This window comes from Tamandua tetradactyla, chromosome 17, assembly GCF_023851605.1.
Source record: "Tamandua tetradactyla isolate mTamTet1 chromosome 17, mTamTet1.pri, whole genome shotgun sequence".
NCBI classification, from domain to species: domain Eukaryota; kingdom Metazoa; phylum Chordata; class Mammalia; order Pilosa; family Myrmecophagidae; genus Tamandua; species Tamandua tetradactyla.
The window spans coordinates 38,880,045-39,024,223 of record NC_135343.1 but is presented as its reverse complement, the minus strand read 5'-3'; the positions used below and the strand labels follow the sequence as shown (position 1 = coordinate 39,024,223).

Sequence of the window (144,179 nt, the reverse complement as noted above, 5' to 3'; positions counted from 1 at the left end):
AACCAATAATGTCTGGAATTTCTAAATTCATTTTATGAGAATAGAAAAGCAAAGAGTTGGAGTGGAAAATATCTGAACACCAGTAAGAAAACAGAAAATGAACTTCCCCTGCTTATACCTATAATGAATGATTCCCACACTGTCTGCTGGTTATTTCTTAATACTAAGCCCATTCAAAATGATCTGAGCTTCCAAATTCAGTGATGGCCTGAGTTTTGTACCATGGGTATCTGCTCCTTAATAGTAAACCAGGTCATTGTGGTGCCATAAAGTATCCCTTGAATACCTGGTACAGTTAAAGAGTTCTGTGAGAGTTCAAATAAGCCAGCCTCCCTTTCAAAGGCAGAAAAAAGAGGAGATCAAAGTAAAGAAGCAAAAAAAAGTAAGAAAAGAGAGTAAGGCTTTGGACTTTTATCTCTCTTTCCTCCCATAATTCTTGCATATCTCCTTGCTTCTCACCACCAAATATAACTTCCCGGGAAAAACAATAGATTGAGTTTTCTTTAAAAAGAGAAAAAAAAAAAGGAGAGAAGAGGGAGTATTCTTTGGAAAATTAATTAATTCACAAATTAATTAATTATTTTTTTAAAAAAGAAGACTAGAAATAAATATGCCATCTGTTTACCATGGCTATTGAAATATGGATAGATTTTTAATTTTCTTCTTTTTATTTTTCTGTATTTTTAAAGTTGTTCAAAAAAGATTTTTTTTTAGATAAGTAAAATTTTAAAATATGTCCCATGCTCTTTCACAGCTCTTTCCCCACAAAGCTAATCCAGACTATTTCAACATGATGTTCTGGTAGGCTCTCACACCAAAAAGAAACGTGAAATGTCTTGAGTTTCCTTTGGAAGCATTTTTTCTGTCCCAATTCTCCCATTTCAAGATTCTATCCCCCATCTACTCTCATAGTCCTACCCTTTACCCACAGATCAATACTTTCTCATCTGGGACTTGGAAGTCACCCTTTCAAGAATGATTGGCATTTTTTTCACTTTTTATTTTAAAATAATAATAGATTGACAGGAAGTTGCGGAGAAATGTACAAGCAGGACCTGCACACCCTTTGCCCAGCCTCCCCCCAAGTTAACATCTTGCATTGTCACCATACTATAGAACAATAACAACCAGGAAATTGGCATGCTACAAACATAGAGCAGTTTTACAGATTTCACATGTGCTTGTGTGTGTGTGTTGCTCCATGCAATTTTATCACACGTGTAGCTTCATGTGACCATCACCACAGAACTGTCCTGTCATCACAAGACTCCCTCATGCTACCTCTTTACAGCCATATCCCCCCCCTCCACATCGCTAATCCCAGCAACCACTCATCTCCATATTTGTTATTCAAAGCATGTTGTGTAAATGGAATCATGCCATAAATATCCTTTGAGGATTGGCTTTTTTTTTTTAGCTCAGCACAATTTTCTTGAGGCTCATCCAAGTTGCTGCATGTATCAATAGCTTGTTCCTTTTTATTACTGAGTAGTATTCCATGGTATGGCTGAACCATACTTTGTTTAACCATCCACCTACTGAACCATTTCTTCAATGGGTGAATGGTTAAACTGGAAACTACCCAAAACTACTAAAATGGTAGTTCTAGGTTTGAGGATATTCGTAAAGCTGCTGTGAACATTCCTTTGGAGGTTTTTGGATGAACATAAGTCTTCCTTTCTCTGGAATAAAGACCCAAGAGTGCAATTGCTGGGTTATATGGTAGTGCATGCTTATTTTTTTTTTTTTAAGAAACTGCCAAACTACTTTCCAGAGTGAGTGTATCAGCTTACATTCCCACCAACAATATATGAGTGATCCAGTTTCTTCATATTCTTGTCAGCATTTGGTGTTATCACTATTTTTATTTTATCCATTCTGGTAAGTGTATAGTGATATCTCACTGTGGTTTTAATTTGCAATTCTCTAATGGCTAATGATATTGAACATATTTTCATGTGCTTATTTGTCATTTTATATCCTCTTCAGTGAAATGTCTTTCACATCTTTTGCCCATTCTCTAATTGGATTCTTTGTTTTCTTAATATTGAGTTTTGAGAGTCTTTTTTATGTATTCTAACCAGAAGTCCTCTGACAGATATGTTATTTACATATACTTTCTCCAAGTCCGTAATTTGTCTTTTCATCCTCTTAACAAGGTCTTTTTGCTTTAAAGCAAAAGTTTTTAATTTTGATGAGGTCCAATTTATGAACTTTCCCTTTTATGGTTGGTGTTTTTGGGTGTCAAGTCTAAGAATTCTTTGCCTAGCTAGTCCAAGGCCCCAGAGATTTCCTCCTATGACTTTTTTCTAGTGAGATTTTATACTAGAATATTTTTACATTTGTATTTTATATTTTACATTTAACTCCATGATCTACTTTGAGTTAATTTTTGTTTAAGACGTGAGATTTAGGTTAATGCTCAGTTTTTTGCCTATGAATGTCCAATTGCTCCAGCACCACCGATTGCAAAGGCTATCCCTTCTCCATTGAATTGCTTTTGCTCCTTTGTCAAAAATTAATTGGGCACATTTATGTAGATTTATTTCTGGGTTCTCTATTTTGTTCCATTCATCTACATGTCTCTCCCTCTGCAAGTATCACACTGTCTTAATTCCTGTGGTTAGATAATAAACTTTAACATCAGGAAGAGTTATTTCTTCCACTTAATTCTTCTTGTTCAGATTTCTTTTGGCTATTCTCAGACCTAACCCTTCCCATACAAACTTTAGAATATACTTATATGTGTCTATTAAACACCCTGCTGAGATTTTGATAGGAATTGCATTACACCTATCCAACAATTTAGGGAGAACTGACATCTTCACAATGTTGAATTTTCTAATCCACAGTATGTCTCTCCAAATATTTCTCTTCTTTGACTTCTTTCATCAGTATTTTGTAACTTTTAGCATAAAGATACTGTATATGTCTTGTTAAATTTATACCTAAGTATTTCATTTTATTTGGAACAATGGTAAATGGTACTGTGTTTTTTACTTTGGTTTATTGTCAGTAAAAAGAATTGCTACTTATTTTTCAGTGTTAATCTTGTATCCTGCCGCCTCATTGAATTCACTTAGTTCTAGAAGTTTTTTTGTGTGTGTGTATTCCTTGGGGTTTTTTACATAGGTAATAACGTCATCTGCAAAAAGAGTCCATTTTATCTCACCTTTTCCAAGCTATATGTCTTTTATCCCTTTTTCTTGGCTGATTGCAGTTGGCTAGAACTCTCAGCAGTATGTTGAATAAGATTCATGAAAGCAAACATCCTTGCCTTGTTCCCAGATTTAATGTCTAGTAGTTCTATCAATTGCTGAAAGTGGAGTGAAAAAGTCCCGAACCATTCATATTCTCTTCCCACCTGCCAAATCAGACCCATCCTTCATGCAAGGATCTAGTACCTTCCCATGTGGAACTTAATCCTTCAAAACTTTCAAGATAGAAGAGCCACTCTTTTGAGGATTACTGGTATTTAAACCAAGACCCTGAACATTGATGAAATGTCGCAAAACCCAAGCCTGTGACTGGCTGAAGGGAGGTGTCAGAGGAGATAGAACCACAAGTCAAAGTCATTCCAGGAAGCCCCAGATGAGCCATTCCAACAAAGCCAGATTTAGTTCTAACCAGTAGATTGGGAGAGGTCGGGACCCAAATGTAGTGGCCATCAGGCAGGGTCTTCTCCAACAACCAGTGTGACTGGTTCCAGGGCCAAAGGAGGAACCATTTAATTTCATTTGAGCCTTGATGGCTGGCATTTCTATGACAGAGTCAAGGAGCACTTTCCTGGCCAAACTGTTTTTCATCTTAAAGGTATCCATAGCTTCTAAAATAACCCAAGGGAATGAATTGCTCCTGGGACTGTAAAATCATATTCTATGATTCTCACCTTGATCCAAACATCTCATTAGTCCTGGTCAGGGACAGAAAAAAATAAATAAATAAAGTGACTTTAGGAGAAAGGATAAAAACTTCTACAACTTCAACTAATGAATAGAAAGCCAAATCATCCACAAACTACTTATCCCAATAGACAAAAAACTGCCATTTTGATGCACCTTCATGCTTACCCTCCCCCTCCCTCACCCCTGCATTATGTTATTCATTTGGTGATAACTTCGAAAAGATGCTGACAATATTCTTAACCCCTTTAGCGTCTCTTGTCCTTCAATACCATCACGCCTGTAAGACAAGAACCCAGTTCAAGGCTCTGCCCCTATCCTCTAAGCCAGGACACGAGCTTGTCCTTAAATGCAAAAGGTATCTGCCTACGATCTAACCTGGAAGCAGAGGCATGTGGAGGTGCTGAAATCTCCACTTCCTTGCATGGAAATGGGAGATAGCTTTATGCATTTCAAAACCACCCTAAAGTCAAACTATTCCAGGCCTTTACACTGTACCACCCACTGCTGCCACCCAGGCAAATAGAAAGTTGCTGGCCCCACACATTGATACTCTGTAAGGTCTCAGATAATGCTCATGGACACGTGCCCATGAAAGTTCCAAGGCACCTTCATCATCCCTCACGTGCCACCGGTGCCAGTCTAATATTTGTCCAGGAAGAGATGAGAAAGAATGCCCCCATATGAAGGTGCTGATTTATTTCATCAGGTATTTTAAATGAGGCATAAAGTCGACACTAAAATAAAGTGGAACCAGGGCATTCAATAAAACACCAATCCTGCGGTAAATGAAAGTATAAGTACACTGAATTGGATCACTGCCTCATCAAACCAAGGCACTATGTAATGGTAACGTGCTGCTACAATTCAGTCCTGGGCTCCAACAATAAAGCGGGGACTGTAATTACTGTAATGACCTCCCACTGCTATTGTGTCTTTAATTAAGTCTTTATCAGTAGGCATTTGCCACTTAAGCCTCACTCACTGTAACTACGGCAGCGTATCATCTACATTTTCACAAAGAATTACTGAATCATATTTCTGTCACAAAGATGAAAGGGAATATTTTCGTTCAAGTGCCAATTCCAGACAAGCTGCACAAAGGAAAATCAAGCTGTCCTTTAGCAGCACTTTCTGACAAGTGAAACTCAACTGAGAGATGCCGAGGGGTTTTGTGTATGCGTGTTTGGGCTTCGCTGGGTTTCTTTTTACCACAACTGCACTTCCTTTCTACATAAACTACAGGGAAGGAATGACACCGAATGAATAACACACTTGACTACACAACATTTATTGAGGTGGGAAGGAGCTGATACTCTCGTGTGCAGCCCAAAGAGACCGAGTGACGGTCCACAGTCACACCACGGGTTGCCGTCCAAGCCGGGTCTGCAACTCTCGCCTCATAGCTCCCCACCTGTCCAGCTCCATCGTGAGCTGGGGAAGCCCACTTCACCAGCGAGGCAGCCCAGAGGTATCCCGGAGCTGGAGGGACCATACTCCAAGTTCAAGTTTCCAGTCACAATCACTTCCTGACATCAGCATTAAAGTCAGTGCTCAGATGGATTTTTGGCAGAACCAAACTGAGGCCGACAGCCCTCTGCTAGATGGAAAGCCCCCTCAGCCTCTGGGCCTGGAGCCTCTCCCTGCAGGCCTGCCAGCATGGTGAGGAGATGGGGCGTGCAGTCTGGGCCTCACCCATCTGAGGCTACTCGCTCACTTAGGATCCGGGGCAAGGCGCTTCCTGCTGGCCAGCAAGTCTACGCTGCATTGGCCTCTTACCACTAACCATTTGGGTTTAAAACCTGCTCCTCCAGAGGTCATCAATTCTTCCCCAGTGGAGAAGGGTCTGCACATTTTGAGGTGCTGAGGGGTCAGCGGGGCCCATGAACAAGAAAGGGAGGAGGAGCTCAAGGGGCGGCTGGGATGTCTCTGGGGTCTGCACAGCCCCCGGTTGGTAGGAACGCAGATTTCCAGCAGCCCTGCTTCATGCTGACAGACGCGAAGGCACCAGAGGTGTGAGCGAATCTGACCCCCGGCTAGAGAAACCGGGTACAGCCACCAATTGCCACCTTTTCTCGGTATCATCTTTGGTCATAACTGCTCCCCCTTTTTCTTTCACTGCTAATTTCATTTTTAACAACATAAGGGACACAGATGAACTGAAAATGAGAAAAGAAGGAAAGTGAAGGGGGGAGGGAGCATGCTTTCTTAGGAGACAGAGTGGGGGAGGGAGAGGAATTCTCTTCAATTTTCTTCCACATATTTGCACCCACGGAGGAGCCGCTCAGGTTTTCCCACCTTGGCTGGGTGCCTGCTGCGAAGGTGCAACCCCATGTAGGTGTGGCCGCTGCTTTCTCCTGACCCGCAGCCCTCGAGGCAGCCAAGCCTGCAAAATCAACAAAGGCTGGCACCTTCTGATAAGAAACCAAATCGTCCACAGCCCTGAATTGAGCAACAGTTTCAAGACACTTAACGAATTCTCATTTCCACCTGGTGGAAGTCTCACCTACTGTGAGTCTACACGTTTCTGATGACAGAAGTGATGCCAGGAAGCTGGACTCCTTACCTGACAAAAATCTTTGAATACTTTTAGGTATCACATTGTCCACCTTGGTTGTCTTTGTTCTGTCCAGGGCTCTTCTCCACCTGGAAATTTGAACCCACGAATGTCCAGATAACTCTGTCACCAGCTGCCTGAGGACACCTCTTCACTTTGCTCGCTGCTGAGCCAGTATTGCCACCACTGGAAGGTCCTTCCTCGGATCTGCACACCAGGATGCATCTCACAGCTGGTCCACGTTTTCAAGGATGGCCACTGCGGTCAGTGACGTCTTCCAGCAGTCCCAAACTTAAGCTCCCCACCCTCCTCCACTAAGTCTGCTGCTCTCACAGGGAGCTTAGGCTGATGACTGTTTCTGCTAATGCTCTCAGCTGCTTCCTTTTCATCTGACAAAGGAGTCAGCCAAGTGATGAAAGATAAAAGTCAAAATCCACTCCATACCTCATCATACAAATACTAGCCTTTGCTGGAGCCAAGACGCCTTCTAGTGACTGGCACGTTTCTAGGTTCTTTGCCACGCCCTGCTGTGGTACATGTTACAGTGTTTCTCTGGGTAAATGCCAAGATCCTCTCTGGAAGGTAAAAGAAATGGCAGAATCACAACTCTTATTTAATAACCCCAAATTATCATATACCTAAATAACATGGTCAATTAGACAAAAAAAAATCTCTTAGCATTTTTGCCAAGCACAGGAATAATTCCCATCACCAAAATATGGAGCTGAGCCCAATGCACTACATAAATACTTGTTGAGTATAAATGAATGATGTACACATAAATAAATGCATGAATCTTTTTCTAGAGAGAGGTCTGACCTCCTTCTCTGCTCCCTCATTCTCCTTATTCTCAAGCATCCTGTTGTTGATGACCTAAGAAGCTATGTTTTATTTTCCACATAGAGGTGAAAGAAGAGGTGATGGGGATGAGAGAATGAATATTCATTGCCTTGAAAGAAAAATAAGGATAGAAAAAAATGAGATAAAACTAAGGGTAACGCTAGTTTAGAATGCCTGTTCTCTTCTTTGTCTGCCAATCAGAATCTCCCGAGGAACTTTAAAAGGTATTAATGCCTGAGTCCCAGCCCCAGAGTTCCTGATTTAATTGTTATAAGGCATGACTTGGGTATCACGATTTTTTTTAACGTGTCCAAGGTGATTCTAACGTGCAGCCAAGTTCGAGAAACACTGGTTTACAAGCAGCTGCCCTAAAGGTTCGGGATACTGGCTAGAGGGGAATAACAAATTTGGCCTTGAGCCTCCGAACAGCCAAGGTGAAAAAGAAGGGAAACAATCTATTGCAGAATCCACAGTATCCATAAGGAAAAAATTGAACTGTTTGCTTAAAAGTATAGTTAATCCTGAGACAGACCAGAAAGGAGTTTGTCCAGAGGGCCTCACACAGAGAGCAGGGAGTGAAACAAGCACTAACATCCTCAATGTCCCTACAGGCATCAATTTAGAAATACTTACTAAGCACCTACTCTAAGACTGGCTTTGTTCTAGGCCCTGGGAACACAAAGCTTAACAGGTCAACTGGAAATTTCCTGTCTGATGGGGATCAACAGCCACTATTACTGAGTAACTCTTCTGTACTAAGTACCTAGACTCTACTACCTCATTCAATCCTCTCAATCACCTACCAAGGTGGATATTCCACACTTTAGGGGACTGAGGCTCAAAGAGGAAAACTCAGAGACCCTAACAAGATGTCTAATAAGTAGTAGAGCTGATTCAAATACAAGAGTGATTGACTCCATAGCCCATGCTGTTGGCCACTGTTTATATGGCCTACAAGTAAGTATGATAAATTCCAGAGGACTCTTCCTTAAAATATTCTTTGCTATGAATTGCAACCACAATTCAATTAAAGCAAATTCTTTAAGTCAGAACCATGTGGCTCAAGCATGCAGTTCTCAGATAGTCTGGTTTAAGCCAAAGTGAAAAGTTGGACTCTTACTCTCAACTAGAGGGTTGGAAAGACAGCAGGTCATTCAGTACATCTCCATGCATATTGCTTCTCACAGAGTTTTATTTTGCTTTTGTTTTGCGCATGTGTGTGTGGGAATAAGTCAGTCTTTTATTTTTCATAAGTGAAATAAGTGAAAATGACAAGTGGCAACTTGCCTTTGGAAAAGACATTAAAGAATACCAGGGTAATATCTATCACATAGCGAAGTGGCTTCAGAAAGACCCTCTTATCATACAACTCTCAAAGAAAGTTCTATTGAATAAATCTCAGAACAATATACTTTTTACAGAAACAACAAAACAAAAATATCAACAACAACAGCGAAATCATGTCAAACCTATACATAAAGTAGTATGTGAAGAAGGAAAAAGGAAAATCTGGAAATTCATGCACCGGGAGTTCTTTATCAAAATCAAGGAGGCTCAAATCTGTTTATTTTTTCTAATATTTATGGGGTATAGTTGAGTTTTTCTAAATGTTTCAATTAGTAATACTCAGTCTTGCGAGTCTGATTCCATAATAAACTGCAATATAACTACTCCCATCTGAAGGTCCAACAATCTACACTGAAATAAGAATGAAATCTATTAGGCTCCCAATTCCACATGACCCTACAGTGCAATTTAACAAACCCAACGTAGGGTACCTGAGATAAAATCAATCTGTTCCCAATCATCCAAGAAAAAGAGACAGTGCCACTACCACTTTGTATGCACAGCCATCGACATTTTGGCAAGATACAGGTTGGAGAAAACAAACTCCAGTTCCAGGAAAATGTGTTTCATTGCCACTGAAATTCTCACAAGTTAGGTTGGGTGTTGGAAAACATGGAGCAGGAACTGCATAACTTGTACAATGAACTGATTCTCGCATAGAGAATCACTTATTGTTGGATCTTTACAGATATATTGTCCCACTTTGAGGTCCTCACACTTAAGTGGCTCCTCACCCCCAAAGATGTCGCAGCTCCCCAAGGTCCAGTGGTGACTGAGGCTAGAGTCACAGGACACCCAAGAGCTGAGCGGCCACAGGCTTTGGAGCCACTGGCCCAGAGGGCCCGTCAGCCAGGCTGTTGAAAATTGTTGCAGCTACCGCTAAGTTTTTTCTGAGAATTTGAGTTTAGCTATACTTAGAAACTATAATCCCTGCTAAGAAGCCATTGAGAAAATAGCTCAAATGGCTAAGGAAAGTGATGTATTCTTTATTAGTCAGCCAACCTGGAGTAAGCTCAGCACTTTTCAATGTCAAGGTACCCAGCACAGGCACAAAGTGGGCTGGAAGGCCCTCTGGCTCCCCGCAGAGGTGGGCAAAGGCAAGACCTTTATTGGGAAATAATGTGGAGAAAAGTGGGCAAAATACATGAATGAAGCATTCAAAGTAAAGAAATCCAATGGCTCTTAAACATGTAAGCAATGTTCAAGCTCATTCATGGTCCGATAAAAGTAAATGTGAACCATACTGAGGCCCCCTTTCTCACCAATTAGATTTCCAAACATCCAGAAATTTGACAATGCGCCATTGGTGAAACTGTAGGGAAATATGCACTTTGCTGATGGACATGCAAAATGGCACAGCCATTCTGCTAAATATCTACTAAAACTACAGATGCATTTATCCTTTGCCCCAGCAAAGTCGTACCTACAGACATTCCAGCAAACATAAGACATAAGTGCCAAGTTGTTCATTGTGGAATTATTTCTAAGAACTAAATGTAGAAATAATGCAATAGGGTACTGATTTAATAAACCAAAATTAATATAATGCAGCTGTAAAAAATGAGGCTGATCTCTATGTTCTGATTTATGATGAAAAAAACAAGTTTCAGGACAATACATGATATCTTTTGGGCAAGGAAGGACAAAACCAATATATATATTCACACTCGCTTATATTTCCTTTTTTAAAAAGTCACAGAAAGAATAATAAGAATCTAATAAAGTTGGTTCCTATAGACATCACGGAGGAGGCGTGTAAGTCGGATAGGGGCAGAGAGGTGAACAAGATTCCTAAGCACATACATTTCTGAAATTTTCAACCATGTTAAAGTATTACCCATTCAAGAAGATAAATTAAACAATGAAAAAGAGAACTGTATGAGGTCTGAAGTCCCTTAACTAGAAATGGGAGAGATAAAATTTGAAAAGTTCATCTGCTCCCAAGTTCATATTCTTGAAACCACAGAGCCCCACTGTCTCGGTTTGAAAGGATTGTGGACCCTTCATCCTAGAAAAGCCATGTTTTAATCTGGATCCATCTTGTAGAAGCAGCCATTTATTTTTAATCCCTATTCAGGACTTTAAACTGGGAATTTGATTAGGTTATCGCCACAGAGATGAGGCTCACCCAATTGTGGGTATTAACCTTTGATTACAGGGAGATGTGACTCCACCTATTCCAGGTGGGTCTTGATTAGTTTTCTGGAACCTTTTAAAAGAGGAAACATTTTGGAGAGAGCAGCAGAGCCATGAGAGAGCCATGGGAGAGCCACGAGAGCCATGAGAGTCCACACTGTCTGAGATCTTTGGAGAGGAAGAAAGAAAACGGCCCTAGGGGAGCTTCATGAAACAAGAAACCTGGAGGGAAAGCTAACAGATGTCGCCATGTTCACCATGTACATTTCCAGTTGAAAGACTAACCCTGAACTTCAGCAGCCTTTCTTGAGTGAAGGTAACCTCTTCTTGGTGCTTTAATTTGGACATCTTTATAGACTTGCTTTAATTTTCTTGGCCTTAGAATTGTAAACTTGCCACTTAAATAAATTCCGCTTTTAAAAGCTGTTCTGTTTCCAGTATATTGCATTCCAGCAGCTAGCAAACTAGAACATCCACCTTCCCCAAGACTCAGGGAAGCAACACTCCTGCAGTTAGCCTACCAGTGGGACAGATTTGGATGTGTAGAGCCCATACCAGCTCTCTCATCTCCCCTCTGATGGTCCCAGATTGGGGGGTGGGGAGTATCTCAGGCATCAATTCATTCAGGGTTTTTTTTTTTTTTTGTATTGTTATTGTTGTTTTAATCTCCATCAAAGAATTGGGCAGTAATAACCAGCCAGAGGGGGAGGCCATTGGCAAGGAGAGGTACCTCTCTAACAAAGACAAATTGGGTAAGTTTAAATTTATAGCCCTTTGTAATCCAAGCATTTAGCACTCATCTGTTTATGATGAGTTGTGAGCTAGAAGCCCTCCAGGTAACAAATACTCCATCTTAAGCACGTTACACCTGTCCGCCTGCTTTATGGCCTTGTCTGTGCTTATATTAGGAGAAAGGCTGCTTCTGCCAGCACAAAGCAAGGATGCTGGTCTACATGGAAGAGAAATTTCAAACAAAATCTTGAACTTTACAGCCTGTCTACTCTGATTTGGAATGGTATGTCTTAAAAGAGCTTTAAGGAAAGAAGAAGAAAGTAATTTCCTACCCTCAACTTTTTCCCTCAAAACCATCCCAAAACTGCCTGAGAAGATATATAGGAGCCTTGTTTTCAGCATCTTAGGCACAGATGTTAGAGCTACCCCCAGACGATACAGCTGATCTAAAAGTGTTTGTGCAAAATTCCCCCAACTACCCCACCATGTTGGAGAAGCATGTTAAGGGTTTAATGGGTGGTCCTGTTGACAGTGAAGAACTGCTTCCCAAGTTACTGCCCACTGCCTGTGATTAACTGATCTTACTCACCTTCGCTTTGAGGCTACGAACAATGAACCAATTTCCCTTCTGCATTCTGAACATAGGCCAGCAATGTTTGCTTTTCTTCCAAGAAAGTGAAGGTATGAACTTTTTCCAAGTCTGGATGGGGGGAAAATAAGTATCTAGGTAGAATTAAAATTATAAAGGTGGGTCAGATTGAGAATATGTCAGATTTTAAATTCAAATACCTATATAGGCAGGGTCTATTTGATTCAAGTTTATGAAATGAGAGGCTACTATCATGAACGGTCTTTGAGGTTTCCCTTTCTTTCCTTTTTTTTTTGCATGGGCAGACACCAGGAATCGAACCCAGGTCTCCGGCATGGCAGGCGAGAACTCTGCCTGCTGAGCCACCGTGCCCCCCCCCCGACCCTTTTCTTTTTGTTAACTTAATAATACCTACTTTGGTTCACCTCCAACTTGAGTACCTACTGTGTTTTTGTGTCAACGTGCAAGAAATATGACAGAGACAAGAAACATGGAGAGAGATCACTCCAACAAAGTATGGTAAATACTGCAATAGAGTTCTTCAGAAGGCGCAAGTAAGCACAGGTGAGGGGCTCTGAGGCAATCAGGGGACACTTCCTAGAGGAGATGATATTTGAACCTAAATTTGAAGGCTACATCAGAGTTAGCTAAGCACTGGCTTCAAGTCTCTGCACCAAAATGCCACCAGTTCCAGGAAACTTCATTATCAGTCCCGTCAAAATGTAACTACCCTGTAAATTCACCTGCCATTTTCTCATAGCCCAGCTTTATACTGTGTTCAAATTAGTTAAGGTAAAGTGTTCCTGACTGTTGGAAGCTACTGGTTTCTCATTCCCAGCGAACACATATATCTTTTTAAAATCCTTAATTCCTTAACCCAATTGGACTGGAGATACTTTTGCCTAGGGGAAATTTTCTAGCACCCCACCATTCCCACCTCCCAGACTGTAGCCTGATTATCAAATACTATGGTAGAATATATTTTAAAAGGCTCATTGAAACCACAAATACCACTTTTAAAATGGGGCTCTGTAAGGGTCAATCCACTGATACTTGTTCCTCAGTTTCACCCTCCACCCACACTTACAAAGCTTCCTGGCTCACGAGTCTACCTTTTGACCTCAAAAGACATCTGTGCAGAGACCAGGACCAAGGCACCATGTAGGAATGGGCAGAGCCTAATCTGCAAGCTGTGTTGTACTGTCCCAACCAAGAGCTTCTGGGAAACCCTCTGTGTTCCAACAACAGCCCTAACCAGCATGTACTAACTAAAGCTGGCATATGGTTACTGCCCCCTCATGTCAGGTGCTGACTAAATATCATGCCTGTATCAGACCATTTCATTCTCGCAACAAACCAAGAGGCAGGTACTGTCCTTATCCACATCTGAGACTTGGAGCAGTAACGTAGCTTATTCAGGGGCACCATTTGCAGTGTGTAGGTATGAGATTCAAATGCAGCAAGCCTGGCTCTTTAACTGTGGAGCAACAGCTGCATCCTAAACCCCTGTAGTGATGAAGAGTGGAGTCTTCAGAGCCTCACACTGGAGTTTGAATCTCAGCTTCACCACTTACTTGGTTGAGCAACTCTAGGCAAGTACTTAGCCTCTCCAAGCTGCAGTTTCCTCATCTGCAAAATGGGACCAGTAACAGTACCTACCCCATAGGGCTTGAGAGAATAGATGATGCCGTCCTGTATATCAAGCATGGGACATTGGTGGGTGTTCAAAAATGTTAGCTATTGCTGTTATTACATTTACAAGTCTGTCTATTCCCTGTCCCAATGTCATCAAAGGCAAATACTAGACTCATTGGTGTCTTTCTCCCCAGATGCCAGCAGAACCTACCACGTAGCAGGCAAGTGAAAAATGTTTGATGAATGGATGGTTCAACGACACTATTTTTCCCTGCTACTTCAAATGATCCTCTATTTTGACACACAATAACTTCTTTTTGCTAATTCTATCCCTTAACATTCAAAAATAAATTATCAAGCATCTAAAGAGATCATTCTCAAATTCTTCAATTAGCAGAGTGATACAATTTTTTCTTCCCTCTAGAAAATGAGTAAAACAACCTCCCTTTCCCCTCCCAAACCCAGTGGGCTCTCACTTGCATTCACAAGTCTGGTGTATGGGGGAGAAGCTTACAAAATTAAAAAACCCAGGTTGGGAGGACGGCGGACTTTTCACTTTGCAAAAAGATTTGCAATTTCTTGAAATGGTAATCTTGTCTTCCAATGCTGAGTTTTCCCAGAGACATTCAAGGTGATTTGTTTAAGATAAAACAGCTCACAGAAAAGATTTTAGGAGTACATTCCTTTGGTAAAGTGAGGCATACTCTCATTGAACCTAAGTAGGTACTTACTTGCACTGTTCATGTGCTCTCAGAAACACCTGTAATACTGTCCTGTACAGCCTCCACATGCCCTTCCCACAGCTGAAGAACACTGTTCCAGGCAGCATCACTTGCTGCCATCGAAATCCCGCAATGCATTGGAAACCACTTCCTATTACTAGGTGCACCAGACTAATACTGAACTTCCTGAGGGTCAGGCTTAAGAAGAGATCAGGATTAGTACAAAGAGTCAGCAGCCACCTGTGGGATGAGACTTGCAGGATTTCAGGAAGTCCAGCCCCTTCCCCTCATCATAAGAAATGCACTACAGTGCCTGAATCCCACTGTTAGAAAGAATTTTCTTTGGCACTCAGTGCCTTTTAATTGCTAAATAAAATAAAACTAAAACCTGTAATATTCCAAGTGCTGTCTGGAAGGATGACGTAGATTACTATTATCTCATGCATGAGTGGTCATTAGTTTTTAAACATGACAGCTAGCAGAAGCAAGTTTCTATAAGAGTGAAGTCTGTAATCTGTGACTGGAAAGGAACAGGTGGCCCAGGAAATGTAGCAAAGTCCCCAAAAATAGACATTATTTGGTGCCTTCTTTGGGAAGCCTTTCATTTCTCAGGAAACGTGGAGCACCAGAAACCATGTCCTGTGAAGGGACGGGGAATGGAATTCAAATTCACGCCAGCCCACTTTTATTGAGCACCTACTTTATGCCAGAGATACATGATCTCATTCAGGCTCACCTCAGGAAGTAGAACTCATTCCTTCTCAACTCACAGATGAGAAAACTCAGTGTCCAGGGGGTTAGGTGGCTTGGGAAGGGATGGGCAATCAGCAGTCATGACAAGGTTCAAGCCCAGGTGCTGACATCTCCTGCCACATCACAGAAGAAAGAAGAGGCAGCAGAGTTGGAAATTACCAGACCCGGTTCTGCTGAGAGCCCATCCAGCTGAAGTCCTCTGGGCTGCTCTTCTCAACTTATGCTTTTAAATTGGCAACCGTTTTCTATTGCATTTTCAATGTGCCTCTGTGTGTATATCATGGAGAGAGGGAGAAAGAGAATATATGGGTCAATATAAGCAGACTCTTAAAAGCTTATACTTTATCATTGTAATAATCATAATATATTTTACTTTACAGCCACTCATAACTGAAGCCTCTGGGCACCCTAACAAAAATAGCTAAAGGAAATTATATTAAACAAAGGAAATATGACTATAAAACCCCAATAGCCAAGGAACTAAATGAACAACATAAAACCTCCAAACAACAAAACTACAATGAATCCAAGGAAGGAAGAAACCTTTTCACAAGCTTTCCCCTGAAGGATTCCACACTGTGAGATCACATCTGTTTAAAGCACCATAATTTATCGATATGACATCAAACCAGGAACCAGCTATTGTAAACCTTTCCCGCAGAAACTCTCAGAAAGCTAACCAGGTGGTAGTGGGGGGGTCTGCAGCACGTAGCCGGGGCAACAGTGGCTTTAAAATTTTATGTTCAAATACATTTATGCAAAATTCCAATTCTTGGTACCGAGATGCAAAAATCAGTTCATCCCACACATAAGTAGAATTTACAAACAGGACTCTTTTCTATCCACACATTTTTTCTGGAATAGTACATCAATTATTACACGGATGGCTCCTCAAGCTGCTGAATTAAATGGATTATTTTCAAGAATGGCTCCTCTTTAGAAGCATAGCTACTGAGTTCCAAATACCATGAAAGACAAGATAAAGACCCTTTGACTTATAAAGTCACAGAGTTACTGAGCCTTTTTTCCCATTGTGATATTGCCGACATTTCCAAAATAGGAACTCCTGTTGAACCGGGACACAACCTAAAGCATCTGTTTAGGAACCACAGCAATAACCATATTTGTGTTTGTGAGGACAATATTTCCTCCTAGTAATTGTTTCCCACATCCCTCCTGCTCTCTTTTCTATCGAGTGGGGGAAGCAGAACCTGCTGAGTTCTTTAAAAGATTTGTGGGGTTAGGACAGCCCAAGTATTTACCAAACTTGGCAGAATAAAATATTAAAATGCTGGAAGTCACTCACTGCCTGTGTTTTTCAAAACATTTATTTATCCTGAAGAACTTTCTAGGTCAATGGAGAGGTGGCCCCTGGAATCTGGGCACTTGTGTCAAAAAACTGAACTTAGAGCCCACTGTAGCTTTGAGTGAAGCAGGAGAGGGGGTAGTGCAGAGGGGGACAAAGGAGGCACCAACGCGAGTGGAAACTGATGCCGCAGAAGGATCTGCTTCTGTTGGAGGATGAGCCCAGCCTGGCTCGGGTAACCTCAGATGAGTCACTTAACCTTTCTCTATTTCCCCATCTATAAACTGCTAAACAAAGTGTGCCCCTTTTGTTTTATGGAAGCCCATGCAGCTCTTCAGAGGAATGACCCAGTTCTACAAAGAACAACAGGGCTAGCTCTCAGGCATATTGTTCAGTCAAAACAGCAAGCTGTGGAAGGACACCCAGTGTGTTATTACTCAGATTTGGAAGAAGGAACTCACCCACACAACCCTGGATGATTTCTATGGACACACAGACACATATATGATGAGAGTACAGAAAAGCACAGCTGGATGTGCGCTTGCCAAGGCAGGAGGGTGGTCTTCTCTGGAAGGAAGCATGGATTGCGGGCAGGGTGAGCAAATGGGGACTTCATTATTTTGATATTTCAGAAGGAGAATGTACTCATATATCACTTATGCATGAAAAAAGAAAACTTTTATTTTACATGACGATAAATGTGAACTTTTAGCATGTTTCATGGAATAAATACAACCAATCCAGAATAATGATTCTTCCAGTCAAGAACTGGGAGATGGTGCTATGAAAAGGCTAAAACTTACAGAATCCAGCATTCTCACTTGGGAGGATTTAAATAGGATTTTCCCTACTGAGCTGGAAATTCTGAAACTTGACTCAAAACCCATTTGGAAATGGACACTGTTAAGCATCGATATGCAAAGTGAACTTGCAGCTAGGATTGAGGAAGCTTTCTGTGGTGAGCTGAAAACCTGGATGGATGGCCACAAGGATTTACTTCTCTCTGCCCAAGCATGTTGACCAGAGGGTACCTGGCCTTGCTGTCCCCATGCACTCGCCAGGTGTGGGACATGCACCAACATCAGCATCCAAAATTAGTTGCCTGAGACACTGATACAGTGGATGATGTCCTCCACCATCCCATATCGGTCAGGACAAGAGCATCTATCCTTCTCACTTAGCACTACCTACATGAACGCATGTAGACCTGGACGAGTTCAGAGTAATGACACAACGACCCACTGTCCTCATTTATTTTGGTTGTTCTTCCACATGGCTCAATTTAAGCAGACAGAACCTCCACTGGCCTTCCTGGAAATACCCCCAAGATACTTTCTTCTACACAGTATCGGTAAAGGTATCACCAGCACTCACCAGAAAAAGAAGAGAAAATGAAATGAGCTTTCACTGTCTGGTGACTTCTTAACTTTAGATGTAAAGGAGGAGTCAAAGTAAAATTTTATTTAAACGTAGGTGACCCATGTCATCAACTGACCTTCTAATTTAGTTTGGCCAATTCATTATCTGAGCAGGTAGACTGATAGGTAGATGACGAAGCAGATCACTTGGAATTTTCACCAAAATCATTGTGATGTTTTCTGCCATGAACAACTTTACAAATATACATTCAGTATATTTGTAAATATACATTCACAAAAATAAAATAGAAAACCATCCAGGATCAATGCCCCATGTTTAACAAAGGAATGGAGAAAGGCTACAACTTTGTAAAATTGAAGAATATCAGGAGTAGAGCAAGTGTCCGTCCTTTGTTCATCCCATTTCACACCACACAAATCCCAGATGAAGCCTCCTGCTGGGGGAGGTGCCAACGGGAGGGATGGGGCAAGGGACTGTGGGGGGGAGGTCTGTGTGGCTGTGAGCTCACTTGCTATAAGAGTTGAGCTCCATGCACAGGGCTCATATTGAAAGAAAAAAAGAAAAGCAGGAATTTGAATTAAATTATATTTATGTTGCAATTACTTTTTCCCGTTTTTACCTATATAAGCAAATAGGTAGAGTCAGTTCCTATTCAGCTTGGTAGGCATCCCTCAGAAAAAAAGCCGAAATTCAATTTACAGGCGTGTGTGTGTGCTTGTGTGTACGTGTTTTAAATCAACACTTAGGTTTAGCAAATTAATACAGTTTTGCCTATTTATGGCATATGAATCAGTTCAGGATCTGTTTTAAGCACCAAGTTACTGAAGGATTATTATTTTTATAATTCATACCCATCTCTAATCTCCTAATCTGTTCAGGTCAAATGTCCAGATTGTCAGTCAAACATACGAGAAAAACCTCAATGTAACAGCAAGAAAAAATATAAAACAATAGACAAATAACCATGGGGATATATTGTTGAGCTTTTGTTAAGCTTGAAATGTGCCAAGCTGGAAATAGGGGAGAGAGGTTTGTGATATTCCACTAGAACATATTGCCACTGCTATAAGCAGCCCACGTTCACCGGAGCTGCCAATTATTCCCTAGTCACCATTTTTTTCCTTTAGATTGATCTCCTGCTCGAGGCTGTTTCACACCCATGACTCTGAAGTTTCCCTAGTGGCATGTTGGCTAATTAAGAGCAAAATCCATCTCTTGATGAAATAATGCTGCCACTGAAAAGGAATTCTACATTTTTTTAAATTCTTAATCAGGCTGGAAGGAGCAGTATTCTAACACTTGTATTAAGCATAGGAAAAAGGTCTATAGCTAGCAATTAGCAATGATGAAAAGGACAGCGATTTAAAGCATGTTGCAGTGACATTTTTATCAAACTAAATGAGTTTGCTAGGCCCACCAGCTGCATATGCTTATTGTCATTTACTGTTTGGACAGCAACACATCAGCCACTGAGTATCAGGAGGTGCCGAATTTAATAAGTCATTTTGACACTGGTGTGAAACGAGCAGATCAGCATTCTGAGGAATGTGTTCACACTCTGAACAGACAGGCAGACATTCTAAGCATGCAAGGTGACACCAATCAACAGGAAGAAATGATGAAAGCCAGGCTAGGAAGCAGGCAGTGGCGGCGGCAGGCGCAGAGATACACCACTGTGAAAAAAGAAAAGGCACACACATGCACACAGAACCTACTATTAAGGTGGTTTAGCTAGACAGAACATCTAAAGAAGCAAAGACTTTTCAAAAATGCCGGGACGTGGATCCATTCCAGACACTATAAATTTTCATTTATAATTTTAAAATGGCACAGTTTCCCTACAACAACACCTAGAAGAAGCTGATAGATTTCATATTTTTTCTTTGCCTCCTCGTGTTTGAAACAAAACATCCCATTCAAAAGAAACAACAAAAAGTCCTCCACCTTCTGGGAAAACAAAAGTTTTAGTTTACCCTTTCCACCTAGCATGTTTCTTCTATATCAATTGCCTAGCGAGGATGAGAGAATTTAGTATCACTTGGTTTGGATTTATGGGGGGGTGAGGATATATGTTGCTCTCAAAACTCTTGCTTGGAATATAAGATGAGGAATGACATTCTGATAATCTCAGGAGCTATTTATGTCAAGGAAAAGATCTGAAACCAGTGTTTTAACCATGTACCTGGCATCAAGCTAAAATGCACCAGATAGTCGATTGCCAATTACCTCTTAAAGCATGCAGGTGTAATTTACAACCCAGCAAAGGTGACTAGTAATTAGTTCATGACTTCAGAAGTTTCTAATGCCATCTAGTGGATATGGCAAATTTGATCACTTGCACATCAAAGGAAAGCCTCAAATCCCAGATAATATGTCATTATGCTGCCGCAAATTCAGAAAAACTTAACGCCAGAGTCCAATCTCAAGTATATCTTGAAAAAATTTGCTACGGTGCTCTCACAAGATTAGAATGTGTCTTGGAAAATAAGACTTTCCCAGAATATTCTTGGATGCCTGCCCGTGGCAAATGAAATAATTATTAGCACCCACACCCACACACACACACACACACACACTACTGCCATGCTTATTAAGATCATTTTCCTCATCTTTGTTCTCTTCCTTATCTTCCAGACTCTAAGAATCTAGAGTTAGACTATTTGGTAGGAGTTTTGCATTATTTTGTAAGGCTAGTGGGTCCTATAAAACCTCAAATACCTTTTGAAGTAAATTTTCCATGAATTTTAATCTTTAAAGCATTTAAAGAGAAACTAAGAGCTTTTGCTAGTTTATTCCTAAAAGTTGCTCAATTTTCAGTGAAAGATTTCCCTCCAAAGCACTTCTGTAGCTGAGCAGGAAGGAGAGCATGTGGATTTTGGGCTTCCTTTAAAATGGTCACCAAACAGCTTTAGTCATGAGCTATGAAGCAAGAATTCAAAAGGTACGTTGCATAATTGTAAAAAAAAAAAAAAAAAAAAAAGAACAAGACATGTTCTTATTTTGTCTAAGAAGACAATATTGTTCATACATCCCTTTCTTCTGTATCACTTCACAAGGACAGGCACAGTCAGGAGCTTGATTATAAGAGAACTCACTGTGCAGTGAATCAGGGGCCCTGAGTTCTAGTGCAAATCGATGTGAAACTCAGAGCTACTTAGTTCACATCTCTGAACCTCAGCTTCCTCATCCATCAAACAAGGAAGTTGGACTTGAGGTCAATTTAAAAGCCCTTTCTTCTCCAGAAATCTGTGGTTTAGAACTTCCAGTCCAAAATTCAGGTCTTCTGTCTCATTGTACTGGTTTTATTTAAAAGTATTCATTTAACCATACATATTTTATTTAAATTTTATTTTATTAAATTATTTTTAATTTTATTTAAAATAATTATTTCTATTTAAACTGTTTTGTTGGTATGGGTCTTGTAACGAACTTCAGTTTCGGGCAAGCACTGATTTTTTTTTTTTTTTTTTTTTTTTTTTTAAAGAGAGGGAGGAAGGGAAGGAAAGACAGAGAAGGAAGGAAGGATAGAAGGAAGGAAGGGAGGAAGAAAGGGAAACATCTTTAAACATTTTCTTGTTTTTATTATATTTTGTTTGTTTGTTTGTTTGTTACATGGGCTGGGGCCGGGAATCGAACCGAGGTCCTCCGGCATAGCAGGCAAGCACTCTTGCCCGCTGAGCCACCGCGGCCCGCCAAGCACTGATTTTAAAAGCAACTTAGATGTAAAAGGAAAGGACTACACTTTAAATAAACTTTACTTTTAAAGACTAAAAATAGAAAGTTTATCTTTCCTATATATACGGATAGATAGATACAGATGTTCATTTTAGAGTTATTATATTTTAAAACAAAGTGTATTTTCCAATTCCACATTTTTAAAAAAAAGGAAGGAAAAGAAAAGCAGAAGAAAGAAAAGAAATCTTTTGTAGATATAACATCCAAAAATAACAGACTGTTAATTTAATACTCTGATATCTTCCTTTAAATCTTTTCCTTATGTATAGCATTAACATATTCTTTATCATGGGGTATATGCAAAATTGTACATATTGATTTTCATCATAGCACCTATTTTTCTGACACTAAAAAGAATTGCTCATTGTAAGAAATTGTTTAACTATACAAATATGTAGAGAAAATCAAAATCACCCAGAATCTCACCACCCAGAAATATCACATTTACTATTTTATTTCCTTAAAGTTCTTTGTTCCATGCATAACTTAACACAGTTAAGATTATATTACATATTTCTATTTTAAGTACAATTAGCTCAAGAAGAGTCATTCACAAGTCCTAGTTGGAAGATGTTACAAAAAGGATCTTAAATCTTAATCACAGATTATATCTGTCACTGGTAGATTTTTTCATTTTTCATAATTTAAAAAAAACCCTATACACTCAGTTCATTCAAAATGAGTTCTAAGAAATGAAAAATTGTTATTTAAGTTCTTTGTCAATGCAATGCTCTTTCATTGCTGAATTAAGATAAGTTTTAGTGGAGGGAGGAAAAAATAGTTTCTAGGTTTAATAATTCTGCAAACACAATATCCCTATAATTTAAATGCTGCAGCCTTTGTTTTGCACTAGAAAATAATGGCTTTTGTTGTGTTAAGAGATTCCATTTGAAACATGAAATAAAGAATCTGACCAAAAAAACACATTTCCTGATACTGGAAAAATAGCAAAACCCAACAGTAACCAATGGAAATATTACAGACCCTAGCTTTACCCCTGGGTTATAAATCTAATCTGAAAGAATTATATTCCTCACTGAGACATCTAAACAAGATAAGAAGATATTTGTAAATCCTTTCATATCATGACTTCCTCATTCCAAGTCCTTTATTCCTCAATTGGCTGAAGCAAAACTTTAAGAAATTTTTTCAGTTGTGTACATTTTGGCATGTTGCAGAATTTTTATTATTGTCTTCCCAAATTAAGACAATTCTTGAGTTTATACTATTCCCCCCTCTTAAATTCAAGGCACTGTAGACCACCATCATCTCCTGCCATTTCATCTATAAAGAGAACTCTGGGATCAGTCTGATTTTTCTTCCTTGTAGACTGTTTTGAACTTGGGTGCTTAAGGATCTTTTCTTTAACCTTATAATTCAAAAAGAGTCTAGGTATAGGCCTCTTATCACGGAGCTTACCCAGACTGCTGTGAGCCCTATCAATCTTCCTTTAAGTCTTCCTTTATCTCAAGAAACTTTTCTTCCTACTGTATCTTTCATTACCATTTGCGTACAATTTGGAAGGTGGTCCTTTCCGCAAGCCCTGCCCTTTACCATTTTGCTGGTCTCTTTTCTTCAGCCTCGATGTATATCCTTTCCCTCGCCATTTTCGTCTTTGTCTTTTTCCTCCATATTCTGAGAAAAGTATTCTTTTTCATAATATCTGTCCTACACTATACAACTCCATTATGGATTCTAACCACTAACTTATTCCTAAATTCCTTGTAATTCTTCATTATTTTATCCATCTTCTTTTTTCATTCTGCATGGCCGTGCATTCACCTCAACCCTACTGCCTTTTTAAAGTAGTGTAAATGTTAACATCTTTAGTTTAATAGATGTTCTTATGTTCCAAAATTTTTCCTTTTTTAAAAAAAGTTTGATCATAGAAAGATACAAACAAGAGTAGCAAATTCCCATGTTCCATTATCCACATATAACAAATGTTAATTTTTTCACATTTGTTTCAGATCTTTTTTATAAAAATAAAATATCACAAATTAAGTTCACACCTTAACAATGCCCCAGATGTAACCACTACTTTGAGCCAAACATATTTACTATCTGGCCCCTTACAGAAAAAAGTTTGCAGGTTCCTCTTCTATAGAATGACATATACTAATCAAGTTCATGCATCTTAACAGCTATATTTTGGGTTTCATTGTGTGAAGATACCACCTCATATCCATCTCTTACTGATAGATAATGGGGTTGTCTCCTAATTTATGCTGTAACACACAGCACTGCTGTGAGCATCCTTGCACATGTCTCCTTGAGTACATGTAAGAATGCTTCTCTGGGTATAAATCTAAAAGCAGAATTACTTATTCAGACTACATTTACCTGTACCAGTTGGTACTGAATTGTTCTCCTATAAGGTTTGGCCAATTCATACTCACACAAATAGTATAGACATAGTTGTGAAAAGATGGGAATTCTAAGTCTTTTTCCTTTAGTCCCTAATACAATTTCCATACAATGGCTTCATTTCATGGAGGGCATGCTCTTTTGCATTCCACTGAGCCATACAGTATGGCTTCTCCTCCCTTGAACCTGGACAGAGCTATGTGATTGCCTCAACACATAGAATGTGGTAGAAGCGGTGCTTCATGACTTCCAAAGCAAGGTAATATCAGGGTATAATACGGCTTCCACCTGAGTTTCTCTCTCCCTCTCGATGGTCACCTTTGGAATGCAACTGTCCTGCTGTGAGGAAGCCTAGGCCACATAAGGAGGCCATGTTTAGGTATGTAGGTGTTGCAGCTGGCAGCCCCAGTTGAAGCATAACCTATAGCCCCATTAATGAGTGAATCTTCACATGATTTCAATCTTAGTCTTTGAGCCACTCCAGCTAACGCCAGGTAGACCTGAGATGAGCTATGCATACTGAACCCCATCCAAATTGCAGATTTGTGAACAAAATAAATGGTGCCGTAGTTTAAAGTTACTAAATTTTGTGGCAATTTGTTATGAAACCACGGTAACTTGAATAGCTTCTTACCCCTCCCTGTCCTGTTTCCCCCTCATCCCACATTCCTTAATTGTTCTCCTGGGAGCACTACCTTAATAAATCATTTGAATATGAATTCTGATCCCAGGATTTTCTTCTGGAGAACCTAAATCAAGATATTATTTTACTGTGTAATGCCTAGTCTCATATCATCAGAGTGTTCAGAGAAGAAACTCTGGGAAATGAAGGTACCAAAGACCCTGAAGAAGTAGCAGGCAAAGGATAAAGAGGAGGAAAAGAAAAAGGAAGAGGAGGAGGAGGAGAGGGAGGAGAAGGAAGGAAGGAAGGGAGGGAGGGAGGGAGGAAGGGAGGAAGGAAAAAATAAAAAGAGAAAAGAACTCATGCAATCATTGCTCAGATCTCTGATTTCCAAAAACTCTTATCTTTCAGTCAAAACACAGTCAGTGGAGGAAAGATGAAGAGGCTTTCTCCCTCTCTTTAGGTGGTCTTCATTTCAGAAGGTGAAGTATTTGCATACCAAGAAGTAAAGCCTGGGTATGTATTTCTCAATCCAGTTTCATTTGCCTTTTTCTTTGGGGAATTACTTCCAAATTCTGACATTTCATTTATGTCCTGGTTTCTAATATTCTGACTTCTTGTCTTTTACTCTGACTTCATAAAGCAGTACTTTAGTGATGAGATTGGGAGATGCAGACCAGAGACTATGAGCCAGATACATTTTTAATTCCAATCTCAATAGTACTACTTCATTGAAACTAATGGGCACCTTTTTCACAGATTCCTCGGAAAAACATCTCTGATAACTAATCTATGCACTATTTCTGAGGTGGAAGATCGAGGGACATAGTTATTATTTATTCTTTTACGAAGAGGAAAACTGAGGCACAGAACATTGGAATGAGCGACCAGAATCACAAAGAAAGTCAACAGTGAAACTAAAATTGAAACCCAAGCCACGGATTTCCCACCCCAACAATCTAAACATGACCACTCTCAGAGAAGTGGCAGCCTTAGATCTATGAAGAAGGCAAGCAGGAGGAAGACAACATATTACTGTGCATGGAAAGATAGTATTTTTAAATAGTTAATATCTTAATTTCTTGGTCCTGGTAAATAAGCATCTAGATCTGTTCTCTGGCTAATTTCATTTTAAGATCAGCCTTCCTGGTAGTTATAGAGAATGAAAATCTCCCATAAATACAAAGAGACAAAGCATAGTTTTAGGGTAATTCACACCAAAAGAGAAATGTACAACTTCCCTTAAAAGCTTTGCTGTGCTTAAAACTCATTGAGACATGATTTTCTGTGGACCGATCATTAGGTAAAAGAAGCAACTGAACTACTTGGAGAGAAGGAGAAATTCTCTGAATCTGTGAAACCACATTAATGGTTCAAGAACCATTGAGATTCAATGCTGTTGCAAAGAGAAGTATTTTATAGAGTCCTTGTAAAGGCAGCACTTAAAACTTTCACTTTAGTGCTCCTGAAAGAATCCCCAGGGGATGGTCTCCCTTTCAGGTGGAAAAAGAAGAGGCTTTTTTTCCCATCATACTCCTAATCTTGGCCCTCTGGGGAGATTTTCAGGGTTCCTGCGAACCGGTCTCTGCCAAACAACTAGATGGCAAGAGGAGGGAAGAGAATGAGCAAGAGTCTGTGTCTCTAGTCCCACACATTGGAGGAAAAGCCTCTGCAAAAAATTACTTGTAAATCTGAAAATGTAGGACTTTCTGTGGGTAGTTGATAGGGCAATAGAATTCCATCAGCTGATGTGAGTGCCACTCCTCATATGCAACCATCATGTTTCAGAAGCAAACACACAAGTTTTGGTCTGATAGACACACTACCTGCTGCTCCCAGCAAACCTAAGAGCAATTCTTCTTTACTCCAGGTGCTTGACTCCAGCCAGGTAATCTCAAGGCAGCCATTAAAAAAAAAGGGTTGGGGTGGGGGGTATGCTTTGCACAGGGATTTCACATACTAGTCCTTTTGAATGGTTGCTTCTTTTTTTTAAGTCTTTTCTACAGCCCTTCTAGCTTAGTGTATCTTTCCAAACATGACTAGTCCCATTTTCAAAGTTCCATTGTTATCACTGTCAAAGACACGTTCATAGACTGAATGCCATATCCCAGAGCAATTGTCACATAGTCACAGGCTCTCACGGCTACCAGGTTCCTCAGGGATAGCTCAAAATAATAAGTATACTTTGGAGCCCATAAGAATGCTCTAGAATGTGATAGATTTAAATTATTTTCCATTTTGGGTCTTTATTCTCCTTACAGCCCCCTTCCCATGGTAGATATTCTACTTTTTCCTGGGCCTTCTGTTAGACAAACCAGCAAGAAAATGAAGGTAACTTAGTAGACATCAGAGGCCTTCATGGAGAAATGATCTATTTTCTTCCTGAAGTCAATCTGGCCATCGTCTCATGCTCAGGGAGACAGGTTTGCTCTGACTGGTTGTCAAGAGACTGAGCAACTCAGATGTGGCCTCTCTCTCCAGCCAACACGACGAGCAGTCTCACCACCCTCCCCCTCTCTGCGTGGGACATGACTCCCAGGGGTGTGGACCTTCCTGGCAACGTGGGACAGAGATCCTGGAAGGAGCTGAGACTCAGCATCAAGGGACTGAGAAAAACCCTAGAATGAGCTGAGAATTAACATCAAGGGATTGAGAGAACCTTCTCGACCAAAGGGGGAAGAGTGAAATGAGACTAAGTGTCAATGGCTGAGAGATTCCGAACAGAGTTGAGAGGTTATCCTGGAGGTTATTCTTACGCATTAAGTAGATATCACCTTGTTGTTCAAGATGTAGCGGAGAGGCTGGAGGGAATTGCCTGAAAATGTAGAGCTGTGTTCCAGTAGCCATGTTTCTTGATGATGATTGAACAATGATATAGCTTTCACAATGAGACTCTGTGAATGTGAAAACCTTGTGTCTGATGCTCCTTTTAGCTACTATATCAACAGAAGAGTAGAACATATGGAATAAAAATAAATAATAGGGGGAACAAATGTTAAAATAAATTCAGTTTGAAATGCTAGTGGTAAATGAAAGCGAGGGGTAAGGGGTATGGTATATATAATCTTTTTTTTTTCTCTGTTATCATTTTATTTCTTTTTCTGTTGTCCTTTTATTTCTTTTTCTAAATTGATGCAAATGTACTAAGAAATGATGAATATGCAACTATGTGATGATATTAAGAATTACTGATTATATATGTAGAATGGAATGATATCTAAATGTTTTGTTTGTTAAATTTTTTTAATTGTTAAAAAAAAAAGAGACCGAGCAGCTCATGGTGTTCTGCCACTGACCATGTCACATGACCCATGGAGAACAAGGTCTCAGGTCATGGCCAGGGTTGCCAAATCCCATCGATCCATCTCCTCACTGCCGCCAGGGGCTAAGAAGGAAAAGAAAATGTGCTGCATGCACTTGTGAGGCTGTCTGTGGCAGACTCCAGAAGGCCCCGGGAAGGTCACTCCCAGAATGGCGACCACCTCAGCTGGCCCAGACCCAAAAGCCTTCAAGTTTCCACACACGACTAGCAAACATAAAGATGTCTTTGGAGTTTTGATATTTAGATTTTCTTTTTGCTTCATTTTGTCTTAGCTTTTTATTATATGCCTTTGCCCAAAGATCCATACTTCAAAGCAACCACATTTAATTTAATCTGCAATAAACTGAAGTACCATAGAACATGATTGAGTTCAGACTTTGGGGCAAGCAGCCGATGTTTGAAACCCCACCTGTTTCTGTATATAGTTTTGTAACTTTGGAAAAATTACATAAATTCTCAAAGCTTCCATTTTCTCATTTCAAAAAAAAAAAAAAAAATAGGATCATCATTATACATTCCCATGATGGGAATCTCATGAAATGTAGCATGTAAAATATTCCACATAGCATCTGACAGCCAGTATGGATTCAGCTAACATTAGCTATGTGGAAAGAAATCCTGCCTTATTCCATTTTATACATCTCTCTTTGTCTGGAACATTCAGGACCAAGAGAGGTCTGCAAAACATGGGATAATCTTGGGGCATGTGGTGGGAGCCCGTTTCAAAGGCACTGAAATGAGTAGTAGTCACACACAAAAAATAGAATTACCTGGATAATCCGTTACACCATAAAGCCTGAAAGAGAGCAGGCTTCAGGACAACACGAATTTATATGAAATAAAAAATTGACCCCAAAATATGTGCTTTGTTCTTCAGACCTGAAAGCTAGAGGATCTCATTTGGGGGATATTATGCAAGGTGGAATGGACAAGATGAATTGCATTAATTGTAAGCTATTTGGGACTCTTCCTACAAAGTTGCCCTTTTTATGTTTTTATTGTGGAAAATTTCAAACATGCGATGATATACAAAATGGTATAATAAACCCGACATTCTCTTCACTCAGCTTATACAGCTACCAATTCATGGACAATCTCTAGGTCCAGACCCACTTCCACCCACAATCTTCTTTCAAAGCCCATCCCAAACATTATTTCCTTTCATCTATAAATATTCTACTATGTGTCTCTAAAAGGACTCCTTTTTTAAAACATAGCCAGCCATCAAACCACTGTCAATACAAAAAGCTTAATAATTCTTTAATATCAACTATCTAGTCAATGTTCAAATTTCTAATTGTCCCATATATGTCATACTTCTTTTATAGCATATTTGTTTTAATAGAGATCCAAATAATTTTCATGGATTTCAATTGAATGATTTGTCTCATGTCTTTTTTTTTTCCAATCTATAGATTCACTCTCAACCAATTTATTCTGTTGCAATGTATTTGTTAAATAAACTGAATTGTTCTATAAGTTTTGCTAAGTCTGGATTTTGACAAAAAGCAAAAGATACTTAACTCCTCAAAACACATACTCTAAGTAAGAGGAGAAGCAGAGGTGAAAGAAGGTATTGATCGGCTAGTGAGAACATTTTAATTTTTTCATGAAGATTGCTAATGCAGTCCACACAATTGTTGACTGTAGACTAGAGAGAGGTTGGCCAAAACTTATTATACTCCCAGGTCCCCCCTATGGGTCTGCCAATCAAAATACTCCAGGCATATCACCCTGTGGACCTCATTATCTCTCACAAAGTTATTACTGAGAATGAACCTGCTCTCTTCTCACTACATTGACAAAACCTACACATGGACATGTGTCTGTACAAGAGGAACTAAGGGGATGAGAATGTGGTCATAGAAGAAAAGAAAAGCAAAGGGTGAGAAATAGTAGGTAGATGCCGCCATCACAGAAGAATTGGGGGTTATGGGTAAATAGGATGAGAGACAACAGATGAGACGGTGTCACAGTGAAGATGGAGAGAAAAAGTCATGGCCTCTGCCATGATCACTGGGTCGGTCTCAAGCCCTCTATTTGGGTTGAGATCACTTGAGCTTAGAAACTATGTTCACTACCTTGACCTCTGCCATGAATACAACCTCCTCTCATCCAAACGAACAACCTTCTAAACAACTGTAGGATATTCATTCTTTTTTTTTTATTAATTAACGGGAAAAAAAGAAATTAACCCAACATTTAGAAATCATACCATTCTACATATGCAATCAGTAATTCTTAACATCATCACATAGATGCATGATCATCATTTCTTAGTACATTTGCATCGGTTTAGAGGAACTAGCAACACAACAGAAAAAGATATAGAATGTTAATATAGAGAAAAGAAATAAAAGTAATAATAATAGTAAAAAAAAATCTATAGCTCAGATGCAGCTTCATTCAGTGTTTTAACATGATTACTTTACACTTAGGTATTATTGTGCTGTCCATTTTTGAGTTTTTGTATCTAGTCCTGTTGCACAGTCTGTATCCCTTCAGCTCCAATTACCCATTATCTTGCCCTATTTCTAGCTCCTGCTGGACTCTGTTACCAATGACATATTCCAAGTTTATTCTCGAATGTCCGTTCACATCAGTGGGACCATACAGTATTTGTCCTTTAGTTTTTGGCTAGACTCACTCAGCATAATGTTCTCTAGGTCCATCCATGTTATTACATGCTTCATAAGTTTATCTTGTCTTAAAGCTGCATAATATCCCATCGTATGTATATTACACAGTTTGTTTAGCCATTCTTCTGTTGATGGACATTTTGGCTGTTTCCATCTCTTTGCAATTGTAAATAACGCTGCTATAAACATTGGTGTGCAAATGTCCGTTTGTGTCTTTGCCCTCAAGTCCTTTGAGTAGATACCTAGCAATGGTATTGCTGGGTCGTATGGCAATTCTATATTCAGCTTTTTGAGGAACCGCCAAACTGCCTTCCAGAGTGGTTGCACCATTTGACATTCCCACCAACAGTGGATAAGTGTGCCTCTTTCTCCGCATCCTCTCCAGCACTTGTCATTTTCTGTTTTGTTGATAATGGCCATTCTGGTGGGTGTGAGATGATATCTCATTGTGGTTTTGATTTGCATTTCTCTAATGGCCAGGGACATTGAGCATCTCTTCATGTGCCTCTTGGCCATCCGTATTTCCTCTTCTGGTAGGTGTCTGTTCAAGTCATTTTCCCATTTTGTAATTGGGTTGGCTGTCTTTTTGTTGTTGAGTTCAACAATCTCTTTATAAATTCTGGATACTAGACCTTTATCTGATATGTCATTTCCAAATATTATCTCCCATTGTGTAGGCTGTCTTTCTACTTTCTTGATGAAGTTCTTTGATGCACAAAAGTGTTTAATTTTGAGGAGTTCCCATTTATTTATTTCCTTCTTCAGTGCTCTTGCTTTAGGTTTAAGGTCCATAAAGCCACCTCCAATTGTAAGTTTCATAAGATATCTCCCTACATTTTCCTCTAACTGTTTTATGGTCTTAGACATAATGTTTAGATCTTTGATCCATTTTGAGTTAACTTTTGTATAAGGTGTGAGATATGGGTCTTCTTTCATTCTTTTGCATATGGATATCCAGTTCTCTAGGCACCATTTATTGAAGAGACTGCTCTGTCCCAGGTGAGTTGGCTTGACTGCCTTATCAAAGATCAAATGTCCATAGATGAGAGGGTCTATATCTGAGCACTCTATTCGATTCCATTGGTCGATATATTTATCTTTATGCCAATACCATGCTGTTTTGAACACTGTGGCTTCATAATATGCCTTAAAGTCCGGCAGCGTGAGACCTCCAGCTTCGTTTTTTTTCCTCAAGATGTTTTTAGCAATTCGGGGCACCCTGCCCTTCCAGATAAATTTGCTTATTGGTTTTTCTATTTCTGAAAAATAAGTTGTTGGGATTTTGATTGGTATTGCATTGAATCTGTAGATCAATTTAGGTAGGATTGACATCTTAATTATATTTAGTCTTCCAATCCATGAACACGGTATTCCCTTCCATCTATTTAGGTCTTCTGTGATTTCTTTTAGCAGTTTTTTGTAGTTTTCTTTATATAGGTTTTTTGTCTCTTTGGTTAAATTTATTCCTAGGTATTTTATTCTTTTAGTTGTGAAATGGGATTCGTTTCTTGATTTCCCCCTCAGCTTGTTCATTACTAGTGTATAGAAATGCTACAGATTTTTGAATGTTGATCTTGTAACCTGCTACTTTGCTGTACTCATTTATTAGCTCTAGTAGTTTTGTTGTGGATTTTTCCGGGTTTTTCGACGTATAGTATCATATTGTCTGCAAACAGTGATAGTTTTACTTCTTCCTTTCCAATTTTGATGCCTTGTATTTCTTTTTCTTGTCTAATTGCTTTGGTTAGAACCTCCAACACAATGTTGAATAATAGTGGTGATAGTGGACATCCTTGTCTTGTTCCTGATCTTAGGGGGAAAGTTTCCAATTTTTCCCCATTGAAGATGATATTAGCTGTGGGTTTTTCATATATTCCCTCTATCATTTTAAGGAAGTTCCCTTGTATTCCTATCTTTTGAAGTGTTTTCAACAGGAAAGGATGTTGAATCTTGTCGAATGCCTTCTCTGCATCAATTGAGATGATCATGTGATTTTTCTGCTTTGATTTGTTGATACGGTGTATTACATTAATTGATTTTCTTATGTTGAACCATCCTTGCATACCTGGGATGAATCCTACTTGGTCATGATGTATAATTCTTTTAATGTGTTGTTGGATACGATTTGCTAGAATTTTATTGAGGATTTTTGCATCTATATTCATTAGAGAGATTGGTCTGTAGTTTTCTTTTTTTGTAATATCTTTGCCTGGTTTTGGTATGAGGGTGATGTTGGCTTCATAGAATGAATTAGGTAGTTTTCCCTCCGCTTCGATTATTTTGAAGAGTTTGAGGAGAGTTGGTACTAATTCTTTCTGGAATGTTTGATAGAATTCACATGTGAAGCCGTCTGGTCCTGGACTTTTCTTTTTAGGGAGCTTTTGAATGACTGATTCAATCTCTTTACTTGTGATTGCTTTGTTGAGGTCATCTATTTCTTCTTGAGTCAAAGTTGGTTGTTCATGTCTTTCCAGGAACCCGTCCATTTCATCTAAATTGTTGTATTTATTAGCGTAAAGTTGTTCATAGTATCCTGTTATTACCTCCTTTATTTCTGTGAGGTCAGTAGTTATGTCTCCTCTTCCGTTTCTGATCTTATTTATTTGCATCCTCTCTCTTCTTCTTTTTGTCAATCTTGCTAAGGGCCCATCAATCTTATTGATTTTCTCATAGAACCAACTTCTGGTCTTATTGATTTTCTCTATTGTTTTCATGTTATCAATTTCATTTATTTCTGCTCTAATCTTTGTTATTTCTTTCCTTTTGCTTGCTTTGGGATTAGTTTGCTGTTCTTTCTCCAGTTCTTCCAAGTGGACAGTTAATTCCTGCATTTTTGCCTTTTCTTCTTTTCTGATAAAGGCATTTAGGGCAATAAATTTCCCTCTTAGCACTGCCTTTGCTGCATCCCATAAGTTTTAATATGTTGTGTTTTCATTTTCATTTGCCTCTAGGTATTTACTAATTTCTCTTGCAATTTCTTCTTTGACCCACTTGTTGTTTAAGAGTGTGTTGTTGAGCCTCCATGTATTTGTGAATTTTCTGGTACTCCGCCTATTATTGATTTCCAACTTCATTCCTTTATGGTCCGAGAAAGTGTTGTGTATGATTTCAATCTTTTTAAATTTGTTAAGACTTGCTTTGTGACCCAGCATATGGTCTGTCTTTGAGAATGATCCATGAGCACTTGAGAAAAAGGTGTATCCTGCTGTTGTGGGATGTAATGTCCTATAAATGTCTGTTAAGTCTAGCTCATTTATAGCAATATTCAGATTCTCTATTTCTTTATTGATCCTCTGTCTAGATGTTCTGTCCATTGATGAGAGTGGTGAATTGAAATCTCCAACTATTATGGTATATGTGTCTATTTCCCTTTTCAGTGTTTGCAGTGTATTCCTCACATATTTTGGGGCATTCTGGTTCGGTGCGTAAATATTTATGATTGTTATGTCTTCTTGTTTAATTGTTCCTTTTATTAGTATATAGTGTCCTTCTTTGTCTCTTTTAACTGTTTTACATTTGAAGTCTAATTTGTTGGATATTAGTATAGCCACTCCTGCTCTTTTCTGGTTGTTATTTGCATGAATTATCTTTTCCCAACCTTTCACTTTCAACCTATGTTTATCTTTGGGTCTAAGATGTGTTTCCTGTAGACAGCATATAGAAGGATCCTGTTTTTTAATCCATTCTGCCAGTCTATGTCTTTTGATTGGGGAATTCAGTCCATTAACATTTTGTGTTATTACTCTTTGGATAATATTTTCCTCTACCATTTTGCCTTTTGTATTATATATATCATATCTGACTTTCCTTCTTTCTACACTCTTCTCCATACCTCTCTCTTCTGTCTTTTCGTATCTGACTCTCGTGCTCCCTTTAGTATTTCTTGCAGAGCTGGTCTCTTGGTCACAAATTCTCTCAGTGACTTTTTGTCTGAGAATGTTTTAATTTCTCCCTCATTTTTGAAGGACAATTTTGCTGGATAGAGGAGTCTTGGTTGGCAGTTTTTCTCTTTTAGTATTTTAAATATATCATCCCACTGTCTTCTAGCTTCCATGGTTTCTGCTGAGAAATCTACACATAGTCTTATTGGGTTTCCCTTGTATGTGATGGATTGTTTTTCTCTTGCTGCTTTCAAGATCCTCTCTTTCTCTTTGACCTCTGACATTCTAACTTGGAGTGTTTTGGAGAACGCCTATTTGGGTCTAATCTCTTTGGGATGCGCTGCACTTCTTGGATCTGTAATTTTAGGTCTTTCATAAGAGTTGGGAAATTTTCAGTGATAATTTCTTCCATTAGTTTTTCTCCTCCTTTTCCTTTCTCTTCTCCTTCTGGGACACCCACAACACGTATATTTGTGCGGTTCATATTGTCCTTGAGTTCCCTGATACCCTGTTCAATTTTTCCATTCTTTTCCCGATAGTTTCTGTTTCTTTTTGGAATTCAGATGTTCCATCCTCCAAATCACTAATTCTATCTTCTGTCTCTTTAAATCTATCATTATAGGTATCCATTGTTTTTTCCATCTTTTCTACTTTATCCTTCACTTCCATAAGCTCTGTGATTTGTTTTTTCAGTTTTTCTATTTCTTCTTTTTGTTCAGCCCATGTCTTCTTCATGTCCTCCCTCAATTTATCGATTTCGTTTTTGAAGAGGTTTTCCATTTCTGTTCGTATATTCAGCATTAGTTGTTTCAGCTCCTGTATCTCATTTGAACTATTGGTTTGTTCCTTTGACTGGGCCATATTTTCAATTTTCTGAGCGTGATCCGTTATCTTCTGCTGGCGTCTGGGCATTTAGTCAGATTTCCCTGGGTGTTGGACCCAACAGGTTGAAAGATTTTTCTGTGAAATCTCTGGGTTCTATTTTTCTTATCCTGCCCAGTAGGTGGCGCTCATGGCACACGTTTTTCTGCGAGTCCCACCAGTAAAAGGTGCTGTGGGTCCTTTAACTTTGGAAAACTCTCGCTGTGGGGGAGGCTCGCCAGCCGAAGCGTCTTAGAAGAGTGCCAGCCGGCCCGAGGGTCCGAACGCAGGGAGGGTCGCCGGCCGCCGCAGCCCGGGAGAGCGCCCGACCGAATTTCCTAGTCTACCCAGCGCACCAAGCGTGGTGGGAGGGCGCCAGCCACCACAGCCCGGAAGAGTGCACCATTCCCAGCCAGACCGGGGAGTCACGTGTTTGGAAGGGACCTCCCCGGTCACTGTTCTCCGCGGTCTGGAGATTACCGACCCAACTCTCTCAGTTGGTCCAGGGGGCCTCGCGTGGTGGGGGCGCCAGCCGCCGTGGCCCAAGAGGACCACCTGTCCAATTCTGCCAGCTGGCCTGGGAAGGAGGAAGGGAGGGACTCCGACCACTTGCCGTCCCGCCCGGGAAAGCCTGCACCCCTCGGCAATCTCACCGGAGTTGGTTCTCCCAGACAGTCAGCCGTTCCAGGATGGGGTACGCCATCCCTTTGATCTCCGTCGTGGCTCCGGGAGCTGCTCTGTATCATCTCCACTCCCCCAGTAGCTGTTCTGGAGGAGGAAAGGTGAGGGTGGCAAGGCTGTTGAGGACGGTAGCGGAGGAGCTGGTGAAGGCGGAAGAGGGCACGGTGGTGGTTGGAGAGCCGCCGGAGCAGGAGGAGAAAGGGAAGGATAAGATGGCGGATCGGATATTCATTCTTAACGGACTCATCGTCACAGCTAGGATGCCGCTACATCAGCACTGGGCAAACTATTAGCCTGATAGCTACTTTGTTCCTCCCACACAACAATCCTTCAGTGCAGGTCAGTGTGCTTTTAAATACAAAAGGAAGATTCTGGAGCACTTGCCCATACTAAAAAGAATCACATCAAAACAATAATAGATTGCTGAGACAGGAGCTGTATATCCTTATAAAATGAAATTTTTACATTTGTGGGCATTTATGATATATTGTGTCTTCTCCTTTTGACTATCTTTTTCTCTCACAATCAGATTTGAAATTCAATAGATTATTTTTTCTCATATAACAAGATGTTCCAGATTGGCACAGACTCCAAGATATTCTGAGCTCCAACATAAGAAAATGGGGGTTTCCTCTTCTGGTAATGGTAGCGATAGTTGTTGAAGACTCATCTTTCCACTGAGAATATTAGAACACTTGGAAAAATATATTTTTATATCTATTGGAAGGTTCAAGAGTGCTACCAAGCTATGGAGGACTCGAAGGGCCAAGTTTTGAAGAGAAGGGCAAAGTTTTACAGAGAGGCGAATACAATGTTCAACACTGCTTTTGCCTTCTCAACATTTGCAGGTTTCAAAGGAACAGCTGAAAGAGAGAACGCCTGAGCAGAAAGTGGCAGCTGAAAAATCAAGGAGAGTATCTGACAATCTTTGAGGGGGTTGGGGACATAATTGATGAACCAAAATAGATCAGCCATCCCAAAGACTTCAAATCAACTCAATTCCTGCTTGGATCAAAGTGATCTGCCTTTCCTGCCACACACAAAAGAGATCTTCTCTGTAAAAATATAAGATCATACAGAACCTTACTTTATCTCTATTATTTTTGTATACATGCCCAGGCAAGCTAGGAGATGAGAACAAACGACCAAAAACCTAGAGGAAAAATATATAATAGAAACAAATTCACCAGTGATCCAAAAATATGAGTCTCAAACATAGATTGTAAAATAATTGAGATTAATTTGTTGAGGACATCAATTGTCCTCAACATAGATTGTAAAATAATTGAGATTTGTTGTGGCCAGATGGAGGATTTTCAACAAAAAAGCTTTAAATTTCAAACAAAATATCTAAGATAAATTCTAGAACTAAAAAATATAGTTGGACTCAAGACTTCAAGTGGGACTTAAAGGCATCTGAAAAGATAATTTGTTAATTGAAAGATAAATCAGGAAAAAAATATCCAGACTGAAGAAAAAGGAGGAAAAAAATGATGGAAAGTAAAAAAAAGGAAGAAGAAGAAAGGCATATGAACACGGTAAAAAAATTTAACATACACATAATTGGAGTCCTGAAAGTAGAGGAGGTAGAGAACAAATCAGAAATAATATTGGAAGAGCTAATGGCTAGGATCATTTCCCAAAACTTTCTAAAGTAAGCAGACCACAGAAGTGCTACAAATTCCAATAGGATTACTATCAAAAACAAAACATAAAAGGGGAGAAAATAGAATCTCATACCTTAGCAAACATAAGAAAAAACTTTTGAAAATCAAAGCTAAAGAGAAAAATCATAGAAGCAGACAGAGAAAAAAAAAAGACCTATTACCTTCAGTAGAACGATTATAAGACTGACAGCTGGATTCTCAAGAGAAATAATAGAAGCCAGAAGACAATGGAATGATACTTTCAACGTGTTGAGAAAAAACAACCAGGTTTCCACTTCCAGTATGGTGAAATCACTCCTACCAGACCCAAGTATCCCACAGATTACAACTACAAACTCTGGAAAAGCAGTCTAAAAAAGCCAAGCAACAATATGAAGGCACTGAAGAATGAACAAAATCTGGTAGATTGTGGAGAGTAGAAACGTAGGGAGAAAAAACAGCACAGGGCAAAACACAGCCACAAAAAAATTGATAGTGAGGTCCCAAAAAGGAGAGAGCCAGAAAGGATAACTGTAATTGCTGTGTTTTAATCCTTCCCAAATCTTTAACACTTGAAACAGACATGTACAGAGCAGACTTCAGCTAAGGATATGAGCCTCAAGTTCCTGTGGGACAATATCAGAAGTTCTAACATACATGCAATTGGAATTAGAGAAAGACAAGAGATGACAATGGGCATAAATAATATTTATGGAAATAACTGCTGAAATTTTCAGTGAAACACATATATTTACAGACTCAAGAAACTCAGGAATCACAAGCAGGAAAATATAAAGAAAACCATACCAACTACCTCAAAAACTCTGAACACCAAAGATAAGAAGAAAATTTTGAATCAGCTTGAGAAAATCAGGTATTATATACTGCAGAAGATTGATTAGAAGACTACTAACTTCCCACCAGAAACTATCAAGGTAAGAGTCAGCAGTAAAACATTTTACGTGTTGAAACAAAAAGCTGTCAACCAATAATTCTATATCCAGTGAAAATATACTTGAAAAATGAAGGCAAAATAACTTTTTATGATGAAAGGAAACAATTGTAAGCCTAGAAATCAGCACAAAGGAAAATATTCCTTAAGAATGGGAAATAAAAATGCTTTAAAACAAAGAAAAATTCAAATTATTTATTGTCAGCAAATTTGTACTAGAAGAAATAGTAAAGAGTCATTAAAAACATGAAAAGGATCCCAAATGGAAGCTAAGAGATGCAGAAAAAAATGAAGAGTGTAAAAAGCACTACATGTAGGTAAATACACATGAATATATAATGTAAACACATAAAAATAATGTTTTATAGGATTTTAAATATATATATAGAATAAACATAAATAGCAATAATTACACAAATGTAGGTGAGGTCAAGTATAGTTCAAGTGTTCTAAGGTCCTTGAATTATCTGCAAAGCAGTAAAAGTACTCATTTATCTGTAGTAGAATCTAGTCTACACCACCCAGGTCCCCTTCTTCAAGACTTAAAGACCTGTTCCCCCAGATGACACCTCCTCTTGGAAACTGCTATCGACTGAAGAGGGTAATTTTGCCCACGGACATGGCCTCCTTCCAAGAGCATCCCTGGAATACTGACTGGTAGATGTGCAGACATAAAGGCCAGGACCCTTCACCCATACCCAGAACAACTCTGATAGACCATCCCACTTCAGAGATCATTCCATTGTCTGATGGCTTCTATTATTTCTACTGAGAATCCAGCTGTCAGTCTTATAGTTGCCTATTAAAAGTAAGAGGTCTTTTTTCTCTGTCTGCTTTCATAAGTTTTCTCTTTATCTTTGATTTTCAAAAGCTTTTTAGGCTTTCGTTGAAATTGCTCTGCAGCCCAACTTTTCCCTCCACCAAACCTACTTTCTTCCCTTCCCTTCTACCAGTGTTAAACTCAAGAGCACTGTATTAGTTAGGGTTCTCTAGAGAAACAGAATCAACAGGGAACACTTGCAAATATAAAATTTATGAAAGTGTCTCACGTGACCGTAGGAACGCAGAGTCCAAAATCCACAGGGCAGGCTGCGAAGCCGATGACTCCAATGGATGGCCTGGATGAACTCCACAGGAGAGGCTCACCAGCCAAAGCAGGAATGCAACCTGTCTCCTCTGAGTCCTCCTTAAAAGGCTTCCCATGATTGGATTTAGCATCATTAATTGCAGAAGACACTCCCCTTTGGCTGATTACAAATGGAATCAGCTGTGGATGTAGCTGACGTGATCATGACCTAATCCTATGAAATGTCCTCATTGCAACAGACAGGCCAGCACTTGCCCAATCAGATGAACAGGTACCACAACTTGGCCAAGTTGACACCTGTCCCTAACCATGACAAGCACTCTCTGATAAACTTCTCCATCTCAGTGCCTGTCTTCTGGGGAACCCAACCTACAACATTCTATTAGGTTTTCATAAGTCAAGGACGTAGGTGAAACTACAGAGTAACCACTGAAAAGAGTAGTAAAGCAAAATGTAAAGCTAATGCAACTAATAGAGGGGAGAAATGGAATAATGAAAAATAATTTATCTAATGGAAGTCAAGAAAGCAGACAAAAAGGAATGGAATGTAGAACAGGTAGGACAAATTGAAAGCAAATAGTAAAATGTCAAAAAAAAGGCTGGAAGACAAAGGATAGGTCAAGCCTACTTAAAATTAGGCCTAAGAGTCACCCCCAAGAGAACCTCTTTTGTTGCTCAGATGTGGCCTCTCTCTCCAGCCAACACAACAAGAAAACTCACCACCCTCTCCCTGTCTACATGGGACATGACTCCCAGGGATGTGAACCTTCCTGACAAGATGGGACAGAAATCCTAGAATGAGCTGAGACTCAGCATCAAGGGATTGAGAAAACCTTCTCAACCAAAAGGGGGAAGAGCAAAATGAGACAAAATAAAATGTCAATGGCTGAGAGATTCCAAACAGAGTCCAGAGGTTATCCTGGAGGTTACTCTTACACATTAAACAGATATCATCTTGTTAGTCAGGATGTAATGGAGAGGCTGGAGGGAACTGCCTGAAAATGTGGAGCTGTGTTCCAGTAGCCATGTTTCTTGAAGATGATTGTATAATGATATAGCTTTCACAATGTGACTGTATGGTTGTGAAAGCCTTGTGTGTGATGCTCCTTTTATCTACCTTATCAACAGATGAGTAAAACATATGGAAGAAAAATAAATAATAGAGGGAACAAATGTTAAAACAAATTTAGATTGAACTGCTAGTGATCAATGGAAGGGAGGGGTAAGGGGTATGATATGTATGAATTTTTTTCTGTTTTATTTTTATTTCTTTTTCTGAATTGATGCAAATGTTCTAAGAAATGATCATGATGATGAATATGCAACTATGTGATGTTATTGTGAATTATTGATTATATATGTAGAATGGAATGATTGAAAGTTAAGAATGTTTGCGTTTGTTTGTTATATATTTTTTTAATTTAAAAATTAATAATAAAAAAAAGGCTGGAAGAGAATTGGCCAGATGGCTATACAGTTTCTGAGCTGAGATTCAACATTAATATTCTGGGAAAAGCAAATTAAAATAATACTTGGATACTACTATTCATCCATCAGATTTGGAAAAATTTTTAAAAATCGATACCATATAGTACAGGTAAGAATTCAGGGCTATGAGTGTTCTCACATATTTCTGGTTGGAATGAATTGTTATAGACATTTGCAAAAGTGACTTGATAATATGCATTTAATGTTTTATTTTTTGTTTATTTGTTTACATGGGCAGGCACTGGGAAATGAACCCAGGTCCTCCGGCATGGCAGGTGAGCACTCTTGCCTTCTGAGCCACCGTGGCCCACCCGATAATATACATTTAAATTAAAAGTACATTTACCTTTTGTGGCAGAAACTGGCTAGCTGTTAAAAAACAAACAAACAAAAACCTGTTTCCTCTTCTTCCTAAACTATATTTTCTAGACTCCTTTGCAGCTAGTGACTAAGTCCTAGCTCAGGGATAACAGTGGAATCACTTGTCGAAGCTAACTTTGATCAACCAATCTCACTTCTAGAAATCTGTCTTTAGAAATAAAAGTACCAGTTCATAAGACTACATGTATAAGGAAACATATACCTTGAAAAACTGGGAACAACCTAAATGTCCATTGTTCTAGTTTGCTGGCTGCCAGAATGCAACACACCAGAGTCGGATTGGCTTTTAATAAAAGGGGATTTATTTTGTTGGTTCTTCAGAGGAAAGGCAGCTAACTTTCCACTGAGGTTCTTTCTTATGTGGAATGCACAGGATGGTCTCTGCTGGTCTTCTCTCCAGGCCGCTGGGTTCCAACAACTTTCACCGGGGTGACTTCTTTCTGCATCTCCAAAGGCCTGGGCTGAGCTGCTAGCGCTGAGATGAGGAATGCCGAGCTGCTTGGCAGTGCTACGTTGCAATCTCTCATTTAAGCACCAGCCAATTAAGTCAAACGTCACTCATTGCAGCAGACACGCCTCCTAGCTGACTGCAGATGTAATTGGCAACAGATGAGGTTCACGTACCATTGGCTTATGTCCACAGCAACAGGACTAGGTATGCTCACCTGGCCATGATGACAACTGAATCTAACTAACACATCCATCAATAAGGGAATAGTTGAATAAATTATAATAATAAGGAATATTATGCAGCTATTTTTTAAAATGAGTTATTTCTATGTCCACTGCCCTGGAGAGACATCCACAATGTATAGATAAGAAAAGAAATCAAGCTGTTATAAATGCTTAAAACAGTGCTGGTTCTGGAATAAAAAAAAGACCCCCAAACTGACATATGATTGTATATATTTGTATGAAGATGGAGAAAAGGGTGCAAAGATACAGATCAGGTTTTTAACAATAATTATCTCAGGGGCATAAGGATGAGAAGATACAGTTTATGGGGTGATAAAAAAGACTGTCACAGATTAGAAGCTTACCTGGATATAATATTGAATGAAAATCTAGACTATAGAATTGTATCATAAAATATGGAACCAAGTAGGTTGAAATTGAGTATGTACATAGACAAGGAAAAGAATGAAAAGTTGACTTATATAAAATCCACCTTTTGCTTCAAATGTCAATATTTTAATATTACCTTTATCATAAAAGACTATGGACATGTAAAGGACATCCCACCTGGATTAGGCTGTTGATGCTCTGTAGTGACATTTTTAAAAACTTTACAACCTAGATTTGGGGATATGTATTGGTGTCGGGGTTGTGTGATTGCACTGTTGAGTTGAAGGGCTACTCTACATTATTGTGTGGGTGGAGTCTTACCTGAAAAATAAAGGTGTTCCCACTGTCACCATCTTGTGTAGAGCTCAGATCTGGAATAGGAAAGGAGTACTCAAGAGGCAAGCTATAGACTAATTTCTTAAAATTTGATGTACATACAAATCATCTAGAAATCTCATTAAAATACAGGAATAATTCCATATGTCTTGGACAGGGACCAAAATTCTGCATTTCTCCAATATCCCAAGTGAAGGTGATAACACTGGCCCTTTTGGACCGTACGTTGAATGGCAAAAGCCTTAACATGAGGGAAATCCTTCAACTCTCTCTGGGTCCAGCTGTGTGGTAGTTAAGCTGCTCCAGGCAAGACAGGACCTGTTTGGGTCTGAACCAGTGCTATAATTGTAAACTGTTGTCTACACACACCTCCCCTTCATGACCATGAACCTTCGGAGAGATCTTGTCCTAACTTACATCCCGGTTTCTGCTGTACTGTCAGGAACTACAAGGGAGGACCAGTCTTATAATTGAGATGATGTAGTCAATAGTAAAAGCAGAATCCATTTCCCCTGAGGTAAACATGGTGGCAGCACAGGGGACACCAGTAGAAGGCAGCTCTGTCCAGATGGTCTCCTGAAAAGCAGAAGCACTGTCGCAGCACTATTGAGGGGCAGAAGAATTGAGGCCCTGTTTCTGAACAGGGAGCAGTAACCTGGTACATATGTCAAGTGACAAAAGAACAAATTGAAGTGACCAAAACAATGCAGGAGTTTATTTTCTCGATATTAAGAAGTCTGGAGGTCAAACTGTTTCAGAGTTGGTTAATTTCCAACATAATAACACCATCAAGGACTCAGTTCTTTCCATCCTTCTGCTCTGCTCTCCCAGGCAGGTTGGCTAGTTCCCTGCTAAAAGATCACAATTTTGTTTGGGTATCAGGCAGCTTTGTACTTAAGGAGAGGCCAGTACCCATCATAAACCAGAGTGGTGTTGATGACTCTACCAAACAAGGGACTCTCCTTTCAATGGTGGCAGGATGATTATGGATGTTTTAAGCATAGCAAATGCACAAAACATGTCAGAACATCTCTTTTCTATGTCCCTTTTAAATAGTAAAGGAAACTTTCCCAGAAGTACTCTTACCCCCCAGAAGATTTTTCTGTTTGGCCAGAAGTGCACTGTATGCAAGTTCCTATACCAACCACAAGCATGGTGTGCTGGTTTGAAACTATCGTGTACCTCAGAAAAGCCATATTCTTTAACTCTGATTCAGTATTGTTGGATGGGATCTGTTTGATTAAGTTGTTTCAATGGAGATGTGACCCACTAAATTGTGGGTGGGACCTTTTGATTAGGTGGTTTCCATAGAGATGTGTCTCTACCCATTCAAGGTAGGGTTGCTTACTGGAGTCCTTTAAGAAGGAAAAACTTTGGAAAAAGCTTCAGAGTCTACACAGCCAGAGACCTTCAGAGATGCAGAAGGAAAACATCCCTGGGGAATCCTTCTAAAATGGGAAGCCAGGAGAGAAAGCCCGCAGTTGTTGTCATGTGCCTTCCCAGCTGACAGAGGTGTTTCAAATGGCATCAGCCTTTCCTGAGTGAAGGTAATCTCTTGTTGGTGCCTTAATTTGGGCATTTTCACAGCCTTAGAACTTTAAACTTGCAACTTAATAAATTCCCTTTTAAAAGATGTTCCATACTTAGGGCAATATATAAGATTCCACAAGGATTCCATGCACTAGAGCAACTTTCCAGAAACCTACCTCCAGATAGATCCCTGGACCAGATAAATCCTGAAACCTCAAAGGCCCAGTCTCTCCAGAATATCAGATAGTTCCATCTCCGTACCCCATATTAGTGACAGACCTTTCTAATGTGAAAAATTTGAAATGGCCATGGCCCAAATACCCCTAAAGAGAGGGATGGAAAGATCAAAGGTGATGGTGGAGTTATCCAGAGAAGATTAACAAATGAATGCAAGTGCTGAATCATTAAATTGATATCTCTTTTAGTCTCCAGTATCTTAGAGCAACCAGAAGTAAAAACCTAAAACTGTGGAATTGTAACCCATGTCAGACTCTGAAATATGTCCTACAACTAATTGTGGTGCTGTACTTTGAAATGTATTGCTGTTTTGTATATATGTCATTTTTCATACAAAAAGAGAAAAAGAAAAAAAGTCTAGTGTGATGATAAAAAAGATTTAAGCCTTCCAGCCTCCTATATTCTGAAGCAGCTAGTTGGAGAAATGTGAGAGGATCGTATGGTAAGCCCATGACAAACTCTGGAATCTGTCCTGTAACTACTTGCTCAATAGTGCTTTGAAAGCTATTGTTTTTCTATTTCTTTCCTTTGTATATATGTTATACTATATAATAAAAAAGTTAAATATATATATATATATGAACAAACAAACAAAAAAGCTGTTCCATTTCTGGCATTTTGCATTCTGTCAGCTTTAACATATTAAAACACACAGGTAGTAAGACTCCCTTGCTTGACTTAAAGTAATCAAGATGGCCCCTCTGGACTAGGGTGGGTACTGGTCTACGTTAAGTATGAAGCTGCCTGGTACCCAAACAAAATTGTGATCTTATAGCAGGTAACTAGGGAAAATAACAGTAGGGAAGGCAGACAATGGTGCCTTCCATACCTGTAAAACACCCATAAATATTACCCATCAATAAAGCTGGTAGGTGTTCAAGCCATCCTAATGTAATTCATGTATCAACTCTGGGAGGCAGTAAAAAGGAAAAACCAAGAAAGTAGAATCAAGTTTCACCAAGAACTATGAAACAGCAAAGAAAGGGTTCCACACAGACTATGTACATTCCTATTTCAGTACTTTCCCTGTGCATTCTGAGCTGCCTCACTCTTACAAACACACCCCTACATTGCTCATCCTTTGCCTTCTATTCCAGACATATATTTTGAGTCTTCCATACCTCAGAAGCTTCTCTGACTTATTCGGCCTACAATAATTTCTTGATTATCTGTATTCCTTGAACATTTGCAGTATGTTAAACAATCTATCACTTAATTACAGTGTATATTCTATATAACTATTGGTTTCATATACATGATGATAATGGGAAATTAAATGGGAGTCTTTCTGCCTCATTTTCCCCAATAGCACCTAGAAAATAGGTGCCAGCTATTCCACTTTCCAAAGCAAGATGTTAAGTCATCTATGTAAGACTTATAAAGAAAATACCTGACAGCTTTGTCACCCTTGTCCTCAATGGTATGTCAAAACTGAGGAAGCTAGAGATTAGAGGGAAGTTTTTGTTGCTCAGCTAGTGTGTATTCTATCTCACTGCTCTACAAAAGATTGGATTCAACTATAAATGAGAGCAAACAAAAAACAACATGACTTCTAAAAGAAAGAACTGCATTTTTCTCTGTTGAAAAAATCTAAATGAGTGGCTCAGGGCTGCTATGGTGACTCTATCCACATTCCAAACATAAGAAGGTTAAAAAGCACAAGCCCTACCTTTAAGAACAACTCCTGAAAGTTTCACATGTATGCTTTACATCCCATTAGCCAGAATTTGGTGACATAGCTACACCTAGTTACCAACGAGATAAGAAAATGTAGTCTTTATTCTGAGAAGCCGTGTGTCCACCAAAAAGATAAGGTTAATCCCAATAGAAGAAAAAATAGAGAGAGAGAGAACTAGCTGTTTCTACCACAATCCACCCCTTGAATCCCCAAAATATTCTACATACATCCTTCATGCAATACATAGAACATACCCACACCTTCCATGAAAGAAGGTGATGACCCAAGCAGTCACTGCATTCAGCTCAAATCCAGATTTATGAATGATGCTCAGTCCATTCTATTAGGCCCAGATGTGGCCCTTAAATTTCAGGAGCCCTATGAACTAACAGTAATCTATTTTCCCACCACGTACTGTTCTGGTTGTTAAAGCTGCTGAGAATTCAATATACCAAAACTGGAGGGGCTTTTAAAAAGGGAATTTACTAACTTACAAGTTTACAGTTCTAAGGCCATAAAAAGGTCCAAACTAAGGTATCTAGGCAAAGATACCTTAACTCAAGAAAAGCTGATGGGTCCAGAACACCTCTTTCAACTGGAAAGGCACATGACTGACAGCTGCTGGTCCTTTGGCTTCTGGTTTCGAACAACTTCCCTGGGGGCATTTTCTTTCTACATCTCTAAATGTCTGGGTCTCACATTGCTCCAAAGCAACTGTTCTCCAAGCACCTGGATCTGAGATTTCTCCAAAATGTTTCCCTTTAAAAGAACTCCAGTAAACTAATCAAGACTCACCTTGAATAGGTGGAGTCACATCTCTACCTAATCAAAAAACCACACCCACAACTGGGCATGCCATGTCTCCATGGACATAATACAATCTAAAGGCTGTGTGTGCCCCACCCCCACCCCACAGCTGGGTGTGTCACATCTCCATGGAAACAATCTAATCAAAGTTTCTACCCTAAAAATAGGTCTGCCCCCAAAAGATCAGACTAGGAAAAAAAACATTGCTTCTCTGGGTACAAAACAACCTCAAACCAGCACTAATGCCTAAAATAAAAGTGGTAGAAAAGATAAGAGATAATATCAATAAAACCTCCCATTGAAATGGGCACTGAATAACATGACCCTCTTCCTGATAATACAAGCTCCAGCACCCAAGGATTGCAGTAGAGAATGAAGTTCACAGGTGGGTTATTTTTTCCAATACAATTCCTTCAAAATGTTAATAGACTTCCAGTCTGTTTGTTTGAAAAACAACAGCCAATAATCTCATCCAGACAGAATGTTTAAGCCTAACAACTCAGGCCTTTTACTTACAGGTATATGTTCAGACCATGCCCCTCTCTGAACATAGTGGTAGCTGAAACAAAAGGCTTGGATAGGTCCTGATTTTTGCAGCCAGCTAGGGACTCTTAAAAGAATTTGCATGGAAAAGGCTGAGGGCCATAGTCTCATCTCTTAACAAGGCTGACATTTTGTAGCCACCTCTTCAGTGACCCCAAATTGCTAGACTCTCAGTCATATTCCAAGGCAGGCTGCAGCACAGAGTGCCTCCCTTAGCAAAGCCATATTTCTTTGCATCTCTGCTTGCAGACTGGCTAGCCCTAGGCTGAATTCATCTCTTTCTTGTAGAACTTTACTAAAAGCAGCAAGAAGCAGCCAACATCACCAACATTCTGACCTTTTTCCTACAATATCCACTAATGTGGCCTATCTTCTCAGGTGTAGGAGATGGCAATTTGACCAAAAGTTTTGCCACCACATAACGGGGGTCGCCATCTATCTAACCTGCAATATTTGTGCCCTTGCGATGTGTCATCCACCTAAGCTCATGTCACATATTTTATGTTCTGTCATATGCAGCACTCCATTTCAGATACAAAATTTTGAATTAGTTTGGATTAGTGTCAGTGGCAATATGAGAAAATCCATAGTAATAGATTTTAAAAGATAGAAGTCTATTTCTCTCATGAAAGTTTTAACGGACAGTATGGGGATAGTGGCCCAACATTTGCCAGGAACCCAGGCTCCTTCTGGTTGTTGCTCCACCTCCTCAATGTGCCACTTCCACCTCTGGGAATAAGATGGCTTTTCTAGCCCAGCCATCTGCATTCCATCGAGCAGGAAAGGGGAATGAGAAGAAAGGCATATCTCCCTTTAAAGGCATTTGCTGGAAGCTGTCTGCACGACTTCTACTCATCATACACTGATCAGCTTGACTATGCCTAGTTGGAAGGTGAACTGGGAAATGTAGTCTTTATTCTGGGAAGCCATGTTTGCAGTTAAAAAGACACTCTTTCCCTGTGTGAGAAAAAGTGAAACAAATATTGGTGAACAACTAGTGTTTTCTGCCAAAATGGTGTTTCCCTTCGCCTCAATCCTAGGGAAAGGAGCTTCGCAAAGATAGGTTAGAACCTGGCAAGTGTCCCCTGGATTCTGAGGAGCACCAGGCGCTGATACCAAGATGCCATGTGGACAGGCCTGAGAGAAAAGGGTGGCGAGCAGGTTTGAAAGCACAGAGAAGAGAGGTGGCCCACAAGAGTGAGAGAGAACCAGCCTGGGACCACCTCCGTATGAGTTGGATTGCTGAAAAACCAAGGGAACTACAGATAGGAGAGTTCCAGAGATGGATGGCAGTCTCTGAAGAACATGCAAATGTTTCTCACCTCCCCCAGAAGAAGAGTCGATTTTAAACATCTGTCACTGCCAGAAGAAGTCATATCAGGGGACATCAATGCCAGTCCCAACAGACCTTCCCAGAATCACCTCCCCAACATCCATCTCAACTGCAGAGTAGTCAGCAGCTTTGGTGAGTACCTTAGCAGGGAAGAAAAAATTTGTAAGAAGAGACGTTGAAGCATCCCACCTTTTCTTCAGAATCTTAGGCCAGAGGAGAAGCTTTCATTTAAAATAAAATTCAAAGTTTTCATTATTTCTCTGGAACTGTACATTTTATTTCAGTTATTCTCAACCCTGGCTACTCGCTGGGATCAGCTGAGGGCCTTTAAAAGCCTTCATGTCTGGGCCCTGTCCTCAGAGCTTGGGGGTTAATTGGTCTGGCATGAGCCTAGGCATCGATATTTTTTTAAAACTGCCCAAGCAATTCTGATGGGTAGCCAGGGTTGAAAACCAATGTTGCAATTCTAAGTAAAGAACATCACTGCAAACTGAAGATAATGCAGTAAACAAAAAGTAATGGAACTTGCCCTAGATTTCACCCAGAGGATGGAAGACTGGCCCCACAGCAGAGGCTTGGAAGGAAAGAACGATAACATTTTATTATAGCAGCCATAGGAGTCCTCCCTTTCAATCTCACAGTTACGTCAATCTTACCTCCTTCGAGGAGATCAGAAGCCTCTACAGGGCAGGGGCCATGAGTTAGGGTTCTTTGAGTCTGCCATGTTCCTGCTAGATCCATGGCAAGAGCTTATGTGCTTACTGCCCCATGCTGGGTAAAAGACCAGTACCCTTCCTCATGAGAGGGCAAACTAAGATGATGCTAATATAGCTTTGAACTATATCTTGGAACCAACCAAGAAGGCAGAAAGGGTATGAGATAGATTCCATATGGAATGGTTGGAAATTCTGTATTAAGCTATGACCAAATTCTACAGCCTGGATTTTCACTTCTATATTGAAATTGTCCTATATCTGAGCACATTTTTGTCTCACTGACTCAAGGGAAGGTCTACTAGAAGGTTGAAATAGCAAGCATTGCAGTATAGACTCAAGGAATAAACTTTGTCATCTTGAAAGTCTGAAGCCTACCAAATTTAGTGATTCAGTTGGTTAGCTCAGAATGCTTCCCTCTGTCACTCCCTCATCCCCACCTCTCCTAATAAGACCCTAGCAGAGCAGACCTTCCACTCACACCATTACCACGACCATCACCCTCAGTTGTAGGAGCCCTGTTCCATTAATAAAGAAAGGACACAATGATTGGATGCAAGAAAAGAGCCAAGAACTTTCAAAATCATTGGCTTATATACAAGAGCAGCTTTATTCTGTCAACATGAAGATGTCATGCATCAAAGTAGGAGCCTACAGCACTGGAATCCCCCAGGAGATGGTTCTCAAAATTTCCTTATTCCCCAAGCCCACGTGTACATCTCCATCACTAGACTGGGGCTGATTGTCAAATGTGTCATGCCCAAAGACCTGACACTTGAGAAATCAAGCTTTTCTGTGAATGGATCCAGCAGCTTGATCAATAGAGCACCCACTTCAAAACCTAAAAAGAAGAAGCAAATACTTTAGAACCTCTTCTAGTATAATACTGGCCTTCTCCATCACACGCTGTTGCCTTTCATCTGATTCAAAGAAATATTTTAACCAGAAAAGAAAAAAATGCAGTCTACTAGGGGCCTGAGCTCAGAGTCTGCTTATTACAATGGGTGAAAAGAGCATTCCAATCTCAATAGATTTTTTTAGACTTTCCCAAGAGAGGGAATCCCACACGTGAAAGGTAAGGGCAACCAAGAATGAGGTCCCTTGCTCATTCAGACATGAAGAGCTTTACCCTGTTGCCTCCCATTCTCTGTCATCACTAGAAAAGCTGACCTACCTTCTAGAGGGATCAATCAAAAAAAGAGCCCCTGATACCGATAACACTGCTTATAATGCTTTCCATCCTGAGCAGCTCCATCACCACCAAGCCCTGAGTCCCAGTCTTTTGTTTTAATCAGGTAAGAAACACTGGAACGATAGACGAGTGAAGCATTTGATGATGACGATCATGAGTGGCCCATTAAAGGTCATTTTTTTAAGTTAATGAGCTCTCCCCAAAGAACGGTCATGTACTGTACTGAAAAATATCCACGGGACGCACTGCACTTTCTCACTATTTATTTCACTTGATGTGGATGCCATAAAACTTCTTTATTTGCTTTCAGTTAGCCCATAGGTTCTGACAAGATAAATTTTTATTTAGGTCTTTTGCCCAGCTACAATCAGAAACAGGAGACTCACTTTCCAAAGCTGGGCTGATAGATGGATTAATCAAAGCACTCCCCACCCCGCTTTCCTTCCAGCAACCACAGGGATCAACAAATGGGGCTTTTCCTTAATTAAAGAAACTCAGCAACAAGGTGATTTATCGATGATGAATCTTGCAGGCTTTTTCATTGTGCGGTTCACTGTTGGCCACTGTTTGAAATTTACCAACATAAATAAAGCCTCTCCATGACTAAACAAAGTTAAAGTAGCAATAAATTGAGCCTGCCATGTACTGTGGGCTAGATCGGAAGCCAACATAAATACCAGAATGCCTTGGCTGTGACATACTTGATACTCTAACATCATGCATTCCCAAACAGAACAGCCCAGCCCAATGTAGGGCCTAAAACCTAATACAGTTCCCCTAAATGAATCAAATTGCAATGGTCTAGACTCAGTTGTGTTCAGCAGCCAACTTCTGACTTTCTTGCCCTCTGCTGGGGAGCGATCACATGAAAAAACAATCCATACACTGATCTAAATTTCACTTGTTCTGCCTGATTAAATTTTGGCAGGAGTAAATCTCTATTATTCTCACTCCCCAGGAATGTTTGGAAAGTTACTAAAAACTCAGGATTTATCAGCTTAAGGGTCTAGTACTGCAATGGAATCCCGACACTGCCTGCTGCTGCCCTCGGCAGGAGACAGGCCCAAAGGCTGACAGACACTGACTGTGAACCAGGGGTAAGACTCTGCTCACCTGAAAACAGACCAAGCCAGACTTCTCTCCCAGGGGACGTGCTTTGCCCAAATCCAGCACCAGGCTGTAATAAAATGCCTTCACAAAACGAGAAAATCATCTAAACAGCCCTATTACTGATAAAGAGATGAGAGGGGAAGATGAAACCTTTCAGAATGCACATACAGGACATCAAACTTAAAAATGGAAAAAAAATTCTAATAACTAATTGGTGAAACCATAAAAACTGCCATAAAATACATTTTCCTTAAACTACTCTATACAGGGCTATATAATTTTATGTCACTTTTTATTTATGTTGTCGTAATGAAAGCTGCGCTAGGAGCTGAGGAGCTTAGTAAGAAAGGAAGGGAAGTGTTTCTAAAAAGGAAGGGGGGGCAGTGCAATAGTGGTTCAGTGGCAAAATTCTCACCTGCCATGCCAGAGACCCGAGTTCAATTCCTGGTGCCTGCCCATGCAAAAAAGAAAAGGAAGAAAGAATAAAAAGAGTAACAAACCCATCTACAGGGCCTCAAACGAGATTCCTTTTGAAATATGGAGGGTTTGGGAAGAAGAACCTATTGACTCTTAAAAACCTGTGAGCAAAAAATAGTTTTTGCAATGAGCATCTATCTTTTCTGCCTCCAAGGCCTTAACTATGTAACATTTATAAAGTGATTCTAGGGTGTCTCATAAAACTAGGGTGTGAGTTAAACAAACAGACCCATGCAGTTAGGACTAATCTTCTGAAACCAGGTTTTCTGCGTGAATTATTTAAAGGAACATGATTTCAACTTCTAGGGAAATCCATATAAAAATGAAACCCAGTTTAGCAAGGTTTTGATGAATTTGCCAAGCTCCACAGGACATTGCAAATGCTGTATTCAAAGTATTCTAGAAAAGACTATTATTATTACCGGAAAGATAAGACAAGCTTTCTTCTCTCAATTTACATGTGGCAATTCAGAGAATGTGGCACCACTGGGAAAAAAGGAATATGTTGCAATATAGAAATCCTTCAGTAAATTGGAAACAGGAGAAATTGAAAAGTGTGTGCGTGTGTGTGTATATATATATATATATATATCCATATATATATATATATGTGGGTGGGGAGCTCTTGGGGTGCAGATGATGTTCTGTTTTCTTGATCTAGAGGCCAGTTGCTAAAATGTGTTCAGTTTGTGAAAATTCACTATTCACTGGTGGCATGTGCAGCTTTCCATATATATATATATTACACATCAATAAAAAGTTTTAAAAATAGCATTTGCTCGGATGAATATCTTAAAAGAGATATAAGGAATGGCTATGTATATAAAGCACCACAGAAGCGTTGTAAGATTTTCCTAGGGAAAATGTCAGTCATCCCTTAAAATGCAGGGGCCCTCAGAACTCTGGCTAATTTTCAAAGCAAGATGAGGTTGTTTTTAGAAACAATTTGCCTTCTATTAACAATGAAATCCAATTCTACCTCGAATATTAGAGAGTGAAACATATATACAACTTAGAGGGACTGTTGAAGTATCAAACAGATAGGGCATTATTTGGGTAGGCCGAGCAGTCAAGGCCACTTTACACCATTACCGGCCAGACTAAACAAACCTGACCCACACGGTGACCCTCCACGGATCCCGAAAGATTGGAAACTCCGAAAAGGCAGCCCTGACCAGACTTTACAGCCTCATAATGGCATGCAAACGACACTCCGTCTCTGTCACACAGCCAAAGGTTGGTGTTGTATATGAGAGCAATTTCCTCAAGAATTCAGAGGAAAACGTGATACTTTGCCTTTTATGCACAGGGCTCACAACATCCAGTGTGTTTTCTATTGGAGACACCCAAACCCCCTCGTGAATAATGCCCCATCGAGCCAGCCCGCCCTGGGCAGCGGGGGTTTCCTGGCCTCTTCCCAATCAGTGGGCAGGGGCACATTTGTCAGATGTGGGAGGAGGGGCAGGAAAGCCCTCATTTGCAAGATATTTTTAAAAAGCTGAAACCATGTCTCGGAAAACCCTGTCAGGGATCTGAGTCGCTGCTCACCGTAAGCCAGGTCTTCTCTCACACACCCCCTGCACTCCCGCCCAGGGTCCCCACACAGCAGATTTTGCCCGGAGTTGGCTGCAAACATGGAGACCCAGCCTGTGCTTGTTACTCAACCTTGCTCACCCAGGAAGTGCTGGGGACGGGGGAGGGGGGGTACCCTAAATTCACCTTATTCAAGGACCTGTTTCCACATGTTGCCATTTTGGGACTACATGCCCCACACAGGATGATTCATATCTCTCTCAAGGAGACTTGGTTCCTCCAGCAGCCCTCAACAGGGAGTTGGCTGGAAAAAAGGATGTGTTTGCTGAGTGAAGGGGGAAGGGGGGAGGGGAGGGGAAGGGGAGGGGAAGGGGACCGAGGAGAGAGAGAGGAAAGATAAGGACAGAGGGAAAAGAGGAGGAGGGGAAGGCAGAGGAGGAGAGCAGAAGGAGATGGTCTATGCTCTAATGAGAAGAATAAACTTTTAGGATAACTTCGAATTCAAATACCACCATGAGTCATCCAGAGCCTTTTAACTTTCATTTCTGTTTTCTCCAGCAAAATAGGCCAGGGGCCTTACTCCTCATTACATGCCAGCAGCTGCTCCCCAGTGGCCTCCCGGGCAGGGGAAAGGGAAGTGCATCCCTGCCTCCAGGCTTCCAGAGCAGCTTCTATCTCACCCATCCAAACATCAGTCCCTCTCAGCACTACCAGTGATGTGCCCTGGCTGTGGTCCTACTCAAGAGCAAATTATACCCATGTGACATAAGAAAAGGACAGAAACCCCACATCGGGGATTTAAAGGCCTCTCACTACATCTTTTTTAAAAATCCTCTTGGGTGGGCCACGGTGGCTCAGCGGCAGAGTTCTCGCCTGCCATGCCGGAGACCCGGATTCGATTCCTGAAGTCTGCCACACACACACACACACACACACACACACACACACACACACACACACACAAATCCTCTTTACCCCCATTTTAGAACCCAGAATTTAGCTTTTATCCACCATCTCGTTTCAGAAGACAATGAAGCCCCCAGAAGTTTCAACAAGGCATTCTTTCCAGCCACGTTTCTATCATTGATTCAAAAGGGGCTCTTCTTTTGTTGCTGAGATGTGTCCTCTCTCTCCAGCCAACACAACAAGCAAACTCACCACCCTCCCCCTGTCTACATGGGACATGACTCCCAGGGGTGTGGACCTTCCTGGCAACATGGGACAGAAATCCTGGAATGAGCTGAGACTCAGCATCAAGGGATTGAGAAAACCTTCTCTACCAAAAGGGGGAAGAGTGAAATGAGACCAAGTGGTAATGGCTGAGAGAAGATTCCGAACAGAGTCCAGAGGTTATCCTGGAGGTTATTCTTAGGCATTAAGTAGATATCACCTTGTTATTCAAGATGTAATGGAGAGGCTAGAGGAAACTGCCTGAAAATGTAGAGCTGTGTTCCAGTAGACATGTTTCTTGAGGATGCTTGAATAATGATACAGCTTTTACAGTGTGACTGTGTGATTGTGAAAACCTTGTGTCTGATGCTCCTTTTATATACCTTGTCAACAGCTGAGTAGAACATATTGAATAAAAATAAATAATAGGGGGAACAAATGTTAAAATAAATTTAGTTTGAAATGCTAATGAAAGTGAGGGGTAAAGGGTATATTATGTATAATCTTTTTTTTTTCTGTTTTCTTTTTATTTCTTTTTCTGAATTGATGCAAATGTTCTAAGAAATGATGAATATACAACTAAGCGATGATATTGTGAATTACTGATTATATATGTTACTGTTTTAGTTCTTTTGTTAAATTTTTTAATTAATAAATAAATTTTTAAAAACAAATAAATATACAATTTTTTTAAAAAGGGGGGGCTCTTCTTCTTAGGAGATTTGTGAACCTTGTTTTGGAAGGAGACGGCACATGGATAACATTTACATTTGCAGTACGTGCATCTTGACTTTTGCTTTCTTCTTAAAGTAACTATATTATTTTCAATAGATAAAAGGAAAGGGAATGTTGCTTGCAGTGAAGTGTGGCCTGGCCATCAAGAGGAGCCAGCAGACCTTCTGGGGAAACAGTGGTATCCTGCCTGCCCTGGAAAGAGAGGAGAGCACTAGTTCAACTCAGTCCAGGCAGTAAATAGTCAAGGTCTCCAGATGACTCAAGGCCTTCCATGGGGAGGAGGGGAGAGAGCTGCCACGGAGCTGGGAGATTCCTCCACCTCCCAAAAAGGAAAGGAAATGACTTCTTTCCCAGCACTAACAGCCCTGTGCAGTTACCTTCTCCAGTTTCTGTGTACGTTCAGCCAGAATCCAAAAACAAGGCTGAGGGCCCACCACCAGCGGGGTGGCCCCTACCCCGCAGCAGCGTCCCCTCTCATCGCTGTGAGGATCACTTCCCAAATGAACCTTGGCCCCACGTAAGTTTAAACGAGGAGCTCTTTTCAGACTGCACCCACAGCATGTCTCTGTCACTCAATTTGGAGGCCTTTAGTCCATTCCCTCTCCCCTCCTCCTCTGCCCTCTAATCCCCTCCTGGGGAATGGAGTTATGCATATTGCATGAAATGAGGACCACAGGCCGGGCCTCTACAAGCTGCTAATTGAAAACCTTGTCAGAAGTGGGAGGAAGAGGCAGAGGGGGAAAAACAACAACCCCTGACAGCACCCCCCTTCACGCTGTGAACAGCAAGGTGCCCTCCCAGGCGATGGGCGTTGCTCCATCTCAGCCACCAGGAGCCCTTCCTCCTGGCAGTGAGGAGTCAAGGACTGAGTCTCCAGGAGACAGCACGGAGTCTCCCAGAGAGACCGTTTCTCTCCCAGGGAAACTGTCTTGTCAAAAAGGACTGCAAGGACGTAGCTAATGGGCTTCCCTCCCCCCTCTGAGGCTCACTTGCTCCAAGAACGTGGAGTACCTGTCGGGGTCACAGCCTGGTCCTCCACTCTCCACAGCTCAACCTCCCAGGACCTCAGTTTTCTCCTCTGTAAATAGGGCAAGAATCATCCTTACTTCTTAGGGTCATTGTAAGGATATGTAAGCATTGAGCCCAATGCCTGAAACTGTAAGTGACAGCTATTAATGTTTTGTTCTTGTTTATGAGAATGAGAGTTCTTTCCTTGCCAGATTGGAAAATGGCCAGGAGACGGGAGGGATGGCCAAAACAGCTGTAAGATCCCCGTTTCATAAGTAAATCTGGGGCAAGTTCTATGGAAGCCTTCGAACAAAAACAGGGAAACAGAAGGCATGCATGTATTCAGGTGGGGAGAGGAAGGTGGTAAGAATTCAGCCGAGGACAGAATACAAGGGAAAAGAAGACAAAAAAACAAATATTTTCCAGTTACCTATAAGAGAGCAAGCACATTCTGGGTGCTTTCATGGGATGTTTCAAAAAGTGATCACCCCCATTTCCCAACCAGCATTTGAAGCTCAGAACACTTAAGTGTTCTTCCCTCAAGTCACAGGGACCATAAATGCTGCACAGAGAGTTCTCTCAGGCTCCCAAAACCTGCTTCTGCTGTTACATCCCACGTATTCTGTACTTGAGATTCCTTCCTTCCTCTGAAGAGAGGCAAGAAATCCTTGCACCAGTGCTAATCCAGTTCTCAGGAGTTAGACACGCTTTTCTAATGCTACATGTACAGAAGGTTCAGATTCGAATACTGGCCCCTCCTTTGTTCCGGACAGAAATTCCCAGCCTGTTTTTTCCATGCCAAGGGCCGATGGGAATGTGTCGCGAGCAATCTTTTCCCTGAGAAGTGCTCTAGCCGAGGTGATAATGCCCAGTTTAGGAATAGGAGAAGCAAGCCAACTGAAAGCTCGGCGATTACAATGGTGGCAGCTTTATCAGAAGACCTCCAAATTCACATGCAATTATGGGGCACAAAACACCTACATTATGAAAACAGCGATGATTCTGCGTCTCCTGATGAGGATAATGACTAATATATTCTGTCAACAGACATGACAGCTGTCTGTACGTATTTGGAGGCATATATTTTTAGATGCAGATACTGTACCTCCAGCTATTTTAACTACTAAATTTTGTTGACAATGCAATCGAGTAACAAGGAGGCTTGCAGGAAAAGGTTAGAATTCTTATTTCCAGCTGCTTCTCTTCCTTACATCATTTTTGTCTCATTATTCATTAGGATCCATAAATCTGCCACTCAGATCCCAGACTAAGTGATGTGCTACAGGGAAATTGCTAATGTCAGTAGGAAACAAAATAAAATTGAACTCTGGGTTGTCAGCGTGCGGCATCCACCACGCGCCCTGGCCAGCATTCATTCTAATGCTGACCAGAAGTGCTTCCATCTGATAAGGGACCTGTGCTTCATTTCCTCGGCCCTGGCTCCCCATTTTCGAAATTAGGGGGTGAGAAGAGAAGGGGAGTGAAGAGAGCTGCAACTCGGGCTCTAATTTTAAGACAAAAGCCATCCCATTAAATCTTAACAGATGTTTCTCAAGTTTAGAAGATTAAGGAAGATTTCAGCATCAAAAATCAAAGAAAATACTCCATGACCTTAAAAAAGGATAAAAACACAAAGCTCTAACAAACCCAAAGTCCACTTTGACAGCTGTCTCTGATGGAATTGACGAGGTGCTATTGATGTTTGGATTAAACCATGCCTCTGTGATCAAGTACTCAAACATGGGATAAAAGACGAATATATTCTTTAATCCTACCCACTAATTTTGTCTAGGCTCTGAAAAGCAACAATACTGAACAAATGTTGAAAGTGGCTTCTCTTCTGCTTATTGACAAAGCTATTTTTATTTCATTAATTTGCCACGTATATCCCATCCGTGTTTAAACTAACACAAAGAAATCTATACAAGGTACTGAAATCTCCACAAACTGATTGCTGCAACTTCCAAAGTCACCAAGGATAGAATCAATAGACGATGCTTCTAGAAAGTGAGGAAAATGTTACCAGAAAATGAAATAGAAAAATTGGATCCCAGTTTATTTTTCACTTCTTTTTTTCCCTTCTGCTAAATCATAAAATAACAGTGGAAATTCCGATTTCCAGCCTGGTGAGTTTTGAAAGAAAGATGAAAACCTTTTTCTCTTTTCTTACAAAGGAAAGGGTGAAGAGGCGATTAAGTCATTAATTACTCTCTTTGTCTAACGCTGTCCAACCCATCAGTCTTCCCTATTCTGTCTTCATCAGAGGTGAAGCTCACTCTACTCCACAGTAAGTATCTCTTAATAAGGCAGTCTCATGTTTCAAAAGCTGCTCTATGAGGAATTTAGACGAAGATAAATTAAAATAAAACTTAGCAGCAGACCCAGAGTTTGACAGCCGCACAGAGACCGCTACCAACCAAGGTCCTCAAGTGAGCAGTGAGAGGTTCCAAGAACCAGGACGTTGTGGAGAAACAGTTTGCTGTCGTGCACAGGGTAAGGAAGCAGACACTGGGAGGGAAAACAGACTCTGCAGAAGGGCCCAGCGAAAGCACCAGAACATCCTAAGAAAGCATAGGAGGAGAAGGACAAAATCAGTCTTAGGACGCCACTCGAGGATCAGAATGAATTCAGGAACATTTGCAGGGAACAGTCTCCATCTGCAACCCACCAGCATGTCTTCAGCTTCCTTCTAATTCCCCTCTGCCAGGCCCAACAGATGCCCCCATGAAAATATCCCTAGTCTCTTTTAAAAAGTGGCAAGAAATGGCAAGCGCTCAGTTTGTCTCCTCAAATTAACGCTACTATTGTTGTTCTGGATACAAGCCTTTCACTTCACAATCCCTCAAACCCTGTCTCTCCAGTTGAAGGAAAGAAAGTGGCAGTATTGCAAGGCAGAGGCATGTACAAGTAAGGAATGAGCAGGAACATGCATTATAAAGCTATTTTGGAAGACTGGACCATGCTTAAAAAGAGCCTCCCTCTTTTCAAACCAATTTCTAGAGATCCAACCAGGCTGCACTCTCAGAACCACGATGAGAGTGAGAGTCAGTGAAAAATTTGTTGACTTCATCCTCAAATGCTCTGCCTACGAGATACAGGAATTACATAAGTACTAGTGTAACAACAACAGCTTTATTTTGGTATGTTGCTATGGAATTTCAAAAACAAAACAAAGAAAACCACTGATCAGTAATTGTGACAAAACTTCTTAGCCACAGCACTGAGAATAGGGCCTAATTATTCTATAAACACACTTTGATTTGTTTACTTCAACGTCAAATTAACTTCAAATATGTAACAGCAGCCGCTGATTTGAGATGGTACGCAAGGCTGCCTCACCTTGCGCTCCGTGTACCTTTGCATCAAGAGATTCATTTGTAAAAGTACCTCCATAGTATACGCCACATACACAGTAAGGAACCACGTATGCATTTTATTTAAAAGGAAATTGTTTCCAAAGTTAGTGGGGGAGGTGTTTGTAGCCCATGTTTTGGCTCCCTCTCGTTTGCCCCTATACACAATAGAAACAGGAACTTTTTCAGGAAAATTATCAGCTCATGACTACAGAGTTACTTAGGAGGATAGCAAGAGCCTAGAAAAATTAAGAGCTAGACAGAAAAGAAACTTTTAAGTTGCGGGGAAATCATTACGTGCCAAGTGAGACAGGAAGAAAAGAATGGGGAAAATGAGCAAACCAACACTGAGGTCTGTTAGACAGGCATTTAGTTAAGAAGTGTTTATTGAGTGTTCATTTTATTTTTGTTCCTTTATGTAACCTTGATTTAGAGCTTATTTCTCTAAGCAATTTACAATAACTCTATATGGTAGAATATCTTCATTTTACAGAAGACGAAACTGAGGTACAGAGAGGTTAATGATTTGCCTAAGATCACACAGCTAGTGAGTTCCATCGTTTGGGATTCAAGTGCAGGCCTCTACCTCCTCAGTCTGTACTGTGCAACGCTGCTTCTGCCAACCGTATTGCAGACCTTGGGCTGGGCCTGGCAGTGACAAAACATGTTCCTTGCCTTCAAGGAGCTTGCAGCCTAAAGGACAATAACGATACAGTGAAGTAGAGCTGTGAAAGTGGTAAGCACAGGGTGGTATTCTGGGAGCCCCAGTGGGATATCCAGCCAGACTCAGAGTGAGCAGAGCACCGGCGAGAGGGTTGGCAAAAACTAGATCTAAAGCAAGGTTTCTCAATCTCGACACTATTGACATTTGGGGTCAGATAATTCCTTGCTGTGGGGGGACTGACCTGTGCATTGTACAATGTTTAGCAGCAACCCTGGCCTCTACCCACAAGATACTAATGGCACCACAGATCTATCCCCAGTTGGGATAAACAAAAATGTCTCCAGACACTGTCAAAGGTTTGCTCAGGACAAAATTGCCTCTAGTTGAGAGCTACTAATTTAGGAAAAGTGGCGTCCAAGCCAAGACTTAAAGGAGTAGTAGTTGCTACTAGAAAAAGACTTGGAATAGCATTCCAGGCAGAGGATACAGCACATGCAAAGGCCCATAAATGAGATAATTTGGCACTTCTTGGAAGCTGAAAGTAATTTAGTAGGAATGATTCTTAGAATTGGTGATAGTGGATTAGAAGAGGTGAGTCTGGAAAGGCAAAAAGATCATCAAATATTCCTGCAAGCAGTGCGGACAAGCATATCAATTGGCCAAGCCCTTAGATCTTGGGGTTTGCACCTATGAAATTTATTCCTGCAAAAGAGAAGATAAGCCTACTTATAATTACACCTAAGAGTTACCCCGGAGAACTCTTTGTTGCTCAAATGTGGCCTCTCTCTCCAAGCCAACTCAGCAGGTGAACTCACTGCCCTCCCCACTACATGGGACATGACTCCTAGGGGTGTAAATCTCCCTGGCAACCTGAACAGAACTCCGGGGATTCGCCAGGACCTGGCATCATGGAATTGAGAAAGCCTTCTTGACCAAAAGGGGGAAGAGGGAAATGAGACAAAATAAAGTTTCAGTGGCTGAGAGATTTTAAACAGAGTTGAGAGGTTATCCTGGAGGTTATTCTTATGCATTATATAGATATCCCTTTGTAGTGTGTGGTGTATTAGAGTGGCTGGAGGAAAGTACCTGAAACAGCTGAGCTATTTCCAGTAACCTTGATTCTTGAAGACGATTGTTTAAAGATATAACTTTTACAACATGACTATGTGATTGTGAAAACTTTGTGTCTGAGGCCCCTTTTATCTAGGATATGGACAGATAAGTGAAAAAAATATGGATAAAAAATAATAAATAAATAATATGAGGAATAAGTGGTAAAACAAATTGGCAGATGGAAATACTAGTGATCAATGAGAGGGACAAGTAAGAGGTGTGGGATATATGAGTTTTTTTTCTTTTTTCCTTTTATTTCTTTTTCTGGAGTGATGCAAATGTTCTGAAAAATGATCACAACTATGTGATGATATTGTGAGCCACTGGATTGCACACCATGTATGGACTGTATGTGTGTGAAGGTTTGTCAATAAAAATACTAAAAAAAAAAAAGAATCATCATAAAATGCCTCAAACTTTACTTATGGGAATTGGACTGTATCCAAAATGCAATGAGAAGGTGTCAAAGGGAGAGTGACATTATCAGACTTGCATTTTAGAGTTCTCACTCTAACTTGCATATAGACAACCAACTCCAGAAGATGAAGACTGGAGATCAGCCAAGATACTGCAATGCTTGTATTCCCTTTGCATGTTGATCACATTACCCTTTAATAGCAATCTTAATATTTAAAATTAAAGGTGCGTGCATAAATAAAAAGCTGCTATGTATCAGTAAGAAGAAGATGACCACACAGTAGCAAAAAGAGCAAAGTTCATGAAGAGACAATTCACAAAGAGGTAATACAAACGGCCAAGATACATAAGAAATGTTCTAATGAATAAAGAAATGAAAATTAAATCATAGGATCCCATTTTCCACCTGTCATACCAGCAAATAATTTTTTAAATGTTGTTGATGAAGTTCAGAGAAACTGCATTCTTATACACTGCCAGTGGAAGTTTATTTCTTGAAATGGAAAAAAAATACTTGATGTAAGACAAAAATTTAAAAATTGATAATATCTAGTATTACTGAAAGACCAGGAAAATGGACGTGGATTGCTGGCTGCAGTGAAAGAAGGGTGACCACAACCCAGGAGTCACACCCTTGCTGGGCCCAGATACTGATGCTGGATTGGCATACCTAAAGTTGGGAATAGAGGGAAGCACTTTGATTTAAGCATCAACTCCTGGAGTAACAATCACCAATACTCAGTGTGCCTGCAGCATTCACCGCAGGGGCAGACATCCCAAGTAGCTTTTTGAGCTGTGCTGCCTTTGGTAAAAATTTTCTCCAAGATATGACTCCCAGGGGTGTGGACCTTCCTGGCAACGTGGGACAGAAATCCTAGAATGAGCTGAGACTCGGCACCAAGGGATTGAGAAAAACCTTCTCTACCAAAACGGGGAAGAGAGAAATAAGACAAAATAAAGTGTCAATGGCTGAGACATTCCAAACAGAGTGGAGAGGTTATCCTGGAGGTTATTCTTACGCATTAAATAGATATCACATTGTTAGTTAAAAGGCGTAACAGAGAGGCTGGAGGGAACTGCCTGAAAATGTAGAGCTGTATTCCAGTAGCCATGTTTCTTGAAGATGATTGTATAATGATATAGCTTTCACAAGGTGACTGTGCGATTGTGAAAACCTTGTGTCTAATGCTTCTTTTATCTACCCTATGGACAGATGAGTAAAACATATGGGTTAAAAATAAATAAATAATAGGGGGAACAAATGTTTTAATAAATTTAGTAGATTGAAATGCTAGTAATCAATGAAAGGGTGGGGTAAGAGGTATGGTATATATGAATTTTTTTGTTTTCTTTTTATTTGTTTTTCTGAATTGACACAAATGTTCTAAAAATGATCATAATGATGAATATACAACTATGTGATGAAAAAAAGAATGTTCATATTGTATGTTGATTGGTTTTATTAATAAGAAAAAAGATTGTCTCCAAGAACGCTGTCCCATAAGCACAGGGCCGTTGAAGTGCCTCTCTTAGCTCTCTATTTTGCTGTTAACTAATTTTTCTATCTGGGATTTAGAAGCAATAAGGTCACTGTATATATCAATAGATATTTAAAAATAAATAGACTTGTTTTGATATATAAGTCCTCAATTGCTTGGAGAACAAATGATTTTATGCTGGGTTGGGGGCAGTTTTTTATAAGGTCTACACACTCTAAAGGAGTATAAATAGCCCCTATAACACTAAAGCCTGGCACATTAAGTGCCAGTAAATATTAATTACATAAATGAGCAAGGAAGCCAGGACAGCCCGGGCCGCATGCTGAACCCGACTCCTGACGAACTCAAGAGAGAGCATAAACTTGTAGCTGGCATGATTTAGGGACTCCAGAATAATCCAGTAAAATATTATCTCTCCCTAAGAGTCATAGCTAACTAAAAGTGTGTCACTCGTGACATGCATTTCTCAGATTTAAACATAGGATGGGGCATTTCTTATCCCCCAAAAAGGATCCGTCAGGAAAGAGGGTCAGAAGTTTAACAGCTTATCTAAACCACACAGCAAGCAACTGTCAGTACCAGCATCTAAACACAGCTCTACCCGAAAACCAAAGATGAAATGATTTTAGTGGTCTTCCAAGAAATCTTGGAGTCCCACCTTTCATGGAACTAGCTGCACAACTTATTTGACCCTCATCATTACAAGGTCTTGTCCTGTGTTGTTTTATGGTTTTGCATGTGTGCCTGACCATTCTCAACAACTAGATCTGAAGTGCTTGAAGGGCAAGTAGCCTCTCCTTGTACCACTCGCATTGACACAGAGACACAGAGTCCCAAAGCCCCAGGACTTGACAGGATGCTTTACACAAAGAAGACACTAAATAGGTGCTTATTGAATAATTCAATGCTAATAAAGATTTCTATGAGGTCCTTAAGGATCAAGCCTTGTTCATCACTAAATAAATGAATTCATCTTTGGGCAATAATTAGCTGGGGGAGAAAAGCATTTTAACTCTTTAAATATCATAGAGGAATTGACAGAAAAATAACAGAGACAGGGAAAAAAAGTGCTTCGTTGAAACCAAGGGTTAACATCTTTATTATGATGGTGTATTTGAGTGGCTAAAGGGAAGTACCTGAAATTGCAGAGCTGTGTTCCAGTAGCCTTGATTCTTGAAGATGATTGTATAATGATACAGCTTTTACAATGTGACTGTGTGATTATGAAACCCTTGTGTCTGATGCTCCCTTTATCTAGGGAATGGACAGACGAGTAAAAATTATGGATTAAAAGAATAAACAAATAATAGGGGGAACAAAGACGAAAATAAATTGGGTAGATGGAAATGCTAGTGGTCAATGAGAGGGAAGGGTTAGGGGTATGGTGTGTGTTAGTTTTTTCTTTTCTTTTCTTTTTCTGGAGTGATGCAAATGTTCTAAACAATGATCGTGGTGATGACTACACAACTATGTGATGACATTGTGAGCCACTGATTATACACCATGTATGGAATGTTGTATATTAAGAATGTTTTTATGTTCTTTTATCAATAAAAACATTTTTTTAATCTTTATTATGTAAAGAACTTGCACAAGTCAATAAGAAACACGCCAAGACCCCAATAGAGAAATGAAAACAGAGCACAAGCAGAACATTCCAAAAAGGAGAGGGGTTACAGCTAACTTTTTATGTGGGAAATTGTATAGTCTTTTCAGCAGTTAAATAAATGTAAATAAAAGCAGTAAGATCCTACTTTTCCATGCAAAACCACAATATTTTAACTCTTATTTTAATAATAATACCCAGTGTTCTTGAGGATGAGATATAGCATGCTGATGGAAATAGGTATTAAGAACCTTATAACTAAATATGTAAACCTTGGTTCAGTAATTCTACTGCTATAAACCTAAGTGTTCTAGCTTGCTAGCTTCTGGAATGCAACACACCAGAGAAGAACCAGCTTTTAATAGAAGGGGATTTATTTCATTAGTTCTTCAGAGGAAAGGCAGTTAACTTTCATCTGAGGTTCTTTCTTACATGGGAAGGCACAGGGTGATCTCTGCTGGCCTTCTCCCCAGGCCTCTGGGTTCCAATAACTTTCCCCGGGGTGGTTTCTTTCTGCATCTCCAAAGGCCTGAGCTGAGCTACGAGTGCTGAAATGAGGTATGCTGAGCTACTTGGGCTGTGTTACATCGAGTTTTCTCATTTAAACACAAGCCAATTAAATCAAACATCATTCATTGCAGCAGGCATGCCTCCTAGCCGACTGCAGATGTAATGAGCAACACATGAGGTTCATGTACCATTGGCTCATGCCAACAGCAACAAAACTAGGCACCTTCACCTGGCCAAGTTGACACCTGAACCTAAGTACCACACTAAACTTGGGAAATAATTCCAAATACAGAAGAGGGAGTAGGGCTAGTGACCAGGAGCACAGATTTTGTAGAAACAGATGCACCCAGGTTCAAATCGTGAGTGTATCATTTTTAGTTCAGTTACTTTGGGCAACATACTAACCTCCATGAGTCTTAATTTTCTCATTTGCAAAATGAATATAACACACCCACTAGGATAGCTATCTTTCTAACTGAAAATAACTGCTGGCAAGAATACAGAGAAATTGGAACCCACGTGCATTGTTAGAAGGAATTTAAAATGTATATTAGTATACTTCATACTTGTATACCAGTGTTCACAGAAGCATTATTCCCAAGAGCCAAAAGGTAAAAACAACTCAAATGTACATCAAAGATGAATGGATAAACAAAATGTGCCATACACATACAACAGAGCATTATTCACCTCGAAAAAGGAAATGGCATTCTGATATATGCTACAACATGGTTGAAACTTGATAACATTGTGCTAAGTGAAATAAGTCCATTACAAAGGTCAAATATTATATGTTTCTATTTATATGAACTATCTTGAATTAGCAAGTTCATAGAGAAAGACAGTAAATCACAATTCTGAGGGTGGGGAACGGGGGTTGGAGGTGTGGGGAGGGAGGAAAGAGTCATAATTGCTTCATAGGTACAGTGCTTCTGTTTGGGGTGATCAAAAAGTTTGAGTAATGGATGGTAGTGATGGCAGCACTACCCTGAATTATACATTTAGAAATGGCTAAAAATTGGAAATTTTATGCTATATGTATGTTACCACAATACATTTTTTAAGTGGATATAATCATAGTATTTCATCATAGGGTAGTTTACAGGATTAAATGAAAGAATGTTTGTAAAATGGCTGGCACAAAGCCAAGCACATAGAAAGGGTTCAATAAAAATTAACATTATTATTATTATTATCACAGATTTTTTAAAAAGCTTTATGCACAATTATATTCATCATAACATATTTATGTTAAAAAGGTAAGAACCTGAGTTTCAAAGTGTAGTTATACAATTCATTGAACAATAACATAGCCATTCAAGGACATAGTATGTTACCTCTAGATTTAGTGACTATGTTTGAAAGTTGGGACTTAAACTCTCTTTCTTCACCCTTGGGGTTCTTAATGCCTATAATAAGCCCACAGAGCTCCCCAGAACATCTTCCCCACACAAAATGCCCTAGAAAGTTCTTGCCCTTTGGCCAGGTCAGTGCTCAGGCCCCTCATCCCACCCCACTCCTAGCTGGAGGACTCCATCATAGATGACCCAAAACAATACCCTCAGGCTCCAAAACTGTTTAGAAAACACAAAAGTTGAAAGAAAAGTACTGTCATAGTTCCATTCTGCAAAGACAACCATAATTAGCAGTTGTTTTATTTATTCCAGGATTCTCATCTATGTACAGAGTCTTTTTGCGGAGATATTGTTGCAGCATATAAAAGCCCTGTATCTCCAACCCCAAAATGAGAGATAACCTCATCCTGGCAGGACAAGATGTGTCCAATCAGCTGCCCCATCCTGAACCTCCATGGATCTTAAGGAAATCCCATAAAATCTGCGACAATCTGCCTCCTTCAATCCTAACAGGCCCCATGTGGCAAAATGTGCCAAAGAAATGGAAGCATCTCTCCCTGGTGGCCCTGGATTGACAGGAGTCCCCTCTTTCACAGTATCAGATGATTCTGCCTCTCTTCACAGAACAAATACTTGTCACATGGACATCCATTTCATCCATGGCCCCACTGCAATTTTTTTTGGGGGGGGTGCATAATCTGGGAATCGAACCTGGGTCTCCCGCATGGAAGGCGAGCATTCTACCCCTGAACCACCCGTGCACCCCCACCCCTACTGTATTTTTTAAACTAAATTTAGGGTTAATTGATGAGATTAAACCAAGACACCATGAAAAGTGGACTGTTCTTACTCCTCTTTGTTTGGAGGCTACTTTATTAACCTCCCCTGCAAAATTGAGACAGTTGATCCTTGAATATCTTAAAAATGGAGATAACATAATTTAATAGGGTGAAAACTACTCTAGGAGATGGCCACTGGTTAACTCCATTATCTTCTTTGGTAATCTTTTGGTTGTTCACAATTGTCAGTTTCTTTCTAATAAATGAGGTGGCATCCACTATTTAGAGGTGGGTACAGGCTATAGAAATTTCCCCTTGTCATTTGATTACAATGAAATTAAATCTCAGATGTAATTCTGCCATTCATTCATTTAGCAAGCAGGCCCCAAAATGGTCATACAACCTCGTCTGCAAGCTTGGAGAAGTCCCAGCTTTTGGCCCTTGTCGGAACTGTTAGGTTCACCAAAGGCAAACAACAATAATCTGGTAGCAAGTTTCAGCTGACCTTAAAATCGGATTCAAGAGATCTGAATTCTCGCATCACTGACTGGGCAAAGAACTATCTCTGAACTAAGCCTCAGGCACCATTTTGAAAGGTACAGCCGGATTCTTCTGCCCTGCTTATGCAATGGTGGAGGACCTCGCCAATATTTCTGGCCAATTCACAGGTCTTAAAAACCATTTTTTTTTTTTGCATGCCTGGGTGGTTCAGTGGTAGAATGCTCGCCTTCCAGGCAGGAGACCCGGGTTCGATTCCCAGACCATGCATCCAAAAAAAAAATATTTAAATCCATTTTTTTTTCAACTGCAAAAAATAAAGCCACTAGTGTGCGTTAAATATAAAGATAGCTGTAGCCCACTTCTGGAGTGTGGGCACCTAATTAGAAGCTTTCAAAAAACTAACAAGCAGCCCTGAAATGTAAGTGCCTTCTTAGGATAACCAATAATCTGTAGGGAATAGATCAAAATAGATTAACATACAAACACAAAATACAAATCATATACAGCACGAGTTCACATGTGTGCATGTGTACATACATATGTAAAAATGCATTATGTAATATATACACATATATATTCATATACATAAAATCAGGTTGTATATGTTAAAGTACTCTAAAGTAAATTACAGGCAACACAACACTCCTATTAGAATGAAAAACTAAAAGGCTTAAAACTCCAGAAAAAAAAAAGGAGGTAGATAGGAAAAACTTAAATATCTCATTTCATTTTTAGGGATGAATTTTAAACTCATTTCACTTGACATAAACCTGAATACATTAGACACATAGGAATATAATCCCACTATTAGTATAATCACTTACATCTGTCAAATGTGCCCTGATGTACAATATGCTTTCTTTTACTCCAGAGAATCCCAAAGAAACAAAACTTTAGTTGAAATTGCAAAGCAAAGAAAAATTGCAAAGAAACAGAATCAGCCAGTATTGAATTCTGAAAAGAAAAAAAAAAATGTTGATACCCTCAAGCATTTCATAGGCCAAATAATTACAATCCCATAGAATGGATGCTGCAGTGGAGAAACAAACAAGCTCAAGAGAAGAATGAGGGAGCAGCCATAGGTGCCTGGAAAGTCAGGGTAAAAAATTCCAAGGGCCACATCTACTGGGATTTGTACGAGATGAAGCCTGCCTGGCAGAGACAAGGATGTTCATGGCTGAGCCTGGACTCCCTCATTTGTCAAACAGGAGGGATGAGTCCCTATTTCTCAAAGGAGTGAGAATTTTATTTTAATTATGTATGTAGACCCTGGCACATGGTACACATTTGCAGAAATCCATCTTATAAAACTAGGATGTATACTTTAAAGGGCTCCACAGAAGGCTTCAGAAGCCTGAACCCTGGCCTCAGCCCTGACCCGAGCTAGCTGTGTGATGTTGGGTAAGTCTCTTTCCCTCTCTGTTCCTTCGTTCCCATGCACCTAAAATAAAGTTAGCAAAACTGTTCTGCCACCTCTCATGAGGTTCAAGTGAGAGCAAAGAAAGGAAAGTACTTTGAACATAATTAAACACTCTGAAACTATAATGCACTATTTTCATCAAAAATAGAAGATACTTTCCTGACTCTAAATAAGCTAGAAGGGGAAATTCAGGAGGTTGGGGTGGAAGAAAAAGAATTAAAAAAAAAAACCTGAGAGGCTTCTGGGTCAAACCTCACCCTTCCAATCCCTTCCGTTTGGCATGGTGCTCTCAGCTCTTAAATGAGCCATGAAAAAACTTAGGCAAGTCTAAATGTGTCCCTTTGTATCTGGGGCTGAATGGAGGGTCTCTCTCCACTGAAGCTCTGGCTTTGAACATGGCCATACGGCAAGGCATGTGAAGAACACCTGGAAGCTGAGAACAGCTTGGAAGGAACTAGGGGCCTCAGTTCTACAACCACATTCTACCAAAAACCTAAAAGTGTCTGGAAAAGGATTCCCACCCAGAACCTCTAAAGTTCTCTCTGCCCATACCTTGATTTAACACTGGTGAGACTCAGCAGAAAACCTGCTGAGCCACACTGGGATAGAACTTCTGTCCCACAGAAACTCTGAGCTAATGAATGAGTGTTCTTTTATGTCACTAAAAAAAAAAATAAGAAGTACCAGGGAGGGCTCTCCAGGGTAAAGAGTCAAAGGTGGTGCCCCATGCCACTTAGTCCCTTAATCCTCACTTTATGCCCAACTTAAAAACCTTCAAAGTGGATCTTTGATCAGAAGGAAAATGTTGTATACTTGAAAGACTGCTTTTCAGGAACAGTTGGTGATTCCCCAAGGGGCAACCGTTTTGAAGTATTCCCAGGAATGGCAGAGATTTTTGGGTTTCAGTGTCGGCATCATGATTACTTGCTCTGGGCTCTGGCAGGTACCCTGCACCTGGCTGGCCTTGCAGCTCATTTAAAGATGAATAGATGCTTGAAAAGAGGAAGTTGAGCCAAGTCTCAACAAAGTGTTTGAAACTGGCTCTCCCTTATCCAGGTGCATGAGTAACAACTACCATTTCTTCTCAATATGAGGCCACTGCTGACTGTTCACTCATGTAGCAAGCATGTATTGGGTACCTACTGTATGCTGGGTACTGTATGGTAGGCACTGAATCACCAACAATGAATCAGATGGTCCTGACCCTCAGAGAGTTCAGAATCTACTTAGGGAAGATGAGAGGAAAGAGAAGATGATAAGCATCATTATGAAGGCTCCAAGGAGAGCCTGGGGAGGCCAGTCTAACCCAAACCACAGGAGGGGCAGTCCAGTTTGGCCGGGGCCATACTTCTCAAACTGCGCCTATAAATCACCTGGGGGTCTTGTTCAATGCAGATTCTGACTCAGCAGGTCTGCAGTGGGGCCTGTGATCCTGCATTTCTCACAAGCTCCCAGGTGATGCTGAGGATGCTGCTGGTGCACAGACCACTTTGAGTAGTAAAGACCACAGAGGACACTGACGCCAGAGCTGAGCCTTGAAGAACGAGTCGAGTCACAGGCAGCCTGGTGGCCGAGGCACAAAGACCAGGGGTGTGGAGACGCCAGGTGCTTCCATTTGACTTGGTGGGAAGCGGGAGGTCAGGTGGGAGAGGAAGACAATGGCAAAGACGCACAGGGCTTTTTGTGACCTGCTGTGCATGTGGACATTATTCAAAGGACCGGGGGACCATTAAAAGACTGTTGAGCTGAGGAGTAATATGGTCAGGTGGCATTTTTAATAGATATCTCAGCCAAAAGTAGAGGAACTGGGCCACCAGGGGTTAAGACTGGAGGTAGTCAGGCCAGTAAGTAGGTGGTGGTTGCAGGACAGAGCCTTGGGTAGAGATCTCAGCAGATATCCAGGAGATACCATCAAGAGGACTGGGAAGTTGGCGGGCCGCGGTGGCTCAGCGGGCAAAGTGCTTGCCTGCTATGCCGGAGGACCTCGGTTCGATTCCCGGCCCCAGCCCATGTAACAAAAACGGAGAAACAGAATACAATAAAACAAGAAAATGTTTAAAAATGTTTCCCTTCTATCCTTCCTTCCTTCTCTCTGTCTTTCCTTTAAAAAAAAAAAAAAAAAAAAAAAAGAGGACTGGGAAGCCATCATTTCTCCATAGCTTCAAATTAACCTTCCCAAAAGTTCATTCATTTTATCCAGTAGCTCTTCAATGCCCTTAATGTAATTTGGAAACTCTGTCTGGCTTTCACGACATTCTACATTCAGTTTCACCGTATCTACCCACTACCTCCCCACCATAACCCACTGTGAATGCCTGTCTGCTGCCCTCCTGCTGATTCACCTTCCAGGCTGAGGCCACCTCCATGCTTCACACACTCTGTTCTGCTACCTGGGGTCCACCTGGCTCCTCCCCACCTGCCCACATTCCACTCTTGCTTCCAGGTCCAACTATCGTGTGCGACCTCCTTGGTTAAGCTTCATAGACTGCCCCAGCCCCACTGATCTGCCTAATGGTCTGTCTGCTCATTCTATTTGTACATAATCCCGGAGCGCCTGATGCTTCTTTTATTTCCCTTTGCTTTTAATGAAATAGCTCATCCTTCAGAACTGTGCCTAAAGCATGTATGTATGAGTTAAACAAGAATAATAATAAAAGAAAATCTGTATCCACCACTTAGGATAAGCAACAGACATTACCAAATCTCTGAAGCTCTTGCGGCTCCTCCTTAGCAGCCTCATGTCTTTTACTCATGTGTTTTACTCTCCTAACTAGATAACCCAAAATAACACCTGAAGATCAAGGACACTGCTACACCTTTTGTTTCCTCCACAGCTCTACAGCTGTTGTCAGAGAACTTCCCGTAATGAATATTTGGGCATACAACCAGCCAGCATGAATGTACCTGTGGGAAAATAGGACAGACTACTTAAAATTGGGTCTTCCCAGAATAATCTGGGGCTCAGAGTGACTCTCCCCAGAGCATTTAGCCAACAGTCCACCACAAGACAAGCCCTCAGTGACTATTTATTTAATTGAATTCTGGATTCACTTCATCTAGCAGCTATAACATAAGAGTCTGGCCAATTTCAGACATAAAACCCACTGTACTAAACAAATGGTTTCCAAAGCAAGATTCAACCACAGCACCCCCAACCCCCAGAGCTGTGCATTTAAATCTACCATGGCATAAGAAGAAATATCAGACTTTTCATTGATACTTGTTTTTTTCTCACCCTTCTGAAATTTCTAAATTTTGTACGCCACACCTACTTACACCTAACTGCCTTACAAAAATGAACAGGAGGAAAACAAAATGAAAGACTCAAGGTGGAGTCTCCCCTAGGACTCATTCATTCATCCATTCATCCATTCATCCACCCCAAAATATATTTCTCGTTCTCATATGTACCATGTTCTGTTACCTAAACTATATCAGGCAGAAGCAGTTAAGCAGGCATCCTTTGAAAACTGGTCATGCCCTGCCTTGTCCCACAGTCCGCAGGATTCAAGCTGCCAGCATGTAACAAGGAGTTTCCCAGAGTGAGCAAAAACACATCCTAAAAGGATGCAGATGAAAGAGATAAGCCCCGGCTCCATCTTGGTCCAGCCACAAACACTTTTCATGTCAGTCTGAGCTCATAGCAACTACTTAACATGGTTGTTTTACTCATACCTGGCTTCTCCACCAGTGGAGAAGGGAGCTGCCTTCTGGACAAGGGACATAGGTCGATGCTCATGCCTCCCAGTGTTGCCTCCCCACCTGCTCCTAGAGGCTTGAAATTGCTCTCCAAAGGAGAAAGTCCTGAAGGTAGGATAAGGATATGATTTTAATGCCTTTGTAATGAGAAAAAGTAGCCTATTGATGAATTTTGACTAATTTGTAAATGACCTATATCCAAGACTCTCTGGGGAGCCAGTTATGATGGAGGGAGCAATGGAAAAGACGACATCTGCAGAGAACCAGCCTCTTAGTACCTACAGATGAAGTGGGAAGTTCCCATGGATGGAAAACAGTCCTGGAAAGGAGACACCAGACCACTGGGCCAGGACAGGTAACTTGAACTTTCCACTGTTGCAAAGGGCTAATCTGGGCCGAGTACTGCCCACTGACCTCAAAGACTTAATACAGAGCAGGCTTATGCTGTAAGGAAGCACAGAAAAAGTACCAGCACCTTACAGAAAGACACAGACTCCAGGAGGTTAGCATGATTCAGGACGGACTAGATTCCCAGGCTTCTGACTTCAGGTTCAATGACCCTTCAGCAAACCTGGTGACAGAAGGTAGATGTACAAAATGAGACTTAAAAACTCCACACAGCACTCTCCAATTTGCACAACGAGGCTCAATTCCATGCTTTAAATGCTTTTAGCCACTTAGCTACATTTCTCCCCTCTGGGTTTCTGTTTAACATCCTTAGCACTTTTCAGAATGTTGCCAAAGGCAAGACCCCAGAGATGAACCTCAAAATAATATACCATTGTTTTGCTGGATAAAATGAGACAAAGAAACTGACTTCACTTATATACTGCAATACTTGAGGCTAAATGCCCTATGACAATTTGGGGGAGAGATACAAAACAGCAATATTTAAATGTACTTTCTTGCTTCCCAAGGATGAGAAATTAAGACAGCCAAGTAGTTATATTGAATCCAGGTACAAATTCAGTTGACTAAGTTAATCAGCAATCTACAAAAGAATAGTCAGTTCAATAACGAGTTTCTTTAAAGATTTTATTTCATTTTAAACAATTCCAAAAAAAAAAAACAACTGTCAAAGAAACCCAAGTCATGACCTCTATTCTAAATATGTAGAGATTACTATTTTAATACATTGACTTTTGAAAGCAAACATATATATATAAATAAAACATTTATTTCAGGGCTGAAATTCAAATGTGAACATCTGAAATGAAACTGGTTTGTAAATTGTATGGCAATTCTCTCTCCAGCCAACACAACAAGCAAACTCACCACCCTTCCCCTGTCTACGTGGGACATGACTCCCAGAGGTGAGGACAGAAATTCTAGAATGAGCTAAGTCTCAGCATCAAGGGATGGAGAAAACCCCCAAAATGAGCTGAGATTCAGCATCAGGGGATTGAGAAAACCTTCTAGACCAAAAGGGGGAAGAGTGAAATGAGACAAAATAAAATGTCAGTGGCTGAGAGATTCCAAACAGAGTCGAGAGGTTATCCTGGAGGTTAGTCTTACGCATTAAGTAGATATCACCTTGTTAGTCAAGATGTAGTGGAGAGGCTGGAGGGAACTGCCTGAAAATGTAGAGCTGTGTTCCAGTAGCCATGTTTCTTGAGGATGATTGTATAACAATATAGCTTTCACAGTGTGACTGTGTGATTGTGAAAACCTTGTGTCTGATGCGCCTTTTATCTACCTTATCAACAGACGAGTAAAACATATGGATTAAAGATGAATAATGGGGGAACAAATGTTAAAATAAATTTAGAGTGAAATGCTGGTGATCGGTGAGGGGGAGGGGTGGGGCATATGGTATATATGAATTTTTTTCTGTTTTCTTTTTATTTCTTTTTCTGAATAGATGCAAATGTTCCAAGAAGTGATCATGATGATGAATATGCAACTATGTAATGATATTGTGAATTACTGATTATATATGTAGAATGGAATGATCAAAAGTTATGAATATTTGCATTTATTTGGTGTTTTTGGTATTTAAAAAAAAATTTTTTTAATGCATGGCAATATGTGCGTGTATATATAGATATACATACATTGACATATACATACATTGACATATACATGTATATACATACATGCACATACACACATTTTAGGTAGACCTGTATATAGGATGCTGTGCATAGATATTAAGCATCTTTGTCCTAATTGTCACAAGGTTTTCCTATAAAACCTGGTATATATGTGGTTGTGCTTTTAGTCAAATTCTTGCTCGTTTTAATAAATAAGTGTCTGTAGATTATAATCTAAATTCATATTAAAATAACACACACACACACACACACACTTGGCATCAGGATAATTTTCCTCAAAGGAACAGCTACTCTTTAATTCTGAAAATTTCAAGACATCCAGAATCACTTTCCCTAAGCAACTATGGTTTTACAAAATGCTGTCAAGACCATCGCAAAGTTTTACTGCCCAGACAGAGCTAAATGCCTGGAGCTTTTGTCGGTGATTTATTATTTACTCTGGAGGTAAGTCACTAAGCAAGATTTATTCCATAAGAACAGAGACATCCATAATAGTACAATATATGTGTGATGGGGAGGGTGATTTTTTTTTAACCATTCTTCAATAAAGTTTGTTCTCTTTAATCAGAAAATTACATGTGCATGCAAACGCTTACCCTTATGTGAAATAAAGTGCAACACTATGCATTTTACTAGCCAGTTTTGATTCAAACATTTTCATTTGAATCAGTTCTGAGAAATTTCAGTATATTTTAATAGTAAAAACAGCCAGAGAACAATATCAAAGTCCATTGGTAAGAATCCATTGGGTATCTGCTTTACTTGCACAGTGCTTTTATTTACCAGGTAGTTGCTCCATTACACTAACATGGCCTAATTCTCACATTCATACCATCTCAGTGAGATTCCAGATTCCTAAGATAAAGAGAGCACGAATAACGCATATTTGCCAACTTCGGTTTTCAGAAATGATAACAAGTACTAGGAACCAATTACCGGCCTACTTCGCCCTCTAGCGACCAAAACTATTATTGCTTTTGCAAAAGGTAGTTGGGGAGCTGGGAGCAGTGAAAAGTGGCTGGCCCCCCATTTCAGCAATCTGTTCCCCACCATATCTACAGCCATCCAGCTACCCTTTCACCAGGCACAGAAAAGAATTCACTGGGTATCTGCTTTCATTCATGATAAGGTGGCTGAGACTTACAACATTGCTTCTTCCCAGGGTGGATGCATTTTAACAAAAGTACTTGAGAGAAGGCTATGCCACTTAACCCAAAAGAATTTCCAATGGTAGAAATTTAAGAGAAAGATTTTTTCCAGTTTTTGTTTTTTTTATAGGTGCCTTTGAAGAAACATCAAATCTGCCTCGATTTCTTTACTAAATCGTTGCCTTTGCTGTAATCAGGCTGAAGGGTGGAAAAGTCAGCAGAGGACTCAAGAAAAGGTTCCATTTCGCAGACTTCATGCCTCCATGCTCAGCTGGTCCCCTCCCTGCACCAGGCTAGAAGGTATGGCTCTGGGGTGGCCAGCGTGCCCAGGAGGGCAGCTCACCCTGCAGACACAGAAGGAGTGGGAACATGAGTCAGGAATGTTCTGGTTGGACTCCAACTGCCCTCCCACAGCTACCAACAGGATTCCCTGATACAGTTCTCATCAGGTCAGGGAGTTTTTCAGGCAGACAGCCAATCCCCAAGGTGGTTTTAGATTGGGGGAGGCAGTGTTTGAGCACAGGGAGTTAGACTAGGAGGCAGGATCTAGGAAGTTTTACAGAGGCCCCAGGCAATGTTTCGAAACTCTGATGGAGGCTGATTAGTAATCGAGCCCCTCCTCCATGACTGAAGTTACCGCCATGCCACCCTGCAAGGAGGAATGCTAGAGAGCCATCCCTACCATCAGTAATCCTGTCCAACCCAGACATTATAGTAAAGGAAATGGAAAGAATACAGAGAGTGCAAGGGACACTTTACTGTGCTGGTATAATTTGCTGAGAAGCCACTGCAGCTTCCAACCTACCATCCCAGCTCCCACAGATACGACGTCCAAGGGGGCAGAAGCTAGTGGAACGGGACTGGCGGCTGGGGAGCAGAGTTCTGATTGTAATGCATAGTTTCAATGGTTCTGTAGTAGTGTGCTAAGGATGGAATTTGGTTTCAGGCAAACTTAAATTCCAGTCCCAGCTCTGCCACCAGCTACCTGTGAGCAACCTTGGACAACTTCTCCGCCATCCTTCAGTTGTCAAATCAAAGGTTATACTCTTAGGGAAGTCCTCTCTCACCTAGCTCACTAGATCAGATCCCATGCTTACAAATCTCACAATCTCTTGTCATTTTTATTCATAGCACACATCACAGCATGTAATTTCATATTGTATTTGTGGAATGATTTGTCTGACTTATTTTTGATCTACTGGACTCTAAGCTCAGAGAGGGCAGGAATCATAGCTCTGTCATTCACCATCTTATCCCAGTCCTAGCACATAAAATACACTCAATTACAACTTGAGAAATGAATGAATTACACTAGCCTTTGTCATAAAAAAAGGGGGGGGACAATAATACCTTCCTTGTAGGCTTGGTATGAATTAAATGAAACAACACATTCGTGAAATTTCCTCCCTCTATTTGACACAGAATAAATGCTCGAAGGAGAGCAATTCCTTTTCCACTACATCTTTGGAAACCCACCATATGTGGGTATTGTCCCTGACCACCAGAGGTGCTCCTGAGCAGTGAAATAAGCCGAAACAGAAAACTGGAGATCTGAATAATCCACAACTTCCATCACCAGTACCTGAATAATCAAAACTAGCTGGCACATTACAATTAATCGCCTCTACTCTCTAGATGTCCCTTGATAGTAGGAAAAGTTATCTCCAGCTTCACTTTCCTTTCCATCCCAGATAGAGAGTAGCCAGAGGGACTGTAAATCCATTCCTAACATTTTCAGTTGTTTGAGTTATGTTCAACCAGAATTAAGAAGGTGACTTTAAAAACATGAAGGAGAACTAAAGGTTGCACTTCCCAGATCAGAGTACAGGTGTAAAATGAAACTGAACTTTTAATATGAAGCTGCTCTGGAGGAAAAAGTACTAAGAATATTTTTATGGAATACTTGCATTATGGGTAAGTTTTTAAATCCAGGGTTCAACTTGCATGACACTGATGCATAACTCTACCACTTAGTGACATTTATAACTCTGTAACAATACGGTTTGTATAAATTACTGCTGAGGCTTAACATTTCTGATGATGATATATAGAATAAAGTGATGTCATAATGGGGAAGTTTGTAAGTTACGATCTGTCTTGTTTCTTTAAATAAGAGGATTTCTGGAGACAATTGCCTTGATGAATATAAACTCAAATGAACCTTGAGTCTCTTCAATTATTCTTATTTAGAATTCATTTTCCTTTGAACTTTCATTTAACTCAAAGCACAATCGTTCCATTATAAATCAAATGCGAGCTTGTCTTTCCTGCAATAACAAGTGTGCTTTAAATAATGAAGCAACACCTATGATCATAAAAGATAATGTTTCAATGCACCAAAATACAAAAGGTAAAGAGATTTACTATCTTAGTTCAGAGACAATGAGTTGAATATTTTTGTAGCAACAGACATCTCTATTCCAGACAACATTTTTTATTTGACTTTTGGGTGTATTTCCTTTCCCAGAAGACTGGGTGCCTGATTATCAATGAAAGAATGCAAAATTCAACACACAATGCTGTTGGTGAATGAAAAGCTCAGATAACTCCTTGTCAGTTTCCCTATTATCCTAATGGGTATAAAAATACCTCAAACTCCCTGGGCCTCTTTTCTAACGGGCTGAATCATTTCAAATTCATCCCTAGGTCTACAGACTATGACCACATGCCTTTCCTTTTGCACAGAATTATGATGAGGAACAACTAAGTTAATGAATGTGAATATACTTTAAAGGGCAGAAAAGTGCTGTTTTAGTTTCCTAGCTGCTAAAACAAATATCATACAGTGGATTGTTTTAAGAAAAGGAATGTATTGGCTCATAGTTTCAGAACTAGAAGCTTGCTTCCTCCCAGGTTCTGTATCTTCTGGCTGGCTGGCAGTCTTCTGGATTCCTTGGTTTTCCGCCTCATGACAATTCACATGGCAGCATCTTCTCTTTTCTGCTCCAGGTTCTGTTGACATCTGCAGTCTGGCCACTCCTGATGGATTTTCCCTCTATCTGACTTCCACTCTGTTTATAATGGACTCCAGTAATCCAGATTAAAGCCCGACCTGACTCAGTTGGGCCACATCTTAACCCAAGTAACATCCTAAATCGACCTTATTTACGAGTTCACATCCACCAGATCATGTCTAAACCGGGGTAAATAATTCAATCTAACATTGTCTGTCCTCTGACCTCAAAAAAGACATGCTCTTTCCACATGCAAAATACATTCATTCTATCACATTCCAAAAGCCTTAAGTCGTTTCAGTAATAATGCTAAGTACAAAGTCTATCAAAATCAATTAGGGATGTAGTCTGTTCCAGAGCAAAATTCCTCTCCATTTGATAGACCTGTGAAACCTTCAAATCAAGTTTTCTGCTTCTGATATACAATGAAGGGACAGGCCTAGGATATATATTCCCAATCCAGAAGGGAGAATTGAAAAGAAGACAGAGTCACAGGTCCCAAACAAGCCCCAGCAGATCGAACTCCATTAGATTTCATGGCCTGAGAGTGATCTATGGGTTGATGGCTCATCTTCTGGACCTGATGGAACCACAGGCCCACCACTTCCCCAATAACAGTGTGAAGGCCCCACCCTCCATAGCGTCAGGATGGCAGACAGGCTCTCTGCAAACACCGGGACACAAGTCCAATCCTTTCCAAGCATGGGATAGTGATTGGGATCCCCATAAATACCAGGGTCACAAGCCCTACCATCTCCAAGCATTGGGGTGGTAATATTCTCCTTGAACAACAGGACACAAGGTCCACCCCGTCAAGAGACAGGGCAGCTGGCCCCTACTCTTTTCACACACATGCGTGGGCTCACTCTCTTGGTCCTGGGAGATCTTTTTGATCCAAACCTTTGGTTCCATGGTTCTTTCCTTGAAGTCATTCTTCTTTCACTTTGTCCCTTCTCTGTCCCTCCCAGTCCAGGCTGTCAGTGGGTCTTTTCAGACAAATTTTACAAAAATCTTGTTGGCTTGGCATGAAGTTCAAGTGGGTCCAAACCATCAGACATGGAACTTTCCACAGATCCTTCCTGGATAACTTGCATTTCTAAGCATGACTTACACTGAAATGGCTAAGTGGGCCATGTTCAGCCACACCTTCTTTACCAAAATGTCGTTTAGATAAACCTGCATGTGGAAACACGTCTTCTGGGGACTCACGTCTCAAAAGCTCAGGGAGGTCTCTGATAGAGTAACTTCTAGCCCAAGTCGCAAAGCACACTATTTGGATAGGCTCAGAATTTTCAAATTATGAAAATTTCAAATCATTATTTTCTAGTTTCTCTATACTTAAGAGTTCAGGACTCAGTTTACCCCTTTCCTCTCAAATTTTACTATAAGCTGCAAAGGGACACTAGGCTGTACCTCCCACATTCACCCTGGCAATCTTCTCAACTAAATATCCAAGCTCATCACTTACAAGTTCCACTTTCAATCTGACATCAGGATACAATTTGCCAAGTTCCTTGTCATTTTATAATAAGGATTGCCTTTCTTCCAATTTCCAATAACACATTCATCATTTCCTCCTAAGTCCTCATCAAAATAACATTTAATGTCCATATTTCTACCAACAATCTCTTCAAAGCAACCTAGGACTTTCCTATCAAGCAGCTTGCAATTCTTCCAGCCTTTACCCATTACCCAATTTCAAAGTCACGTCCACATTTTCAGGTTTTGTCATAGCAGCACCCCACTTCTGGTACCAAACACTGTTTTAGTTTCCTAACTGCTAAAACAAATTCCATGCAATGGATTGGATTAATAACAGGAATTTATTGGCTCATGATTTAAGAGGTTAGATGGCTTGTTTCCTTCCAGAGTCAGTATCTCCTGGATAACCAACAATCTTTGGGGTTCCTTGGCTTCACTGTCTCACTGTCACATGGCAATGCACACGGTGGCATTTTCTCCTTCCTCCTCTAGGTTCCATTGACTTCCAGCTTCTGGCTGATCCCTGTGGCTTTTCCTTCTGTCTGACTTTCACTATGCTTAAAAAAGGACTCCAGAATTTCAGATTAAACTCCAACCTGATTCAATTGGGCCATACCTTAACTGAAGAGATATTATTGATAACATATCTATACCCACCAGAATATAGACCAAAACCAAGAACATGTCCAAACTGGACTATACAATTCAACCCACCACAAGTCCTACATGTAGCACTTGATGGTTTCCATTCTGTGTTCTGTAAATACATTTACACATCCTTTACAGGAGGTATGCTGCCCAAAATAATACAGAAAAAGGCCAGAGAAACTCAAAGTTATTACAGATGAAACAGCATTACATTGAGAATCTTCTGGAATTCCCACAATAACTTCTCTTGGACAGAATCGAAATCCCACATTATAACAGGTCAAGTGGCTGGCCACCCAAACAACAGCCTATTTTCCTGATTTTGCTGATGAGTATCTCATCAGCAGGCAAGACGCTGAAGTAAGCAGGTAGGCTGAGTAGCTAGAGCGCTTTCTTCCTGTTATCTCTTCATGCATTCCATCTTCCAAACATTGTGATCTGCCTTCAACACACCCTAGGGTGTGGGATTTTCATTTTTAATATTGGCAGTTATGACATGTGCTTTTTGCTAGTTAATTGGTATCAGAGCAAAATGTTTGCCTCTCTCCTGAAATAAATCTCTTCAAGAGCTCCAAACACATATTCTTTTGTTCTATCCCTCATTTGAAATGGGCTCTATAAAACCGCCACACCATGCTACATAATCTTTTGCTGCTCACATTTTTAAATCTGGGGGGTTATGCTTTAATGGCTTTGATGTGCTTACTCTTCAGCCTGTTACTTAAACCACATTTCCCACCAATCCACCCCCGTTACTGTCCAATACCCAGCTCTCCCTCGGCCTTGCAGCTTGTACCCTCTGAGGCTGAAAGGATTTATTTATCATCCAGAATGCTTCCATAATTTTGGAAACATATGTTTCAAAATTACATTCCAATATCTCATATTATGTTCTTTGTCTTGCATCTGTTCTATAAAAACAAACAAAAAACACAACTATATTGCAATAGCTGCAAAGTCTACATTTTGCACAAGACTTTGTTCTTCCACATACAGTAAAAGAGTCATACAAAAAAAAAGGCACTTACTCTCACCCTCAATGTCCCCTGAAAAAAATTATTCTATTAATTAGAACTAGCCACTGATAATAGCAAACTTTTACAACATAACTGGGTGCAACTTTAATTGACTCCTTTCCAAATCACTTCAATGTTACAGGATAATCTCTTTATTGAAAATTAGTGATTGTTGAAAAGCCAAAGTTCAGCATAATACTCAATCTTGCATGGACAACAATTCAGTAATCTTTCATCCTCCCACAGCACAACATGCATTAAAAATATTTTAAGAAGTCCACTCTCTCCCTGTAATATCTTAGTGGAAGGACAGTAAGTCATGGTACAACAAAAGAGTCAATCAATCAATCAATAAACAAAATTAATGAAATATAAATAATTGTCAAAATAAATTCCTTTGGCCTAGAGCATGAATGTACCCTGGTAGCCCCTGCTCCCCATGTGATTTCTGGTTGTTCTATGCCCTCGACCCTCTTAAGCAGGCTCCGTGGGACCCAGGACCAGAAGGGAGACTTTAAAAACACTTTCCGTTGAGTGTTGCCCACAAAGGATCTCTGCAAGTATGCATGCCCAATCAGGGGATGCACCGAGCATGGGCCTCATACCCCAACCCACACAAGGGGTTGCAATCCCCACGGGGGATTTGAAAACATTTCCTCAGGCTGAAGTGAGCCGACATGGCCTCTCAGGGCCTCTCCTGTCCCCTGACTGTGCCCCAGTTCAACAGAGTGGCACCTAAAAAATTGTGAGGAAGGCGTGTCTGCCCAGCAACGTCCTCACGTCCCTTCAAGAGGTTACTTAAGCGTACATTCTGAACTTCCATGGAAGATGGCCAAGTAGGGAGCTACAGGACTCAATTCTCCTACAAAATTAGTGAGTGAACAGACAGAAACTGTATGAAACACGTGTTCTGGGGCTGTAGAGGCCAGGGGAGCATGGTACAGCATCCAAAGAAGAAGAGGATGAAGAGATTGAGAAATGGCAGTAGAAAACTGTGAGTAGTTCAACCCATGGCAGCTGCCAGCACACACTCCCACTCTCGATCTGACTCACCTCAGGTCCGGTCCCTGATTGCCTGCTGTGGACGGAGAGTAACGTGGAAGCCCTCTTCCCCAAGAACAGAAGGGGACATGGCTGAGCACTGATCACAGCTTTTGATCAGCTAATTTAGATTGCTGGGTCCCAGTTCTGAATCATTGTTTTAGCCTTCCCCAGATAGGGACCATTGCAGCTATTGCACCTTCACCCAATAGGTGAACCTGCCTCTGTAAGGTTTCTCCATCTTCAGCAGACGGAGAAAGTCTGCTGAAGAGCACCAGGTAATGGACAGGCTAGGAAAGCGCACCTTCACAAAGCCAGATAAAGGATTTTTGGTGACTTTTCTAACCCCCTCTACAAGGTTCTTTGAAATTGGTCTGTGCCCCCTTCGTGGCTCTCTGGCCCTGTTTTGACTGGGAAGTACTGATCTGGGACAGTCCTCTCTGGGATGATCCTGCTCTCAGAATTTGCTGTCCAGGTAAAAGCATCTGAAGGCAGTGAAAGGAGAGTTAAAAAATAAAATAAAATAAGGGCAAAACAAAAACAAACAGAACAGAGTAAGATTACAGAGAAGGAACAGAGAAAATGAAGCTTTCTCCGGAGGTGAAAAAATTGCCCAAATAGTGCAATCTTAAACATTGTACTGTATTCAGTGGTAGAATTCTCACCTACCATGTGGGAGACCCGGCTCGACCCCCAGCCCATGCACTCCCCAAAAAATGTTTTTTTCAAAAAATGGTGCTTTGATAATGGAATATTCACATGGGAAAAAAATGAAATGTGGCCCTCATTGCCAGCATACAAAAAAAATTGTACCACATACCCATGGCAAGAATCACATAAAGAAGAGCTGAAAAAATCTGATCAGTTGAACATGGGCAAGTCTAAAGGACTAGAATAGGTTGAACCAAGGGTCAAAGAAGAGTCTTAACACAAAGCCAATTGCAATAAAACCCTGGGCAAGAGAAAGAAACTGACCTTCAGAGTAAACTCATGAAGATAATCAGATGTCTAAGCATCAGCGTTTTAGTTTGTAAGCTGCTAGAATGCAGTATACCAGAAACAAAATGACTTTCAAAAAGGGGAATTTATTAAGCTGCAAGTTTACAGTTCTAAGGCCATGAAAATGTCCAAACTAAGGCATCCAGAGACAGATACCTTCGCTCAAGAATGGCTGATGGGTCATTGGAATGGCTGATGTGTCGGCTGAAACGGCACATGGCAATGTCTGCTAGCTTTCTCTCCTGGCTTCTCAATTCATAAGGATTCCTCAGGGATGTTCTCCTGTATCTCCAGAGATCTCTGATTGTGGGGGCTCTGTTGGCTCTAAGCTATTTTCTTAAAGGACTCCAATAAGCAACTCTACCTTGAATGGGTGGAGACACATCTACATGAAAATCAACTAATCAAATGTTACCACCCACAATTGGATGGGTCACACTTCAATGGAAACATCAAAAAGATCCCACCCAGCAATACTGAATGAGGTTTAAAGAACTTGGCTTTTCTAGGGTATGCAACAGATTTAAACCAGCACAACCAGCAAAAGATTACAAGCCATACCAAGAAACAGGAAGATATGGGCCAGTCACAGGAAAAAATTAAAACTTCAATGGAGATGCAATTTGGAACAACTAATCAAAGATGTTCAAACAAATCTCCCATATCAATTCAAGGAAATGAAGGAAAATACAACTAAAGAGATAAAGGATATTAAGAAGACACTGGGTGAGCACAAAGAAAAATGTGAAAGTATGAAGAGAAATATAACAGAACTTATGGAATGACACAATAGAAGATTAAAAATACACTACAGGCATACAACAGCAGATTTGAACAGGAAGAAGAAAGAATCAGTGAACTAGAAAAAAGGACAATTGAAATTGTATAGATAGGGGAACAGATAGAGAAAAGGCCTGGAAAAAAATTGAGCAAGGTCTCAGGGATTTGAACATATATAAAGGTCATGAGTGGCCCAGAAGGAGAAGAGAAGGGAAAAAAGGTAGGCAGAATAAAGAAAAGAGGTGGACAGAATACTTGAGAAAATGATAGCTAGAAATTTCCCAACTCTTAAGAAAGACATAAAAATACTTGTCCAAGAAATGCAACATACTCCAAACAGAATAAGTCCTAATAGACGAACTTCGAGACACATACTAATCAGAATGCCAAACGCCAAAGATAGAGAATCCTGAAAGCAGCAAGAGAAAAGTGATTTTTCATATACAAGGAACTGCAATAAGACTAAGTGCTGATTTCTCATCAGAAACCATGGTGGCAAGAAGGCAGTGGTATGATACATTTAAGGTACTGAAAGAGAAAAACTGTTAGCCAAGAATTCATTATCTGGCAAAACCATCCATCAAAAGGAGAGAGTTTAAAATATTCAAATAAACCTAAACAGATAGTTTGTTAACAAGAAACCCACCCCACAAAAAATACTACAGGGAGTTCCTTAGGCTGAAAGGAAAAGACAAGAGAGAGGCTTGGAGTAGAGTATAGAAATGAAGATTGTCAATAAAGGTAACTAAAATGGTAAAAAGAGAAACAAAAATAAGATGATATATAAAAACCAAAGAGTAAAGTGACTGAAGTAAGTACTGCCTTTACAGTAATAACATTGAATGATTAATGGATTAATATCCTCAAATATGCATATTAGCAGAATGGATTTAAAAAAAGTATCATCAATCTATCCACTGTCTACAAAAGACTCACCGTAGACCCAAGGACAAAAATAAGTTGAAATGAGAAATTAGAAAAATATATTCCACATAAATAGTAACCAAAAAAGAGCCAGGGTAGCTATACTACTATCAGACAAAATAAACTTTAAATGCAAACTATTATCAAAGACAAAAAAAAAAAAGGACACTATATATTTAATAAAAAGGGCAATCCACCAAGAAGAAGTAACAATCATAAATATATATGCACTTAACCAGGGTACCCCAAAATGCATGGGGTAAACACTGGCAAAACTACAGGAAGAAATAGACACTTCCAAAAATAGTTGGAGATTCCAGTACAGAAGTCTCATTAATAGATAGACTATCTAGATGGAGGATTAATTAAGACACAGAGAATTTGAATAATATGATAAATGAGCTAGACCTAGCAGACATATACAGAGCACTGCACCCCAAAACAGCAGGATATACATTCTTCTCAAGTGTTCATGGATCATTCTCCAAGATAGACTACATGTTGGGTCAAAAAATAAGTTTCAACAAACTTAAAAAGAATGAAATTATATATTGTACTTTCTCTGACCATAATGGAATGAAGCTGGAAAGCAGTAACAGGCAGACAACTGGAAAATTCACAAATATGTGGAGGCTGAACAACACATCCCTAAACAATCAGTGGGTCAAAGAAGAAATTGCAAGGGAAATTAGTAAAACTCTGGAGATGAATGAAAATGATAACACAACATATCAAAACTTACATGATTGCAGCAAAGGCATTGCTGAGAAGGAAATTTATAGTACTTTATGCATACGTTTAAAAGAGAAGAAAAACCTAACATGAAAGACCTAACTGCACGCCTGGCAGAAGAAGAAAAAGAACAGCACCTAACCCCAAACCAAGCAGAAGGGAATAAATAAAGATTTGAGCAGAAATAAATGAAATTGAGAATTTTAAAATGGAGAGAATTAACAAAACCAAAAGTTAGTTCTTTGAGAGGGTCAATAAAATTGACAAATCCTTGGAAAAGAGAGAGAAAATGAAAATAGATAAAATCAGAATAAGAGGGGGGAGAGTACTAATGACCCCACAGAAACAAAAAGATCATAAGAGACTAACAACTGTATTCCAAAAATTAGGCAACCTAGATGAAATGGACAAATTCCTAGAAATGCACAAACAACCTAACTGACTCTAGAAGAAACAGAAGACCTCAAAAGACCAATTACAAGTAAAGAGATTGAATTAGTCATCAAAAATCTCCCAAAAAAGACAAGTCCAGAACCACATGACTTACAGGGGAATTCTACCAATCATTCCAAGAAGAATTAATATCAATCCTGCTCAAACTCTCCTTGAAGAGGAAAGAACATTACCTAACTCATTCTCTGAAGTTAACATCACCCTAATACTAAAGCCAGATAAAGATATGACAAGAAAAGAAAATTACAGAACTATTTCTCTAATGAATATAGATGCAAAAATCTTTAACAGAATATTTACAAATAGAATCCAACATCACATTAAAAGAATTATATACCATGATCAAGTGGGTTTTAGCCCAGGTATGCAAGAATGGTTCAATATAAGAAAGTCAATTAATGTAATACACCATATTAACAAATCAAAGGGGAAAAGCTGCATGATCATCTCGATTGACACAGTAAAGGCATTGATGAAATCCAGCATTCTTTTTTGACAAAACACCACAAAAGATAGGAAAAGAAAGAAACTTCCTCAGGCATATATGAAAAACCCACAGCTAACATCCTACTCAATGGTGAAAGACTAAAAGCATCCTCTCTAAGAACTGGGACAAGAAAAGGATGTCCACTGTCATCACTATTATTTGACATTGTACTGGAAATTCTAGCCAGAGCAGTTAGGAAAGAAAATGAAATGAAAGGCATTCAATTTGGAAAGGAAGAAGTAATAATGTCACTATTTGCAGATGTCATGATCTTATATATAGAAAATCCTGAAAACTCTACAACAAAGCTACTAGAGCTGATAAATGAGTTCAGCAAAGTAGGGGGAAACAAGATCAACATGCCAAAATCAGTAGTCATGCCAAAATCAGTAGTGTTTTTATATACTAGTAATGAGCAATCTGAGGAGGAAATTTTTAAAATGCCATTTACAATAGCAACTAAAAGAATCAAAAATGTAGGAATAGAAACAGATTTAGGACTGACAGGCTATCTGCTCTCCTACTACATGCCTAGCGATGAACTCTTTCTCTCTTTGAAACCCTGGTGTCTCATGAATTGATTATTGAGTGCGGTTGAGCAAAAACCCATGTTCTTTGTCCGGTAACAATTTGGTGACTCCCCAGGACAAATGTCCTGAGCCTTTTGCTGCTACTGGACTGAATTTAGTCTAGAGACTCAGCAGCTGGGTTCTCCATTCTGCCAGCACTCCAGAAACTTTGGCGCCTTAAAAATTTTCAGAGAAACCTCTTCCAGTTACATGTCTGAACATCTGACTGTGTGAATGGGTCATCAGGGTCAAAGTTGATCAGGTTGTAAATAGGCTGTTCGAGTCCCCTTGACCTAGGCCTGGGTCAGCCTTCCAGAATGATCTCCCTGGGTGACCTCTACACCTTTCTGTTTTCTGGGTGCCAGGCTGTACAGGGTTTAAGGCCCTGTCTTAAATTTGTCTGCTGAGTATATTCCTCGAAAATGAGTAATCCAACAATTAATAGGTATTTAATAAAATTAAATAGGCCTGTTTAAGTGCTAGCTAGGTATAGTAAGAGTTTAATGCTTATTTACTTGTTAATCAATATGCTATTCATTTAATGCCTGTTTAATTGTTAGTGTGTTCAGTCTAGTTATTAATTGGTGTTACTTAAATATAATAAGCATTAAGTGTCTGTTTACATTTGTTAGTTGATATGTTCTTGCATTTGTATTGGTCAAATATTCCTAACTGGTTACTGATTATGGAAATTATTTTAAAAGGGTACCTGTGGCCTGTATTGAAAACTTTAAAGATTTTAGTTATGCATCCATTTTTTAAAAAAAAAGCTTATTTCTGTAACATAACCTGGCCACCAATGATTTAAAATAAACATACTACCATTACAGTTAAAGTTAAAGATATTACAGTTAAAATTGTTCTACAAAAGGGTGAAAATAGGATGAGATAATCTATTCAATTCTTTGTTTGGAATAAATAATAATGAATATATAATTCATATATTTAGAGAATGTATAAAATTCCTAAAAATTTGACAGTGTATTCACTATCCATATTATATCCTGATACTATCTGCATGGTGTTAAATAATGGTATGGTGTTGCTAGTCATGGTTTTAGTTATTCTTAAAAAGAATCTACAGATTCTACAGATCATAGAAACAGCCAAATTGTCGGTTGCACTGCTTTGCTCTAATGCATCTCCAAAAGCATAAGTGAGCATCTATAGGTCAGAGCTCTATGCATAACAAGGAGACTTTGAAAAAGGCAATACAAATATATAAATTCTATTTTGTCTGTTAATTAACATAACTCTGGTAAACACGTGAAAGTGAAACAGAGCAAAACCTCTGCCGTGGTTTGTTAATATAAAAAAACTGTCTAAATGTTAGTTTGAAATGCTAGTGGTAAATGAAAGCGAGGGGTAAGGGGTATGGTATGTATAATCTTTTTTTTCTCTATTATCATTTTATTTCTTTTTCTGTTGTCTTTTTATTTCTTTTTCTAAATCGATGCAAATGTTCTAAGAAATCATGAATATGCAACTATGTGATGATATTAAGAGTTACTGATTTATATGTAGAATGGAATGATATCTTAATGTTTTGTTTGTTAATTTTTTTAATTAATAAAAAAAGTTTTAAAAAACTGTCTAATGTTTTTATTTCTTAAAGTAGCTTCATTTAAACTGCTTAAAACCAGAGCTTAGATTGTAAGCTTGAACCATCATCTTTAATTTCTGAAATGCTTTGCTCTTTGTATAACCTGGTAGCTCCCTGGAACTTTAAGCGTCTGTGTGACTCCAGATTTAGTTCTCCAGCTCTCAAAGCATAAGTCCATATAGCAACTGTTTAAAAAAAGCTGAAAAAGAAAAACTCCAATTAAAGATGTGATTGAACTAGTCTGGTTAAAACTAAGGTAAATCACTATACAATGTAAAAGATAATATTGTCTGTATTTTAAAGCTTTAACTTTTGTGTGAGACAAAAAGAAAAATACTTATTTTGCCCAAAATTTGAATTTTCTGTAGCATGCAATCTAATTTTATCTGTCTAGTCAGTATATTTAAACAACCTAATTCAGCTTAATTTGACATAGAACCTAGATTAAAGAATAAAATCTTAATATTCTGTACAAGTTAATGTTATACCATGATGCATTTCAGAGTATTTTGGGTAGAAAATGAAGAAGAATCTGTAAAGTCCCTTAAGAAACTGGGAAAAATAGAACTATTAAACTTCTCCACCTGGGGAATTCCTGACATTTTCATAAGCAAGATGTTGCCCTTATGAAACTTATTTCTGTTTAACCGAACCTACTTATGATTAGTGCCTAAGAGTCATCTCCAAAAAATATCTGCTGTTACTCAAATGCAGTCTCTCTCTAAGCCAAAGTCTGACCTTTCCCCCCTATGTGGGACATAGGTGTATAAGCTTGGACCTGGCATCATGGGACATAATTGGCCCTGGAATCATGGGATATAACTGGCTCTGGCATCATGAGACATAAGTTCCAAAGATGAGCTTAGCCCTGGCATCGTGAATTAATGAACCAAAAGAAAGAAATGAAATAGAGTTTCAATGGCTAAGAGATTTTTTAAATTGAGTCAAGGAGTCATTTTGGAGGTTACTCTTGGGCAAATTTTAGCCAGATACTGTAAACTGCAACAATATGTGGCAACCAATCGTATTTCTGAAAACCCTGAAAGATATCCTGGGCTCTATAAAATTTACTTATTAAGTTTGTTTTTCAAAACAAAACTTATAAAGTTGTTTTGTTTTTAAAACCTCCAGATTGTTTCAGTGCCAGAGAATCTTTGAAACCCAGAAATACCAGACTCGCCCAGAACAACAAACAGTTTCATCAGTAGCATCTCTTTGCCCCCTAACGACAATGCCCCTTTTCAGCCTTGAAGCAATTAGAAGAGTCATGGCCCAAGTATCCCTCAAGACTAAGAAATAATTATCAAATAAGAGGAGGCTAGGCTAACTTTCCAGAAACCTACAACCTCCAGATGGGTCCCTGGACCAGATAAGTCCTGAACCCTAGAGGGCCCAGCCACTCCAGAACATCAGATAGTTCCATCTCCCTCCCTCATATTAGTGACAGCCCCTTCCAACATGGAAAAGTTAGAATGGCCATAGCCCAAATATCCCTACAGAGTGGGATAGAAAAATCAAAGGTGATGGTAGAGTTAGGCAGAGAAGTAGGGTTTAACAAACGAATATGATCTTAGAGTATTTTAGAGCAGCTAAAAGTAAAAACCTAAAATTGTGCCATTGTAAGCCATACCAAACTCTGAGATCTGTTCTACAACTAACTGTGCTGTGCTTTGAAATTTATTACTTTTTTGAATATGTTATTTTTCACAAACAAAGGGAAAAAAGTCAATTGTGATGTAAAAAAATATTTATTCCTTTTAGCCGCCTATATTCTGGAGCAGCTAGAAGGAAAAATCTGAGAGGATGATATGGTAGCCCATGACAAACTCTGGGATTTGTCCTGTAACTACTTGTTGAAGAGTGCTTTGAAAACTATTGCTTTTTTTTTCTTTGCTTTGTATATATGTTACATTACACAATAAAAAAAAAGTTAAAAAAAAAAAATAAGAGGGAGGAATGGTAACTGAGAAATTAGGATTTAAGGGATGATTTTGATTACTGAATCATTTTAGCAATGTTCCTTTCTGCTTTCTGGTATATTCGAATAGACAGAGGAAAATACCTGAGATCTTTAATCTAGCTGTCTTCATCTCTGATCATAACTGCATAGCCTTTATCTTCTGCCCCTGTGATTGTAAAAATTTGTGACTAATCTTCATTTGTACCCAGTTGTCCAGTTTTTCAATTCAGAGTCTTGTAATCACTAAAGACAGCCCCTAATGTTTATGAATGAATTGTCTTGGGTCAGCCCAGAACTAACCACCCCAAGTGCAAAGTTATCTTGATATCCAAGACTGAATCTAACCAAAATGGACCTGCCTGACACGTGCAGTAGCTTAGACTTTAACCAAGCCACCTATATCTCATTCTGCTATTTTTCTTTTACATACGTTCTGTAACTAAGCATATCCTCAATCTATGCGTGCTCAATAATCAGATCACCTCTAATTACATCATCTGGGACCACTGTGCTTGTTATACTAAACCCTGCCCATCTTTCTCTCAAATAAAACCATCACAATTACTGCAATTCAGGGAGACAGACTTTGTGCCAATAGGCCTCTGCTCTCCTACTATGCACCTAGTAATAAATTTTTTCTCTCTTTGAAAAAAAAATGTAGGAATAAACTTTTCCAAGGATGTAAAAGATTTGCGCACCAAAAACTATAAAATATTGCTAAAGGAAAACAAAGAAGACCTAAATAAATGGAAGCACATTCCATGTCCATAAGTTGGAAGACTAATATTGTAGGTGTCAATTCAACCAAAATGGATTTATAGGTTCAACACAGTCCCAATCAAAATTCTAATAGCATACTTTGCATAAATGAAAAATATAATTATCAGATTTATTTGGAAGGATAAGGGGGCCAGGATATCTAAAAATTTATCTTAAAATAGCAGAACTAAGTCAGAAGACTCATACTTCCTGACTTTAAGGCATATTACAAAGCTACAGTGATCAAAACAGCATGGCACTGACATAAAATTAGATATATTGATAAATGGAATCAACTTGAGAGTTGAAAAACAGGTCCTCATATCTATGACCAATTGATATTTGACAAGGCTTCCAAGGCTGCTCAACTGGGACAGAGAATTCTCTTCAACAGTGTTCAGAGAACTGGATATCCAGATGCAAAAGAATGAAGGAGGACCCCTGTCTCACACATTAACTCAAAATGGATCAAAAACCTAAATATAAGAGTTGGGACCACAAAAATCCTAGAAGATAATGTAATTAACCATTTTCAAGATCCTGTGGTAGGTAATGGTTTCTTGGACTATACCCAAAGCGCAAGCAATGAAAGACAAACACAGATAATTGGAACCTCATCAAAATTAAAAACTTTTGTACAACAAAGGACTTTATCATTAAAGTGAAAAGACAACCTACTCAATGAGAGAAGTATTTGGAAACCACATAACTAATAAGCATTTAATATCCAAAATATATAAAGAAATCCTACAACTCAATAATAAAAAGACAAAAAATAAACAACTAAAATTAGGCAAAAGGGTGGGCAATGGTGGCTCAGTGGCAGAGTTCTCACCTGCCATGCCAGAGACCCAGGTTCAATTCCCGGAGCCTGCCCATGTCAAAAATAAATAAATAAATAAATAAATAAATAAACAGGCAAACTTGAGTAGACATTTCTCCAAAAAGGAACTATAAATGGCTAAAAAGCACATGAAAAGATGTACAACTTCACTAGCTGTTAGGCAAATGGCAAATCAAAACCATCATGAGATGTCATTTGACACCTACTAGAATGGCCACTACTAAAAAAATAGAAAACTACAAGTGTTGGAGAGAATGTAGGGAAAGAGAAACACTCATTCACTTCTGGTGTGAATGTAAAATAGGGCAGCTGCTGTGGAAGACAGTTTGGTAGCTCCTCAGGAAACTAAGTACAGAACTGCCTTATGATGCAGCAATCCCACTAGGTATATACCAAGAAGAACTGAAAGCAGGGACATGAACAGACATTGGTACACCGTGGTTCATAGAAATATTATTCACAATTGCCAAAAGATGAAAGCAACCCCACTGCCCATTAACTGATGACTGAAGAAAGAAAATGTGGTATATACATACGATGGAATATTATTTAGCCATTAGAAGGAATGAAGTCCTAATGCATATGAAAATATGGATGAACCTTCAGGACATCATATTGAGTGAAATAACCGAGACACAAAAGGACAAGTAGGAGCTCACTGATGTGAACTAACTGTAATAAGCAAACTCATAAAGTTAGAAACTAAGTATATGAAAGGAGGTAGAATGAGGGTAGAGAATGGGGAGCTGATGTTAATTTGTGCAGAATTTCTAGTTAGGTTGATTGTAAATGTTTGGAAATGGATAGGGGTGATGAAGGCACATTATTGAGAGTGCAATTAACAGCTCTGAATGTGATTGTGGTTGAAAGGGGAAGTTCTGGGTCGTGTGTGTTGCTAGAAGGAATGTTATAGGATACAACATGGAACTGTATAAAACAGCGAACCCTGTTGTGAACAATGACTCTGATTAATATACAAATATAGGGGCATTCTTTCATGAATTATAACAAATGTATGTCACTATTACAAGGTGTTAATAATAGTGTGGTATATGAGAAAAATACAACTGATGCAAACTATGGATTATGGTTAATTGTAAGGTTTTAACACTCTTTCATCAACTGTAACAAAGATACCATATCAATGCAAAATGTCAACATTATGGGGGTATATGGGAATGTCATAATTTTTTACATAACTTTTATGTAAACTTACAACTTCTGTAATTAAAAAATAATAATTAAATATATATACATATTCCTTTTGATATAGCAACCCCAACTACATACTAGCTCTTTCCTGCTCAAAATTCTTTCACACCCACAAACACACATACATGCACACCATTTAAACACATAAACTCAATCATTTTTACCTCCACTGCATTTTCTTAGAATATCCAATGGCAAAACAGAGCAATGTTAGATTAATCAGCACTGAAACATTGCAACAGCCCCCTCAGAACTGAGAACTACTGGTCAACCTTTTTTTTTTTAATTCACCATTGAAATAAGAGTTTTCTCTCCTATGTTTCTGTGCTCATTAGATTTTGGCACTGATAGAGAGATAAATCTGATGCCTGCAATGATATGCTGGTAAATATTTAACATCCAGTTCCAAGTGAGGGGAAAAACTCTGACTTGCAGCATTTGCTGAGTTACATAATTTAAACACACATACACATACACCACTCCCATCCTAGCTGATTTCTACAAATAACTTCATCAAATGGCAGAGTTGGGAATATCCACACATAGTTGGCTCTCAAGAGCTGGTACAAGCTGACTCCAGTACACTGCTGGATGCCTGTGACACACCTTGGAGATTTAAAAACATTCCCAGTGCCTTTGGGATCTGACAGCAGTTCTAAAGATGACTCTTCAAAGTTTGCTCTCAAGCTGTCGGCTTCCAGAATGGTTTCCAGGCATTCTTTTCAATTTCCTGGGCTGCAAAGCATGCTGTATCCATACAGGGCCATGGTGGATGGGGCTACAGAGGCTGCCATGTTTTCTCCATCTTAGCATAACCCACGTAAATATCACCCCATGTATCATGACAAAAAGATATTTAAAAACACAGATATGATTTCAGAAGTCTTGAAAAACAATATCAATCTTTACTTTGGGTTTTCTTATAAAGTGTTACACAAATACATCACCCAGAAATCTTTCCAAATAACTCTTCTTACACATCTCATAAGCCTAAAAGTTTTAGTTATGTTAACAGTTTAAAAACACGTACATGGGTTCTCTTTCTCTCTCTCTCTTTCTCACACACACACAGAAAGAGAGAGAGAGACACACCCTACATCACCATCCTGCTCCCTCCACTTCAATCCATAAGACCTAATTCACATACCATACTCTTCATCCATCATTGCTCCCAACATACACAGCACCCGGGGAAGCATTTCCAATTAAGTTGAATTTTAAATTTGGGTCTGGGTAGAGGTCAGGTGTGATGAAAACCCGAAACCTTATGCATGAGAAAAGACAGTGTGTAACTTACAGGTCCCGGGGAGAGAGGGGGTGCCAGGAGGGGTCAACTAAAAGTATGACCAGCTCAGGAGGCTGAACCAGTGGGTGAGGAGCAGAGGGAGAGGGAACACCAGGTCTTAATGGGCCATGAGTGGAGCTTAGTAGATTTCCCTGTGGAGTCAAGCTCATGAAAAGGGAAAGGAACTGGAGGCCCACAGTCGGTAGGGATAGTGACCTTATCGTTTGGGACCAGCTGTGGGTTCTGAGAGAGGTGGGTGGGGGATGGGGGTGGGGGCTGAGCTGGGCTGGCCGCAGATGATGCAGGTTTGAGCTCTGGGGAATCTAGGACATAGGGATGGAAAACTGTATGAACTAAGCCAAAGGCCAGTGCTGAGACAGGAGGCTTAGCCTAAGTAAAATGGATGCCAAGGCAGCACACAAAAACTTTTGACAGTTATGACAAGAAGTATAGTTCTCTCATTCTGACTGCTCTTCTCTAATTTTGGTGAATGATATTCTTCATTGCATGACAGTAATTTGAAGGTATTAATCAATGCAACTTCTGCAGCATCTCCATATTAATGTTGGCAGACTCTTAGCTATGCTCATGCGAAGTAAGCACTTGACACGCAGCAACTTGTTTAAGTGGCGGAGCCAGGAGTCCAACCAGGCAGGATGGCACAAAGAGTCCATTATTTTCACCAGACCCTACCAAACCTCAGGCTCATCTGGAGAAAAACCTCTGTGGGACCTTAGCCAAATCTTCAAACTTCTTGTGCCTCAGTACCTTTGTCTGTAAAATGGGGCTAACATCAGGAAATACCTTTACTGGGTTTGAGGGAGAACTAAATGAGTAAAGTGTTTAGAACAGTGCCTAGAACAAAATAAGAGCTTAAATTAGCTGATAAGTGTTAGCTAGCAGTAATCTGCATCTCGCTCACGGCATACTCAGTCCCATGACTTTTTCTTAGTGTCTTCTTTCAGAGTCCCAGAAATAAAGACTTTTTTCCTATAAAGAGCAGATGCAAATCCTTTCTATTTTAGCAGGCTATATACCGTCTCTGCCACATAACCTTTTAGTTGTTTGTTCTTTAAAAAAAAACAAGGCTTTAAAGTGTAAAAACCATTCTTAGCTCATGGGTTAAAATAGGCCATGGGCTGAATTTGACCCATGGGCCACAGTTTGCTGAAACCTATGATAGACCAAAAGAGAGCACCCCATTTTAAATACCATCTGTTTTTATGTAACCAAATACATTAATATGGGGAAGATACGCATGTCTCACACCTCCCCTCAGCAAATGTCCTACTTGTCCTCTGGGATGCTCAGGGCCCACGGCTGAGACCATCATGGCACCATGTATGGCCAGCGCTGGAAAAAAGGCGGAAGGGGTCAGCTCTAGTTAGGTGAAGGGATTGATGAGAAGGGGATCCAAAGAGGACAAGACACTCAGACTTCATTCAGCAGACAGAGGCCTAAGACAGCAAGGAGGTGTTACGGAAATTGCAGGATCTAGAGAGCCAGACCCACCATAGCACTAGGACTTTCTCCTGTAGGCTTCTGATTTTCAAACTTTTTCAACACAGAAATGCATCCTCAGGCAAAATATCAATCTAAAACCCCTTCTCTAAAACTAATCTGGTTGAAGCTAGGGTAGAAAGTCCAGAGCACGGCTCTCCTGCTGGTCTCCTTCTCATCTCTCTGCTGCTGTCCACCCCCCTTCCCAAACAACCCTAGGACAGGACAGACACCCTCTGGGCCTCCCATCTGCACAGCTGGAAATCCATGGCTGTCGGCCACGGGTGGCAGGACTGGCTCCACTTCACCCAATTCTGAAGTCATTAAAACCCTTATATCAATTTTTATCTTGAACAGACATCCTGTTCTTTCCCGGCACCTCTTTGCTGAGTCGCAGGCTTGCCCCACACAATTTAACACTTAATTAAAGACTGTCTTGTGTTTTTATCCAATTTTTTCTTGGGCCTGTTTTCTCCCCATCTAGATTAATCGTCCTGAAGACAGGAAGTTTCTCATCTTGCTTCTCTTGTATCCCCCTCAACAAGGAGCTCAGGGCCTAGAAGGGCTATTGAGGGGAAATCTCTTCCAACCCTAAGATTCTAAGACTTGCCATGGGATGAATGTATTTTCAAACTTCTAAGAATAAGAGTAAGAGCATTAACATGACTAAACAACTTCCGTGGCAAGCGTTAAATTAGTGAAAGTGCAGTGTTTAGTGAAGAGGAGTTTGTATGTTTCAGGACTGAGCGATGAGTTGATCATATTCCTCAGTTCATGTGGAACTGCTGTCTTTGGCCCATGAATAACCCTCTTTTTAATAATTCCTTTTTTTTTTTTTTTTTTTTTTTGGCATGGGCAGGCTCCGGGAATTGAACCCGGGTGTTAAATGGCAGGTGAGAATTCTGTCACTGAGCCACTGTTGCACCACCCTTATAATTCCTTTTCATCTCCATTCTCCAGCCTACTTTTCCTCCCCACAATAGACAACCATTTTACTGTACTTATATGTATGTGTTTCTTGAATGTTCTCTTGTTTGCATACATTTTAATGGACAGAAGTGGTATGTTACCATGCTATACATCTCCTGTTTCTTCCCTTTTCACCCAGTATCACGTTATTAAGATCTATCGATATTCCCGAGTATCTTAGTTTGTCAAGTCTGCTATGACAACCACCACACGATGGGTTAGCTTAGACAACCAGAACTTATTGGCTTATGGTTTTAGAGGCCAGAAGTGCCAAATCAGGGCATCAGCGAGGTCATGCTTTCTTCCAAAGTCAGTAGCATTCTGGTCCTGCTTACTGCAATCCTTAGGGTTCCCTGGTCACGTCTCTGGTGATGTCCTTGGTCTCCTCCTGTGGCTCTCCATCTTCGTGCTTCTTTTATAAAGCCTCCAGTAATGCAGAGTAAGGCCCATCCTGTTTCAGCTTGGCCACACCTAAATGGGTTCTTAGAAGATCCTATTCACAAATGCATCCACTCCTTAACTAAGAATACATCTTCAAAGGTTTCTATCTGCAAATGAGTTCACACCCACCCAGGAATGCTGATTAAGATGATGTCTTTTACAGGGGTTCATGACTGAATCTACTACACCAAGCAGATGTCTAGACCATTTCTCCTAAATGCTGCATGCTGTTCCATGGTCTAGACACTACAATGTACATATCCAGCCCTTCCAGGGTGGACAACTTCCCAATCCCATAAACAATGCTTCAGTGTGAACATCCTCATATATGCCCCTTACAAATCTAGGTAGGAAATTGTCTGGTACATTATGCCCAAGAACAGGAAAGCTGAGGTCAGGAGGTCCACATGTACTTGATTTGACTAAGTTTGGCCAGAATGCTCTCTAAAGAGGCCACTCCCATCCAATCTCCCACCCATAGTGCATGAGCCTCCTGAGTCCCACATCCCACCATCACCAAGCCATACTTGAATATGTTTTTGCTGGTGTTAAGAAATTCTATTGCTATATGTAGGCAGGCAAACTTGCCTAACTTGAGTAGTTAAATCTGTTATTTTTGCTTGTAGATGATATATCTGCAAGTTTTGCCAACCTGAAGGCTATAAAATATTATCTTATTATTTGTATTTTATTTCTCTAATAACTAGTTGAGTTTGAACATCTTCTTCATTTGCGTTTTAGTAATGTAGTTTCTTTATGAACTGCCAAATCCTCCCTTTCCCCACTATTCCACCCGGCTCCCTGTTTTATTTCTTATTGATTTGCAGCAATTCTTTGTAAATCACAAATATAAGTTCCCTAAAGTTTGATACTTTACAAACATGTCCTAAACTGTCTTAAACAGTTTGTCAATATCTATTTGGACAGAATTGCTCAATTTCTGTTTCATCAAATTCATCAGCTTTTCACTTACAATTTATACATCTGGGATTTGGCTTAAGAAATCCTTTTCCACCCATATGTTACAAAGATTTTCACCTACATAATGTTCTGTGAACTGTCTCCTTTAATCATTAACATTTACAGTTAAATATATGTATATGGCATTCGATGGAGAGCTATTTGACAAAGCACTGTATAATGAGCCACTCCAAACTGTAGTGTTTTAAAACAATGAACATTTCTTTGGCTTACAAGTCTGCAATTTTGGCAGGGGTCATCAGGGATGGTTTATCTTTGTGCCATGGTGTGGCAGCTGGGACAGCTTGACTGGGGCTGAAAAATCCATTTGCAGGATGACTCATTCCTACACTTGGCAAGGCAGTGCTTCCCACTGGCTGGGAGTTCAGCTAAAGCTGGGGGCTGGGGGCCTGAGTTCCTTCACACTTGGGTCTCTTCACAGGCTGTTTGGGCTCCCTCCCATTATGATGGCTGAGTTCCAAGAAGAAAAGACAAAGTCTATATCACTTTAAATAATCAGGCTTCAGAAATCACTTAGCATCCTTCCATCATTAGCCTGCCGAGATTCAAGGGGAGTAAACACACACCCCACTTCTCAATGGGAAGAGTGTCAAAGAGGCATTATAAAAAGCGCACGAGGGAGGAGACATAATGTCATGAATCTTCTTTGGAAATACAATCTGCCACAGGATCCAATTTTATTAGTAGATCATCTTTATTATTTATTAAATTCCCTTTTACACAAGTCTGCTGCTGAGCTCTTTTACTCTGTTACGCTGTGCCATTTGTCTGTTTTTTTGTAGCAATAGGCTAGTAATATGCCTTAATATTTGATAGGGCAAGTTCTCCCTCTTCAGTCTTTTTCAAAGTTGTCTCTTATTCATGAACATTTATTATTCCATACAAATTTAAAATATATCTATCAAGCTCCCAAAAAAAAATCCTACTGGAGTTTTGTTGAGATTTCCTTGTTTTTATAGGTTAATTTGGGGAGAATTACCATGTTTTTAAATTGTCATTCCACTCAAGTACACAGAAATTACCTCAACTACTTAATTCTGATTTCCTTTTACAGATTTCAAGAATTTTAGTATTTATTCTGTAGAGGTCTTATTTATTTTTGTTAATTCTTAAATATTTTATAGTTTTGTTGCTGCCGTGAATATTATTCTTTTTTGTTATATTTTCAAATCTGTTTTTGCTAGTGTTGAGAAATTCTATTGATATATATAGGCTGGCAACCTTGCACAACATAATAGTTGAATCTGTTGTTTATGTCACGTAGATGATAATATAAATGCAAATAATGATACATCCTTTCCCCCATAATTTACACTTTATTTTTCTTTATTCATAGTCTTGGATAGGAAGCTCAATATTATCCTAAAAGCAGTAGGTTGTCATAGGAGTCCTTGTCTTGTTTCTTATCTTAAATGGAATGCACCTTTCTCCATTAAATATCATTGGTGCTACAAGCTTTTCATCAAAAATAGGTATTGAACTTCGTTAAATGCTCATCTGCATTAACTGAGATAATTCTATGATATTTTTCTTCTTTAGCCTATTAAATGTGATAAACTGTATTGCTATATGGAATCATCCCTTAATTTCTGAATAAACCTAACTATAGGACTATATTAAAATGCCTTTTATATTATTAGCATTTGATAAGCTACTACAATGTTTTAATTAGGGTTTTTGTATCTGTGATAAGAGAAAGAGGCCAGTGATTTTCCTTTCTTGTATTGTTAGTATCCAATTTTGGAACAAAGATTTTGTTCAATTCAAAAATGGATGCATAGCTTTCTTGCAATGTGCTTTGAAAGATATTGCTTTTTTGTATATTTTTCACAAAAAAGAAAAAATATGTATTTCTTCTAGCCTCCAATGTTAGGGAGTAGCTAGAAGGAAAAATCTGAACTAGTGGAATGGTAACCCATGATAAACTCTGAAATCTGTTCTGTAACTACTTGTTGAAGTGTACTTTGAAAATCATTGCTTTTTCCTTCTTTTCTTCTTAAAAATGTTATATTTAACAATGGAAAAAGTAAAAAAAAAAACTGGACATACAGCTGCTGTTATTTTTCTATTTTCTATTTTGAAATGCTGGTAGAATTTAGCCATAAAACTGTCTGGACTTGGGCCTTTTTTGGGGAGGAGGTCTTTGATTAATACTTAATTTTTTAATTTATTTATTAATTTAAAAAATTAAGAATCCAAATAAACCATCAACATATATAATCAGTAATTCACAATATCATCACTTAGTTGCATATTCATAATTTCTTAGAACATTTGCATTAATTAAGAAAAAGAAATAAAAAGACAATAGAAAAAGAAATAAAACAAACACAGGAAAGAGAAAAAAAAAGATTATACCTACCAAACCCCTTACCCCTCGCTTTCATTGATCACTAGCATTTCAAACTAAATTTATTTTATCATTTGTTCCCCCTATTATTTATTTTTATTCCATATGTTCTACTCATTTGTTGACAAGGTAGATAAAAGGAGCATCAGACACAAGGTTTTCACAATCACATATTAACATTGTGACAGCTATATCATTATTCAATCATCCTCAAGAAACATGGCTACTGGAACACAGCTCTACATTTTCAGGCAGTTCCCTCCAGCCTCTCCATTACATCTTGAATAACAAGATGATATCTACTTGATGCATAAGAATAACCTCCAGGATAAGCTCTCAACTCTGTTTGGAATCTCTCAGCCATTGGCACTTTGTCTCGTTTAACTCTTCCCCCTTTTGGTGGAGAAGGTTTTCTCAATCCCTTGATGCTAAGTCTCAGCTCATTCTAGGATTTCTGTCCCATTTTGTCAGGAAGATTCATACCCCTGGGAGTCATGTCCCACGTAGACAGGGGGAGGGTGGTGAGATTGCTTGTTGTGTTGGCTGGAGAGATAGGCCACATCTGAGCAACAAAACAGACCTCTTGGGGGTAACTCTGAGGCCTAAATTTTAAGTAGACTTGACCTCTCCTTTGTGGGATTAGGTTTCATATGAACAAACCCCAAGACTGGGGGCTCAGCCTATAGCTTTGGTTGTCCACACTGCTTGTGAGAATATCAAGAATTCAACTTGGGGAAGTTGAATTTCTCCCCACTCTCACCATTCCCCAAAGGGGGCTTTGCAAATACTTTTCCACTCACTGATCGAATCACTCTGGGATTAATCAGGGCATCACTCTGGACAAACCAACAAAATCTCATGTCCTACCTGATATTCCAAGTACTTATGGTGTTCAATCAAACTATCTACATAAGTTATATTAGGAAATGCACTGGTCAAAATATAAATTTTGTAACAAATAAACATTTTTTTGCTTTAGTCTCACACATAAGGTGACATTTTAAAATATTAATTACCATCTATTTTCAGCAGCCTGCAATAATGACAACCCTTTGTTCTTCCTCATGCAAAAACATTTTTAAAATTTGTACACTTAGTCACTATTATTATACACTCTAGGCATTCCTAGATTATACCATCTCATTCTTTAACATCTATCTTTCTTTCTGATTTCAGTTATGTCCCCAGCCCTCCTCCCTCTATCATTCTCACATGTAGTTTCATTCAGTGTTTTAACATAACTGCATTACAGTTAGGTAGTATTGTGCTGTCCATTTCTGAGTTTTTGTAGTCAGTCCTGTTGCACAGTCCATATCCCTTCAGCTCCAACTACCCAATATCTTACCCTATTTCTATCTCCTGATGTTCTCTGTTACCAACGAAATATTCCAAGTTTATTCACTAATGTCAGTTCACATCAGTGGGACCATAAAGCATTTGTCCTTTTGTTTCTGGCTAGTCTCACTCAGCATAATGTTCTCAAGGTCCATCCATGTTGTTGCATGCTTCATAAGTTTATTCAGTCTTAAAGCTGCATAATACTCCATCGTATGTATATACCACAGTTTGTTTAGCCACTCGTCTGTTGATGGACATTTTGGCTTTTCCATCTCTTTGCAATTGTAAATAATGCTGCTACAAACATTGGTGTGCAAATGTCCATTTGTGTCTTTGCCCTTAAGTCCTTTGAGTAGATACCTAGCAATGGTATTGCTGGGTCATATGGCAATTCTATATTCAGCTTTTTGAGGAACCGCCAAACTGCTTTCCACAGCGGTTGCACCATTTGACATTCCCACCAACAATGAATAAGTGTGCCTCTTTCTCCACATCCTCTCCAGCACTTGTCATTTTCTGTTTTGTTGATAATGGCCATTCTGGTGGGTGGGAGATGATATCTCATTGTGGTTTTGATTTGCATTTCTCTAATGGCCAGGGACATTGAGCATCTCTTCATGTGCCTTTTGGCCATTTGTATTTCCTCTTCTGAGAAGTGTCTGTTCAAGTCTTTTTCCCATTTTGTAATTGGATTGGCTGTCTTTTTGTTGTTGAGTTGAACAATCTCTTTATAAAATCTGGATACTAGACCTTTATCTGATATGTCATTTCCAAATATTGTCTCCCATTGTGTAGGCTGTCTTTTTACTTTCTTAATGAAGTTCTTCGATGCACAAAAGTGTTTAATTTTGAGGAGTTCCCATTTATTTATTTATTTCTTCAGTGCTCTTGCTTTGGGTGTAAGGTCTATAAAACTACCTCCAATTATAAGATTTAAAAGATATTTCCCTACATTTTCCTCTAACTGTTTTATGGTCTTAGACCTAATGTTTAGATCTTTGATCCATTTTGAGTTAACTTTTGTATAGGGTGTGAGATACGGTTCTTCTTTCATTCTTTTGCATATGGATGTCCAGTTCTCTAGGCACCACTTATTGAAGAGACTGTTCTGTCCCAGGTGAGTTGGCTTGACTGCCTTATCAAAGATGAAAATGTCCATAGATGAGAGGCTCTATATCTGAACATTCTATTCGATTCCATTGGTCAGTACATCTATCTTTATGCCAGCACCATGCTGTTTCTGTGAGGTCGGTGGTTATGTCTCGTCTTCCGTTTCTGATCTTATTTATTTGCATCCTCTCTCTTCTTCTTTTTGTCAATCTTGCTAAGGGCCCATCAATCTTATTGATTTTCTCATAGAACAAGCTTCTGGTTTTATTGATTTTCTCAATTATTTTCATGTTTTCAATTTCATTTATTTCTGCTCTAATCTTTGTTATTTCTTTCCTTTTGCTTGCTTTGGGGTTAGTCTGCTGTTCTTTCTCCAGTTTTTCCAAGTGAACAGTTAATTCCCAAATTTTTGCCCTTTCTTCTTTTTTGACATAGGCATTTAGGGCAATAAATTTCCCTGTTAGCACTGCCTTTGCTGTGTTCCATAAGTTTTGATATGTTGTGTGTTCATTTTCATTTGCCTCAAGATATTTACTGATTTCTCTTGTATTTTTTTCCTTGACCCACTGGTTGTTTAAGAGTGTGTTGTTGAACCTCCACATATTTGTGAATTTTCTGGTGCTCTGCCTATTATTGATTTCCAACTTCATTCCTTTATGATCTGAGAAAGTGTTTTGTATGATTTCAATCTTTTTAAATTTGTTGAGACTTGCTTTGTGACCCAGCATATGGTCTATCTTTGAGAATGATCCATGAGCACTTGAGAAAAAGGTGTATCCTGCTATTGTGGGGTGTACTGTCCTATAAATGTTTGTTAAGTCTAGCTCATTTATTGTAATATTCAAATTTTCTGTTTCTTTATTGGTCCTCTGTCTAGATGTTCTGTCCATTGATGAGAGTGGGGAATTGAAGTCTCCAACTATTATGGTAGATATGTCTATTTCCCTTTTCAGGGTTTGCAGTGTTTGCCTCATGTATTTTGGAGCATTCTGGTTCAGTGCATAAATATCTATGATTGTTATGTCTTCATGTTGAATTGTTCATTTTATTAGTACATAGTATCCTTCTTTGTCCCTTTTAACTGCTTTACATTTGAAGTCTAATTTGTTGGCTATTAGTATAGCTACTCCTGCTCTTTTCTGGTTGTTATTTGAATGAAATATCTTTTCCCAACCTTTCACTTTCAACCTATGTTTATCTTTGGGTCTAAGATGTGTTTCCTGTAGACGGCATATAGAAGGATCCTGTTTTTTAATCCATTCTGCCAGTCTATGTCTTTGATTGGGGAGTTCAATCCATTAACATTTAGTGTTATTACTGTACGGGTAGTACTTTCTTCTACCGTTTTGCCTTTTGGATTTTATATGTCATATCTAATTTTCCTTCTTTCTACACTCTTTTCCACACCTCTTTTTTTGTGTGTGTTTTCATTTCTGTCTCTAGTGCTCCCTTTAGTATTTCTTGCAGAGCTGGTCTCTTGGTCACAAATTCTCTCAGCGATTTTATGTCTGAAAATGTTTTAATTTCTCCCTCATTTTTGAAGGACAATTTTGCTGGGTATAGAATTCTTGGTTGGCAGTTTTTCTCTTTTAGTAATTTAAATATATCATCCCACTGCTTCTCGCTTCCATGATTTCTGCTGAGAAATCTACACATAGTCTTATTGGGTTTCCCTTCTATGTGATGGATTGCTTTTCTCTTGCTGCTTTCAAGATCCTCTCTTTCTCTTTGACCTCTGACATTCTGATTAGTAAGTGTCTTAGAGAACGTCTATTTGAATCTATTCTCTTTGGGGTATGCTGCATTTCTTGTATCTGTAATTTTAGGTCTTTTATAAGAGTTGGGAAATTTTCAGTGATAATTTCTTCCATTAGTTTTTCTCCTCCTTTTCCCTTCTCTTCTCCTTCCAGGACACCCACAACACGTATATTTGTGCGCTTCATATTATCATTCAATTCCCTGATTTCCTGCTCATATTTTTCCATTTTTTCCCTATAGTTTCTGTTTCTTTCTGGATTTCAGATGTTCCATCCTCCAGTTCACTAATCTTATCCTCTGTCTCTCGAAATCTGCCATTATAGGTTTCCATTGTTTTTTTCATCTCTTCTACTCTATCTTTCATTCCCATAAGTTCTGTGATTTGTTTTTTCAGACTTTCCATTTCTTCTTTTTTTTCATTCCTTGCCTTCTTCATATCCTCCCTCAATTCACTGATTTGGTTTTTGATGAGGTTTTCCATGTCTGTTTGTATATTCTGAATTAATTGTTTCAGCTTTTATATCTCATTTGAACTATTGGTTTGTTCCTTTGGCCATAGCTTCAATTTTCCTGGTGTGATTTGTTATTTTTTGCTGGCGTCTAGACATTTAATTGCCTTAATTAGTTTATTCTGGAGATTGCTTTCACTTCTCTTACCTAGGGTTTTCTTGCTGGATGAATTTGTTGTCTATCTGTTCTTTGACATTCAGTTCAGCTTTTTCTGGACCTCTAGCTTAGGTTTTGTTTAACAGAGGATAATTTTTTGGTTCTTGTTTTCTTGTTTCTTGCCCTGCTTGTATGGTACCTCCCCCCCCCCCACCCCCACCCTTAGGAGGGTCTACGTATGTATTATAGACTCCAGCTGGGTTTTCTCAGACTAAACTGGCCTCCTATCAGGGGAAGGAGTCACCTGTGTCAGTTGTCCCTGAGGGTGAGACCCAGCAGGTTAAAAGACTTTCCTGTGAAGTCTCTGGGCTCTGTTTTTCTTATCCTGCCCAGTATGTGGCACTTGTCTGCCTGCGGGTCCCACCAGCATAAGATGTTGTGGCACCTTTAACTTTGGAAGACTCTCCCTGCTGGGGGCGTGGTGGAGACAGAGGAGAGGTTGTAGGCTGGTTTTAATGGCTTCAACTTGCCAAGCCCTGGGGTCTGAATTCCCTGAGGGAGGGATTCCACCTGAGTTGGGCTTCACCCCTCCCATGGGGAAGGCACAGGTGGGAGACAACCCTGAAAGCAGCCCGTTTCTGCCTATGCCTGGGGCAGTTGCAGCCTGAGAAGCCCTGCCACTGAATCCAGAGGCAGCCAAGCCTCCGTAGAAACACAGCCACAAAAACCTCCATTTCCTCCCCTTTCCTCTTTTTCCGTTAGCCCAATGAGTGACCTCCGCCTTGACCAGGTTCACCTGAGCTGGGGGCCTATTTTTAGTAGTCAGAATTTGTTAATTAATGCCACAATTGGTGCTTGGTTGGATTCAGCCCCTGCTGCTGTTACAGTCTCTTTCCTTTCCCCTCTGGGAAGCAGCCTGCAGGGGAGGGGCACCAGCCACCATGGCTAGGGGAACTCACAGTTCTGAGGAGGCTCTCAGCTGGTCCAGCTGGTCCAGACTGGGGTATGCTGTGTGTCCGGTCACTGATGTGGCTCCAGGAGCTGCTCTGTACTGTTTCTGGTTATTTAGTAATTGTTCTGGAGGACGAACTAAAACGCACACATTGATAAGCCACCATCTCGGCCACAACTCAATACTTAATTTTTGTAGTTCTTATTGCTTTATTCAAGTTTCCTATTTCTTCTTGCGCCAAGTAAGCATTTAATAATGTTCTATAATTTTTTTAGCTCATATAGAATTGATAAATTTAGTATGATGAAGTTATTCATAATTCAGTTTTCCTATTAATTTTATATAACTGCATCTATAGATGTTTGTTTCCACCTTGTTAATATGTATTTTGTTATTAAGTCATTTTTACTTCTCCCTGATCAGTGTTTATTAATTAACATCTTCATTAAATATTTTAAATATTAATAAGACTGTTCATGTTTTTTATATTTCCAAAAAGAAAAACAAGCTTTTGGTTGTCAGTCTTCTCTATTGTTTTTATTTTTAACATACCACTGATTCCTATCTATATTTATTCTTTCCTTCTTTCATTTTTATTTCAATTTGTTCTTTTTCCAAGTTCTTGGGCTGAATTTTAACTTATTTGATGTTAATCTTTTTATTTTCTGAAAAACACATTTAAAACAAAACTATAGATTCTCCCCCTGGCAACTGTTTTGGCTATGTCACACTTCATTGGATACTAAGGATTCTTATTGTCATTCAGAATTATTATTTTTATTAATTTCCCTTGAATTCATTAGGAATTTGACAAGTAAATATACCTTTTAATCCAAGAGCTTATTAGTAATATTATTTCATTTCCAGACCTATAGGATTTTCTAACTTTTAGTTTTATAACATCGTGGTCAGAAATCATAATCTGTATAATAATCATTCATTAAAATTTATTGAAGTTACCTTTGTGGCCTAGGATATGGTCAGTTTTTACAAATGTTTCCTGTATATTCAGAAAAAAATGTGTATTCTTTACTGCTGGGTGGAGATAATTATTCAAATTATCTTTATCTCTGCTTACTTTTGTTTCATTTGAACAACATCTCTAATGCAGGTGTGTTAAAATAACTACATTTATAGTTTTCTCCAAAAAAGAGTATTTTGTAGATGAACAAACAGGCAGCCAAGAACAATCCGCAGATCTCCTGAAATCACTTGGGGATTCCATGGCAGGAGCATAATGAAAATCCAAGGCCTCCATTCTATCTCAGCTTTGACTGCTGCCTCCAAGGTGCTCTATGAGTCTTGGCTGCTTCATCTGCCAAGGAGGAAACCATACATCTAACTGTGTAGAGGCGGGGCTGACTCTGATGTGCCCTTCAGAAGCTTTCCACCTCCAAGATCTGCATCTAAATCAGGGATTGACACAAAGTCTCCATCCCTGCACCCATGGCAACTGTCACCAATTAAGGCTTTCATCACCAATTAAGGTTTTCTTTAGGTAACCCTCAATCTGTTGAATGAGCTTTTTTTGGCAACCCTGGTATCAAGTCAGATAAATACCACTCTGACTCTGATACTAAAAAAACTGAGAATGGGGCCACGGTGGCTCAGCAGGCAAGAATACTTGCCTGCCATGCCAGAGCACTCAGGTTCGATTCCCCGTGCCTGCCCATGTAAAATAAAATATTAAAAACAAAAAAAAACTGAGAACAATACCTGACCCTCAGGTAGCAAAATCAACCTAAATGATCAACATTACTTCCTGATTTATTACAAATCCCCTAACTCATGGGCCACTCCACTCCCAACTCTTCTAGTCACATGAAAACATCTAAGTGTAAATTTGTAAGAATCCCCAAAGGAGTCCTATACTCTTCAGAATGAGCAAGAGGAATGATTATTAGCACCCACTCTTCAACCTGGAATCTTCTACATGTCTTAACTGTTGAGAACTTAAATATACCAAGATCAACTGCAGGTTCTTTTTCTTGGCCATAAGTATGTTTTGGTTTAAGTTGGTCTACCAGTCAGGAAGGTTAGTCATAAACAGCAGAAAAGTATTTCACTGAAAGGATATTGAGCAGCTCAAAACTCTTCAGACTGGAGAATGAGGCTCAGAAAACAGGCAGGTACAAAAGAAAGTCAAACTTCTAGAACCCCCAGTCAGAATCCCTGCAGACACAGTTTTGAAAATTCACCTCAGCCTGTGCTGCCACTGCATATAACTTCATCACTAATGTGTTACACCACATGGACACCACATGTCCCTGCCACTGCTGCTGTCACCACCACTCAAAGGATTCTGTACTGTCCCTGCTTCTTGGCCTCACCAGCTCTCATTTCAGAGCTGCGGTCAGAGTCATCTGATCACCAGAGCTTGGAGCACTAACTTGCATCCCAAACACCAGTGGGGTTTAGGAGAGCAGGTATCTGGCTTGTCAGGTTTCTCTACTGACTGGCTAGCTCTGCTTGCACCAATAATCACCGAAATAGGAAGGAGGTTCTGATGCAGTACATACCCAAAAGGACAAAAACCATCAAGCTGCTAATACGAGGCACCTCACTAGACTTCCTAGAGTCCTTCAGAGAGGGCACAGAACCAAGAATAATTTGAATCAGTTTGGACCCTTTTCTTACCTGAAAGGAAAAGGACTATACAACCCATTTCATGGTTGACATAAGGATTCGATGAAATTATATATGTCTGAGGCAATTAGTAAATTATAAAGTGCTATACAGATGTTCCTGAGTTCACTTCTTCATTCACTCTACACACTTCTTCCTAATCTCCATCTGGTGCTGCTCTGTCATGTAAATCCCACCTTCCCCTTCAGCCTTCAGGATGATGACTTTGCCTCTTACTCCACAGAGTTCAGAAAATCCATACAAAAGGAACTCCACCAGCTTCCTACCACCAAATTGCTTCATTCTCTCCTCCTTCGCTTTCTGTTTCCATGGAGATAGCTCTTTCCCCTATAGGGTCACTCTTACCCTGGATAACTAGATCAGTCCCTTCCTGCCTTTTCCAGAATTTTCCATTATAAGTTACTTTCTCCCTATCTTATATTTTTCTATTCTTTCTCTCTACTAGATTTTTTTTCAACCTATTACCTCCCATATTGCCCTCCCTACCTGACCCCAAAACTACATTCCCTTTTAGCTGCCATTCATTCTTTCATCTCTCCTTCACAAATGTCTCCAGAGTTTCCTACACTTACTTCCTTCACTTCTTTATTTCCCATCCACCCCTAAGTCCATTCCAGTCTGACTCCCAACACTTGTCTCCACCAAGTATGATTTTGTCAATTCTCCAATGACCTCCATGTTGCTAAGACCAATTCTTCCCTTCATGTGATCTCTCAGGAGCCTTCTACATGTGACTACTCCACACTTCTTGAGATGACACCCTTCCTTGATTTCCAAGATACTATCTTCTCCTGGTTTACCTCCCGTCTCTGGATGTTCCTTTTCAATCATCTTAACCAGCTCTTGTTCCTCCACACAGCCGTTAAAAGGTGATTCCTTTTCCCCCTTCATGCCTGCTACATATATATCATTAATACCTAAATCCTATCCATTCCACCTCATAAATATTTCTCAAATCTGTGTACCATAACACTCACTGTCTTAGGCCCAGCCCTATCTTGTACTGCAAAAAAAAAAACTTTTAACTGGTCCATATATCTTGTTCCTTTTCCTGAAACCAGGACTTCACTTAGACTGTAGAAGTTGTGCATTGGATGACTCCAAGGAGTCCCATTCACCTTGAAGACTTCAAATCTGTAAAGTTACTACAATGATTTGGCAGCAAACTGCCTTTTTACAAAAGTGGCTTTTTCTAATTAGCAAGGAATCATCATATCCACTAGCATCAGGGCTATCTGAGACATATTTTCCCTGTCATCCTTTGGATATCTTAAGTGACACTTGGGAACAAGTCTTCTTGACCTGGCAAACTAGGCTACATCTCCCATCAAGCACCTTCGAATACCATTCCACACTTTGCCCTCATGGCACTTACCATAATTACAGATATACATTTGTGCAATTATTTGTGACGAGTCTATCTCCTCTGATGGACTGAAAGCTTCCAGGAAATAGCAACGGTTTCTGGAATGTTCTACCCCATACCTCCCCAAATGCACATAGAGGGCATACTCAATTGAGAAGTGACAAATTTATAAAGGATTGAACAAACTTCTCTTGAAAGCAAGCAAATAACATTGATAGGTATTTGGAGTACTCATGTGTTTCCTGAAGACAAGTGGAAACGATGGCTAATATGTCTTGAGCTCCTGCTAGAAGTCAGAACCTGTTCTAAGCCCTTTATGTATACTATTTCACTTAATCATTAAAACAGCCTCATTTTACAAATTTACAAAAAAAAAAAAAAAGAGAGAGACTTAAGTTTTAGAGGAGTTAAGTAATTTGCGGAAGATTCAAATTAGTAAATGGAAGACCTGAGATTTGAACCCAGGTAGTTTTATGCCAGAGCTCAGGCTCCTAATCGATCTGTTCTTGCTGCCTTCTGATGTGGGTTATTAAATATAAAAGGAATAAGTCTAGTACTGAACCAACAAGACATACTCCAAAGAAAGACCCCAAAATTTTTTTCCAATTAAAAATGTCTCTCCTGAATTTATTGTTTGATCTATCAGGCAACTTTGCAGGGCTCAGTTTATATTTAAGAAAAGAGTGAGAAACTTCAAAGGGGAACCAAGGAAAGAGCCTGCTTAAAACAAGTTCTAAATTCATATCTATGAGAGAAGCATAAATTCCCTTCCATCTTCCAGTCTCTGAAAAGTTGACCCTATCCCTTTCCAATCATATATAAAACCTATAATTCAAAGAGTGGTAAGAATTGCTCCCTGAACAATAATAAAAATGAGAGGAAGATTAAATTACTTTATTTGCTATAGCTGGTGAATCAGGTGCAGAAACTCCCCACCTAAAACTTGTGTAGGGCTCAGAAGTTTCTACTCGTGAAATCGTCACTTGACTTATCACCACTTGATCAATAACCAAAAAACTTCCAGGTATCCTAAATAGCTGACTCTTAGCCAAACTGAGTAATTCCTATATCATCACCTTTAGTCTCCTTTCCCTGCTGGTCTAGAGTCCTAATCATTTAACTGGAAACCCCAGAGTGACTGCACCTTTGGCAAGGATACTAATTAGGACTTCTTTGGCTGCAAGCTAGATTAAGGCCCATAGGAGAATGGGTTATCAAGTCTCTGGGAGAGCATCATCACTCCCAAGATAGGGACCACAGAAACTCTTCTCTTCGATCTTTTACCTCTGCTTCATTCTGTGCTCTCTTATTCTTCCCTCTCTCAGCAGACAGGCTTTCTCTGTCTCCCTAATACATGCATGGAGAAAGGAGCCATCAATAACCCAAGAGTTTACATTGTTTCCATTCGAGAGATGGCCTGAATGAAGGTGGAATTTGTTAGTGCCAGGTTTTAATTCCTGGAGAACTTGGATTTGCTCATCTTAGGTGAAGCACCAACCTGACCCTCGTCTGAGACTGGGGAAGCAGTTACATGTGATATTACCTTGTCTGTTCCCACGGTAACCATAGCAACAGAGTAAGAAGGGAGTTCCCATACGAAAGGATAGAGGCTGTTCAGACAATATGGTAGGTGTCCACCTCAATAAATTCTCTACATAGAGATGCCAAGATTTTCTATGCATCCTCTCATCTGATAATTAATTACTGTTCTCCTTCTAGAGGTCCTACAATGTGCTAAGTGCTGAGGAAAGCAGTGAGTAATACAGACACAGTTCCTATTTTCATAAGTTTATAGTCTAGCAGGAAAGACAGTTAAACAAGTAATCACAAAAAAAAAGTGTAGTAGACAGGCTTTACAGTGATTATATGGACACTTTATTTAAATATGCCCATGGTTAAGCTAACCAAGATATCCATTTTTGGTGGATCTAAGTGTATTGCTTATTTTATTAAATAAATTTTTTTTAATTTTTTTTAAAAAGTATGGTAGATGCAACCATAAGATACCTTGCCATGCAAGCAAGAGAAGGGGCACTTAACTTCATATGGGAGAATGAGGAAGGGCTTCCTGGAGGCTCCTCCTCTACTCCCTAGATGTTCCTTCTCTTCCAGCTAAACAGCTCTCATCTGTTGTCTGAATATAACTAACTCTCTTTTAAGCAACTGTCTAAATTTTCACAGTTTCAAGCCTATAGACAGGATGGACATCCAGAAGGGGACTTTTCCAGAGATCACATATAAGAAATGAAACCCGTTAGGACCATGACACCATGAGGTTAGTTACCGTGAGAGCTGCCATCACTGTGAACAAGCCTGCAGGCCATGAAGACGGCCCAAATTCTCCCCTGCCAGACAGGGAACAAGAACGATCCAAGAATGATCCTCGGCCCAGAGCACCAGACAACCAGGACCCCACCTCCCATCCTGGAGACCACCTCTCAGCCTCATCAATACAAAAGGACGTCAGGAGCTTGAGCCCACAGGGCCTCCAATTAAGAGTGCCCTCCGGGGACTACTGACTCACAGGCTGCAAAGGCATTTGCTCCATTTTTCTCATTCATCCTCTAGTGAGCAGAGTCACCAAGTGAATAATTATGGACCACCTATGGTGTGCCGTCCTTTGTACAAAGCAATAGAAACCACAGTCTTTGCCCTAAACGAGTATACACTCTCCCTGGGGAGACAAGATTAACACCCAGGAATTTATGCAAGAAGGAATTGTGAGCAGAGATTTGTAAAGTCCTGGTTTCTGCACTGAGACAGTCAGAAAGGTATGGAGGGAAATGTTTCTAAGTGAGAGCAGAGCAGAGAGGTTTGGGCCAGCAATCTGGGACTCTACTCCCCTCTGCTGTTTCCCTGCAGGCAAAAGATCACTGTAGCAACAGGGGAGGAAAGAGGACAAATGAATAGGAGGAGAATTACAGGGCATAAGGGCAAAGGAAAAGGGGAACAATGACACTACACTAGTAAACCCAAAGCTGTTGACACAGGACATGTCTAATTATGACAACTAATATTTGTGCAGTGTTTTGCACTGCACTTACACAGGGACTATCTCATTGGGTTCCCCCAACAGTCCTGAGAAATACGTTATCCTGGCTTTATAGATATGGAAACTGAGCCCCAAAAGAGTGTGAATTTCTCACTAACAAAGCTGACGAGGACAGCACGAGGACCCAAAACCCTGACCATCTGACTCTAACACCATCCTCTTTCCTTTAGACCACTGTGGTCTTCAGAAACAGTAAGTGTTTTAATTAGACACAGGGGAAGCTGATTTCCAATTATGCTTCCCACGACTGCAATCCCTTATCACTCCTGCCACCCTCACCTCCCTGCACCCCACCCCCCACCCTGCACATGCACACACATGCACACGAAACTACAGGTCAGTGGAAAGTCATTTTATTGTTTCCTCAAAAACTTGTTATTATTTATTTGCCAAGAACCTCAATGGGATCTTTGTGCTGCCAAACATCTTGTTCTAGGAACCAAAGGGGCAGTGTTGGGAGAAGAGGAGGCTCATGCCATCCTCATCCTCCCCTGGAGATTTACCTGTAATCACGGACCTAGGTGTGGTAGGTAGATACAAGGAAGCTCTCAAGGACCTTACTATTGAGCTGGAGACATGATGCATCTGTCAGTAAAGTAATATCAGCGACAACAATATCAGCAAACACTTCTTGAGTGCTTACCATGCACTGAGCACCTTGATAAGCACTTGACATCCACAATCTCACCTAATTTCATCACTAGCTAATCAGGAAGGTTCAACTCTTCCATGGGAAACTGAGGCTCAGAGCAGTGAATTATCCTGCCCAGAATCAACATCCAGCAAGAAACACACATCCAGCAGGACTCAAACAAGCCTTGTCTGACTCCAAGGACCAAGCTGTTAACCACTATAAACAGTGCTTCTGTGTTTGATAAATACCCAAGGTGGGAAATAAACCCCAAAAAATTGATACACCTAATGCCAGCCATTATCTGGAGTCATGAGAAAAAGTCTTCAAAGAAGAGACAAAACTGATGCAGTGTTCTTATAAGAAGAGAGAGAACAGACAAGCAATCTGGGTTATATGCAAGAAAAATGCTGGGAGGGAAGGTAAAAGCAAACCTGAGGAGGTCAGAGAGCACAGGGTTTGTGGAGGGAAGGGGGGAGATTGCAAACAATGCAAATAGTGCCATGGCTGTTGTAACCCTTCAGGCTAACAACTTTAGCACCAGAAACAGATAGACAGGTGGCAAAGAAGAACAGAGAAAAGAGGAAAGGACACCAGAGGCACCAGGGTTAGCTTTGAAAATGTATGATAAGGCTTTAAGAAATGGGTCCCAAAATTCGATTGTTCAGCTCTCAGGTACTTGGGGCAAAGTGTCTATCCCTGCAGTGGCTTTCTCTGAATATTCCCAGTCACTTCCCTTAGAACCAAGTGGGAGGAAGGAAAATAGGCTTCAGCAAAGGTGAATTAGTGGCAGGTTGCAGTCAGTTTAGTATCTCCCCACTGCACTGGATTCTCCCCTCAAGGAAAATGACCCAGCTCCTGGAGTCATGCAGTTTTCAGTCTTACTCAATTCCAGGACATCTGTGCATTGCAAAATAGCATGAAGAGCTGCCCGCAAACCATTCAAAGCCCTAAAACAGGGTAGCCAGACACTCGGGGAGCCCACTTCCTGCTGCGCCAGGTGGACAGTCTGTCTCACTAGGAGTGGAAAGTGTTCGCCAGGCCTTGTAAACGCACACCAGTTGTGTAGATTCCCCAGGAATCCTGCTGCCAGTCACAGAGGACAGCATCCTGATCTTCATTTGGAACGTGCAACCTCTGAAAATCAAAATTACAAAGCAAAAAGAACCTGTCGCCCAAAAATTGAAATGACTACTCCATGGGGGGAAAAGATGTATTTATGCAAATTCCTCTAAGGCTCTATATTTCTCCATTAAGAAATCCTGGTTCAGGAGTATAATTTTAAACTGTTCAGTTCTAAGCTTTTAAAAATTACACACACACACACACACATCCATATTTACCTAGTCCAATATAATGGTTTTATTTAAAATATATGACAGCAACCACAAAATTGAAATTCGATCTTTCAAAAGGTTTTTTGTATTCCTTTAACTGAAAACAGCTTCGCAATAAAAAGATCCAGTTTTACCAGTGAGCCCAACCCAAAATAGTTACCATGGCCTTAAGGGCTATTATCCCATTTAGATGAAGGGTTTAGGACATATAAATGCTCATTAATATGACTAAATATATAATGTGATTTATAAAGTGCCCCTTGCCAGGGCGCTCATGGCATCCTACAATTACACAGCCCCAATTAAAACATCCTAGAAGCCTAATAGACTTGCTCTGAAAGAAACCGCCCTGCGAAAGCCTGACCCACCCTACCAAAAAATCCTGACAGAGGGGGTTCTATGTCAAGGTGGCAACAGCAGAAGGGATTTTCAGATGGATGGAGAACATTTTCTATTTCGCACGTTTTCAACTCAAATCCTGTCAAACTAAACAGAAATGAATAATAAGCTCAAAGTAAAGAAGTATTAACAAGGAGTGTTGCCTGGATATCCATTTCAGGTTTTCGTAGTAAATTTGGCATTTGCTCATTGCAAGTACACACTGACAAGTTCTCAGCTTAGAAGGAATCTTTCTGTTCCAGAGACCGAGTGGGAGTATGGAATTTGGAATCCTTCTTTTAACTTCAGTCACCTCAACCCCAAGTTACTCCTCCAAAATCTGCACGGTCTCAGCTAAGTGCCTATGTGTATGTGTGTGTATGTGTGTTTTGCAGGATGGTGATGTGGGAAGTGATAAAACTATCTTTTATTAGTTTTATCATTGCACAATGGAAAGCTATCTCTCAAAATTTAACTTCCTCTCCTTGATGTCAATGTTCACATGAAATTTCCAAAAGATCTAAGCATTTACTAAACCAAATGCTTTCAAAGTCTGCTCAGTGCAGACCTGAGTGAAACATGAGCACTTTCCCTGTGTATTCTGAAGAAAAAAAAAAAAAACAGCATGCAGTAAAGAAGAAAAATAAAATCTATTCCAAGAGAGGTGCCATAAATGCTCTGTTCTAGCCCACGACTCATTCACATCAACTGAGCAAAGTTTCTGTTAATATTAATACTTAAAATGCTGGTGAGGATTCAGCCAGACAGGTACTCTCTGACTGCCAGGGGAAGAGTGAATTGTTTGAGCCTCTCTAAAATCCAATCTCCCAATAGCTACCAAGAGCTTTTAAAATGTCCAGATCCTTTGATCCTCTTCTGGAAATGCATTCTAAAAAAATCACAAAGAGATTAGCACACTAATGCTCACTGCAGCATTGTCACTCCAGAAAGAGATGGGAGATGACCTGATTTTCAACAATAAAAGAATAGTCACATAAATTATGGTAAATCCACAGAGAAAGTCTTAGAATGCCCTTTAAAAAGGCATTTTAATGTCTACTGAAAAAACATGAAATAATATTTGAATAAATGGAAATAAGAATTGTGTCCTTGAATAGGAAGTCTGTGCAGTGTAAAAATGTCAGTTCTCTCCATCTTATTCCATAAATGCAATATTATCTTCGCTAAATCACAAGGGTTTTGTTGGGAGTGTAGAAACATGGAAAAATGATTTCAAAGTCATCTGGAAAAATGGTTCATGTGAAAAAAGCTAAAAAATATTTTTTGAAAAGAAAGAATATAGCAAGGGTAGTTCTAGACCTCTCAGTTATGAAAATACATTGTGATGCCACAGATTAAAACATTATGATACAAATGTGGGATTAGACAGACCGTTCAATGGAATAGGATAGAAAGTTCAGAGAAGACCAAAGAATTCAATATATGTTAAAAGTGGCATTTCAAATCAGAAGGAAAGGGGTAGATAACGCAACAAATGAAAAAGCTAGCTAGATGCTTTGGAAAAATCTTAAACTAGAACCTTATATCTTTTGACTTTAACACGAAAATAATATGATGTTAACAGGAAATATAATCATTTTTTTTAACTGCTAATAGAAAACATAGGTGAACTGTTTAGATTACCTTGGAATAAGCTAGCCTCTTCTTAGCATGAAATAATTTTTAAAAGACTAAGTCCAATTACATAGCATTTTAAATTGCTGTCAGTAAACAAAGTAAAAGTAAAAAATTTGTGGAAATATTTCCAGCACATATGACAAAGAGCTAATTTCCTGAATATTTAAAGACTTATATTGATAAGAAACTTTCCAGCAGTAGGATAGAAAAATGCACCAAATACACAAACAGTAGTTTTTAGAATAAGAAAAGCAAATGACCAATAAACATGTGAATAAATGCACTAGTCTCACTGATGATAAATGCATGCAAATTAAGACAAGAATAACAGCCCTTTTTTCATTTTTCTTTTATAATTTTAGTCCTCATTATTGATAAGAGTGTGAGAAATCAGAAAGCTCATGCCCGGCTGATCAGAATATAAATAAATAAACATTTTTGGAGAGCAATGTGCCTGTATCCTTCAAAATTTTCAACGTGAATCCTCCCCTTACCCCAGCAGTTCCATTTCCAGAAATTAATTCTACATAAACACTCACACTTGTGCACAGAAATACATGTGCAAGGATGTTCAGTGCAGCACTGTTTATAATACCAAAAACTGGAAACTACTTAAATGGCCATGAATAGGGATTTGGGTAAGAATGAGATTTCTATTAAATACATACTAGAGGCAAAGCAGGCAAGACTTAACTCCTCTGATCCCAAATACACTCTCCAAGGCTGCAGAGTACCTCATAGCACTTTAAAAGAGGGAGGTGCATTTATGTGCAGCACCGTAAAAGATATTTAAAACGCTGAGAGCAAAAAAAAAAAAAAATGCTGAGAGCAAGAATAATAATGGAAAAATGTATAAATAATATGAACAAATATTCTATATACCTAGGTGTACAAAACAAATGACAGGAGGGAAACACAAGAAATTGTTAGAACTGAATATGTCTAATAAGGGGAATGAAGGAGATCAGAAGAGAGGGAGCCTAAAAGTTTACTCTTCATTCCATATCCTTCATATCTTTTACATTTTTTTTACAATGAACATGCATCATTGTTTAAACTACGAACTAATAAAAACAGTGAAGTTTTAAAAATTAAAATATAAGCATTTTCATATTCATCAATTTTTTCATACAGTCAGGGAAGTCATGATCATGCAGTATAAAAGAAATAAGGAAATTACATAATTATATAGATAGTATGTTCTCAAATATTTTAAAATACAATCTAAATATGAGCATAGAAAAAAGTGCTGGCAGAAAACATGCTAAAATGGTAATAATAATTATCTCCAGTAATAATGTTACAACTTATTTTTCTTTGCCTCTTTGTATTTTTTATTTTCAAATTTTAAAAAATTAATAATATATAATAATCAGAAAAATTGCAATGATCATTTTGGAATTTGCTTGGCAAATTATTATATATCCTACACAAGACTAGGAATCATGGGGAGAGAAAACTTGGCCACAGACCCATCCCTCAATTAATTTGCAGTTGTACTGATGAATCTGTACATGAAATTAAAGCCACTGAAGACCAAGGGGGGACAACAGACAGTCGAGTACTAAATTAAATATTATCAAATGCCAAAATGTACAGAACAAACAATATGATCAACGGAACAACAGAAAGGTAGCAAGCAATGCTGGTCTTGACTATTAGTGTCTCCCTAATCAGACAACCAGGAAACAGCATTGAGCCATGATCTGGGAACTCTCCTTTGCAAAGACAGAGACAGAACTATACATCAGGAGCTCCACTTCCTCCAAATATCTCTTCACTCAATGATATTCAGAATTTTACTATTAAAGGTTTATTACCTTATTTTATTGTATTTATACCTATTAAAGAGCAGATGCACTGAGCAGTGCCAGCCAGCCCTTCATATTGGATGGCAACAGTTTCCCGGTGCCAATGACAGACATCATTAATCAATCTCGGCACTTCTGCCTTACAAGATAATTGCAGAATCCTTCTCAGCACAACACTCCAAGCAGCCACTACCAATTAGCAAAGTTAGGGTGTGAGTGGGAAGCCATTTGCCGTCCTTTATTGAAAGTGATAGTAATACTAGACTTACATTTAAGTAAGAATTAAGAATTTGACAAAGCTCTAACATATCCATTATCTCATTTGAGCAGATACTATTTTCTTTTTCTTCATGCCAAAATGGAGGAGTTAAGTGTTTCCTCCATTTTTTCATACACATACCACTCTGAAAAGGGAGGTCCCAGATTCTAATGTGGAATCCAAATCTCATTCCAAGCCCACTGTTATTTTTTATATCAATTTAAAGTGGTTGCCCCTATCAATTCTGAGAGCCAGTTTGGAGAGGGGACAGTTTGAGGGTCTTGGAAGGCGTTGAGGATCAGGAAAGAGCATGCCCAAAAACACCAAAGATGTCCGAACCCACAGGCTGTGATCATAAAGGACACCACGATTTTACCAAAAGGTGGTTCTTGACCCTGGGGGGCAAGTACACATACTCAGGTTCCCAATCACAACTGGTGTCCGACATTGAATTCCACCAGGAACCATCCCATTAGCCAGTGGCCCCTGCCACAGGAAAGCCAGACAGGGATCGAGCTGTAGAGTTGAGTCTCTGCTCCTCAGGCTGATGCACTACATGGGAGGCTCACCTTGGGCAAGCCAGCCCCCTATCTGCTCTCCAGGCTCAGAAGGACCGGGAGCCCTGAGGTCCTCCCAAGTTCCAAACACCCAGTGGAAAGAACATAATCTAACAGGCCATTTTCTCCCTTGGAGCTTCAAACTCAATTCTCACATGCCTGGGCTACTCCATGATGTGATGTTCCTCTCATCTGGCTCCATTTGAAGGCACACGTTAAGGTTCCCTTCTACAAACAAGGTCTTCCCAGGGGAGGTGGGGGAGCAGGGTCCACAGACACCGATCCCCTCACCCTCAGTCCAACCCAGCCCGATATGGGAAAGCGCAGCAGTCCTGAAAGTGTTTTAAAACACCAGAATTAAATGTGTTGAATATGAGGTTAACATACGGATGGATTCTTGACTTTAAAAGGTTAGGTTTTCACAACAAACATGTGTTGCTATAGAGACGGAATAAGCCTATGTAAACTTCAGGCATTCATATTCATAGAAACTCCTGAAGCAAGACCAAATGTTGGCCTTGACATTCCTTTTCTTGCCAAGTTCCAAATAGTACACAAATTATGCCAAAAATAAATGGATGTGACTAAAACAAGCTTAGAGCATTCAATTAAAAAAAAAGTTTTTACCTTGAGGGCCACATTTGTTGATAGTGGAGCTGGGTGTCTAAGGCATATGTGCCCCCTCCATAAATGCATCTGTTTTATTTACACTTCCTAAAAGACCGGTATGCACATTTTTTTCCATAAACTGCACAACTGCTAGTAATCACGTATCATTTCAATCTGTGCCCCAGTTCTATTTTAACACTCTGTCTCTTCCTTTTTGTTTGTTTTCTATTAAACACATACTAGAGGCAAAGCAGGCAAGACTTAACTCCTCTGATCCCAAATACACTCTCCGAGGCTGCAGAATTGCCCAGCAAGCTTTTGCATAGATGACACCTCCAAGGTCTGCAAGCCCAGGGTAAATCCTATTATAAGCTCAGGGATGTCAAATTAGTTTCTGCTATTCACCTTCTTTCTCGTGACCCCTTTCCCAACCCTCCAGGACCAAACTCCAAACCCCCTACCTCTCCTTCACGAAGGTCAACTTGTATGATGGCTGTGCTCTGCCCTAAATCTCCTCTATCTGGTGCTGGAAACTTGCTGCTAATTACTGTAGTCACACTTCTTAATTCAACAAGCTCCAGGCGGCTGCCCGGCATCTCTCCAGGGGTCTGGGTCACCAGCTATCTCACACAGGTCAGTAAATCGGCATTTATTTCCTGATAGGACATGGCGTTGTGAGGTAGCTGTCCCAACATGAATGGTAATCAACAATAATTACAAGTGATACACCCATTCTGACTCATACGACAGTGTCAAAAAAAAAAAAAATCCAGGAGGGGGGTTGGGAAGAGGAGGTGGCAGTGGCAGGAGAGAGAATGCGCTGCTTAGCCAAGACAGGTAAGTTTTTCACCGCCACTCAGAATTTCTGGAAGATAATGTATGCTTTGCACTCTTTTAATTCACACAGAAGAATATCCATGTTTCGGCCACAATAGTAAGCAGCGCATTTGAATTTTCCATAAAGGAAGGAAATGCTACCCCTCAAAGACCGAATCCCTTCATCGTGGGGTCCCGGGAGAGCAGCGGGTAAGGGAGCAGACCACAGTCAACGCCCAGGAAGCCATCGTGCCTGTTTCATGGGGGGGTGCAAACTGCCAATATCAGAAACAGAAAATAAACTACAACCGACCCTCTGTCTCCCAGAAATGTTTTAACTGATCTACATAAGTTGCTTATTGCCCACCAAGATATTTGGCCTTAATATTTAATCTTCCCCTCTGTACCGCTGGCAGCCCCAGCCAGCCACTACAAATCACAGAGCCTTGCTGGGCAAAAGGAAGCCCTAAGCATCCTGCACAGATCATCAGACCCCACATCGAGACTCAGTGTGGCTGTGTTTTAACCAGGATGGGGACTGTCCGGTACGCTCACCTTTCTCGCCATCACCACCATCATCCCTTGGTTATGGCCATCTTAAAGCACAAGTTCCCCAGAAGCACACCCTGAGATGATGACTCACTTGCCAGGAACATATAAATGAATGAAGTGCTCCCAGGTGAAACTGGGAAAGCAGAATACGGACAGGGAAAGAGATCAACCTAGTACAATTCTAGGCAAAGTCCATCTTCCATGTGATTGTACGGGGAGCTCTGGAGCATCAGTTGTCCCAGGTGGATGCCTTTCTTATTCCTGCAAGGTTAGTCATTTGCTACTGGCCCCTCAGGGCATCTGGAACCCCCGGGCACTTTCTGGCTTTCTGTGCTCTAACCCAAGCACCCCTACTAGCCCACGGGTCGTCTTCTGAGGAAGGCTGGAGGAGCCAGACTGCAAGCAAAGCCAAGCAAAGCAGGCAGCTGGACACACAGACCTGTAAAGGGACCCCAGGGTCTGGGTGGGGCACCAAGAGTGTCAATCACACCCCCAGAGAAATGAACATCGTAGTATTTTGACATTAATTTCTTTAAATAATTCTTTTCTCTCTCTTTCTTTTTCCCTCTCTCTGTTTCGCAATTTGTTTTTTATTAGAGCAGTTGTAGGTTTACAGAAAACTCATGCAGCAAGTACGGAGCTTCCCCACACACACACAGCTTTCCCTACGATTAATATTTTGCATTGTATGATACTCCCATTACAATTGATGAAACAATATTATGATTATACTATTAACTTTGACCCATAGTTTAGCGTTCATTCTTTTTGTTGTACAGTTCTGTGGTTGGGTTTTTTCCTTTTTAATTTTTATTCTGATAACATATTCAACCGAAAATTTCCCATTTTATCTACTTTCAGATATACAATTCAGCAGTGATAATTACATCTGCAATGTTGTACCACATTTACCCATATTCATTACCATCTTAAAACAATTCTTAATCTGAAAATCTTAGAGAAGCAGGTGTGACTGGGAGAAAGGAAAACAATTATATCACTGACTTCACCTACTATATCCCTCCCCCATGATAACAGCAAAATGTATAGCCTGCTTATCAGGTGTCACACCTGGACCGGGAATAAGAAGAGCATAAGATGTGGACACCTTGTATGTCAGAGTGTCGTGTCCCCAAGCACCTACAAGAAACTTAAAGGACCATTTTATTCACCTTTCCACATGAAAACCCCCCGAGTATGATTATCCAACGCCCCCAGGGTGGCAAAATATTAAGAGACTGCTGTCCCTTGTCCAAGACAACCTCTGCCCTCTGATGACCCTGCTGCACCAGCATCTTACCTATTCTGACATTTCAGGGGAATAAAAGAAATGAAGAGCAGGAATTGCAAAGAGGCCAGGCTGCTCCGCATGAATGCTTCAGAGCAGGAACCAGCTCTGACTGATTTCTAGGGGCTGTTACGCCCCACACAGAAACAACAACATGTTCCCTTGCCTGCCTACACCCCCCACCCCCCACCCCAAGCAGCTGCCAGGGGAGGCCCTTCACACTCAGAGCTGTTCTCAAGGAACAGCAGGGCCCAATTTGCCCGCTGTTGAGCAGGGCAATAGATGGAATTTCAGCTCCCCAGCTCAGGGATATTTCTACGTTCCAGTCCCTGGAATCCCAGCCAATATGTGGCCTCTAGTTAACATGCCAACACAAACAAGCTTCCCCTGAGAAAAGGATGAAAATAGCCAGTGATGAGGGAACGGCAGCAGGGACTTCCCCCTTCCACTTCAAAAGAGTCATGGAAACAGCTCACTCCCTATAGGACAGCAAGTCACCCCCATAAACACCCACCAGCCACTGCTCACCCCCATCACGATTTATTTTCCAGCAATTGGCCCACATTTCAGGATATCTGATGAGCAATAAGAGTCCTAACCAGACAAGAGACCCAACTGCCTCAGCCATCCATTCCCACCCACTCCCTGGACAGGGCTGATGGAGCTGAGGGCAGACTATGAAGGTGCAGGGCCAGGGAGAGAGGACTCAAACTTGGGTTAAGGCCTCCTATCTCCACCCGGTTCCCCAGATCTTTCCCCAGCTTGTACCCCTCTCCTCTTCCTGCAGAAGCAAGCCCTTCTCCCCTCACTCAGCCAAACCAAACATGCACAGTACCGCTTCAGCTTTCCAGAAGTAGACGATCAGCTCCAGGCAGAGACTTGTTTTAAAATAATTGTGGGGAGTGGGGGGATAGAGAAGGAAATGTGGGAACAGGGAGAAAAATTAAAGCTATTGGCTCCCTGTCATTTGGCAGTGAACCTGCCAAAACAAACCAAGTTTGCAGTTTTCAGAGCCTTTGGAGCGGTGGGGGGCGGGGGGGTGGCTCTCTGGGGAGAGGTGGGGAACCCTTTTCCATTCTGATTTTAAGAACAACATTTCATCCTATTCACCCACCGTGTACACCGGTGGAGATTTTGTTGCTCTAAGAACAAGAAACCAATAAATTATACCTCTCTCCAAATTGCCCCCAGTCTCCTCTGAAATGGGGCTCTTGTCAAGAGGCGTGCCTTCCTGACGGCTGTGGATTAATAACAATAACAGCTCACATTTGTGTGGGGCTTTTAACTTTTCAAAGTACTTCTCCATCCATCATCCCACTTGATCCTCCTGACGGCCCGGTGATGCAGGTGGAGGACGGATTATCAGGGCCAGCCTTCAGTGTAAGCAGAGCAGATTACGTGCTCAATGGAGCTGGGGGCCCAGGAAGGAACCGCCTCAAAGAATCCCTCCCAACAAATTGCACCTGAAAATGCCTTTAACAAAGCCAGCCCTTCTATTTCACAACTAAGAGAAGGCTTAAGAAGCAAGTACCTTCTGGAGAGCTAACCCATCGACAGAGCCTAATGCGGGGTAAGGCCACTGGTGAGCCTTGCCTGAGTGTAGTTTTTAATAGGGGAAGGAAATGGGACACCTAAAGAATAATGAAAGGAAACTTAGCTCAGGTCACAATTTTGTTGGTGGCCCTCCCTAAGAATTATTAAACCTATGTTTTGTTGTTGTTAACCCTATTTTATAGGTGGGAAAACATACAGAGGTCAAGGCAATCATACAATCACTCATTCTTTAATTCACGGATTGATGCAAACATTCTTCTCACCTTGCACAGCCAAGCCCTGGCAGTACAGGATGAAGACACAGACCCTGTCCCCAAGGAGCTCGCAGGTGGTGAAGGGGGCAAGTCACACGTCAAGATGGGCTCCCTCCACCCCACCTTCCCAGTTCCCTTTCCTCTCCCCTCCCTTGAGACAACAGCAATGGTCTTCTAAACTCAGCATCTACAGAGAGAGGTCTGGATAGCCAAGGACAAATCATGGAATTCATTCCAGAATGGGCATTTTTAACACATAGCAGAGATTTTTTTGAGAGAGAAAGAGATTTTTGGAATTCTAAAATCTTGACTTTCCTATCACAAGTCAACTTGTGCAGGGCTCAGAGCGAATGTTCGTGTCACACACCATCGAGTGGGAAAGAATGCACAGCAGTGCCAGTTTCCCTCACCATGGGAAAGGAGGGGCAGCTCTTCCACCAGCTGTTCAGAGGGGACTCCTTGGTACTAGGGTCCAACCAGTTCCTGAGAACAGTGGGCCGGCCCTGAGGGGTGTGAGGGAACCCAATATGCAACCCATGGGACGTCGGCCACCCGTCACTCAGTCACAGGGCCCGCATGTCAGATATTTCTCTCCTCAAATGCAGAGAAAAATGTGATTTGGTGTTCTACAAAGGACAATTTTTTTTTTTGGCGTTAGTTTTGCAAAAATGCCTTGGCATAACTAATTTTAAATACAAAGAGATTACAACTTGTTGGTGGTCTATGCTTGCTCCAGAATCCTCCATGGGTTGGCCGCTTTGCCAGGCCTGCCTCACAGTTCACCCTCTCAGTAACCATTTTTTGAAACATTGATTTTTTTTCTGAAGCCCTGAAATCTAGTTTCTCTGTTCTTGGGCAGGGTGAAATGATCACCTTTCAAACAGGCTGCCCAGGTGAAAAAGAGGTAGTTTCTGCGTTTGACTTCAACATATGACTGGAGTGGGATTTCTCAACCTCAAGACTATTGACATTTTGGATCTGTTAATTTTTTTTTTTGTAGGGAGCTGTCCTGTGCACTGCAGGGTGTTTAGCCTCATCCCTTGTCTCCATGCACTAGATGCCAGGAACACCCCAAATCCTGGTTGTGACAACCAAAAATGTATGCAGACATTGCCAACTGTCATCCAGAGTCAAATCACCCCCAGTAGAGAGCCACTGGACTAGAGGTGCAAGCCACCAGGATTTCGATGAATAATTTAAACATTTCAAATCAACATTAAAAATTTTGGAGATATCACCTAAAAATCCAGATTTGTAGCTTTTCTTGACCATGCAGAGAGGATCAGGCCATCTTGTGCCTGCATTGCTGCATGGCATCAACTTGCTGATCTGCGTAGACCACTGCCCCAACTAAGTTTGAGTTAGTGGCCTTAATACAGTCTCTGAAACAAAGACTATAAGAATGCCAGTTAAAGGAGCCTCAGGTTTCTCGAATGAAATAATTCGCATTTGTCTGACTGCTCCCACAGGTGTACAAGATAATGTGAGATACCAATCTGCCTGAAACGCGCTCTCTCGTTCTCTTTGTCTCTGTCCCTCTACCTCTCTCAGACACACACACACACAAACGAGGCATCTTGATTCACAGAAGGTAAAAAAAAAAAAAAAACACTGGGCTAGAAAATTAGAGAGCAAAGTTCTAATCTTGAGTCTGTGACCTCGAGTAGTTCAATTCAACAAATATCCATTGCGTGCCTACTATATGCAGGATTGCAAGAGTTCAGGGAAGGTGTGGAATTCTGGACCTTGGCTTCTTCCTGCAGCCCAATTCTCAGTGAACGGGCAAGTTCTAGGAGCTGTTTGAGTTCTAAACATCTATGATCCACAAATGGTGAGCATAATACAGTTAGGCCCTACTGCCCCAGAATAATTTGGGTAGGGGAAAGAGAAAGAGGAACAGTATTGAGTAAAGGCCAAAAGAGACTATAGGATCATTTTAAAGACATTTGGTTACATAATTTTCACATTTATGCAGTTATGCAAACTGGACTATTACAGATAGTGGCTGTTATAGGACCCATGGGGATGTGCTGACAAGGTTCCCTGACAAAGGAACTTTCTGCCCAGCTGTGGGAGTGCACCCTGCAGGTCTGTCTCAGCTTTAGAGAACTACCTCACTGGTAACCCACATCTGATGAGTGCCCTGATGGACATGAAGGCCTGGCAATTTCAGCCCAATGCAGGATACCGAGGAGCAATGCTTGCTCCAGAACCCTCCATGGGTTGGCCGCTTTGCTAGACCTGCCTTGCAGTTTACCCTCTTCCTCTGCTAGATCCTGCCCCTTCTTCCCCTGCTTCCCACTTCCCTTCATAGGAATTAATCCCCCTCAAACTTGGTCTCAGCATCAACTTCTGGAGAGCACACGCTGCAACAGTCAGCTATTATTGGATAGTCGTGAATGTGGACATGACAGGAGAGATTTCGTTCAGGGATCCACCTCGCCCCCACTTGACCCAGGGATAAATCCTGATTAGTCTGTAACTCTAGGCAGTCAGTATAACTCACTCTTGCTACTGACTGATTTAGAAAGGGATTGTGATCCAATCGCAGCCAATGAGATGTGACAGGCAGTCTATGGAGGGCTTTACAGGAAATGTTTCTTTAATAGCAGAAAGCAACATGCAAGAAAAATTTATTCTGCTGGACACAGCCGTGTCTTTTTGATGCCTAGAGCTCTGGCAGCCATCATGGTATCAGGAGAAAGCACAAATTTCATTCCAATTCCTGCTAATTATTGTTGATAGTCAAAGTATTTCAAATCCAAGGTAACAGCCTCTCTTAATTAAGATTTACTAGTGCATTCTCCCCAGTATCACTGAACCAGCCTGTGTGTATAAGTTTGTGCCCTGCTCAGAAGCCTACTAAGACCTTATGGTAGCTCTTAACTCTTTCCAACCTCCAGAGTACCATTTCTTGGAATGGAGCTGGCATTCACTGAACAATTCCCTAACGACTCCATTAAAACTGACTTCTCTACAAATAGGGAGTAACTCGCTCCCAGAGAGACTCTGTTTCTGCTGCGTTTTCCAGAAACATAACTTGTTAATGACAAGCCATTAAACTTCTTGCTGCCTGACAGAAAGCAAAATTCTGAACAAACAGAAATGCAAATTCCTGCACGGGAGGCCACATGTGCTGGTCAGGAGGGCAGTTCACTGGTAAGCAAGCTGGGCCAGCACAGCTCCAGCTCCTGGGTGGACACGGGCAATCTGTCTTCCATCTCCACCAGCTTGTAGTTTCCAGTATTTGGACTCAGAGACTGTTCCCTATGCCAATTCCCTTTGGCAGGAAAGACACCTTCTGGCATCACCACTGCTATTCCCAATCCTTCAGCCCTGCCAACTTCCTCATGTTTTATCTATTTTTATTTGAAGTGGTGATCAAGGGATTAACCCAGTTTATACAAATTCCATCTTCCAAAAGCCATTATAGTGAAGTCACAATTGTGATATTTCACTCTCCAAATGAATCGAATTGGATTTTAATGACGGTAGACTCCATTAAGCAACACCTGATTGGGTTATTTCCTGGAAATTTCATCTGCATTGTTTTCTCCATCCATGTCACCCAAAAATCCTCAGCAGGAGAGCAATCAGGAGCTGCTGCCAAGCTGTCTTTGATCATTCTTTAAAGTGTGGTCACATGTTCTTCTGTCTCTAACAAGTCAAATCTCTTGATTTTACTCATTTGTTCCATAGGATCCTCTCAACCACACTGTCAACTTCCATTGAAAAGGGAAAAACCTTTATTTTTTTTTAGGTTACTTAGTAGTTGTATGGGACTATAATGCTAAACAAGAAATTCTAAGGTGGGGTGTATAATTTACATGTAATTTTCTATATTTATTAGTATATAATAAATTTATTATATTTATTATCTTAGAATAAAACATATTCATTTTGGAATAGTATAAAGCATTTTAGCATTAGAATGGAAAAGTCTATTTTATTTTATATTTATTTATCAAATACAAGTTAAATCTATGTGAATTGAGTGAAAAGCAAAACAATTACTCTGTGAATCAGCGTGATGAAGCCCAGTTTTCCTCCCCAACACCAAAACTTTCAGCAGTTCACAGTCCTTTCTCTACAAAGGATTGTAATTAGGATCTAGACAGAGTCCAACAATGCAAGTCCCTTGAGAGCCAGAGGTATGTCCTCTTATTCCCCACCGTAAATCTGGAACTGGCACAATGCCTGCTATATAATAGGGGATCCATAAATATTTGTTCAAAGAAAGAGTAAATGAATGCCAAAGAATGAGTAAATGAATGCTGAAGAATGACTGAGAAGCGCTCAGGCTATAGATAAGCTACCCTGACCGTGAATCAAGCAATCCAAAATGGCGCCCCTCACCAAGAGAGGGAAAACGGCAGAACCATGCTGCATAGTTGGCCAATTGTGTATAAAGGAGGATGGGAGAGGTGAGAGGAGCATAAAAGAAACAGAGGCTTTGCCTTTCACCCCTCGTCCAAATCTAAATACTATGATTTAGTTTTCCCTTCTCCAGATGAAATCTTTGTAAAATGAAGCCCAGTAATTTGGCATGTCCAATTAACCCAAACTTTTTTTTATTATTTCTTCAGAAATGGTCAAACTACAAGCAGACCAGGAGATAGCAAAGATTTATACCACCATTATCAATCCCCCCAAAACAAAATTTGGGCTATGTCCCTGCGTAACAGATTTAAACTGCTGCCCGGCACTCTTAATAGGGAAATGTATTTATTGAGCATCTACTGTGTATAATACGTTTCATGTTACATAAAGACCTATAGAATACAAAAAATACTGGATACAGACTTACACTCCTCAAGGACCTTATAGTTTAGCTAGTGAGATAAGACGTGGAAATCATAATAAAATACAACGACTGACTCAACAAGGCAAAATGTAAAAACAGACAAGTTAACAACAGAAAATAAGTACCACACTTCAGAAAACTACACAGTAAATCTCCTTCTTACTAAAATCAAAATGGTCAGGAGGGCAGTTCCTGAATATATTTAGAATATATTCTAAAATATTTTTAGAATAATTCTGAATAATAGGTTAGGAATGTTAAAGGGCAGTTGTAAAACTGTTTTATTGTAAAATTAGGGCACGAGCCGTGAAAAGATAGAATTTTTATATAGAAGAGGGATTTTTTAAGGGTACTAGCCTTGTAAAAAATTGAGTTCCAAGTTTTCACCCTGTGTTATTAAGTATTTAAGAATGTATTATTTGGTTTTTTTACATTAAGTATCTATTTTTATTACTTTTTTATAATAAGTTTTTTTAATATTTAAAAACAAAACCAAATTTAGTTTTCTTAATTCCCTTCAGTCTCTTTGGTATCCTTTATCAACATTCTTCATGTTAACAGGGCATATTAAACTGAATCTGGATGAATATTCATAATGGAATAGTTGAGTTATAACTTTCTTGTGTTTTGATAAGTGCTCACTCACATACTGTAAAGACAAACAATACAAGTTGGGAAATAAATGAATCCTGACACATCAAAAGCATTTTCTTTGCTCTGAAATTTTATCTGTTTGTGGTCTCAATTTTGAAATACTGGAGAATGTTATCATGCATTCCAAATATAATTATGTGTTTCTAGAAAAGAAACGTCATTATTTGATAGCATAAATGGCTTTGCTATGATATCCAGTGCCATTTCCCCCCACTCTGTTCTTGTTAAGTCATCCTAATTGAACACTTGGAGGAAACTCAAGCCCTGTCCAAAAAGGCAAAATCAGAAATGGCATTAGAGCTATGATAGAACATCCTACTAAAAGATAAGTTCTACAGGAAAATTAAATCAAAGGCCAGACTTAAAGGTGGGGTACAAGCACTAATTTCATACTCTTCTCACAAAATGAAAATGGCATCACCCCAAAACAAAAAGGTTTGTCTTTTAGAAGATACAGTACAAAAAAAGATCAAGGCTCATATCCTAATCTTTTTTATTTCACTCCAGACAGAAAGAGGCCAGGGAACTCTGAGCATGGCATTACATGAGGTTAATACCAATTCATTCCTTTTACTAACTACAAGATTAATACATGCACACAGGGCAAAATATGACACATATACATAAATATCTCTGGCCATTGATCTTGTTTAAACAAGTATCTACTTGACTACTTACTAGAATCCTAAACAGAGTTTGTACAATTTTTTTATATCTACTCAAATCCATTTTGGCCTCCATAGGGGGTGCAAACAGCTGGAAAACAGGTGCCTCAGAAAGTTGCCACCTGCCTAGGCCTGTGACCAGCATAAAAATGCTCCCCTCTTTGAGCCAAAGGCTCAGAAACAACAAAAAGGAGTATTCTTCCATACCTGTTCCTCTTTCCTGAACAGAAACCTCTTTCTCCTTGGGACTAGCCAATAGCAGAGCAGGCAAAGAGGAAGCTTAAATGCTCCCTCTCCAAGCTTGTGACTATTCTCATGTTTCTCTCTCCAATATAGTACATATGAACTCCTGGATTGAAGGAAAATGCTAATGGAGGTTCACTTACTTCTTAACTCAAACTGTCACATCCATAATGGGATATCCTTAGAGCATCCCATCTACAGGGATCCTAAGACATCAGGTAATAAAAACTCCATGTTCTCTGGAAAGACTAGGATTCGCACAAATAAAGGAAAGCAAATCAGGTCAAAAATAGTCTTTCACAAAAAGGAACAGTGGGAAAAATGGAAGATAAAGCTCTGCATGTTATTATCTGTTTTAGTTTCTTTGTTGCTAAGGCAGCTACCATGAGATAGGTTGGCATAAACAATGAGAATTTCACAGTTTTAAGACTAGGAAGGCCAAATCAAGGTATCATCAAGGTGATGCTTTCTTCCTGAAGACTGGTGCTCTGGGGTTGACTGTCAGTTATTCTTGGTCCTCAGTTCCTCTGTCACATGGCAATGCACACAGCAGTCTCTCCTAGACTCTCCCTTTTCCTCCAGGTTCGATTGACTTTCTGATTCTGGCTGCTCTTTCTGTGTCTTTTTTCCCTCTCTGTGACCATCCCTATACAGCCCTCATAATAGGATTAGGACCCATCCTGGGCCACATCTTATCTGATGTACTTTCATCATAAGGTCCTATTTACAAAGGTTCACATCCACAAGAATGGATTAAATTTAAGACCATGTGTTTCTGGGACACATAGCTCCAAACCACCACACTGTCCATATAATTATGTATCACAAGGTGATATTACACCACTCCTATCTGCCCATCTCAAAAACTAAAAGAGCTGAAAGTAGATCTCTAGAATCCTATTTATATAATGGCTTCTGAGACATAGCTAGACCCATGTGATTGGGGGGGGTATTGTTAGAGAGTTAGACATTAAAATCAATCAAGACACTACACAGAGACACACACACCAGTAGAACATCTGGTCTGAACCTAATAGAGTTGACTGTCTGCTAAAACAAACAAAAGCAATCAACATTCTCCAGAGGGTTTCAACAAGACTCAAGAGTTGCAACATACTATTAAAAATATCCAGGATACAATCCAAAATTATTCAACATGCATAAAAACAGGGAAGCTCTGACCAATTCTAAAAGAAAAGACAATCAAGAGATGCCAACCCCAAGATAACCCAGGTGTTAGAATTATCACATAATGACTTTTTTAGAATTATCACATAATGATAATCACATAGAATTATCACATAATGCTACTATAACCATGCTCCATACTATAAAGGTAAATATTATTAAAATGAATAGAAAGATAGACGTTATAAGCAGAAAAATAGGTTTGTTTTTTTTTAAAGTGGAAATTTTATCTGAAAAATACAATATGTGAAATAAAAACTCACTGAATGGGCACAATGGTAGTATGGAGATGACAGGGAAAAGTCAGTGAACTTTTAGTTAGATCAATAGAAATTGTCCAATCTGAATAAAAGGTAGAAAAAAGCTTGAAAAATATGAACAACGCCTCAGTTACCTGTGGGAAAATCCAAAAGTCTAACATTTGCTATTTAGACTCCCAGAAGAAGAGGAGAAAAAGAAAAATACATATTTGAATAAAAATGGCTGAAAATTTTCCAAATTTGGTGAAAGACATAAATTTACAGATTCAAGAGGCCAATGAACCACAAATAGAATAAACTAAAAAAAACACACCAAATCATATAAATTATCAAACTGCTGAAAAACAAAAGAAAAAGTTTTGAAAGCAGCCAGAAGAAAATAACAGACACAGATAATAAAAGGATCAATTAATTAAGTAGACCTAACAATCATAAATATGTATAGACCTGACCACAGAGCATCAAAATATATGAACTAAAAACTGATAGATTAAAAGGAGAAATAGAGGGTGGGCCATGGTGGCTCAGCAGGCAGAGTTCTCACCAGCCAGGCCAGAGACCCGGTGCGATTCCTCGTGCCTCCCCATGTTAAAAAAAAAAAAAAGAGAGAAATAGACCAAAGAAGAAGATACATGGATAGAAAATAAGCACATGAAAATGTGTTCCACATCAGTCATTAGAGAAATTCAAATTAAAACCACAATAAGATACCATATCTATTAGATATCCCCCTTCCCTCCCAAAAATTATGACAATGCCAAGTACTGGTGAAGATTTCCTGAGTGACTGGAACTCTGACATACTGCTGGTGGGAATGCAAAATGGTAAAGCCACTCTGGAAAACTATTTGGGTAGGCCCAAACTGAGGGTGAGCCTTAATCCAATATGGCTGAAGTTCTTATAAGCAAAGGGAATTAGACACAAGGATGTCACAGGGAGCAGAAAGATGCTGGAAGTCAACAGAAACAAGAAGAGAAAGGAGAAGTTACTGCCATGTGCATTGCCATGTAACAAAAAAGCCAAGAAACCCCAAAGACTGCTGGCCATCCAGAAGATACCAATCCCAGGAAGAAGCAAGCCTTTGAGTCTCTGAAACCATGAGCCAATACATTCCTATAATTAAGCCAACCCATTATATATTGTGTGTTTTCACAGCTAGGAAACTAAAACAATCTAATAATAAAACAACTCTATTTGCATAAACATCTAAAAGAATAAAATAACTAGGAAGAAATTTAACCACGTATGTGAAAGACTTACACTAAAAACTACAAAACATTGCTGAAAGAAATATAAGAAGACCCATAATTAGAAAGGCATCCTGTGTTCACAGATTGGAAGAGTTAATATTGCTAAGATAGCAATGCTTCCCATAGGCAGTTACAGATTCAACACAATCCCTATCAAAATTCCAAAAGCATTTTTTTTCAAAAATGAAAAAGCCAATCATTAAATTCATGTGAAATGGCAAGGACTCCAAATAGTTGAAACAATCTTGGAAAAGAAGAACAAATTTGGAAAAATCACACTTTCAAAATTCCAAAGCTACAATGATAAAAACAGTGTGTTAGTGGCCTAAGAATAAACATATAGACAAATGGAATGGAATCGACAATTCAAAAATAAACTCACACATCTATGACTATTTGATTTTCAACAAGGGTGCCAAGTCCACTCAATGGGGAAAGAATATTCTCTTCAATAAATAGTGCTGAGGAAACTGGATATCCACAAACAAAAGAATAAAATTGGACGCCTACCTCACACCAAATAAAAAATTAATGTAAAATGGATCAATGATCTAACTCTAAGAGCTAAAATAATAAAATTCATAAAAGAAAACAACAGAAAATCACTAGGACCGAAAAGTAGATAAATTGGATTTCATTATAATTAAACACTATTGTGCATCAAAGGACATCATCAAGAAAGTGAAAAGACATCTTACCCAATGGGAGAAACTATTTGGAAATCGCATATCTGATAAGGGTTTAATATTAGGATATATTAATATTTAATATTAGGAAATATTAGGATATATTTTAAAAATTCCTACAACTCAACAAAAAGACTACCCAATTAAAATGTGGGCAAAGGACTTGAATAGTTCTTTATGTTGAACAGACATTTCTCCATAGAAGATATACAAATGGCCAATAAACACGTGAAAAGATATTCAATATCATTATCCAATAGGGATATGCAAATCAGAACCACAATGAGGTACCACCTCACACCCACTAAGATGGCTATTATTTTAAAAATGGAAAATAACAAATGTCGGCAAGGATGTAAAGAAATAGGAATCTTCGTACACTATTGGTGGGAATGTTCAATGGTACAGCCATTGTGGAAATCATCACCATGCATACAGTAAAAAATGATGCTGATTTCACTTAAGAACTTCTTTGATGAAGCATTAAAAAGTATTCATACACATTTCTTTAACATCCTATTAGGAAAATTAGAAATATACCTAATGTACTTCTACACACCAAAGTAAGGTAATTGCCTCAAGGAAAAACATCAGTGGGATTACTGGAGTCACCAGGTAAACTAACTACTTTTTTCATGGAACATAGTTTTTACTTAAAAGGACACCTGAGAGATCATTGTTATTCTAACCTAGATATTTAACAGATATTTTCTCAAAAGTAAATGAAGTATGTCATTTTAAGAAAAACAACTGACTGTATTTCTGCCAATGATAAAATCGAAGTTTCCAAGCAAAATTACAATTTTGAAAATACATGTCCACCATTATGAGTTTTTTGTAAGAATTTTTCTGAGGAAATTAGTGGTGACATTAACAAATGTGATTTTTATATTGCATAAAGAATTGTATCAATGTTTGGAAGCTCTTCATTATTCAGTGAACAAATATTTTCCAGATGACTTCTGAGTGATGCTACTAACTCATTCACAGGTAAAATATTATTTCAATGTATGAGATAAACAAATGTATTATTTGTAATGGAGTAGAAATTACATTGACATAATTTCTAATTCCACACAGCAGCTAAACTTTAAGAGTTTTTCACTTGTTGAATTTTGGTATAGTTTCAAAGAAGAATGTCCACAAATATCCTAAAAGCTATTAAAATATTACCTTTTCCAACTAAATATCTGTGAAGTTAGACTCTCTTCACATATTTCAACCAAAACAATGTATTACAATAGACTGAATTTAGAAGCAGATGTGAGATTTTCAAAAATGCAAAAAATGCCACTCTTTTTAAGAAGTTTTTGTTTGGGAAAGAATAGTTGTTCTTTTTTTGTCAAAAATATGTTTATGTTAACATGCAATTGGTTTATTCCTATTTTTAATTTCTCAGCTGGAATTTCTAAAATGGTAAATATCCAAAGATATAACTCATATGAACAAAAGAATTTTGGAGTCCTCAATAATTTTTTAAACTGTAAAAAGGTTGCCGAGACCAAAAAGTTTGAGAATTACTGCTCTAAAGAATTCCTTTAGTACCAGAGATAAATGGTCATTCAGAAAGATGCTGCAGATGGAGTTTCAGGAAACAAGTCAGGGTATATCAATCAGAATAGGCTAGGTAATACTGAATTTAAAAACATCCCAAACTTCTCAGCGTCTCGAAACTAGAAAAGCGTAGTTCCTGCTCATGCTACTTATCTATCATAGGTTGGCTGAGATCTCTTATCCACATCATTCTCAGCCAGGGATGCAGGCTGATGGAGCATGTACCATTTAAAAGCATCACAGATCTAGTCACCGCCAGAGAGTCTCTTTTGTTGCTCAGATGTGGCCTCTCTCTCTCTCTCTCTCTCTCAAACCACATGGCAAGCAAACTGCCCTCACCCCCTCCTCATGGGACATGACTCCCAGGGATATCAACCTCCCTGGCAACATGGGACAGAAATCCTAGAATAAGCTGGAACTCGGCATCAAGGGATTAAGAAAACCTTCTTGAACAAAAGGGGACAAAGTGAAATGAGACAAAATAAAGTGTCTGTGGCCTAGAGACTTCAAACAGAGTCAAGAGGTTGTCCTGGAGGTTGTTCTTAAGCTTTCTACAGATAATCCCTTTTTAGTTTAAGGTGTATTATGAGTGGCTAGAGGGAAGTACCTGAAACTGTAGAGTTGTGTTCCAATAGCCATGTTTCTTGAAGATGACTGTGTAAGGTTATAACTTTTGCAATGTGACTGTGTGGTTGTGAAAACCTTGTGTCTGCTGTTCCTTTTATCTAGGTATGGACAGATGAGGAAAAAATATGGATGAGAAATAAACAAATAATGGAACAAAGGTTAAAATAAATTGAGTAGATTGAAATACTAACGGTCAATGAGAGTGAAGGGTAAGGGGTATGGCATGTATGAGTTTTTTCTTTTTTATTTCTTTTCCTGGAGAGATACAAATGTTTAAAAAGATGATCATGGTGATGAATACACAATTATGTGATGATATTGTGAACCACTGATTGTAACCATGTCAAGAATGTATTCCAAGAATGTTGTATTTTTTTTGTTCATATTAAAAAAAAAAAAAAAAAACTTGCCTGGAAAAAAAAATCACAGATCACTGTGGCAAGTGGTATGGAATATGAAGAATCAAGCACTGGTTCTAAAATATTACTGACTGTAAGTGAAACATCACTTCTGCTCACATTAATTTAGCCAAATCAAATCACATGGCTATGCCCTCTCAAGTGGTATTTCCAGAAGGAGGAAAACAGAATGGGTAAACACACCTAACCACAGGAGCTAAGCACAAAGTTTTGTAATCCAACCAATGATTTATTTTTTCTCATGTATTATGTGACACAGGAAACCATTATACATTGTATCATATATTTTTTCATCTTTTCTACTTTATCCTTCACTTCCATAAGCTCTGTGATTTGTTTTTTCAGTTTTTCTATTTCTTCTTTTTGTTCAGCCCATGTCTTCTTCATGTCCTCCCTCAATTTATCGATTTCGTTTTTGAAGAGGTTTTCCATTTCTGTTCGTATATTCAGCATTAGTTGTCTCAGCTCCTGTATCTCATTTGAACTATTGGTTTGTTCCTTTGGCTGGGCCATATTTTCAATTTTCTGCGCGTGATCCGTTATCTTCTGCTGGCATCTGGACATTTAATCAGATTTCCCTGGGTGTTGGACCCAACAGGTTGAAAGATTTTTCTGTGAAATCTCTAGGTTCTGTTTTTCTTATCCTGCCCAGTAGGTGGCGCTCGTGGCACACGTTTGTCTGTGGGTCCCACCAGTAAAAGGTGCTGTGGGTCCTTTAACTTTGGAAAACTCTCGCCGTGGCGGGGGGTTCGCCAGCCGAAGCGGCTTGGAAGAGTGCCAGCCGGCCCGGGGGTCCGAACGCGGGGAGGGTCACCGGCCGCCGCAGCCCGTGAGAGCGCCCGTCCGAATTTCCTAGTCGGCCCGGGGCGCCAAGCGTGGCGGGAGGGCACCAGCCGCCGCAGCCCAGGAGAGTGCACTGTTCCCAGCCGGACCGGAGAGTCACGGGTTTGGAAGGGACCCACCCGGTCACCGTTCTCCGCAGTCTGGGGATTTCCGATCCAATTCTCTCAGTTGGTCCGGGGGGCCGTGCATGGTGGGGGCGCCAGCTGCCGCGCCTTGAGGGGACCGCCTGCCCAATTCTGCCAGCTGGCCCAGGAAGGAGGAAGGGAGGGACTCCGGCCACTTGCCGTCCCGCCCGGGGAACCCCGCGCCCCTCGGCGATCTCACCGGAGCGGGTTCTCTCAGCCAGTCAGCCGTTCCAGGATGGGGTACGCTGTCTTTTTTATCTCTGTCATGGCTCTGGGAGCTGTTCTGTATCGTTTCTACTTCCCTAGTAGCTGTTCTGGAGGAGGAACTAAGATCTGCACGTCTTACTAAGCCGCCATCTTCTCCGGAAGTCTGTATCATATATTTTTATGGGGAAAAAAACTGTTTTCTTTTTCTTCACCAAATATCTTAAATCTAACTTAACTTTTAAAATAATTATTGTGATAATATATATAATATAAAATTTGCCATTTTAATCATCTCTAAGCATACTATTTGGTGGCATCAATTGTAGTTACAATGCTATGTTACCATCACTACCATCCATAACCAAAATGTTTTTCATCACCCCAAACAGAAACTCTGTACCCGTTAAGCAATAACTCCCCATTTCCCTCTCCCTCCAGCTCCTTAATCTGCTTTCTGTCTCTATGAATTTACTTATTTTAGTTATTTCTTATAAATGGAGTTATACATTATCTGTCCTTTTGTGTCTTCTTATATCAGTTAGATCACTCAGATCTTAAAAATTTCAAGGATTCTCCACATTGTAGAGAATTAGGTTCAGGTGTCTACTTTGCCAGGTCATGATGCCCCATTGTTCTGTGTCTGTGGACTTAAATCATCATATGTGAAATTCTGGTGGTAGCTTGCCGACAATCCATCTCTCCCTCCATCACATGGCCATCCGCCTCTTTCTGTCTCCTCCTGTAGCTTGTATGTCCATATCCAGATTTTCTCGGCCTATAAGGACTTCAGTGATGCAGGATTAAGACCCACTCTGATTCCGTTTGGCCTGACCCTAATAGGAGCCTCGAAGGTCCCAGGTACAAACGAGTTCACACCCACAAGTCTGGGGGCTAGGACTTTGTGGTAGAAATGATTCAATCTACTGCAGAAGGTATAAAATTTTGGGAAGGTGAGGGTATTTTCAAGAGAGTTTCTTTAGAGAAACGGTCCTAAGTCTCTGCATTCTGAGGTGGGAGGAGTTGGAATCTCAAGAAGGATGCCCTATCCTTGCCTCAAGGCTAGTGAGACTGCTTCTATGGGAATGCCAGAAAGCTTAATCTCTCCCCTACACTATGGAGGACACAGTGGAACTGATGTCTGACACCTGCTTAAGAAACATAAAGGGCAAGAGATAGATTGGTTTTTCTCGGCAAGATGAAGGGTTGGTATTGGCCTGCACCAAGAGTTTATGAGAGCAAAGGATATGCTTCCATGACAGGTGTGGATTACACAGGAGAAAAAGTTTCTGGGACTCATCAGATTTTGTCCAACAGGACCTCTTAGAGGAGCAAAAAGGCCTCCTCAGAGAGGAGCTGCAGGATCATCAGGTTTCTAGGGATTGCAAGAATAAGAGAATAGTCAGACTAGAGAAGGATCTGGGTACATCAAGAACCTGCATGCAGGAAACCCTTCATAAGAGGGAGACTCTCCAAAGAACACACCTATGTGCTCTCTGCAAGACTGTCCACTTTTAGTACCTGCCAGGTCCAGCTTACCACTTCTATTTCTCTATCTTCTCTCCTATCTGCAAATGGTCGTAAAGTGCAGTTAACTAGAGGAGTAGGAGGTGAGTGACAAAGAGAGGGAAAACTGCCCATACCCTTTGTTTCCCAGTCACAAGTTTCCCATCTGCAACAAGCCCTAGATGCAAAAGCATAGAAAAGTCTTCCCGCTGAATGAAAGATTAACTATTACATGGGATTTGACATTCTCATTTCTGAATCAAGACAGTATATTGTGACAAAGTGACCATGGGAATTTTATTACCTGAAGGTGACCTGAAAAGTAATAGGATTGCCCACATCTTCCACCGGGGAAAGATGGTGAATAACTACTATAAAACAACAGTGAGAGACAAAAACAGTTACTTTGTGAAGGAGGCTTCACACAAGTCAGTCATGGGCAGTGAATATGCTGCATTGATGATAGTGCTTTTCTCCTCTAGAAAGTCAACTCGGTCAGGACAGAAACTTCTGGGGTCTCATCAGCTTTTTATCCCTAGAAGAGTAGACACTCAACAGATGTGTACCCAATAAGTGAATGGATGAATAAATGAGCAGCATGTGTCTGCTTAAAGGAGGTAAGATGGGATAGATAAATATACGTTCTTTGTCTTGAAAAAGTTGTTCTTCCAGGATGTAATTAAAGGGAAAAAAGTATTTCATATACTGATATTGCCAGAGCCCTGAGGAAAACATAAGCAGAAGCTTGTTTTGAGTGGCTGCATCCTTCTTTCCTGCCTCATCTTCCCCTCCAGTCAAGTTGTAGGGGATTCTGAGTCAATTTGAGGAAGGGTTTAGAGAAAGAGGGCTGCAAGCAGGATGCTTCAGGCAGCCTCTTCTTTGTATGGATGTACAAATAGACAATCACATTGGAACAAGCTGCTAAATTGGCAAAGAAAATATTTCTCTGGAAAACAAACAAAGCCTTGAAGTTTATAAACATCTCCATTATTGTCATGGTACCTTGTGGAGCCATCTCCATTCCAACTGCACATCAACCCACAAACAGTTCAAGGTGGCAGAATATATTTAAGCTCATTATCTAGAAAGAAAAGGCAATAGCTTCAAAGACAATTTCCTTTCAGAAGGAGGAGAGCTATTGCTGTCTTAAACCACATACAGAAGGCTCATTTAGACCCACAATACCATAGTAGAGTTCTGGGCAGGAACCTGGTCTGAGAAATCATCTGTCCATTCCTTTCTTCAAACATAACTTCTGAAAAACAGAACACATGCAGATCCTTGGGAGTAGCAAAAACATGCCATCCACTGTTCCCTTGCCTGAAATTCCTTCCTCCCACTTCCCCTCCAGCCTAGAGCTCCCTCTGATAGCCTCTGTGGCAGTTGGGACCTCAGGAAATCAGAGTAGACAAGACTTTAAGAGTAATTGGTAAACTCACTTCAGGAAAGTGATGGCAGGAAGTATTTCTAGAGCAAGTATTTGGTATAAACATTTATAACATTA

General features: G+C 39.9%; 2 long non-coding RNA genes across 2 annotated transcripts; one reads left to right on the top strand and one right to left on the bottom strand.

Moving 5' to 3' along the window:
* Positions 1-41,865: 41,865 nt before the first annotated feature.
* LOC143660921 (uncharacterized) lies at positions 41,866-125,936 on the bottom strand. Its single transcript, XR_013164327.1, has 3 exons — positions 125,852-125,936; positions 42,948-42,997; positions 41,866-42,148 (listed from the first exon to the last, which is right to left on the bottom strand). It is a non-coding gene; the product is annotated as an uncharacterized LOC143660921 (long non-coding RNA).
* Positions 74,746-77,441, top strand: LOC143661581 (uncharacterized). Its single transcript, XR_013164702.1, has 3 exons — positions 74,746-74,902; positions 75,129-75,257; positions 77,277-77,441. It is a non-coding gene; the product is annotated as an uncharacterized LOC143661581 (long non-coding RNA).
* Positions 125,937-144,179: the final 18,243 nt, after the last annotated feature.